This window comes from Erithacus rubecula, assembly GCF_903797595.1.
Source record: "Erithacus rubecula genome assembly, chromosome: 33".
Taxonomy (NCBI): domain Eukaryota; kingdom Metazoa; phylum Chordata; class Aves; order Passeriformes; family Muscicapidae; genus Erithacus; species Erithacus rubecula.
In genome coordinates, this window is record NC_136683.1 from 1,218,163 (window position 1) to 1,353,833 (window position 135,671).

Consider the following 135,671-nt stretch of genomic DNA (forward strand, 5'->3'; position numbering starts at 1 on the left):
ACCTGGGGTGGGGGGACCTGTTCTAGCACTGACTGTAGGGAGTGGGGAATGGGGAAGGTACAGGGGGCTCTGCTCCTTGTACCTCCTCCCTCACCTTAACAAGAGAAAACGATGTAAAAGCCTCCTGCATGCTGAAAAATGTTAGAGAAAAAAAAAAAACCACAAAACCCCTTTCTTTTTGAAAAAAAAAAAAAAAAAAAGGAAAAAAAAGAAGGGAAAAAAAAATAATCATGACCCAAACAAACGTCCAATGCTTGCTGTTGGGAACCAGAGTGGGGCTGTCCTGGGGGAGCTGCCCCTCTCTGCAGATGAGGTTCCTACTCAAGTCTCCAAGCTGGCCTTTAATAAAATCTTCAGTTCCAATAACCTTTATATATATATATATATATACACATATATATATACATATACATATATATTAAAAAAAAAAAAAAGCTTGATGTAGCAGTTCTAGTTTAAAATGAATAATGAATAGAAGTATTTCAGCCCCTGTTTTATTTTGATTTTTTTTTTTTTCCCCTGTTCCCTGCTTCCCGCTGTACCCCCCACCGACTCCATATTTTGATGTAGCAACTTTGGAAGTAAGAAAAAAAAAACAAACAAATGCACCGAGAGCTACCTCTGCCTCGATTGGGGGCTGCAGGGAACTCGGGGGGCTCGGGGCTCTCCCTGGCCCCATGGGGCACCCAGAGAGGGGCAGCCTGGGCCCTGCCTGTTGGCATCCATGGGGAGCCCGGGTGCGGGGCTTAAACAACAAATTTGCGTAATTTTTTTTTTCTCTCTTTTTAAATATATGTATATATATAAAAATCTTTAAAAAAAAAAAAATAAAAACAAAAAACAAGAAAAATGCCCATGACCTTAACTATTTGCTCTGACTTGTATCTTCCTTGATAGGTGACTAAAAAATGGCTTGTTGGTCTAATTCACCAGCAATAATGATAACTAAAGACAGCCCCCTCCTCCTGCACCCATCCCCTGGGTGCTGGGTCCCTGCACTTCCCCCCTTCCCTCCCACCATGAGGATGTAATGTGAACCAGCTGGACTGAGCCTCGCTGGCTCCACAATCCTTCCCAGGCTTTTGGGATAACCCCCTCGGAGTGCTGAGGTGATGGGGACACCCCACTTGCACCTGGGCTGGAGGGAGGCAGGTGGAGCTGGGACTCAACACACCAAACTGGGTCTTCCTCTGGATTAGGAGCAGCAAGACCTTTGTGGGAAGAGTCCATGCGACCTCCATCCTGCAAAATCACATCCCACCAGAGTGGGGTCGGTTCCTGGGAGCGGTGACAGGACATGGGCACCTCCTGAGGGGAGCTGGTGGGTTTCCACTCGCCCGGCTGGGGAGTGGGGAGCTCCTGGGGTTTGCATCAGCCCCTGGGAACAGAGCTGAGCTGTGCTGTGGTGAGTGTCGGTGGTGATGTGCTTTTGTGAGGCAGCAACAAGCGGGCACAAGCTGTGGCACTGAGGGCAGGTGCCCAAAACCCGGGGCTGGGAACAGAGAGAGCAGAGCTGTGCTGGAAGGCGCTGGGCTGCAGGCAGGACGTGTCTGGGTCTGGGTGGAATTGGCAGGAACAGCCCCGGGGCTGGTGCGGCTGTAGCGTGGTGACATCAATGGGATGGGACGGCTGTAATGTGGTGCCATCAATGGGATGGAGTGGCTGTAACGCGGTGACATCAATGGGATGGTGCAGCTGTAACGCGGTGACATCAATGGGATGGGGCGGCTGTAACGTGGTGACATCAATGGGATGGGGCGGCTGTAATGTGGTGACATCAATGGGATGGAGTGGCTGTAACGCAGTGACATCAATGGGATGGAGTGGCTGTAACACGGTGACATCAATGGGATGGGGCGGCTGTAACACGGTGACATCAATGGGATGGGGCGGCTGTAACACAATTCCAGTCCCAGTGTGGAGCGCCTGTAACACAGTGTCCGTCCCAGTGTGGAGCGGCTGTAACTCGGTACCATCAATGAGATGGAGCGGCTGTAGCACAGTGCCAGCCCCAGGGATGGAGAGGCTGTAACACGGTGCCATCAATGGGATGGGGCAGCTGTAATGTGGTGCTATCAATGAGATGGAGTGGCTGTAACACGGTGCCATCAATGGGATGGTGTGGCTGTAACACGGTGCCATCAGTGGGATGGTGTGGCTGTAACACAGTGCCATCCCCGGGGATGGAGAGGCTGTAATGCAGTATCATCAATGGGATAGAGCAGCTGTAACACTGTGACTGCCCCGGGGATTGAGCGGCTGTAACATGATGCCAGTCCCAGTGTGGAGCGGCTGTAACGCAGTGACATGAATGGGATGGAGCGCCTGTCACACAGTGCCAGTCCCAGTGTGGAGCGGCTGTAACGCGGTGACATCAATGGGATGGAGCGGCTGTAACGCAGTGCCAGTCCCAGGGATGGGGTGGCTGTAACGTGGTTCCAGTCCCAGTGTGGAGCGGCTGTAACGCGGTGCTATCAATGGGATGGAGAGGCTGTAACACAGTTCCAGCCCCGGGGATGGAGCGGCTGTAACGGTGTCATCAATGGGATGGAAGGGCTGTAACACAGTGTGGAACGGCTATAATGCGGTGCCATTGCTGGGATGGAGCGGCTGTAATGCAGTGCCATCAATGGGATGGTGCGGCTGTAACACAGTTCCAGTCCCAGTGTGCAGCGCTTGTAACACTGTGCCTGCCCTGGGGGTGGAGCGCCTGTAACAGTGCCATCAATGGGATAGGGTGGCTGTAACACGGTGCCAGTCCCAGGGATGGAGCGGCTGTAACACAGTTCCAGTCCCAGTGTGGAGCGGCTGTTACACAGTTCCAGTTCCAGTGTTGAGCGGCTATAACATTGTGCCAGTCCTGGGGATGGAGCGGCTGTTACACAGTTCCAGTCCCAGTGTGGTGCGCCTGTAACACAGTTCCAGTCCCAGTGTGGAGCGGCTGTTACACAGTTCCAGTTCGAGTGTGGAGCGGCTGTAACATTGTGCCAGTCCTGGGGATGGAGCGGCTGTTACACAGTTCCAGTCCCAGTGTGCAGCGCCTGTAACACAGTTCCAGTCCCAGTGTGGAACGGTTGTAACACTGTGCCTGCCCCGGGGATGGAGCGGCTGTAACACTGTTCCAGTCCCAGTGTGGAGCGCCTGTAACACAGTTCCAGTCCCAGAGTGGAGCGGCTGTTACACAGTTCCAGTCCCAGTGTGCAGCGCCTGTAACATTGTGCCAGTCCCAGGGATGGAGCGGCTGTAACACAGTTCCAGTCTCAGTGTGGAGCGGCTATAATGCGGTGCCATTGCTGGGATGGAGCAGCTGTAACACTATGTCCGCCCCGGGGATAACACAGCTCCAGTCCCAGTGTGCAGCGCCTGTAACATTTTGCCAGTCCCAGGGATGGAGCGGCTGTTACACAGTTCCAGTCCCAGTGTGGAGCGGCTGTAACACTGTGCCTGCCCCGAGGATGGAGCGGCTGTAACACAGTTCCAGTCCCAGTGTGGAGCGGCTGTAACACTATGCCCGCCCCGGGGATAACACAGCTCCAGTCCCAGTGTGGAACGGTTGTAACACTGTGCCTGCCCCGAGGATGGAGAGGCTGTAACACAGTTCCAGTCCCAGTGTGCAGCGCCTGTAACACTATGCTCGCCCCGGGGATAACACAGTTCCAGTCCCAGTGTGCAGCGGTTGTAACGCGGTGTCATCAATGGGATGGAGCAGTTGTAACGCGCTGCCCGCCCAGTTCCGAGCTGAGATTTCCACCCCTATTTTACCAAACTATCCCGACTTCTCCAACAACGAGCGAGGCTTTGGGGCTGTGCTGAATTTGGGACTCATCCTACAACCTCTCCTGTGGGTGTGCGGAGCCGAGCCGTGCCGGGGCTGTGCGAACCAGCGCTCCCCGCTCCCGGCTCGGCGGGGAGGTGTCACCGGGGCCGGGCATGTCGCGATAGTGCCGCCTCCCCAGAGCCGCGTCCCCGTTTGAGGCGGGGACAGCGATTCCCGGTGCGGGGGAGAGGGTGACAAAACAACAAAGGGGGAAAGGAGGGATAAAATAATATCGCGCTGTGATGTCATCCTCGTAAATGATATAGAGAATAGTGTGTATTATAATGCATAAGAAAAGAAAGAACCAAAATTGGATTTATAGTTAATGAGGAGATACTATAAAAATATCTTGTCCTAGCTCCCATTTGCAAAAGTATTTTTCAGCTGGAGGGATATCTATTATTTTTTTCTCTTTTCTTTCTTTCTTAAAAAAATAATAATCTTCATACGTACAAAGGCTCAGACTGTTAATGTTGTTAACCTCTGAAATCAAAATACTCCAACCTGTTTTGTTTGGTGTTTGAAGGGTTTATTTTGATGCATTTCCTGGTGTTTTTTAAAGAGAGAGAGAGGAGGGAAAAAAAGATTAAGATTTTAAAATTAGAACATTTCTTTATAATTTAATATTCTATTTTAATAAATGCATTTATTACATGTAAATGTAGCAAGGAACTGGGCTAATAAAAATACTTTTTATTAGGTAATTTATTATAAGAAAAAAGGATATTTTATTTTATGATAAAGTGATCCTTAAAAGTTTAGAAGGTTTAGAATATATGTAGGTTAAAAAATACATTTGTATCCAGAGTATTGCTTAAAAAGTGTTTTTAATATATGTTTCCTTTTTCGTGTGTGCGTGTGTGTATGTAAAGGTGATAGTTATGGTGCAGATAGCCCTTTCCACAAATAAGAAATTAACACAGTTGGATGTATTTAAACAACAACGACAACAAAAAAAATTTAAAAGGTAATTAAAAGCAGAGAAGTAGAAGAGAAAAAAACCACTATAAACCCAAGGCTGTGTCCCCATCTGTGGCTGGAATCCCCCTGTTGAGGGTCGAGTTCTGGGTGGGTTTGGCTGGGGGGCAATTTTTGGGTGAGCCAGCCCTTCCCTGGGCACCTTGGAGGGCTCTGGGGGGCAGAGCCACTCCTGCTGTGAGGACAGGGCTTTGTGGAGAGCTGGGTGTGCACGAGGCAAGGCTGGCACTGCCCATGTCCCCACCCTGCTGGCTGCCAGCATCCATCCCATCTCATCCATCCCATCCCATCCCATTCATCCATCCCATCCCATCCCATCCCATCCCATCCCATCCCATCCCATCCCATCCCATCCCATCCCATCCCATCCCATCCCATCCCATCCCATCCCATCCCATCCCATCCCATCCCATCCCATCCCATCCCATCCCATCCCATCCCATCCCGAGCAGTTTTGTCCTTGAGCTGGTGCAGAGAGCCCAGAGGAGTTTCAGGGTTTCTGGTCCTTCCCCCCCAGGACTGATGGGGCTCTGCAGACCCCTGGGTGGGCTCTGGCTGTGCCTCCCTTTTGGTTTTGTCTCTCACCTGGGCAGGTGCAGGGACAGCAGGGTTTGCTCCCATGATCTTGAGAACATCTGTGGTCATTCCTTTGGAGATTGTGCCAGACCACAGCTGGTTCCATGGTGCTTTCACCAGCCAGGGGCTGAGCTTGCACAGAGCCCCCCAGGTGACCCCATCTGCTCCCCCCAAGCCAGCGTGGGCACAGCTCCTGCAAGGCACAGCCAGAGCTGGCAGTGCCCCAGCTGGTTCTGAGCTTCCTAAAATCCAGGAGAGCATTTCAGCACGTGCCTGGCTCCAGCACATCCTGAGGTGCTGCACAGGATCCTGTCCCAGGAGCTGCTTTTGGGATGTGCTGAGCAGCCACCACCTCCCTGTGGGTTGGGGAGTGGGGGGTCTGTCCCCCTCACACCCCAAATCCTGCTCACCCCCCCCTCCCAAAGCAGCAGGAAAATGGGGTGATGCTTCTGCTCTGTTGCCTTTCAAAGAAGCATTTTAAAATAAGAAAAAAAAAAAAAATTTTTTTTTCTGTTTGTTTGTTTGTTTTTAACCAAAAATGAGAAGAAAAACAAAAAAGGTTTGCGTTAATGGGTATTAAAAAAAAAAATGTTAATAATAATAAACACTCAAATTTATTTCATATAATCCTAGAGTAAAGATTAAAAAAAAAAATTAACTAGTGCAAATAGTAGATGCTATCCATATTGTTTAATCTATAGTAGATCCAAGTGATCCCAGACAGAGCAGAATGTAAAATAAACTTGTGAACATGATCATTGTTAACTTCCCCAGGAACTTCATCTTTTTTTGGTACTATTTTTCTGAAGCAAACAAATAAATGACCGAAAGCCTAACAAAATAATGACCACCAACTGGTACCTTCTGTCAATCAAAGTCCTGAAGTTATTTTTATAGAGGGGAAAAAAAAAAAAAGCAAAAAAAAAAAGGGTCTAATAATATGTATTTTTTTAAAAAGATACGTTTGGGGGCTTATGTTGCTTTTTAAATAAAAATAGACAGATTTGGCTAGTCATGGAACAAAATAAGGAAGTTTTAGGCCATTAATTTTTGCCTTATTCTGACTTCCAGCCTCGAGCTTGGGAGCAGGAAATTGCAGAAAAATGTTCAAAGTTGCTGTTACTTTCCTTGGGCTGTTCTTGGTTTTTGAACTTCTCCAAGCACCAAAGGTGTGGGATGATGCTGGGATGGGCAGGTGGAACCATCCCAGGTGGGAAGGAGAAGGAAAGATTGGCTGATCTCCCCTCTGTAAGGTGACAGACAGAGCTGGAAGGCAGTGAGGTGCTGGGTGGAGGCTCTGCCCTTGCACTGGGCAGCGTCAGGGCATTAGGGTTGGTTTGTTCCCTCTTTTTTATTTTATTTCTTTTTTTTTTTTTTTTTTTGTTCTCTCACCCCCGGGGGACGCCGTGCGCCTCGGGACGAGCTCGCTCAGCGTGTGGCATCTTCCAGGAGATTTGGGTTGTTGGCTGTTGCTTTGCTTGGCCTTTAAACAACACTTTTAAACATTAAGAGCTGTGGGTGAGATGTTTGGAAAAATCCCTGCTGGCTCAGGAGGGTGTTCTTGCAGCCAGGATGGGCCACGACATCCCTGATCCCACAGCTCTGCTTCCCATCAGCTGCCCCAGCACCGTTCTGCTCAGGGGACAGTGACACTGGTGGCACATGCAGGAGCACAAAGGAGGCTGAAGGCTGTTCCCAGCCAGCACAGTGGATGGATCCTGAGCCCCTGCAGTGCCAAAAGCAGGAGCAGGGGCTCCTGGAGGCAGCAGCACTGGGGGTGCTGTGATGGCAAAGCCACTCTGAGCACTGCAGGGAAGTTGGTTCCCCCTGGGTTTAGCCTTTGCTCCTCTCCTCTGTGCTGTGGCTCAGCTGTAGCAAACCCCTGGATCTCCTGCAGCTCAGGAGCATCCACAGATGCCTTGGAGAAGCATGTTGGCTGCCCCTCACTCCCTGTGCCTGTTCTGGGGGGCTGGGGCAGCCTTTACCAGCATTCATCACTCAGCAAAGCCATGCAATAGGTCAGGACAGGAATGAAGACAGTTCTCATTCGGTTTCTGCATATAAATAGCACTGTGAATCTGAGATTTCCCCCCCCCCCCGGGGTGTTTTGGGGAGCAGGGCAGGTGTTTCCCATGCTGGGTGGAATCAAGCACCTGCTCCTTCCCCACGGGGGTGGTGAGGCAGCCTGTTTGCTCTTTCCCTTTTGTTTTACCTCATTGTTTTGTTTTTTTTCTTATTTGATACTTGAAGAAGCGTCAGAGGTGGACATTGTGCAGTGGTGCCCTGGACTGGAGAGTGGATGCACTTTATGGTCACTTGTGTAGGGACAGTGGGTCCCACCCCACTCTGCCCAGCCCCAGCAAGGTGTCCTTGGTGGCAGCAGAGCCAGCCTGGGCTGGTTCTTCCAAAACCCTTTCTAGGATGTCAGGGAGCAATCTCTGTGTTTGAGTGTGACTTTTCACATCCTGTAGAAACTTGAAGCCACCTTCTGCTGTCAAATGACCCAGTGAAGTTTGGCTGGAATTGCACAAGGCAGATTTTTGGTTTGGCTGTGCCATCCCAGCAGGAGGTTGGGCAGCTCCTGTGTCCCCCTCTGTGTGACTCCCCTGCTCCAGTGGGTTCCTCTGCTGGAATCTGGAGTCACTGCAGCCCTGGCAGGCTGCAGCATCCCTGCTGGATCTGCTCCAGCATCTGCTAATGGAGCAAATTGAAAGTCACCCCCAGTAAAGTGACACTAATGTAAAATCTGGAGTAGTTCCACTACTGTCTGTGTGAAAATGAAGTCCCCCTCCAATGGTGGCACTGGGTTGCTGACAGCAGGATGTGCTTTCTGGGCTTATCATGCTGCTTTTGAAACAACTTGCAGAGAAATGGAGTGGTGAGATGTGACAATGTGGTGTGGCCATTGAGATCTGCCCTTGGCTCCCAAGAGCTGGGATACAAGGTGTAGTCACAGGCTGTTCTTTTTTTCCTTTTTCTTTATGAATTCTGTTCAAGATAATCATAAAAAAAAGGGGAAAAGAAAAAAGACCAGGGGCTGGATCCTGTTTGCTGAGTTAGAAACCAGTGTTAAGCTAACATGAAAGGCAAATGGGCAGATCCCAGGCTGGCAGGTCTAGAGCCAGCTCTGATCCCAGCCCCAGGCAAGCCAAGGAAATCCCCAGGGATGCCCAGAGCAGCCCCCAGGCATCCTCCTGCAAAGTCAGGAGCCTGTGGGGCTGCAGAGATTCCTCTGGCTCTGCCCTGCTATCAAAAGCTGCTGTTGGGACCCTGGCAGAGCAGCTCAGTGGCATTTCCCACCTGAGACAGAAATGCAGAAACAAACCCCAGGGCACAGCAGCAGATCTCACCAGGGCAGCACAGCCTTGCCCAGCACCACCTTGGCTTCCTCTCACCCTCCCTCCAGGCTGATATGAAGTTATCTGGACCTGCTTTCCTTGCTCTGGCTGCTGTCACACCTGCCCCACCTCGTGCTGAGCCAGCTGGCCACCAGTCACCTGTGCTGACTGTGTGGCCCTTCCATTGAAAGTCCATTTATTTTGCGTTTGCTTTTCTTTTTTTTTTTATATATTTTCATTTTTTCCCCCCTCCTCTTTTCTTTTAACATCATAGGAAACCTGTAGTCGGGATTGTTACTATTGGAAACCGATCACATGTTCCATCCAGGTATTTTCATCTCTCTGGCATCACACAAAAATAAAGGCCTGAGAGAGAGATATAACCGAACATAGAAGTAGAGTTAGGCTTGTTGTCTGAGTTTTGAGGCATATAGTATAATGGGAGAAGGAAAAAAAAAAATTAAAATAAAATAAAATTAAAATAATGATGTTGCACAACTTGTAGAAAACAAAGAAGGGAAAGGGTTAATGTATTAAATGTGCTAAATTACATTAAGAACTTAATTTTATTAAAGTATTATTACTTAAGAAACTTGGTGTCTGCTCTTGGTTTGTGTCTGTTCATCTCTTTAAGAAGGGCCAGGAGCAGTGGTTGGGAACAAGGGGGGGGGGCTGGACCTCCCTCTGCCACCCCTCCTGCATCTCCCACCAGTCCCATGCTTTTGGCAGCATTTTTGGGGGTTCATTAAAGCCCTTGTGAGATGCTGAGGCAGCTGCTAGCAGATCCCACATCCATGACCCACCCTGTGCCACATTTCACCCTTCCCACTCCTTCATCCCAGCAGAAAACACCTGAAAACTGGGAATCCTGGCACAAAAATCGAGTTACCCAGCCCAGAAATGTCCCCATGGCAGTGATGCCCAGGGCACACTTGGCTCAGCCTTGTCCCTTTGCAGAGCAGCATCCATCCCCCCCCAGCCACCCACCTCTGCAGCCCAGGGGGGGCTGACATCACCTCTTGGCTCTGTTTTTGGTGTGGGCAGATGGTGTGGGAGGGGATGGTGATGGCAGCTCCAGCTGGTCTGGGTGGTGCCAGCTGGGGTGGGCATGGGGTAAAGCTCAGTGGGCATCATTCCCCAGCTGTATCAGACACAGATTTTGACAGGGGATGGGTCTGGCCAGCTCAGGGATGAGGCTGCCTCTGAGGGGGCAGCACAGTGGGAGGATAAAGCACTTTTTATGCCCCTTTGTGCATCCCTGTGCTGGCAGCAGGATCACACCTGAATTTCGACTCTCCCCTTTGTCCTCCCAGCAGGACACTCCCCTTGCCCAGGCTGCAGTCACAGCTTCCTCCCAACCCTCCTCCTCCTCCTCACCCTTCACTGCCTGTGATGTTTCCCATGTGGGGCTGGCACTGCTCTTGCCTCAAGGAAAGGCCTGGCAGGGAGAGAAAAGGCTTCAACAGCAGCTTTATTTGGGGATTTTGCCTCAGTTTCTGTTTCATTGATAAATCATGCCCCAAGGGGGAACCCTGGCCTAGATCCTGCTGGCACAGCCATGTGAGATGCAGAGACTGGGTAGAGGGAAAAAGATCCCCCAAAACCCCACAGTGCAGCAGGGGCCACACTCCCAGTGCTGGATCAGCCTTTTTCCTCCTTCTGACACTCCTGACTGTAGCACAGGGCTCAGCACAGTCTGTCCCAGCATCCTGGGTGCAGGGGACAATGCCACTCTCATCCCAGCAGGGCAGCACATCCAGTGGTGCTGTGCCCCCAGGCTGGGCCATGCAGCCACCAGCCAAGGTGGCCAAACCCTCAAGCAGGAGGGGTCAGGTCATGCTGGGGGTCCCTGGAGCTGAGGGGTCCCCAGTGCTGACACTGGCTCCCATCCTCAGCCCCCCAAATCCCTGGTGCCCCTTGTCCCCTCCTCAGGGCTTCCCAAAGGTCCCCATCTCTTTCCATGGAAGAGTCACAGCTTTTCCCTTTGCTGGGATCAAAGGGAGGGGGTCACAACACAAAAACATCATCCCCACACCCCACCCTGGCCCCAGCAGCACCCACAGCTCTCAGTGCTGCAGGGCCAGAGCAGGGCACACCAGGCAGAAGGATGCACCCAGTGTCCCCTCCACACAGGGTGTCACCAAACAGGGACTCACCGTGTTCAGTGCCACCCAGTGACTGTGCCTGCAGGGCTAAAGGGAGCAGGGACACAGGGGATGGAGAGGGGACACAGCCTGACCCTCGCTGCTCCTGCAGGCAGAGCAGGAGGGGCAGGGTGACAGAGCAGCCACCAGCCCGCAGTGCTCAGAGCTGGAGGGTGACACACGATGCCAGCCTGTGCTGGGGGCTGAGTGGGGGCACAGCAGGCTCAGATGTTCTGGCAGCAGGGTGCCTGTCTGCCCTCCTGCTGCGTGGGCAGCACCCGGATGGGCTCGATGCTGGTGGAGGGGCCGAGCTCAGGCTCGGGCTGGCCACTCATCTGCCTCTGGGACACCATGTGGTAGATCTCTGCCAGCAGGGAGAGAAGGGGAAACATCCTTTAGGTGAGCATTTGAGTGGGGGATCTGCTCCAGGGTGCTGCAGGGGTGCAAACACCCCACCTGCCCACCCCAAACCCCACCCAGACCCCCAGAGGTGTCTCCTAAGAGCACACAACACCCAAAACCACCCCCTTTCCTACTTGCCCCTCACCTGAGAGAATATTATGAAAAGCTGTCTCCACATTGGTGGAATCCAGAGCAGACGTCTCGAGGAAGGAGAGCCCGTTCTTCTCTGCAAGAACAGCGAGCTCAGGTGGGATCCCCGAGCCGGGGGAGGGGGCTGGACAGGTTGGGGAGGGGGGTACCTGCGAAGCTCCTGGCCTCGTCGGTGGGCACGGCCCGAAGGTGGCGCAGGTCGCTCTTGTTGCCCACCAGCATGACGGCGATGCTGGTATCGGCGTGCTCCTGCAGCTCCCGCAGCCAGCGCCCCGCGCTCTCGTACGACAGGTATTTGGCGATGTCATAGACCAGCAGCGCTCCCACCGCGCCGCGGTAGTACCTGGGGACAGCGGGGCGGGGGCGGCGGGATGGGGGCATGGGGGGTACGGAGGGGATGGGGGCACGGGGGGGATGGGGGCACGGAGGGGGTGGGGGCACGGAGGGGATGGGGGCACGGAGGGGATGGGGGCACGGAGGGGATGGGGGCACGGAGGGGATGGGGGCACGGAGGGGATGGGGGGCACGGAGGGGATGGGGGGCACGGAGGGGATGGGGGGCACGGAGGGGATGGGGGCACGGAGGGGATGGGGGCACGGAGGGGATGGGGGCACGGAGGGGATGGGGGCACGGAGGGGATGGGGGCACGGAGGGGATGGGGGCACGGGGGGGATGGGGGCACGGGGGGGATGGGGGCACGGGGGGGATGGGGGCACGGGGGGGATGGGGGCACGGGGGGGGATGGGGGGCATGGCGGGGATGGGGGCATGGGGGGTACAGAGGGGATGGGGGCACGGAGGGGATGGGGGGCACGGGGGGGATGGGGGGCACGGGGGGGATGGGGGCATGGCGGGGATGGGGGGCACGGAGGGGATGGGGGGTACGGAGGGGATGGGGGCATGGGGGGCACAGTGGTCACAGCAGGGATGGGGTCACAGAGGGGATGGGGTCACAGGGGTCACAGTGGGGATGGGGTATGGCAGGGATAGGGTCATGTGGGTCACAGCAGGGATGGGGTCACAGGGGTTACAGCGGGGCGGGCACGGCGGGATGGGGTCATGGGGGGGACGGGGGGGATGGGGTCACAGGGAGCACGGTGGGGACGGGGGCACAGGGGTCACAGGGGTCACAGCAGGGATGGGGTCACGGCGGGGATGGGGGCACGGGGGGCACGGGGGGCACAGAGGGGACAGGGACATGCAGGGATGGGGTCACAGGGGGGACGGGGGCACGGGGGTTACAGGGGTCACAGTGGGGATGGGGCACGGCGGGGACGGGGTTACAGAGGGGATGGGGTCATGGGGGTCACAGGGGTCACGGGGGGGCGGGGTCACAGTGGTCACAGCAGGGATGGGGGCACAGAGGGGATGGGGTCACAGGGATCACGACAGGGTCACAGCAGGGATGGGGGCACAGAGGGGATGGGGTCACAGGGGTCACAGCAGGGACGGGGCCACAGAGGGGATGGGGTCACAGGGATCACGACAGGGTCACAGCAAGGATGGGGTCAAAGGAGAGGACGGGGTTACAGGGGTCACAGCAGGGATGGGGTCACAGGGGTCACAGCAGGGACGGGGCCATGGCAGGGACAGGGTCATGGCAGGGACAGGGTCACAGGGGTCACGACAGGGTCACAGCAGGGATGGGGTCAAAGGAGAGGACGGGGTTACAGGGGTCACAGCAGGGATGGGGCCATGGCAGGGACAGGGTCATGGCAGGGATGGGGTCATAGGGGTCACAACAGGGTCACAGCAGGGACGGGGTCACAGCAGGGACGGGGGTCACAGGGGTCACAGCAGGGATGGAGTCCCAGCAAGGGACAGGGTCACAAGAGTCACAGGGGGAATGGGGTCCCAGCAGGGATGGGGTCACAGCAGGGACGGGGTCCCAGGGGTCTCAGCAGGGATGGGGTCACAGGGGTCCCAGCAGGGATGGGGTCACAGCAGGGACAGGGTCACAGGGGTCCCAGCAGGGCCCAGGCCAGGAGCAGGGCACTCACGCTGAGGTGATGGCCCGGTAGCGCTCCTGCCCCGCCGTGTCCCAGATCTGAGCCTTCACTGTCTTGTTGTCTACCTGGATGCTCCTGGTGGCAAACTCCACCCCGATGGTGCTCTTGCTCTCCAGGTTGAACTCATTGCGGGTGAAGCGTGACAGGAGGTTGCTCTTCCCCACCCCTGAGTCCCCAATGAGAACAACTGGGGGAACAGAGACACAGTCAGCTCCCCCAGCAGCCAGGAAAAATGGGAATATCCCCATCTGCACCCTAGGAAAAATGGGAATATACCCATCTGCCCCCCAGGCACCCAGGAAAAATGGGAATATCCCCATGTGCCCCCCCAGCACCCAGGAAAAGTGGGAATATCCCCATCTGCCCCCCAGGCACCCAGGAAAAATGGGAATATCCCCATGTGCTACCCCAGCACCCAGGAAAAATGGGAATATCCCCATGTGCCCCCCAGGCACCCAGGAAAAATGGGAATATCCCCATGTGCTACCCCAGCACCCAGGAAAAATGGGAATATCCCCATCTGCCCCTCAGGCACCCAGGAAAAATGGGAATATCCCCATGTGCTACCCCAGCACCCAGGAAAAAAGGGAATATCCCCATCTGACCCCCAGACATCCAGGAAAAATGGGAATATCCCCATGTGCACCCTAGGAAAAATGGGAATATACCCATCTGCCCCCCAGGAAAAATGGGAATATCCCCATCTGCTCCCCAGCACCCAGGAAAAATGGGAATATCCCCATGTGCCCCCCAGCACCCAGGAAAAATGGGAATATCCCCATCTGCCCCTCAGGCACCCAGGAAAAGTGAGAATATCCCCATCTGCCCCTCAGGCACCCTAGGAAAAATGGGAATATCCCCATCTGCCCCCCAGGAAAAATGGGAATATCCCCATCTGCCCCTCAGGCACCCAGGAAAAATGGGAATATCCCCATCTGCCCCCCAGGAAAAATGGGAATATCCCCATCTGCCCTCCAGGCACCCAGGAAAAATGGGAATATCCCCATCTGCCCTCCAGGCACCCAGGAAAAATGGGAATATCCCCATGTGCTACCCCAGCACACAGGAAAAATGGGAATATCCCCATCTGCCCCCCAGGAAAAATGGGAATATACCCATCTGCCCCCCAGGCACCCAGAAAAAATGGGAATATTCCCATCTGCGCCCCAGCACCCAGGAAAAATGGGAATATCCCCATCTGCCCCTCAGGCACCCAGAAAAAATGGGAATATTCCCATCTGCGCCCCAGCACCCAGGAAAAATGGGAATATCCCCATCTGCCCCTCAGGCACCCAGGAAAAGTGAGAATATCCCCATCTGCCCCCCAGGAAAAATGGGAATATCCCCATGTGCCCCCCAGGCACACCCCACATCCCTCTCATCCAGGAGAGCAGGAGCAGCTGCCTCCACTCCTCCCAGCAGCATCCCTTGAGGAAATCCCTGCCCTCACTGGGAAGTTGCCAGAAGTTTCTGTCCCTGGGGATGGGAAAGCTGCACTGATGTCTCCAAAATGGGCAGAAAACCAGGGTCAGGACCTGTGTGGGGTGAGCCAGGCAGAGCTGGGGCTCCTCTGCCAGCCCTGAGGGCACTCTGGAGGACTCAAAGATATGGTTTGAAAGGAAATATCCTCCTCTGCAGCTGCTGGTCCAGCCCACGAGCTGGGAAATCCCTGGGTGTGGGTTAAATGAATTTTCTGCCTGTCCCAGATCTGGCTGGTTCCTGTAAAACCTGGTGAAACAGGCTCTGGAGAGCTTTATCACACACCTCCCCAGACAAGTTGGTTGAGTTTATGACTCAACAGGTTTTGGTTTTATTTTTTAAGTTATTTTTAATTCCCTCACTGCCCATCCTGCTCATTCCCCAGGTGTACTCAGACACTTCTCCCACCTGTGGGACACATCTCCCCACCTGGGCTGGGGTCACAACCACCCAGTGACCAGGGCAGTGGGGACACAGGAACAGCAGCACCAGCAAGGGGCCACTGGGATGCCACAAACTGCAGGAGCCTCAGCAAACCTGCAGTGAGAAGCTTTTCCCCCTTGATTTGTCCAAAGTCCCTCTTTAGCTCCCTTGGAGCCCCTTTAGGCACTGAAGGGGCTCTGAGGTTTCCCCAGAGCCTTTTCTTCTACAGGCTGAACATCCCCAGCTCTCCCAGCCCTTGGAGATTTCTTGATTTCTTCCAGGAGCTCCACATCTTTTTCTCTGCAGGGGGGGGTCTCACCAAAATGAAGCAGAGGGGCAGAATCCCCCTCCCTTTGCCTGGCTGCCAGGGTGACTTCTCAGCTTCTACCCACTGCACTGAGGTCTAGAGAACAAAATCAGCTTGGACTGCCCTGTACAAGGCAGCAGGAAATGCAGGCCAGTGGTGATCCAGCTTCCTTTTCACTTTCTGAGCCTTGAAGTTTTGATCTGAGCTCTGTTTTTTACCAACAGCAGGAATTTGCTGGTTCCCCAGCTGAATGCCACAATCCCCATCCATGGCAGCTCTGGACCACAGCAGGGATGCAGGGTGGGGGCTGCAGGGTCTGCAGCCTGTGGGGGTGATGAGCCTCATGTCCCTGAGCTTGGATGGCTCAAGGGGCTTGAGCAGCACCCCCTACCCCAAGCACAAAAATATTTTTGCTGAGGATGCCCCAAACATCCTCAGGGAGCTGCACACAGGGCCCAGCTCCATGCCCCTGGACACTGCATTCCCCTTTGACTCTGCTTTGGAAGGGATGAGCTGCACTGAAAACTGAGTTCTCCTATTTTTTAACAACTCCAGAGATCCTTGAGGGCCAGGAGGGGAATGAAGAGTCCATGAGAGCTGCTGCCAGCCCTGCCTCCTGTAGGATGACAAGGGACACACAGACACAGGAGGACCATGTGCTGAAGCCCCTACAGTCACACAGCACAGAAAAAAAGCAACTGGGAGAGCTCCTGCATACTTGAGGAACCACTCAGCATCAGAGTTTTCCTCATTCCAGGTCCCAGAGTAACTCCAGGGAGGAGGATTTTCCTGGGCAGCAGCCAGGGGAGGTGTGCAGGAGCCAGGGGCTACCAGCTGGCTGGAATTCCGTCCTGTCGGTGGCTAGAATTACCCGGGGCCCTGAGGGCAGGGCTGTGTGGCTAGGCTGACTCACAGCCACCCACCGGGGAGCTCACACCCTGGGGTTTATAGCTCAGGAGGCTGTGGCATGGCTGAGATGTCCTTTTGCTTCCCCAGCACTTGCTTTGGCCACAGCAGACCGTGCACAGGGATGGGGGGATGCTGGGCAGAAACCAGCCTGTCCCTGTCCCCAGCCCACCCTGGGCACAGCAGGGAGGTCAGAGCTCCACCAGCACTGGGAAGGACAAGCCTGGATCCCTGGATCCTCTTTCTCACAGCTTCCCTCACCCAGTGCTGCAGAGAGGAGCACCCAGGGGTCTCAGCAAACCCTGAGAGCATCTTAAACCAGCTCCAGCAAACCCTGGGAGCACAGCAGCACCTTAAACCAGCTCCAGCACACCCTGAGAGCACAGCAGCACCTTAAACCAGCTCCAGCAGCATCCACCCTCCTTCCCTGCACTCAGGAACGCCGCCAGCCCCCTCTCCCGGGAACTGGGAAATGGGTGTTACAGCCCAGTAGAAAACCCAGGAACTGGGAACTGAGTGTTCCATCCCAGTAAAAACCCCAACTCCCGAGAACTGGGTGTTACACCCCAGTACAAACCCCAGCACCCCAGAACTGAGTGTTACACCCCAGTACAAACCCAGCTCCCCAGAACTGAGTGTTACATCCCAGTACAAACCCCAGTACAAACCCCAGCTCCCCAGAAATGAGTGTTACACCCCAGTACAAACCCCAGCTCCGCAGAACTGAGTGTTACATCCCAGTACAAACCCCAGCTCCCCAGAAATGAGTGTTACATCCCAGTACAAATCCAGCTCCCCAGAAATGAGTGTTACACCCCAGTACAAACCTCCTCTGCCCAGAACTGAGTGTTACATCCCAGTACAAGCCCCAACTCCGAGAGCTGAGTGTTACATCCCAGTACAAGCCCCAGCTCCCCAGAACTGAGTGTTACACCCCAGTACAAACCCCAGCTACTGGGAACTGAGTGTTCCATCCCAGTACAAGCCCCAGCTCCCCAGAACCGAGTGTTACACCCCAGTACAAGCCCCGGCTCCCAGTCCCAGCCCGGGGGCGCTGCGTGGAGCCCCGGGGGCAGCGGGCTGAGCCTGGGCACGGGCAGCACACCCACCTTTGAAGAGATAATCGTACTCATCATCCTTGCCCCGCATCTCGCCCCGCTGCCACTGGGCCAACTGGGATTTCCGGGCTTCTTCCAGCCCTGGCTGGGGCTGTCCCCCGCCACCCATTGGTGGCCACAACTTTTCCTGCTCCACACCCATTGGCGGCCCGGGCTGCCCGTCAGCACTCAGGTGCGCTCACCTGCGCCAGGTAAGGGGGGCGGGGACACCGCCTGTGTGTGCACCTGGTGGGGACAGTGACGGCTTGGTGCAAAGGGAAAGCGAGGGAGGACATGGAGAATCCAGCGGGAATTATCCCGTTTCCGAGGGGTGTCAGATAAATGGCAGAGTCATCGTTTGAAGTGATAAAGTTCAAACGGGGGGTGTAAAGTGAGGAGGGGGTACATGGCTTTAGGGTGGGAGGGTGTGCAGGGGAGCTGTGGCATCCAGCTGGGCTGCTTTGAAGGCCATGATCTTCAGCACATTACGAAGGTGGGGACCCAGGGCGTCGACCACAAACACGCAGGAATTCCAGCTCAGTAAACCTGCATTTCACAAGTCCTTTAATGATTGTGTCACGCCCGTGCTGGACACAGAGCTGCTCCCAGCCCCATGGCACTGGGCCCTGTCCCACCGTGCAGGCAGCAGGCACCTTTGCTTGGTCTTTGCCCATGTCTGGGGATGGACAGATGTCTAGGGATGGACAGATGTCTAGGGTTGAGACAGTCAAGGGCTGAGTGCTGCCACTTCCCACCCTAGGGCTTGGCTCTGCTCCAGAGCAATCCCTGGTTGCTCAGCCATGTCCTCAGTGCATGGCACAGGGTGGCCCCCAGGAGCATCCCCAGGGCCAGAGGAAATCAGAGAGGCTCCTGTTGCTGGCATGATCCCCCAAAACCTCCTGGCTTCTTCCCCAGAGGTTCCTCAGGGTGTCCTGGTCCTTTTACCCTGCAGGTCCAGGGGGGCTGATACAGTGGTGATGCTAATCAGGGCCCAACAAAAACAAAACAGAGAAGAGCTCCTGGAAATGGTGCTTTTCACTGTTTATGGCAGAATTTAGCCCCTGTCCAGGCTGCTGGTCCCCAGGACAGGGGTGGCAGGGCAGTGCTGGTGGGCACTGCAGTGTCCCAGGGCTGTGGGGCTCCCTGGGGTGCTCAGAGGGCCACGCAGCACGGGCGCCTCTCTGCCTGTGCTGGGGCTGTGCTGGCAGGGCTCTCGCTGCCAAGTGACACCGTGTTGCTTTGGCTGCTCCTCTGCTTCTGCTTCTGCACTTTGTAGAAGATTTCTGCAAAAGAAGAAGTGGCAGGGGGTCCCTGCATCAGCCAAGCCCCCCCTCCCCACTGGGGATGCAGGGGCAGCTTCAAGCCTGCAGCCCCCACTGCCTGCCTGCAGCTCAGCATGCTGGTGGCTCTCCTTCATCTCCACACAGCAGATGGGTGACTTGAGGGGTGACAAGGCAGCAGCTCACACAGGTTTCATCCCTGCAGCACTCGGTGAACACCCTGTGCTTGGGCAATTTCCTCTTGCCTAACCTGGAATTAGTGCTTCACCCCGTGCTGAGGCTGGCAGCTCGCTGGGCCAGGCTGGCTCAGCACGGCATGGCATGGAATAGCACTGCTTGGCTTGGCATGGCTCAGCATGGCATGGAATAGCACTGCTTGGCTTGGCATGGCTCAGCATGGCATGGCATGGAATAGCACTGCTTGGCTTGGCATGGCTCAGCATGGCATGGCACACCTCCCTGCTGCTGGCTGCCATTCCTGGAGAGCTGCTCCTGGACTCCAGCCCTTGTCCCCCAGGTCCCCACAGCTGGTTTGGCAGGATGCTGGAGACACCAAGTCATGAGTCCAGGACAACAGGAAGGAGACTGGAGATTATGGGGCAGAAAGAGCCCCTGGGCCTTCAGGGATGCCCAGAGGCTGTGAGAACAAAGCTTGGGGTGTGGGGAGTGAAACGCCCAGCACCAAAGGCTGAAAACCAAAGCAGCCAGAAAGACAATATCAAAAGAGCTCATGAAACCCGCCCCAAATAGCTCAGGTGGAGCAGGGAGGGAAGTGCTGCACATCATCTGCCCAGCTCTGCAGCCCTGGGAAAGGGAGATGGGACCCTGCAGCACTGCCTGTACCCTTCAGGATGGTCTCAAATGCCTCCTCAACATTGGTGGAGTCCAGCGCTGAGGTCTCCACGAACAGCAGCCCCTTGTTGTCTGCAAGGAGAGGAATCCCTTGAGGTGACACAGAGCCCAGTGAGGACATGGCTCCAACCTGGAGCACCTTTAGAGATGTTCAGGTGACACAGAGCCCAGTGAGGACATGGCTCCAACCTGGAGCACCTTTAGAGATGTTCAGGTGACACAGAGCCCAGTGAGGACATGGCTCCAACCTGGAGAACCTTTAGAGATGCTCAGGTGACAGAGAGCCCAGTGAGGACATGGCTCCAACCTGGAGCACCTTTAGAGATGCTCAGGTGACACAGAGCCCAGTGAGGACATGGCTCCAATCTGAAGCACCTTTAGAGATGTTCAGGTGACACAGAGCCCAGTGAGGACATGGCTCCAACTGGGAGCACCTTTAGAGATGCTCAGGTGACACAGAGCCCAGTGAGGACATGGCTCCAACCTGGAGCACCTTTAGAGATGTTCAGGTGCCTCACTCCCCACACTGTTGGGGAGGTTCTCAAGCCCCCAGCTCTGTGGCAGAGTGCCAGCCCTTACCTGCAAACATTTTTGCCTCTTCCATGGGCACCTCTCGAGCCTGTGCCAGGTCAGTCTTGTTCCCCACCAGCATGACAACGATGCTGGCCTCAGCATGGTCATACAGCTCCTTCAACCAGCGATCCACCACGTCGTAGGTCTGGTGCTTGGTGATATCAAACACCACCAGAGCACCCACAGCCCCTCGGTAATACCTGCGACAGAACCCCCATCATCCATCACCCCAGGCTGCAGACCCCCCCTCCAGCCCTCACCCGGGGGGGTGCCATCCTCACGCGGAGGGTGATGGCGCGGGTAGCGCTCCAGGCCAGCCGTGTCCCAGATCTGAGCCTTCACCAGGGCGTCCCCCCAGCAGCAGGGTGCGTGTGGAGAACTCCACGCCGATGGTGGTGCGGCTGTCGTGGTTGAACTCGTTGCGGGTGAAACGAGACAGAAGGTTTGTTTTGCCCACGCCGGACTCCCCGATCAGGACGACTGTGGAAGGAAGGAGAAATCACACCTGAGTGCCTCAGCACCTGCTGATGAGCCCAGAAGCTGGGCAGTGGTGAGGGTTTAACCCCAGCTGTGATCTCTAGTTCTGCTGCAGCCCCAGAGCAGGATAAGGATGTTGGTGAGCCCCGGGTCACCCTGCAGCAGTGGTGGCACACCACAGCCTGTCTCCACTTGCCCAAAGGGAGCACTGAGCTCCAGCCAATAGTACCTGGCAGAGACCAGGTGGGAGAGCTCAGCATGGCAGGTGTGAGGCTGTGCCCCCATTTCTCCAGCTCGGGTTTGACACCGCCCAGGTCACCACAGAAAATGACTTTTCATGCCCACTGCTCTCGGGGGGTTACAGGCTCTGCTGGCATTTATGTCTCACAGCCTCCCCATCCCACAACAGCAATTGGCCTGGCACTGCACACCTCACTCTTGGGGTGAGAATGGATCTCCCCGGCTCTCTGGGGACCCTGGTGCCCCTCACCAGCCCTGACCTCACTGCTGTCAGTGGTCGGTGCCTCCCCATGCCCCTCCCCAGCTCCCGGCGCCCATCCCAGCTGCAGGGACAGTCAACCCCATCCCAGCTTGGGACACAGCCTCTGGTGAAAGGACACCCTGCTTCTCTCCCCGCAGCTCCCGGCTTTCTGCTCCACCCCTTCTGGGGGAAGTAGGGCTCGCATGGAGCGCAGGACTCACCCTTGAAGACAAAGTTATAATCCTCCTCGGCGCTGCCCATGTCGCCGCGGCTGCCGCCCGCCCTGGCACGGCCGCCCTGCGTTTCCTCCTGGCCGCTGCCGAGCCTCGAGCAGGCGGCGGGACGGGCCGGGCTCCCGGAGCCTCCAAATTTCCCCTTGACCGGGGAGCCAGAGGCAGAGAAGGGTCTGGGACAGCGGCGGCGACAGAGGCCGAGCTGGCGGCAGCGCGGCCGGTTGACTCAAGGGGTGGGACCGGGTGTCGCAGCGCAGGTTGGGCAGGTAGTGTCACCCCTGGGACCGTCACGGGGCGGCTGGAGGAGGAGCCAGGGCTGATCCCGGGAGCAGGGCAGCGAGAACAGCAGAACAGTGCGGGCAGGAGAACAGCAGGAACAGAACAGCAGGAACAGTACAGGCAGCGAGAACAGCAGGAACAGTGCGGGCAGCGAGAACAGCAGAACAGTGCGGGCAGGAGAACAGCAGAACAGTACAGGCAGGATAACAGCAGAACAGTGCGGGCAGGAGAACAGCAGAACAGTACAGGCAGGATAACAGCAGAACAGTGCGGGCAGGAGAACAGCAGAACAGTGCGGGCAGAACAGCAGAACAGTGCGGGCAGGAGAACAGCAGGAACAGAACAGCAGGAACAGTGCGGGCAGGAGAACAGCAGAACAGTGCGGGCAGGAGAACAGCAGGAACAGTGCGGGCAGGAGAACAGCAGGAACAGTGCGGGCAGGAGAACAGCAGGAACAGTGCGGGCAGGAGAACAGCAGGAACAGTGCGGGCAGGAGAACAGCAGGAACAGTGCGGGCAGGAGAACAGCAGAACAATACGGGCAGGAGAACAGCAGGAACAGTGCGGGCAGGAGAACAGCAGGAACAGTGCGGGCAGGAGAACAGCAGGAACAGAACAGCAAGAACAGTGTGGGCAGGAGAACAGCAGGAACAGAACAGCAGGAACAGTGCGGGCAGGAGAACAGCAGGAACAGAACAGCAAGAACAGTGTGGGCAGGAGAACAGCAGGAACAGAACAGCAGGAACAGTGCGGGCAGGAGAACAGCAGGAACAGAACAGCAAGAACAGTGCGGGCAGGAGAACAGCAGGAACAGTGCGGGCAGCGCGGGCACGAAGGGCAGGGTGACAGCCTGGGGACAGGACAGGGGCGATGGCATCGAGGGCAGCACGGGCAGAGCAGGGCACCGTGGGTGCGATGGCAGCGAGGATGAAGGAGAAGAACTCCTCCTCAGCCCGGCTGCTGCTGCTGTGAATGTTCCCTCGCCTCTGCTGCCATCGTGTGAAAGGCAGGGAAATTGGGACGGGAAGGAGCCCCCACCACCCCCAGGGCTGGGCAGGGGCTCGGCTCTGTTGTAATCCTTCTCTTTTGACAATAGCCTCTTGCAACTTCTTGTTTTTCTCCAGGGCAGTCGGGCTGTGTTACCCCTCAGCTCCCCCAACAACAAAAACAACGGACACAAGCATCAAACACACGTTTATTCCCCGCAGCTTTTGTACTCCTGACACCTTATTTTTAAGACCACACTGGAGCTCCGGGATGTCCGTGGGGCCACTCATGCCCAACCCACACCATGATGGTGGTGAGGGGGCTCAGGGGCACCTCAGAGCCCTTCATTGCTTGCTCATGATGCAGCCACCTGTGTGAGTGGCTCCTCCAGGTACTGCACCAGTGCCTGTGCCTGCAAGCAGAGAACAGCACAAGCCACGCTCAGGTGGGTTTTGCAACCTGTGTGCCCACTGCCCACTCACTTATTGTAATTTATATTTCAGTTTAGAACCTTAAAAAGGTGTGGTGCAAGGTGCAAAGAGTGTCCCAGGCACAGCAGCTTCCACCCCAACCCTCTTCAACAGCTTTTTCCCACATCAAAACAGGGATGCAGCCCTGCTGACCCCCCAGCCACCTCCCCACCAGCTTTACCTTGGCTTTCAGCATCCCAAACCCGACCGTCTCCTTGGCGTACATGCAGAGCAGCAGGTTTGCCACCCGTGTGATGGCCACTCGCCCCTCCTGCCAAGGGAGAAACAGCACCTGTGGCACCCCAGCCTGGCCTGCACCCCAGCACAATCCTGGCACCACAGCCAGGTCCCCAGGGAGGGCAGGGCAGGCACCAGCCCCACGTACCATGCAGTCCATGAGGATGAATTTGAGGTTGTCCTCATTGAATGCCTGGTGCCCATTCTTGTCATAGGCCACCCAGATGTTGCTGGCAATGGCTGCAGTGACCCTGGCATCAGTGTCCCCATAGCCAGAGTAGGCAAGCAAGGAACCCTCGTTGTTCAGCAGCCTGGGAAGGACATGGCAGGGAAAACTGATGCCTCCAACACCAGACCCCCTTTCAGTACCAGGGGTACAACAAACCCCCCACTCAGTCCCAAAACACTCCCACTCTGCAAGGGTTTGGGAGGGCTTCAAAGCCAGAGAGCTGTGCAGTGGCTCCAGGCCCAAGCAGGGCAGTGATGGCTCTGTGGAAGCAGTGGGACCTGCCACAGGCTGGGCATGATGTGGGGCAGGAGAAAGGGCTGGGGAGGAGCAGGGACAGGGTGTGGGGAAAGAGAAAGGGATGGGGCAGGAGCAGGGATGGGATGTGGGGCAGGAGAAAGGGATGGGGCAGGAGCAGGGATGGGATGTGGGGCAGGAGAAAGGGATGGGGCAGGAGCAGGAACAGGGTGTGGGGCAGGAGAAAGGGATGGGGCAGGAGCAGGGACAGGGTGTGGGGCAGGAGAAAGGGATGAGGAGGAGCAGGGATGGGATGTGGGGAAAGAGAAAGGGATGGGGAGGAGCAGGGACAGGGTGTGGGGCAGGAGCAGGGACAGGGTGTGGGGCAGGAGAAAGGGCTGGGGCAGGAGCAGAGATAGGGTGTGGGGAAAGAGAAAGGGATGGGGAGGAGCAGGGACAGGGTGTGGGGCAGGAGAAAGGGATGGGGCAGGAGCAGGGATGGGATGTGGGGCAGGAGAAAGGGATGGGGCAGGAGCAGGGATGGGATGTGGGGCAGGAGAAAGGGATGGGGCAGGAGCAGGAACAGGGTGTGGGGCAGGAGAAAGGGATGGGGCAGGAGCAGGGACAGGGTGTGGGGCAGGAGAAAGGGATGAGGAGGAGCAGGGACAGGGTGTGGGGAAAGAGAAAGGGATGAGGAGGAGCAGGGACAGGGTGTGGGGCAGGAGCAGGGACAGGGGATGACAGGAGCAGGGATAGGATGTGGGGCAGGAGCAGGGATAGGATGTGGGGCAGGAGCAGGAACAGAGGAATGTCCTGCAGCATCTCCGGCCAGGGGCAGCATCCCCTAGGGCAGGGACAGGGCGAGCATCCCCGGGCAGGAAAAGCATCTCCCCGCCATGCCGTCACCCCGCATCAAGCACCGCCCGGGGAAAGCCGCCCCCCCGCCCGGCCCCCCGCACTCACAGCGTGCTCTGGACGCCGCCGGTGTTGGCCTGGCTGAGCACCTGCGTCAGGGCCTTGGGCCGCAGCATGGCGGCCGCCGGCACCGCGGGGCGCGGGTGGGGCCGCACCGGGCGGCGCCTGCGCGAGGGCGCGCCGCGCCCGGAGCATGCCGGGAGTTGTAGTCCCGCCCGGGTTCTGCGCCCTTCCCTGTTTGTTGGGGCCCGGAGCATGCCGGGAGTTGTAGTCCCGCCCGGGTTCTGCGCCCTTCCCTGTTTGTTGGGGCCCGGAGCATGCCGGGAGTTGTAGTCCCGCCCGGGTTCTGCGCGCTTCCCTGTGTGTGGGGGCCCGGAGCATGCCGGGAGTTGTAGTCCCACCAGGGCCCGGGGGCGCCGGGACTCCAGAGGGGCGTCGGCAGCAGAAGGGAGAACGGGGTAGGGATGGGATGGCGGGGGTCGGGGATGCGGCCGGTCAAAGGGCGGCCGCTGCGGGCACCGATAGGGTTGAGGCACCACCCCTAACCCGCTCCGCCCTCCCCAGGCTCTGCCCGCTCTTCCCGTTCTGCCTCCCCCGCCCCCGCGCTGCCGCTGTTCCTCCAGGCCACCAGGGGGCGCTGTCGCGGGCCGAGGAGGCGCTGTGGCGCCGCTCCCCGCTCTCTGTGGTGGCGGCGGCCCGGGCTGGCGGCGGGCGGCGAAGATGGCGGAGCCGAGTGGCGGCGGCGGCGGCGGCGGCCCCGGTCCCGGGCCTGGAGGGGACGGGCAGGCAGGGCCCGGCGGGGCGCTCATCCGCGTCACCGTGAAGACCCCCAAGGACAAGGAGGAGATCGTCATCGCGGACGGCGCCTCCGTGCGCGAGGTGGGGGCGGGGGCAGGCCGGGGAGGCGGAGAGGCCTGGGGGGGGCTGTCGCGGGGGTTGAGGGGCGAGGGCGGCTGGTCTGAGGGGAAGGGCGGTGAGGGATCGTGTTTTTGGGAAGGAATCTGAGTTTGGGGCCAGGGAAGGAGCGGGGAGATCTGAAGGAGGGCAGGTGCTGGAGGGTTTGGGAGTGGAAACAGTCCCGAGGGCGGGAGGTGGTGTGGGGGGCTCACCTAGGGGAGGGGTCGTAGGTGTGGAAACCACAATAATTGCGGGGCTCGGGGAGCGGCTTTGGGGGTGCTGGTGGCAGTGGGAGGGGTGCGAAGGGCCGGGGTGGGGTCTGGGGGCTGCGTGGGTGAGTGTTCCCTGAGCGGAGCTGTGGGAAAGGTGTTGGGATTGCGGGCAGAGGCGCGATGGGGAGCGGCCGGGGCAACATCTGGGGCCACATCTGGGGCCACATCTGGGGCCACATCTGGGGGGGTCCTGGCGTATGTCTGGGCTTCTCTGGAGGCAGATTCCCCCCGGAGAGGGGAGAGGAGCCGGGTAAATGTTTGGATGAGGTGGAGGAAAAGAAACATCGATCCTTCCACGGGTGGGCTGGGGGGAGCTGTGCACCTGCTCGGGAGCGGGAGAGGGCAGGGATTGGCAAGGGCTGGGGTGTGGAAAGGGCTGGGGTGTGCAAGGGCTGGGGTGTGCAAAGGTGGGATTGGCAAGGGCTGAGATTGGCAAAGGCTGGGGTGTGCAAAGGCTGGGATTGGCAAGGGCTGGGGTGTGCAAAGCTGGGATTGGCAAGGCTGGGGTGTGCAAAGCTGGGATTGGCAAGGGCTGGGGTGTGCAAAGCTGGGATTGGCAAGGGCTGGGGTGTGCAAAGCTGGGATTGGCAAGGGCTGGGGTGTGCAAGGGCTGGGGTGTGCAAGGGCTGGGGTGTGCAAGGGCTGGAATTGGCAAAGGCTGGGGTGTGCAAAGGGCTGGGATTGGCAAGGCTGGGGTGTGCAAAGCTGGGATTGGCAAGGCTGGGGTGTGCAAAACTGGGATTGGCAAGGCTGGGGTGTGCAAAGCTGGGATTGGCAAGGCTGGGGTGTGCAAAGCTGGGATTGGCAAGGCTGGGGTGTGCAAAGCTGGGATTGGCAAGGGCTGGGGTGTGCAAAGCTGGGATTGGCAAGGCTGGGGTGTGCAAAGCTGGGATTGGCAGGGATTGGCTCTGGGGCTGGTCCTGGCATGGAGGAAGTGACGATGCCCACTGGGACAAGGTGTCATGGGCTCTGTGGGACACAGGGCACGAGGTCAGCATGGGAAGGGCTTGGCAGGGATCTCTGGGCTGCAGCTCAGCCTGGGCAGAGGCTGTGCATGTCCCTCCTTCTCTTCAGGGGGTGTGGAGTCAGGGCTTTTGGAGCTGTGTGTGGGGAGAGACAGGCAGGGTGATCTGGGGCCATACCCTGCCTTGCTTTTAGAGTTCTGGTGTGAAGACTGAGAGCTCTTCAACCAGTATGAGTTTCACTCTCCATCCTATCCTCCCTATAATTTGTGTTTTCCAAGTACAAGGCTTTATTTCCTCCAGATCAATCTGGGAATGCTCTGGCAGGGCCAGCAGTGAGAGTCTTGCCTGCAGGTGTAAATCCCAGCACAGCACACAGTAAGGAAGAGGTGGCCATGCTCTGTGGCATGCTCACAGGGAATTCAGTTGCAGAAATAGGAATTGGAGAAGACCTAGTTATTTCCATTGGCTGATAAAGGATTATTCCCTTTTCCATAGAGCTCTGTCCTGTATTAAATCAGAGTTTGGCTTTCCTTAGGAAAAAAAAAAAACTCAAATGAGCAGACGAAACCAGTTCAGTCATTCAGGATAAATGGTGTGTTTGGGTTAGGCCTGAAGCACAACTGGTCTGGCTTTGGAAGCCTTCAGCTATTCTGAGGGAATGGCTCTGCTTTTTCTGAGATTTACTCCATAGTTTGTGATTTCAGGGCTTGTCTTTGCTTTGTTTTGGTTTTCATGAACACCTCAGACATCAGCAGCAACAGTGATTGTGGGGTACCTTCATGGGCTCTGAGGATTTATCAGTTCCTTGTGCTGTTCCCAGAGTGGATGTGATCCCTGGAGTTTTATGTTTCAGGTACCAATCCTTTGGCTGAAAAATGCTCTGTTTGTTTTTCAGTTCAAAGAAGAGATTTCCAGGCGCTTTAAAGCCAAACAAGATCAGCTGGTTCTGATCTTTGCTGGGAAGATCCTGAAGGATGGAGACACGTTGAATCAACATGGGATCAAAGATGGGCTCACTGTTCACTTGGTCATTAAGACTCCACAGAAGTAAGAGTTTGGGGGGTCAAATGGGGGCTGGGAATAACTGCTTGTGATGATCCTGGTGAGCTTTCCCTGTCTGCAGCAGTGGGGTTTGTCACTAACCTGTGATGGTGTGTGGCAGCCTGGAGGGGCTGGTGCTTTGACATTACTCATGTGTGTGTGTCTTGGAAGAAGCCATCAGAAATGGAAACTGCTTCTAGCAAACCAGCAAAAGTCCTAGAAAAAGTTGCTGATCAAAGAAATCACTTTCCCAGTGAGTTTGTGTTGCTGTAGAAGCCAGTTCCTGGGGTTTCAGCCACCTCCTGCTGCATACCCAGCTCTGAGCCTGTGCTCAGGCTCTCTGAGGTGCCACAGGAGGCATGTGAGCCCTGTGGGGACACTCTGGGGGGGCACCCAGGGCAGTTCCCAGTGGCACCACAGACCTCAGGCTGAGAATGGGACACAGGGTCCTGTGGGTTTAGCTCTTCCCAGCACTTTCCAGAGGGTGGTGGGCATGGAATGGTTTTGGGAGCAGCTGCTCTGCTCAGTTGCAGCCCCATTTCATTGATCACAGCCATGCCTCAAGCTGCAGTGTGCCCCAGCTCCTGGGGAGCTCCAGGGCTGTGTCTCTGCACTTCTCCTGTCCCCTGGGAGAGCTGCATTAATCAAGATAGGTTTATTTTTTCCCACCTGTGTTTTTTTACAAACACAAGGAAGTGTACTGTCAGGTTCTGCAGCCTCTCCAGATAGCCTGAGAGCCTGTGGATGTTCCTGCTGTCTCCCCTGTAAGTGTGGTATTGGTGAACCATTTCATAGGGTGAATCACAGCTGTCCTAGGCTGCTCATTTTTCTCCTGCTAATAGTCCTAGATAAATGCTTACTGAAGACATTACAGACTCTTCTGTGAGAAGAGGCTGAGAGAAGCCAAGTGCCCTTTCTCTAGTTTCCTTCTTCCTTTATTGTTCAACTTTCCATTTGCTTTGTTTCCTTACTCTTTGCCTCTCTCAGTGGCCACTGGTTTTCAGCAGCAATCAGGTTAGTCTGGATGGTGGACAGAAACCTTCAGGGTTGATTTTTTAAGTTCTAGAAGAGTGAAAAAGGAAAGGGAGATAAAAGGAATAATTATTGGTCTGGGAAAAAAAAAAATCAGGAAATCATTGTTCTTATTGTCAGAGGTATAATAGCATTATTGAGCATTATTGAGGCGAGTAAAGTGAATTTTAGGGTCTAATTTAATGAAGGCTCTTCAACACTAGTCCAGGATTCACTGTTGTGACTGCAGAGGCTTCAGAAAATCTTGAATTGTTCTATTTCAAATTCCTGCAACACTCTAGAGGAGTAACTGTGGTAACAAGGTACTAACCTGGATTGGTGTGTTCAGCAAAGTTAATGTCCAGCAGCTGCTGCATGGTGCTTACAACACAGGGTTTGTGTGGGTGTGTTAAAAGAAGCTCCAGACAACTTATGTTGGAGCAGGAGCCTTGCATCAAGGTGCAGCCAGTGGCAGAGCTGGTAATTTGCAGCCAATCTGGCCAGAAATGTTCCATGGATTTGTGAGACAGGTGCTGGCTGCCTCCTGCCTCAGTTTCCCTCTTTGTACAGTATTGCTGATGCTTCTTTTTGCCTCAGAAGCACTGATAGGAATATTCAGAAGAGAACATTGTTGTTTACTAGCCCTGCTGTAACCTCCTGTGGTTTCTGTGGGAGCAGCAGAAGGATTTTCCTGTTTGGAGCACAGTCATTGCTCAAGGATATGGCTGCAGTAAATAACTCAGTGGGATTCAAGGAACAGTTGGATACAGCTTAGGGTCAGACCTGTCCAGCCACTCTGTGTGGGCCAGGATGTGTCAGGGGCTGCAGTGCATCAGGGTGGGAGGCAGATTGCAGCAGATGGGAACAGCTGGGAGCAGAGCAGTGGATCAGTGCAGGCAGACATGGGATAGGGGTTGGCTGCTGTGGGGATGCTCCCCTTGCCCTTCCCTGCTACCAGGAGTTTAATACTTTTTATCCTTTGCAGGGTGCAAGATTCAACATCTGCTGCTTCTGCCCCCAATGCTGCTTCTGCCCCCAATGCAACCCCTTCTTCTCCTGCTGCCCCATCTCAGCCCTCCACATCCAGCAGTGCTGGCTCGGACGCAGGGAGTGGCAGCAGACGGAGCAGTGGGTCAGGAGCTCCTGGAGATGGAGGCCCCAACAGTGCTGCATCCATCCTGTGTAAGTGGGGGCTGTGAGAAGGAAGAATTTCCTGGGATTAGACCAAGGAGTTGGGGATCTTGGCCTCTGTTGTTGTCTCTGCTTGCCCGTGGGCTTTGCATGAGTCACATCTTTGTGTCCCTGCTCAAGGTGATGTCACTGAGTGTGTGTGTAGGGATATCCTTACTCAGAGCTGGCTGCCATAGGAATACAGGATGCCCCTGGATTTGTGGGGATGCAGTTCAGCTGATGTGCCTGTCCTCTTTTGCAGTTGTTGAGTTACTGACTCACTCCTGTCTTCCTGTGTGTTGTTCCCTCTCCAGCTGGATTCGGTGGCATCACTGGGCTGGGCAACCTTGGGATGGGCTCTGCCAACTTCATGGAGCTCCAGCAGCAGATGCAGAGGCAGCTGATGTCCAACCCAGAGATGCTTTCCCAGATCATGGAGAATCCCTTGGTGCAGAACATGATGTCTAACCCTGACCTCATGAGGCAGATGATCATGGCCAATCCCCAGATGCAGCAGCTCATGGAGCGAAATCCAGAGATAAGCCACATGCTCAATAACCCAGAGCTCATGAGACAGGTGAGTCACACCAGGGCTCAGTAAAGAGGGTTGGGGAGAGTCTTTGTGGACCAACATCAGTGTCTGCACTGTGAGGAAAAGCAGGAATGCCAAAGCAGTGATTTTGGAGATTTCTTCCTTCCTGCTGTGAGCTCCCCACAAACAGATGGTGGTCTTGAGTTACATGAATGCTGTTTACTCAACCCACATCCCTGCAACTCTTATCTCCCTTTCAGAGCTATTGAATCCACGGTGTATTGGGAAAAAAAGGGATGCTGGGATTTTCCTAGCAAGCTGACTACAAGGCTACTATGTTGTGATTTAGAAATGGGAGTAAAAACAGTGCTGGAGAAGTGGCTCTACAGCAAAAGCTCTTTGTTTCTCTCTAGTTCTCTTGACAGATTATGTAGACACCACAGCTGTACAGTGAGTGTTTCACTGCTGTATCAGTGGGGAGCACTAGTGTAGGCTGCAATCCCAGAGGGCTCTCATTTTTCCCAGAGCAGAGAGGACCTGTGTTCAAGAGGACTGGCTGTCTGGAAGACCAAAGGTCCATCAGAAGGGAATCCTAAGGGATCAGGGAGAATCTGGGTGTTAATAGTCACTGACAGGACTCTGCTGTTTCCTGGGAAGGGTTGTGCTGCGTGGGCCTAGTTTCCATCTGCTTCTCTGCTATTCTGCTTTCAACTGTGTTGGCCATACATTAAATTCCAGAGCTGCAGGACTAAATTGTGAATAATCTGTACTTAAGCAGTTCCTCAAATGAGACCTGGATATTCTTTGTGCAGGGGAGACCCGTCAGAAGTCTGGAGAGGGTGGAAGGATCCACCTTCCCAGTTGTTGTGTGTAGTCCATCCAGTCTGAGTGGGAACATATGGGTACTGGATGTTTGGATGTCCTGATACTGCTTAGGAACAGAACAGTCTCATCAAGCTGAACCAAGGCTGAGAAGGAAGAGAGCTGAGCAAGGCTGGGGAGGAGCCTGGATCCCTGGGCTCTCTTTGCTTGGATAAATGATCTCTCTGCTCTCTGCCTGTAAATTGGGTTTAATTATCCTCTCTCTCCTGGGAGCTGAGATTTAACTCTTTCAATGCCTGACTGCTGACCAGCCTCTTGATCCACTCTGTCCCTTCATGATACATGTAGTCCTGAGCTTCCCACCTTTTCCTCCTTCTCCCAGACCATGGAGCTGGCTCGTAACCCTGCCATGATGCAGGAGATGATGCGGAACCAGGACCGCGCCTTGAGTAACCTCGAGAGCATTCCAGGGGGATACAACGCCCTGCGCCGCATGTACACCGACATCCAGGAGCCCATGTTCAGTGCAGCCAGGGAGCAGGTACTGCTGTGTTCTCAGTGGGCTGGAGTGTGCCAAAGGGGCCTTTTCCTCTCCCCTGTGCTGATGGGGCAGTTTTAGAGCGTGGCTCTTCATCCCTCCACTCAAGTGGCTGGAGAACAGGGTGCAGTGCCTCTGGTGACATGGGTTGAAGTGTTGGGTTCCTTCAGTCCCCCAGGCAGGCCCTGTCACTGTTAGCACAGCCCTCTGCTCCCTGGATTAGCTGGAGCCTGATGCCTTTGGAGCAGAGCTGGCTCAGATCCAGCTGGCTGGTAGTGCAGGAGGAGGGAGTACAACTCTGGCTGCAGAGGGCTGTGCAGACACACTCCAGTCCAGCATTCCTACTGGTATGTCCGGGTGCTGGATTTACAGGGGTATTTTGAAGCCCTGCATTTGGGGGCTGAATCTGGAGCTGTGGCCACTCCTGAGCCTGGTCTGAGTGAGGTGTGTTGTGGATTGCAGATTTCTCAGGAGGCGGATCATGGCACGTGTTTAGCAAAGTCTGGACTTGGCTGAATATGATCAGCTGTTCCCTGGCTCACTCAGTGCTGGGGTTGGTCTGCTGGGACTAACTGATTCCATCTGTTTCTTTTTTTCTTTTTTTTTTTCTCTCTAGTTTGGCAACAATCCTTTCTCTTCCTTGACGGGGAATTCTGACAGCTCGAGCTCTCAGCCTTTGAGGACAGAGAACAGAGAGCCATTGCCAAACCCCTGGAGCCCCACACCCCCTGCTTCCCAGAGTCAGGCACCCAGCAGTGAAGGGAGCACGGGCTCAGCATCCACCCAGGGCACCCCGAGTGTGTCCAACCCCTTCGGGCTGAACGCTGCCAGCATCGGCGCTGGTACGTCAGGGAGGAGCCAGAGGGTGCAGCTCACCAGCCTTGCTTGGGGGGCCAGTTCCTTGGGCTTTTGAACCCTGGATGTGGCTGTTGTCCAGTCTAGCCTACTTGCTGGCACAAGTGAATCATTCTGGTGCACTTGTTGGATGGTTCCTTTGGGAGCTCTGCTGTCCCTGAAGCTCTCAAGAGCAGGAGAGTGGCTGTCCCCAGCTGCTGGGGCAGTGCTGTCACCTGTATTTCAGGCAATGCAGTGGTGCTCAGGCTCATCAGGGGTTTTCCTTTGTCTTCCCTTCCCCTTGCAGGCATGTTCAACAGCCCAGAGATGCAAGGACTCCTGCAGCAGATTTCTGAAAACCCTCAGTTGATGCAGAACATGATCTCTGCCCCCTACATGAGGAGCATGATGCAAACTCTTGCCCAGAACCCGGACTTTGCAGCACAGGTAAAAGTGTTGCAGCTGTCTGCTGATGCCAGGCAGGCCATGAGCTCAGTGTGAGGTCAGTCTGCTGCTGGGGTCAGACTGGTTCCTCTGCTCCTCACTGGAGCAGAGTGAATACACAGTTTGGTTGTATTTCTTGATAGCCTACTCTGTGTGTTTGCAGAGCCTCTAACACAAGAGGTGGCTCTCAGAGGGACATGGGAATGCCCCTTCTCTTTGCCTGTGGCCAAGTGGCCTCTGTTGAGCACTGCTGTCAGGAATTGAGCTGTCCTGTTTTGATCTCCCTTGGCAGGGGAACATGTTGAAAGCCCAGGGAGGGAGTCAGGGGCCCCATAACCATCCTGTTTTTCATGGCTTAGTTACATAGGGTTTAACAGCAAGTGGCAGCAACCCTCTGACCCTACCTACATGTGCTGTCTCTTGCTAGATCATGGTAAATGTCCCCCTCTTTGCTGGGAATCCACAGCTTCAAGAACAGCTCCGCCTTCAGCTCCCTGTCTTCTTGCAGCAGGTAAAGGCCTCTGGTTGGCCCTGTGCTGCCCTCAGCCCCTGGCTCCAGAGCTTCTCCCCACACTGTGGGCAGGCAGGATCTCAGCTAGCTTGGTCAAGTGCACTAGGGAGCATGTGGGCTTGGGGGGGCTGAGGAAGGAAGAAAGGAAGGGGGTTGCACAGGGGAGACAAAGAGGAAGAACTTGGTTTGACAAGATGGTCTGAATAACTCATCTGAATTACTGAAAGGTGGACTCCTGATTAGGCTTGTTAAGCTACTTGGAACCACTGTGCAGACAGTCCCTCACTGTGTTGAGTTTACAAAAGTTACACAGCTAATTGTGCTAGAGCAGCAGGTTCTCAGGTACATCAGAGTCCAGAGGCATGTCCCCAGTTCTAATCTGATTGACCCAGTTCATTTAGGAAACCTGGTGAGCTCTGTGAGTGTCTCTGCAGGTGAGCCCTGCAGTCTGGAGCCTCAGAGGAGGATCCAGACACAAAGGCAGTGCTGGCTGCAGGCAGAGCCCTGCTGCTGGCTCAGGTGTGACAGTGTGGAGCTCTGGCTGCCTGAGCTCTCACTGGTTGGTACCATGGTGTGTCTCTGCCTTTCTCCCCAGATGCAGAACCCGGACTCCCTGTCCATCCTCACCAACCCCCGCGCCATGCAGGCCCTGCTCCAGATCCAGCAGGGGCTCCAGACGCTGCAGACAGAGGCGCCCGGACTGGTGCCAAGGTATGGAGAGCTGGGGGGCTGCTGGAGGGGTGCTAGGGACAGGGACAGGGGCAGGGACAGGGACAGGGACAGAGACAGAGCTTTGTGCCCAGGGACAGAGACAGAGCTGCTGTGACCAGGGACAGGGGCAGAGACAGGGCCAGAGCTTTGTGCCCAGGGACAGGGGCAGGGGCAGGGACAGGGACAGGGGCAGAGCTGTGTGCCCGGGGACAGGGGCAGGGACAGGGACAGAGGCAGGGACAGAGCTTTGTGCCCAGGGACAGGGACAGACCTGCTGTGACCAGGGACAGGGGCAGGGACAGGGCCAGAGCTTTGTGCCCAGGGACAGGGCCAGAGCTGCTGTGCCCAGGGACAGGGCCAGAGCTGCTGTGCCCAGGGACAGAGACAGAGCTGCTGTGCCCAGGGACAGGGCCAGAGCTGCTGTGCCCAGGGACAGAGACAGAGCTGCTGTGCCCAGGGACAGCAGAGAGAGCTGTGTGCCCAGTGCCACAGAGCTGCTGTGCCCAGGGACAGGGACAGAGACAGAGCTGCTGTGCCCAGCACCAGCTGTGCCCAGTGCCACAGAGAGAGCTGCTGTGCCCAGTACCAGCAGGCAGAGCTGCTGTGCCAGTGTCACAGGCAGAACTGGCTGTGGATTCATCTGGGAGACCTGCTTAGGGCACTCTGTAATGGGGACTTGTGCAGGTGTGTGCCTGCAGGCCTCTCTGAGCAAACTGATTAGCCCTTGTTACTTGCTTGTACTTCACTGGGAAGTCCTTGACCCTTTCTTTTTGGAGAAAAGGTTTGGAATGCACTTGATCCTTCCCCCATCCTTTGTTTACTACATTTGGTGTGGGCTGAACTCAAGGACTTTATCCTGGAGAACAGTATGGGATGATCCACTGGCAGCCCTCAGCTCTCTGCTTGCTGTCACCATGGCTCCATCACAGCAGTTCTGTGCAGGCTTCTGTTAGCTCTGCTCCCTCCCCCTGCCACGTGTGACCAGAACACAGATACAGCCAGTTCAGTTCTCAGAGCTGCCCTGCAGCAGCACCTTCAGTGAGAGCCAGCCTGGCTGAGCCCTGCTGGGTGACCAGAATTCCAGTGTCACCCTGAGCACTCCCTACCTTCCTCTGCAGCCTCGGCTCCTTCGGCATGCCCCGGATGCCCCCGTCCTCCTCGGGAGGAAGCACAATCCCGGAGAACCCCGTTCCCTCCGCTTCGACGCCGGCCAGTGCCTCTCCAGCTGGGGGTGGGAACCCTCAGCAGCAGCTCATGCAGCAGATGATCCAGCTGCTGGCCGGAGGAAGCTCTCAAGTACGTAGTGCCCAGTGGTGTTGGCAAGGGCAGGGAGGTCTCTGGAGGGTCCCCAGCTCACCCTGTTTAGGGTTTGTTGTCCCCAATAGTCTCTTGTGACTGTGGTGTTGGGGTCTGGTTCCTTCTTTGGGGTGAATACTTTGAGGGGTTTAAGCTCAGCTTGCTGGGGATCCTTCTCCCTGCACTGCTGCCACTGTGTCCTGGTTTGAAGGATAGGTGTTTGCCAATAAAGGCAGATGCTTCTCTTTCAAATGGAGAATGTAAACCCCCTCCCTCTAAATTATAATTTTGAAATTAAGGGGCTTTCAGGCAAAGATATGGGAATTAGGAATAACAGTTCTTTACTAGGAAAATGAAAATAGAAATACAGTATTACAAAGAACAATCCCAATCCTGCCAGAGTCAGAATCCAAGCTGACACCCATCAGTCAGTCAGGGTGTTGGCAGCAGTGCCATTCAATGGTGGCTGCATCCTCCTGCAGTGGCAGATGTGGTTCAGCTGGAGAAGGTGCAGTTTCCTCTGAAGGTCCAGGGATGATGTGGAAAGGTTTGGTTTTCCTCTGGAATCCAGTGGTGTCCAAAATCTCAGTTTTTCTCTGGGTAGGAAAGGCTGGGTGCAGCATCTCCCAGTGGGATAATGGAATTTTATCAGTCGTGCACTGGGACTCACTGGCTATGAACAGGAGATATCTCCTGGAGGGAGGATGGGCTGTGGAAAGATAAAGATGGTTGCCCCAGCTGGTTTAAAGCTGGCCCATTAGCAGATAATATATGCCAGGAGATAAAGATCACTGCCACACCCAGTTTTAAACAATGGCCCATTAACAGGAGATATCTCCTGGAAGGAGGATGGACTGTGGAAAGATAAAGATGATTGTCTCAGCTGGTTTAAAACTGGCCCATTAACAGGAGATATCTCCTGGAGGGAGGATGGGCTGTGAAAAATATAAAGATGATTGCCCTACCTACTCTTAAACATGACCCATTAGCAGATAGTATGTGTCACTCAGCTTCAACAGATGATGACAGAATCCACATTTCTGGCCACATCCTGTATTCCAACCCAAGACACTCTGTCAGCACCAAACCAGGACTGACTCTGCTGTGGCTGCTGTGCCACAACCCAAGGGGACATGGAGACTGTTCCCACAGGAGCCTGAAGCTGAGATTGTGTTTCCTGCACGTGTGTATCTGCTGACACCCCTGTTGGAACGCTGTCCCTCACTCCAAGCTCTCTGTCCTTCCCCTGGCAGGCGCAGAGTCCCGAAGTGCGATTCCAACAGCAGCTGGAACAGCTGAATGCCATGGGCTTCATCAACCGCGAGGCCAACCTGCAGGCGCTCATCGCCACCGGCGGGGACATCAACGCAGCCATTGAGAGACTGCTGGGCTCCCAGCCTTCCTAAACCCTGTCCTGCTGCCCCCACAGACCTCAGCACATGCATCCATACACATGCACAGGGGATCTTTCCGGAAAGCCCGCCGTCATTTTCATATCTGACAGCTGTTCCATGTATTTAAAACAAAAAAAACAAAAAAAAAAAAAAAGATACAGCTTAACCCCCTGACCTTCCTACTAAGTTAAGATTTCATGTTGAAATGCTCTTTAACTGGCTTGTATGTGGATTCCAGTTCTCATCGTGGCCACAGAGACTTCAGATGTGTATTTTTTCCTAAATATGCCCTGTCTCAGACACTCTTCTCTCTCTCTCTAGATGGTAGAGGCGATACTTCTAGTTACTTACCTGAATGATTGTGTTTTGAGTAGCTTGATTTTAACTGTACATGATTCCTTCCCCTAGCCCTCCTTTCAGGCAAATATTTAAAATATTGAGCCAAGTTTGGGGATTGCTTATTTCTCTCAGCATCTTATTGGGAATGGATCAAAAAGAAAAATTGAAATTACCTGAGAATTTCTGATGTCATTTGTCTTAATGTTTCCTGGGATGAACCGAGCCTGTGGCCCTCTCTCACAGGTGCCTCCAGTCTCCTGGTAGAGGGTTCATGGGTGGGAAACCTGTGTTTGAAGTGTGGCCTCTTTACACTCTGGGGGTGGTGTAACGGAGCCCAGGGGTGTGCAGTGACCAGGTGTGCTGTTCTTGAGCTTGAGTAGAAGGTGCTGTGCAGAGAAAGGTGTTCTGAAGGTGTGTTTCTGCCCAAGTCATGTGTTTCCTGGTCAGAGGTGTCCAGGGGGCATTGACTCCTGTTCTCAGTGGGCTCAGTTTTACAAGTGTGAAAACTAAAAAAAAAAAAGGAAATGGATAATAAGCTAACGGTTTTTCGCTTCACTGGAAAATGTTGAAGTTCATGTTCTTCCCAGTTTAGACCCATCCTCCACCCCCCTTTCCATTCTGGTGTGTTGGAATGTTCTGACTGTCCAAGAGACTCCCCAGGACCAGCAGGGTGGTGTTTCCCAGGAGCCTCCATGGCTGTGTAATTTGCATACACCATTTTTATCAAAGGAAAATAAATGCGCACAACCATCTGTCTCCCTGCATCCCTGTCTCATCCTTGCCTTCCTCAACTCAGCTTCCTTGGGTTTAACCTGGCCCAGCTGCCTTCTCTTGTGGCCAGGAAACCTTGAACACTTCAGGAACACTGCTGAAGCTTCCCAAACACTGGTCCTAAACTGCTGGTTTGGAAGCATTGAATTGCTTTGAAGCAAAGAATTCCTTTGAATTAGAATTGACAATTAGCAACCATTGGAAGTGTTGAGAGCTGGGAGTCAGTGTTATTTGATAAGTTTCTTTCAGTGTGGGAGGATTGGGCAGAGAGGGAACAGGAGGTTTGCTGCATACCTGTAAAACCTGCTGCACCCAGCTGGTTCTGGGACTGGGATGGATGGGTGTTGGTGTTGCTGAAAGTGTAGGTGGTGGTGGTGGAGAAAACATGGGGCTGGAAACACTCCTGCCTCTGTGTGTGCATCCTAATGATGCAGCAATCCCTTGGAGGAGGATTTAGAAAGCAGCTTTAACCTCTTCTGTGTGGATTGCTTTGTGCAGCCTCTCCTCAAATGTGGGAAGTTTGCACAGAGCTGTGTAGGGATGGGACTGGAGATCCTGATTAGCACTGGCAGGGTCAGAGCTTTTTCCAATTGTTACAGATTGGCCCCTTTGCAGCTCAAAACAGGCTCCTGAAAAAGGCCTGTGCCAGACTCTTCAGAGCCCTTTGGCTGCACTAAAATGTGTCCCTGCACAAGCCAGCTCTTGTAAGGAATGTGCTTGTGGGAGGATGGATGGTGCAAGCAGGGAAGGGAGGGTGCAGGGGGGTGCACGGGGTCACAGGGAGTGGGGATATCACCCCATGGTGAATTTAAACCTCTGAGGAGCAAAATTAATCCCACCAGTGTTGTTTCTGGCCAGGCAGAAATTGTCCTTCCACCCTTTGAGTGTATTGGCATGGTAGTGTCACCACAGGGACTTAGAGGGATGGAGCAGTTGGTGATTCCAAAACTGGCTGGTAATAAATCCCTGCCTGGTGGGGCAATCCTGCTGCAGTGTGTGCAGATGCTGTGAACCACTCAGGAGAATCCACAGGAGTTTGAGAATCCCAGAATGGTTTGGGTGGGAAGAGATCTCATAGCTCATCCCATTCCACATTTTTCACTATCCCAGGTTGCTGCAAGCTCCATCCAGCCCAGCCTTGGACACTTCCAGGGGCAGCCACAGCTTCTCTGGGCACCTCTGCCAGGGCCTCACACCCTCACAGGGAAGAAATTCTTCCCAATGTCCACCATAACTCTTCCTTCTTTTGGTTTAAAACCATTTCCTCTGGCCTTTGCTACCCACAGGGAATGCAGATCTGGCCTTCCCAGGCTCCAGAGGAAAAGGCACTTTGTAGGTTCGTGAGAAGGAATCTTTTAATGAAACCTTAATCCCCTCCAGAGCTTTCCCTAATCTCTGGTAATGTGCTGTTCAAACCCCAATTCTAAAGGAACCACTGCCCTTTCTCACTCCCATACCTCTCCTTCCCCAAGGAATTGCACAAAGGTGCTCCTACTGATTGTTTCCTCTCATTTCACTCTAAAAAACAGAATTAATTCCATTAAAACATGATTTCTGCAGCAAGTAGTGGCAAATCCTGCTGATTGATTGGGAGAGATTTCTGCTGTCAAGAATATATTTTCACTTCATTCCTCCTCCTTTCCCTAGAGGGAATCCACAGCCTTTTCCCCCAATATCCCAGTGTAACACTTCCAACTTTGAAATCAAACCTGCAAAATGTGGAGGAGAGAAAGATGGCAGGAATCAACACCTACATTCCTTTCAATAAAGCAATTTTTTTGGTTACCAACTTCCAGAGTTTGGGCAGTTTCCTGTGGCCACAGCCTTGAATATGGAGGGGCAAATTCAAAATGACTCAAGAGAGGGTCAGTAGGGAAATATCCTGGGGTTGGGAGATCAAGGAGCAGGATAGTTTGGAAAATAAATATGTGTATTTGGAACTGCTGCAGCACCTTTGCTCAGCCACAGGATCCTTGAGCAAGGGCTGGATGATGCTCCTGAGCCTCTCTACTGAATTCTGCAGCATTTAAGGGCAGGAAATGATGATTTAGAGCATGGTTGGGCCATAGCCAGCCCTGACAGTTCCCTGTTGGAAGATCTGGCCGTTCACATTTAGGGCCATATTCATGTTTCTCTGACTTGGTTTATTTTTAATTCCACCAGCAAGCTGACACCTGCTTTCCTGTCACTGCCTGGCTGGTGCTGGCCGTGTTCACCAGAGTTTGTTGTGGGTTTTTGAGTGTTTCTTGTAGGGCTGGCTGTATCAGAGCTGACACTGCCCACGTGTCCATATACTTGTCCCTGTGTCCCTCTGCCTGTCCCCATGTCCATATCTCTGTCCCCATGTCCATATCCCTGTCCCTGTGTCCATATCCCTGTGTCCATGTCCCTCTCCCTGTGTCCATGTACCCCCATCCCCATGTTCCTCTCCCTGTCCCCATGTCCCTTCCCCCGTGTCCATGTCCATGTCCCTGTCCTCCATGTCCCTCCCCCTGTCCCCATGTCCCTGTCCATATCTCTGTCTCCATGTCCCCGTGTCCCTCCCCTGTCCCTGTGTCCATATCCCTGTCCCCATGTCCCTCTCCCTGTCCCTGTCCCCATGTTCTTGTCCCCGTCTCTGTCCCCGTGTCTCTCCCCTGTTCCTGTGTCTGTATCCCTGTCCCTGTGTCCATATCCCTGTCTCCCTGTCCCCATGTCCCTGTCCCCATGTCCCTGTCCCCGTGTCCCTCCCCTGTCCCTGTCCCCATGTCCCTGTCCCCATGTCCCTGTCCCCATGTCCCTGTCCCCGTGTCCCTCTCCCTGTCCCCATGTCCCTGTCCCCATGTCCCTGTCCCCATGTCCCTGTCCCCGTGTCCCTCTCCCTGTCCCTGTGTCCTTGTCCCTGTCCTTGTGTCCATATCCCTGTCCCCATGTCCCTGTGCCCGTGTCCCTCCCCTGTCCCTGTCCCCATGTCCCTGTCCCCGTGCCCCGCCCCCGGCGCGTTCCCGGCCCCGCCCCCGGCGCGGTCCCGACCCCGCCCTTGGCGCATGCGCACAGCCCCTGCGCAGCCTCGTGCGGCGGTGCCGGGAGCGGCGGGACAGAGCGGGACACACCGGGACCCCCTGAGACCCCCTGGGATCCCCCCGAGCCGCCGGGCCATGAGCGCCCCGGAGCCGCCGAGCCGCGGGATGCTGTTCGCCGAGACGCAGCTGAGGCGGCACGGCTGGAAACGAGGTGCGGCCGGGCGGGGGTCCCGGGCCGCGCCCCCCAACCCCCGGATCCCTCAGACTGCGATCCCCCAAACTCCCGACTCCCCCAGACTGCGATCTCCCAAACCCCCAGACTGCGATTCCCCCCCAAATCCCGGCTCCCCCCAAACTGCGACCCCTCAAACCCCCAAACTGCGACCCCCCAAACCCCCAGACTGCGATCCCCCAAACCCCCCGCTGCCCTCAGTCTGCGATCCCCCCCAAACCCCGGCTCCCTTTAGACTGCCATCCTCCAAACCCCCAGACTGCGATCCCCCCAAACCCCGGCTCCCCCCAAACTGCGATCCCCCCCAAACCCCGATTCCTTTTAGACCGCGACCCCCCAAACCCCCAGACTGCGATCCCCCCCAAACCCCGGCTCCCCTCAGACTGCGATCCCCCCCAAACTGCGATCCCCCAAACCCCAGATCCCTCAGACTGCGACCCCCCAAATCCCCAGACTGCGATCCCCCCCAGCCCCTGGCTCCCCCCAGACTACGACCCCCAACCCCCGGCTCCCCTCAGACTGCAGTCTCCCCAAGCCCCATCTCCCCCCAAGCCCCATCTCCCCCCCAATTCCCATCTCCCCGCCAAGCCCCATCTCCCCCCAAGCCCCATCTCCTCCCCAAGCCCCATCTCCTCCCCAAGCCCCATCTCCCCCCAAAGCCCCATCTCCTCCCCAAGCCCCATCTCCCCCCCAAGCCCCATCTCCCCCCAAGCCCCATCTCCCCCCAAAGCCCCGTCTCCTCCCCAAGCCCCATCTCCCCCCCAAGCCCCATCTCCCCCCCAATTCCCATCTCCCCCCAAGCCCCATCTCCCCCCCAAGCCCCATCTCCCCCCCAATTCCCATCTCCCCCCACAAAGCCCCATCTCCCCCCAAGCCCCATCTCCCCCAAAGCCCCATCTCCCCCCCAATTCCCATCTCCCCGCGGGTAGACCTGGGGACCCTGCAGCCCCCGTTAGCCCCCAGGTCCCCACCCCAGAGCCCGGCTCCCCGTCCCCCTCCCCCTCTCCAGCTCCCCCCGACCCTCGGGCTCCCGCAGCCCCGGTGCCCCCGGGCCGTGCAGCGCTGACGGTGCCGTGTGGGCAGGGCAGGGGCTGGGCCGGCGGCAGGACGGCATCGCCGAGGCCATCCGGGTGAAGGTGAAATGCGACACGGCGGGGGTGAGTGTGCGTCCCCTCCCCAGCCCTGCCCGCTGCCCCCCGCCCACCGCAGCCACCGCGGCAGCTCCTCTGCCCCCCGCAGGTGGGACACGATGCTGCCGAGCCCTTCACCTTCCACTGGTGGGACCACGTCTTCAACGAGGCAGCTGCCAACATCGCCGTGGAGGCTGGGCAGGTTGGAGGGCTGGGGGGTGGTAGGGGGCACTCCAGTTGGACAGGGATGGGGTTGAAGGCAGCCTTTGGTGGCTCCTGTACTGCCACTGTATCCCCCAGGCCCTGTCAGCAAGCAGCACCTTGCACAGGGTCTGTAATGCTGGAGAGGTGATCATTTCCAAGCCCTTTGCCTTTTCTCCCCCAGCATGGCATCTCTGTGAAGGCACTTTCAGAGCAGGGAGGCAGGATCAGCAATAAGAAGCCACGCAGGGCTGGCAGCAGTGGGAGCCTGCTGTACGGCCGCTTTGTCAAGGTAAACCTGGAGCCTGGGGGCTGCAGGGCCCCCCTGAGCCCCCTTTTCCTCATGCCCCTTTCTCACAGCCCCTGTGTCTCTGTGCTGCAGTCAGCCACGCTCACAGCCTGTGGGGAGGAGTCCATGACACTGCCCACCAGCTCTGACAGCAGTGAGGAGGAGGAGAAGCTGGACCTCTCTTCGGTCAGGAGGTGAAGCCCCATCCCTTGATGGGGTGCAGACCCTGTTCCCCCCACAGATGCTGGGGTGACAGGTCCTGTCTGTGTCCCACAGGCTGACAGATGAGGAGCTGGTGCAGGCGTGTGGGGGTCGCACAGCACACAAGTGAGTGAGCCTGGGAGAGCAGGCTGGGCTGGGGAACACTGCTGGGGAGGTGCCAGTCCTCACTGCCTGTGGTCATTGCAGGGGTGCCAGGCATGGCCTGACCATGAGTGCCAAGCTGGCACGCCTGGAAGAGCAGGAACGAGCTTTCCTGGCCACTTATCGACAGCAGGAGCCCCCAGAGAGCAGCCAGGGCAAAAAGAAGAAAAGGAAACAGTCCAGGGATGGAGCTGACCCTGAGGTGCCACTGAGCCAGGAACCAAACAGAGAACAAGAGGAGGTGTGGGAAGAAGGAAAGGTTGTGAAGAGGAAGAAAAAGAAACAGGGAAGCAGAGAAGAGGAGCTCACAGGAGAGGAAGAGGGCATGAGGAAGAAGAAGAAGAAGAAGAAGGTGGTCACAGAGCCATGTGGAGAAGAGGTATCAGGAGAGGAGGGGAAAGTCATGAAGAGGAAGAAGACAGAGCTAAGCACAGATGAGGAGGTGGTAGAAGAGGAGGAGAAGGCTGCAAAGAGGAGAAAGAAGAAAAAGAAGAAGAAGAAGCAGGAAGAAGAAGAAGACAAAGAGCCAGCTGAAACAGACATACCTCTACATGACATAGATGAGCCAAACTTGGGACACAGCCCTACAAAGAAGAGGAAGAAGAAGAATAAGAAGAGAGAACCAGAGTGAGCAAGTGACATGGCTGCCATGCATGTCACAGCTGCCAGCCCCATCTGGCTGTCAGGATCCTCATCCTGGTGCTGGTGGGGGCCATGGGGTGCTCTGAGCTTATTCCAGATGGAGTCCAGCACTGTCCCAGCTGCCTGGGGATGCTGGGCTAGGACAAGTTGGTCTGGAGCTGGATCAAGCTTTACTTTACCACCTGAACCTTCAGGGATGACCCTGGGGCAGGGACCCATTTGCAACAGGCCTGTCACAGAGAGACACAAGGACACACCCTGCAGAGTACTGAACTGAATGAATAAATCTTTATTGTAATCAGATTATCCTGAAGTGTGAGTGGTAAACAGAGCTCCTCACCACTCCTGGGCCTTCTGATCCTGCTGGCTCACACTGAAGCTGTGAGGTGCTGAGCACCCTCCTGGTAGAGGCTTGGGCAGAATTTGGCCGTGCTGTGAGTGCTGATGCCAAAGCTGCCCCCATCCCCAGCTCTAGGTGAGCTGCAGGACACAGTCTGTGCCAGGATACTCCGGCAGGTTCAGAGAGTATTTCTGCTGGAGCGCAGGGGGCACAAACCTGCCCCCCAGGAAATGGTACCTGCCCGAAAAATGCATCGCCGCCTTCTTGGGCGCCGTCAGCGAGATCAGCATGTCAGGCTGCAGGCCATCTGCCCTGCCCTTCTCCACATCCCAGCCTGCAAGGAGCCCCAGGGCCAGGCTGCAGCCAGCACTGCCCGGGCTGAGCCCCTTTTGCACCTTGTGGCAGGTGCAGCTGTGACTCACCTGAGGGGATGTCGATGCTGGCGATGGGCACGGTGATGTGCTGCAGGGTGCTGAGGATGCTGCCAAAGGGCTCCCGCACAGCTCCCTTGAAGCTGAAGCCAAAAATGGCATCCACCACCAGGCCATAGAGCTCGTCGATGAAGGCAGCCTGCAGCAGGGAGGGCAGCAGTGAAGGGAGGGCAGTCCTGGCCACAGCTCCAGGGAGAGGTGCTGCCAAGCTGGGGGATGCTCCTCACCTCAGCTGGGAACTCGGGGAGGAAGGGAATATCCATCTTCTTGCACTGGGTGGTCAAACCTTCGAAGAGGGGCTTGCTGGGCTGCTTGGGGTAATACACGGTTGGCTGGTAGCCCTGCAAGAGCAGAAGGGACCTGAACTAATCCCATTCTGGCACCAGCCAGAGGAGTGGGAGGCTGGAGCCCACAGCTACAGGGGTGCACAGAGACCCAACACCCTCGTGGGGAGCCTGTGCAAGACTCACAAACATCTTGAGGTGCCTGGCACAGACCAGCCCGTCTCCGCCGTTGTTCCCTGGCCCGCAGATCACCAGCACAGCAGGCTGGCTCGTGGTGAAGGAGCTGGGTGGGTAGGCCTGAGGGGGGAAAGAGGCACAGGGTTATGATGGGGAAGGGGCCCACACCATGGGGACAGGATTTGCAAGACCCCCCAGCTTGGGATTGGCATGTCCATGGCACTGGGACCATTCCCAGGATCACCTTGGTGGTAGCAGAGCTTGGTACACAATGCTGGGACCCTGCCTTGCCCCCCAGGGCCCCCACCACCTCCCAGCACCCACCCAGGCAGTGGCACAGCTCACCCCACGATGCCAGGACCCCCTTCTGTCCCCCAGGATCCCCACCTTGGCAATGGCAGTGGCACAGCTCAGCCCTGCCAGCTCCATCAGCTGGTCCACGCTGAACTTGTACTCATTGAAGAGCTCCTGGTCGATGGCTTGGGCCTCCTCCTGCCTGGGGTGGGAGATGGCACCGCTGGGTACCCCAAAATCCAACCAGGGGGGCTGCTATGATCCCCTCAACTTTGCATGAGGCAGGGGGAACAACACTCAGAGCTTTGTCCCATGTCCATCTGCACCCCAAATCCTGCCTGAACCCCTGCACCCTCAGCATGCCCACACCCTGTCCTGTCCAAATCCAGAGGCCACTCGCTTTGGATAAGGACTATAAAAAATAGTCTTTGAGATCTCTTTCTCCCCAATGGGTGGAAGACACGTCTGTCATCAGATGACCACGAATGTGTCCTGTCTGTTGGTAGCTGCATCCCATCCTTTCCCTCTCTCTCCTATCGCAAAAACCGAATTGTTACACGCAATAAACTGCATTACTCCTTTCTGCTGAATAAAACCTGAGTCTCTTTATCTTTTGCTCCCTGGGGTCGAACGAACCGTCACGACTCGTTGCGCCCGTGCCCCAGCCCCTCCGCCCCCCACCACCTCCCTCCGTGCCCCCGGCCCTACCCCAGGAAGCGGAGCCCGGTGGAACCGGGGACATGCATGGCTCGGCGGGGCAGACACCGGCACAGCTCCCGGTCCTGGTGCCGGTACCAGCCCCGGTCCCGGTACCAGCGCCGGTCCGGGCACCGCCCGCCCGCCCGCACCGCCGCCACCAGCAGCCCGAGCCGCAGCAGCGCCCGCGGGCTCGGCATGCAGCGGGCACGGCCCGGAACCACCCGGGACAAGCCGGGATAACCCGGGATAACTGCAGGGAGCAGGCGCGGGGCCGCCCCGGGGAGGATCCGCGCAGAATCCGCGCAGTCATTTCCTCCCCCATGTGCAAAGGGCGGCGGAAACGGAGCGGGGACAGAATTGCCAGGAAAATGAAGCCACAAACGCCAGAGGTTTGTGTCCAAAAAGGAGACTGAGGAGTCCTTTTTGCTTTATTCGAATAAAGGGAGAGGCCATGGGGCATTGCCCTGGGATATCTCAAATTTTTGGAGGACGCAGCCTCCCCTTTTTATCCTATTTTCCCATGTGTATTTCCCTCTCTCTTTCCCCATGGGCTGAGGTACTTGAGAGGCACAGACTTCCCAAACACCTGATATTCCCTTTTTATATAAAACCCTCACTTTCAATTTTTAATTCTTACAGTTTTTCCCCATTGCTTCTTTCATCTTCCGATATCCATGTATCCGCAAACCTACACTTTGTTTGTAAAAGCAAATATCTTTTCCCATTCATCCATCAGTGGTATCCATCAATCAGAGGAATCCATCCCGCTGTTTCTTTTATCTCTTTATCTCCCAGCAGATCCACAGCTGATTTGTAAAGACGAATTCCTCTCAGAATGGTGTTGGCTCATCGCCCCTCGAGAGCCGGCGGCGTTTCCCCGGTGTCCTGCTGGTCACACGAGGCTGCAGAGCAGGGACAGAGTCCCGGTGCCCGTGCCAGGTCCCCGGCGGGACCAGCAGCCGGCAGCAGCGGCGCCGGGCTCATTGCCACGGCTGCGAGGTCACGGAGGCAGCACGGGGAGCCAGGGTGTCCGGCAGGATGCGAAAGGCAATGAGCAAATTGCGGAGTCACACAGTGGTTTGGGTGGGAGGGGATCGTAAAGCCCGTCTTGTCCCACCCTCTGACATGGGCAGGGACACTTTCCACTGTGCCAGCTGCTCCAAGCCTCGTCCATCCTGGCTTTGGACACTTCCAGGGATCCAGGGACAACCTGTGCCGGGGTCTGCCCACCCTCCCAGCTAAGAATTCCTGCCCAAAATCCCTGCTAACCCTGCCCTCTGGCAGTGAGAAGCCATTGCCCCTTGTCCTGGCACTCCAGGCTCTTGTCCAAAGTCCCTCTCCAGCTCTGTTGGAGCTCCTTTAAGCCCTGGAAGGCAGGAGTGGGCAGGAAGTTCCTACCAAAGTCCTGGAAACCACCCTGCCCCATCCATAGGGTGTGGTTTTGGTGTTGGCTATCAGCTGCCAAAATCCCCAGCCCCTGTGACTTTTGGATTGGGGTGGCACAGGGGTGTCCCAAGCCCTGCTGGTGTCTCCACCTGTGAACCCTCCCATCAGAGGACACTCTGGAGACCAAACCAGTCCCTTGCCCACTGCCCCAAGGCATCACCTACCTCTCTGGAGGCCTGGTTTGGTGGTTTTGGTGCCCTGTGGAATGCAGTGTGAGCCCCTCAGGCCTGGGATCACTGCTGGAGGAGTGATGCTCTGGTTGTGTGTTGTTCTCAGGTAGCTGGAGGCTGGCATGGGGCAGCTTGGCTGAGTGCAGGGTGGTTCTTTTACTGAGAGACAAGTGAACCTCTCATGGAGTGAGCATTTCTGACAAACTCTCCCCTGTCACATTGTGACTGAACTCTCACTAGGATCCAGCTGGAATTACCCCAAACACACTCCCCCAGAATTATCTATCTGTTAAAAATATCTGGATTTTCACAGGAGAAGTGCTGCAGAGGTATTTGGGTGCCAGGGGCTGTACTGAGGTGCCTCCCCCTTGCCTGCCCACCTGTTAGCCTGGGGCTCACTGTGATACCCTGGAGCTGAGCTGGGACCATCATCATCCTCCCCAGAGGTGCCCAGGAGACTGTGTGGGATGCAGGGCTCCATTGTGAGACCACCAGCCAGGAAGCCTCCAGGAAGGAAGGACAAACAGGCAAGAGCACAGTATCAGACTGTGCCAAAGCCTCAGCTCCACCAGGAACTGCCTGGATGGCTCAATCCCACATTTAGCTCACACCCTCTCACCTGAAAACCCAGCATGAGCTCCTGGTGTTATACACAGCTCATCCTCAGCCTGGGCTTTCCTCCTGAAGGACCTGGATGAAGGAAGGCTTGTCTCCTGCATGATCTGAAAACTCATTCCAGAGGAAGGAGGGAGGGGGTGGCAGCTTTCCTACTCACAGCTCTCTCCCCTGCAGCTGTGTCCTGGCACGGGGCAGTGTGGAGCAAAACTGCAGCTGCCTGGGCCTCTGATGGGATTAACAGCCAGCAAACTCAGCCACTCAGCCACAATCCTACTGGGCTCCCAGTTCCCAGAGTGTCCCAGAGCCCTCTGATGCTCACCTGGGCTGGGGAGGGTGCCCAGCCCTGCTGGCAGGAGAGGTGGCTGAGGTGAAGTCGGTGCTGGATGGCATCTGTGAGCTTGTGCACAACCCGTTTGTGGGCAGCTCTGGGGCTGTCCTGTGGTGAGGAGAACTCATGATGGGCTGAGGTCAGTGCCCCATGAAGCCCTGAGGGTTCCCCATCATGCCTTACCTGACAGAGGGAAAGCAGAATCAGGGCATCCTGATAGTGCCTGATGGCTCTGTGGGGGTCTCCCAGGTGGAAACACGCTGCACCCAGACCCTCACACGCCTGCCACTGGCCCTGCAAGTCCCCTGGGAGGCAAAGGGAGGCATCAGTCCCAGCACTGCTGGGTTGGGTTGATGTGGCCAGAAATGTGAATTGTCACCATCTGTTCAACCAGCTGGGGCAGTGACCCTGATCTCCTGGCACATATTATCTGTTAATGGGCCAGCTTTAAACCAGCTGGGCAATCATCTTTACCTTTCCCATGACCCACCCTTCATCCAGGAGGTATCACCTGTTAATGGGCCATTGTTAAAAACTGGATGTGGCAGCAATTCTTATCACTGTGGGAGATATCTCCTGTTAATGGGCCATTGTTTAAAACTGGGTGTGGCAGTGATCTTTATCTCCTGGCACATATTATCTGCTAATGGGCCAGCTTTAAACCAGCTGGGGCAATCATCTTTATCTTTCCACAGCCCATCCTCCCTCCAGGAGATATCTCCTGTTCATAGCCAGTGAGTCCCAGTGCATGACTGATAAAATTCCATCATCCCACTGGGAAATGCTCCAGCCAGGGGAGGAGCCAAGCCTTTCCTACCCAGAGAAAAACTGAGATTTTGGACACCAAGGGACCTTGTTTCCACTGGATTCCAGAGGAAAACCAGACCTTTCCACATCATCCCTGGACCTTCAGAGGAAAACTGCACCTTCTCCAGGAGCACTGCTCCAGCTGAACCACATCTGCCACTGCAGGAGGATGCAGCCACCATTGAATGGCACTGCTGCCATCACCCTGACTGACTGACGGGTGTCAGCTTGGATTCTGACTCTGGCAGTGTTTGGGATTGTTCTTTGGAATACTGTATTTCTATTTTAATTTATCTAGTAAAGAACTGTTATTCCTAATTCCCATATCTTTGCCTGAGAGCCCCTTAATTTAAAAGTTATAATAATTAGGAGGGACGGGGTTTGCATTCTTCATTTCAAAGAGAAGCTTCTGCCTTTAGTGGCAGACACCTGTCCTGCAAACCAGGACAACTGCTCAGAGATTCCTGGTGGGCAGCACTGCCCATCTTGAGCCCACTTGGGTGCTACAGACTCCCCAAAAGCTGCTATGCCTCTCCTCACCCGAGTCCTGGAAGGCTTGCAGGGCGTGCAGGTAGCTCTCAGCAGCAGCCCCGTGATTCCCCAGCTGGCTGCAGGCATAGGCCAGGTTCCCAAAGCACTGCCCCTGAGCTCTCCTATTCCCCAGAGCACCTGGAATTGGCAACACACCGTTCCACACCGAGCCGTGGCACTCAGTGCGAGTGCCACAGCGGCGTGAGTTACCGTGCAGCGCTGCCGCCCGCCGGTGCCAGCCCAGCGCCGAGCCAAAACTGCGCAGCCCGTTGTGGGCAGCGCCCAAATTCTGCAGCAGCGCAGCCTCCCGGCGCTGCTCCCCGGCACACAGCCCGAGCGCCCGCTGGAAGCTCTCGGCAGCCAGGGAGAAGATGTGAAGCTGGGAGTAGCCCAGGCCGATGTCGTTGTAGAGTTTCCCTGGGGGCAGAGAGGAAAAGCAGCGGTGGGAGCTGCAAAAGGAGGGGTGGGAGCTGCAGAGAAGAAATGCAGCGGTGGGAGCTGCAAGGAGGAAAAGCAGCGGTCGGAGCTGCAAAAGGAGGGGTGGGAGTTGCAGAGAAGAAAGGCAGAGGTGGGAGCTGCAGGGACGAAAAGCAGCGGTGGGAGCTGCAGAGAGGAGAAGCAGTGGGAGCTGCAGGGAGGAGAAGCAGCGGTGGGAGCTGTAGGGAGAAAAAGCAGCGGTGGGAGCTGCAGAGAAGAAAAACAGCGGTGGGAGCTGCAAAACAGGGGTGGGAGCTGCAGGGAGGAGAAGCAGCGGTGGGAGATGCAGGGAAGGGAAGCAGCGGTGGGAGCTGCAGGGAGGAGAAGTGGTGGGAGCTGCAGAGAAGAAATGCAGCGGTGGGAGCTGCAGAAGCAGCGGTGGGAGCTGCAGGGAGGAGAAGCAGCGGTGGGAGCTGCAAAACAGGGGTGGGAGATGCAGGGAGGAAAAGCAGCGGTGGGAGATGCAGGGAGGAAAAGCAGCAGTGGGAGCTGTAGAGAAGAAAAGCAGCGGTGGGAACTGCAGAAGCAGCGGTGGGAGCTGCAAAACAGGGCTGGGAGCTGCAGGGAGGAAAAGCAGCGGTGGGAGCTGCAAAAAGAGGGGTGGGAGCTGCAGGAGGAAAAGCAGCGGTGGGAGCTGCAGGGAGGAGAAGAAGCGGTGGGAGCTGAAAAACAGGGGTGGGAGCTGCAGGGAAGAAATGCAGCGGTGGGAGCTGCAAAACAGGGGTGGGAGCTGCAGGGAGGAGAAGCAGCGGTGGGAGCTGCAGAGGAGAAATGCAGCGGTGGGAGCTGCACTCAGAGCGAAGGGGCAGCGTTACCTCGCAGCGCCGGGTCGGGGATGGTGTCGCAGAGCTGGCGGCACCGGGCCAGCACCCCGGCGATCTCGGTGGCCCCGAAGCTCCGGCTCTGCAGCATGGAGCCGCTGGCCCTGCTCAGAGCCACGGCCGCAGCCCCGGGGCTCTCGGTGGCCGCGAAGCTCTGCGCCGCGTCCAGGAAGCAGCGCGCAGCCCGGGCCGGCTCCTGCATGCCCAGGTAGCAGCAGCCCATCTGCACACAGGTCCCTGCTCGGCCATCAGCGTGCCCAGAACACTGCAGAGCCTTTGGGAAATCCTGGAGCCCTTCGTGTGCCGCCCCGATGCTGAAATAAAGGCTCCCCGAGCGGTCCCTGCTCTCCACCTCCGAGAGCTGGGACTGGAGGAGGAACTCTAAGCCCTTTTTGGGCTTGCCAGTCTCCACGTAGGCAGCCCCCAGGTTGAAGGCACAAGCCCTGTGGAGCTGGGGGCTGGCCGTGTCCCTGGAGAGGAGCAGAGCCTTCCTGAAGCAGCCCAGTGCCTCCCGCCCCGCGCCCAGAGCCAGCGCCCGGTGCCCGGCCCGTGTCAGCCCCTCGATGGCCTCCACCCGCCTTGCCTCGTCCCCTCCCTCCCTCCCTTCCCCGGACTTCGCCTTCTCCTTTTTCTTCCTGCTCTTCTTGCAGCTGGTGGGGGCTGCAGGGGTGGTGGGCTGCACTCCCAGGTCAGCAGCCTCTTCTGAATCCATGGGGAAAGAGGTCACTGGGGGAGGAGGAGGGACAGCACAGCGTGGAGTGGGATGGTGCTGGGGTGCTTTTTTGGGAGGCAGAATAACCAGTTGCACACACTTACTGTTTGTTCTTCAGGTGCAAAGAGCAGGGAGCAGAGAGACAGGGCACCCCCGGCACATCTTTCCTGTAAGGATGGACGGTGTCTGCCTGGAAAATTCCTGGAAAATTGCCTGGAGCAGGTCACAGTCCCTAGTGATGGACGCCAGCACCTAGTGCTGGAGCACGGCCGGGTTCTGAGGGACAGGAAGGTGGCAGGCGGGGACACAGGCTGGGACAAAGCTGTTCCTGGGAAAGCACATCCCACAATGGCCCCGCTGGCTCCAGTTTCATCCCTGTGGTGTGCAGTGCCATGGCAACTCAGTGCAGAGGGATGGATGGATGGGAAAAGCGTGTGATGGACAGGACAGCCGTGCAATGGATGGCACAACCAGCTCCTGGCTGTCCCAACAGCTGGTGACAGGTGCTGGGGGCTTGTTCCATGCAGGGGCATGTCAGAGCTGCTGATGGATGGTGGTCAGGACAAGCTCAGGTGCTCCCTGTATTCTGGTATTGAAGTTTGCAGTTTGGGTGTGGGTGAAAAGGGCTCAGCTGGGAGCTGCCAGTCAAAGCTCAAAGCAGGCACAGAGGAGTGAGATAACAAAGGGGGTAAAGCAAGAGTGAGGGGTGCAGGGACAAGAGCAAGTGTGAGAGAGGGTGTCTGAGAGTGTAAGAGCAAGAGAGTGGCCTCCTTTTACAAAGTCTTAAAACTCCTTCTAATTTGAATATTCCACTCACTGACCAATCTAGTACAAGATACAAATTCTCTAACATTTACATACAACCCATAGGAATCTCTACATTACCATGTTTTACTTTCTTATCTCTCCCCAGGAGCCCCCCCCTCACCCGGTGGGTGCCCAGCCCCTGCACCTCAAAACTCCCCCTGCAACCCGAGTCCCCTCGCTGTCCTGGTGTGTGTCACCTCCTGGCACACAGGAGTCCCCTCGCTGTCCCGGTGTGTCCCCCCTCCCCGAGCTCCCCAGTGTGTGTCCCACGCTCTCCCCCCGGTACTGCCGCTCCCCGTTGTCCCAAGAACCCGGTGTGTCCCACTGTCCTGGCGTGTCCCAGTGTGTCCTGCCATCCTGGTGTGTCCTGGTTTGTCCCACTGTCCCGGGGTGTCCCAGGATCCCGGTGTGTCCCACTGTCCTGATGTGTCCCAGTGTAGTGTGTCCCGGTGTGTCCTGGTATGTCCCGGTCTGTCATGGTATGTCCTGGTATGTCCCCATGTATCCAGGTATCCTGGTGTGTCCTGATGTGTCCCTGTATGTCCCCATGTATCCCGGTATCCTGGTGTTTCCCGGTATTTGCCAGTAGATCCCAATATCCTGGTGTGTCCTGGTGTATTCCGGTGTGTCCCAGTGTATCCCGGTCTATGTTTCGGTGCGTCCCAGTCTATCCCGCTCTGTCCTGGTGTATCCAGTGTTTCAGTGTATCCCGGTGTGTCTCGGTGTGTCCCAGTATATCCCATTGTGTCCTGGTGTGTCCCGGTCTATCCCAGTGTGTCCCAGTGTGTCCGGTATATCCTGGTCTATCCCGGTCTGTCCCGCCCTGTCCCGGTCTATCCCGGTGTGTCCCAGTGTGTCCTGGTCTATCCCGGTCTGTCCCGCCCTGTCCCGCCCTATCCTGGTCCATCCCGGTGTGTCCCAGTGTCTCCCGGTATATCCTGGTCTATCCCGGTCTGTCCCGCTCTATCCCGGTGTGTCCCGGTATATCCCGGTATAGCCCGGTCTGTCCCGCCCTATCCCGGTGTACCCCGGTGTGTCCCGGTCTATCCCGGTATGTGTTTCAGTGTATCCCGGTGTGTTCCACTCTGTCCCGGTCTATCCCGATCTATCCCGGTGTGTCCCAGTGTGTCCCGGTATATCCTGGCCTATCCTGCTCTATCCCGGTGTGTCCTGCTCTATCCCGGTGTGTCCCGGTCTATCCCGATCTATCCCTTTCTATCCCGGTGTGTCCCAGTGTCTCCCGGTGTATCCCGCTCTGTCCCGGTCTATCCCGATCTATCCCGGTGTGTCCCGGTGTGTCCCGCCCTATCCTGATCTATCCCAGTCTATCCTGGTGTGTCCCGGTATGTGTTTCAGTGTATCCCGGTGTATCCCGGTATGTGTTTCAGTGTATCCCGGTCTATCCCGGTCTATCCCGGTATGTGTTTCAGTGTATCCCGGTGTATCCCGGTCTGTCCCGGTATGTGTTTCAGTGTATCCCAGTCTATCCTGGTGTGTCCCGGTGTATCCCGGTCTGTCCCGGTATGTGTTTCAGTGTATCCCGGTATATCCCGGTGTATCCCGGTATGTGTTTCAGTGTATCCCGGTCTGTCCCGGTATGTGTTTCAGTGTATCCCAGTCTATCCTGGTGTGTCCCGGTCTATCCCGGTGTATCCCGGTATGTGTTTCAGTGTATCCCGGTGTATCCCGGTGTATCCCGGTATGTGTTTCAGTGTATCCCGGTATGTGTTTCAGTGTATCCCGGTCTATCCCGGTCTATCACAGCGTGTCCCGGCAGCCCCCGCGCGGGTCACGCGGGCGGCGGGAGATTCAAACCGCGGGCGGAGCGGCCTGAGGGCAGCGCGGCCATGGAGGCACCGGCAGCGGCACCGGCACGGACAGCGGCACCGGGGCGCTGTGAGCCACCGGCACCGGGGAACAGCACGGGGGACAAGGCTGGGGTGCGGGGATGGGGGACAGACGGGCCGGGGGAGCAGGGGAGTGTGAGGGGACAGAGGGAGTGTGAGGGGACAGAGGAGTGTGAGGGGACAGGGGGAGTGTGAGGGGGACAGGGGGAGTGTGAGGGGACAGGGGAGAGTGAGGGGACAGGGGGAGAGTGAGGGGACAGGGGGAGTGTGAGGGGACAGGGGAGAGTGAGGGGACGGGGGAGTGTGAGGGGACAGAGGAGTGTGAGGGGACAGGGAGAGTGAGGGGACAGGGGGAGTGTGAGGGGACAGGGGGAGAGTGAGGGGGACAGGGGGAGTGTGAGGGGGACAGGGGGAGTGTGAGGGGACAGGGGGAGAGTGAGGGGACAGGGGGAGAGTGAGGGGACAGGGGGAGTGTGAGGGGGACAGGGGGAGTGTGAGGGGACAGGGGAGTGTGAGGGGACAGGGGGAGTGTGAGGGGACAGGGGAGTGTGAGGGGACAGAGGAGTGTGAGGGGACAGGGGGAGTGTGAGGGGACAGGGGGAGAGTGAGGGGGACAGGGGGGAGTGAGGGGACAGGGGGGTGTGAGGGGACAGGGACGGCTGGAGGAGCAGGGGAATGTGAGGGGACAGGGGAATGTGAGGGGACAGGTAGGGCTGGAGGAGAAGGGGAATGTGAGGGGACAAGTAAGGCTGGGGTGCAGGGGAATGTGGGGTGCAGAGGATGACAGGGACTCTGGATGGGGGAACAGTCAGTTTAGGGGTGCAGAGGGTCTAGGGCTACAGGCAGGTTTGCATGTGCCTAGAGGGGTGGTGATGGCAAGGTGCCAGACCTCTGGGGACAAACTGAGGACACTAATTTTGAGGAGCAGTTTGTTGGGGGGCAGCTGGGTGCCCCTCAGCAGTCATGGGTGCCCCCCAGCACGAGCAGTGTCAAAGGACCCCCAAACCTGTAGCTGTGTTCCCTTTCCCCACCTCCTCCCAGATGCTTGCTCTGCACCCTCCCCCACTCCAGTGCCAGCTCTGGTGACTGTTATTCGGGAAAAAGGGAAATTGGAAACTTTCCTCCCACTGCCAGAAGGGCCTGCCTGGTGCCACTGTGACGTGGGAGTCACTCCCACTAGGGCTGTGGGAGCTACTGCACACAAAGCCTGGCTTCTTTTCCCAAATCTTAGTTTCAGTGGCCATGGTGGGGGGCTTCAAAAAGCCTCCCTGAGCAGGGGGCTCTGATGGGACACCCCATTTCTGCCCAGGTGAGCGCCTGACTGCAGATGAGATGGATGAACAGAGGAGGCAGAATGTTGCCTACCAGTACCTGTGTCACCTGGAGGAAGCCAAACGGTGGGGCTGCACCTGGGGAGATGCTCAAGCTCAGATTTTGGGGGAAAAGGGGTGTTATGGGGAGGGAATGGGTGGGAAGTGGCTGGAATGCTGCAGAATGCTGCCTGGATCCTGGGGCTTTGTGGCTCTTCAAAGTTGGTTGGGGGGGTTGTGTTTTTTGTGGAGGGACACAGTCCTATACCCAAACTGAAAACCACCCAACAGCAAAACAGCCTGAGGGCTGAGCTCTCCTGCCAGGGAGGATTTATTGGAATGGGGTTGTGGGGATGTCCTTTGGGTGCTTTTCTGCTCTGTGGGGTGCTGGCAGTGTGTGATGTGCCCTGTCTCTGCCCTGGCAGATGGATGGAGGCCTGTCTGGGTGAGGGGCTGCCCCCATCCACAGAGCTGGAGGAGACCCTGCGCAATGGGGTCCTGCTGGCCAAGCTGGGCCACTGCTTTGCCCCTGCTGTTGTCCCAGTGAAGAAGATCTATGACCCTGAGCAGACACGGTACAAGGTATGGCTGTGGCACCAGAGGGAGGGTGGTGTACCCCTTAGGGTGTAGCCCAAACCTTTGTGTCCTGGTTTGAAGAACAGGTGTCTGCCAATAAAGGCAGAAGCTTCTCTTTGAAATGGATAATGTAAAGCCCCTCCCTCTAAATTATTATAATTTAGAAATTAAGGGGTTCTCAGGCAAAGATAGGGGAATTAGGAATAACAGTTCTTTACTGGGAAAATTAAAATAGAAATACAATATTACAAAGAACAATCCCAAAACCCTGCCAGAGTCAGAATCCAAGCTGACACCCGTCAGTCAGTCAGGGTGTTGGCAGCAGTGCCATTCAATGGTGGCTGCATCCTCCTGCAGTGGCAGATGTGGTTCAGCTGGAGCAGTGCTCCTGGAGAAGGTGCAGTTTTCCTCTGAAGGTCCAGGGATGATGTGGAAAGGTCTGGTGTTCCTCTGGAATCCAGTGGTGTCCAAAATCTCAGTTTTTATCTGAGTAGGAAAGGCTTGGCTCCTCCCCTGGCTGGAGCATCTCCCAGTGGGATGATGGAATTTTATCAGTCGTGCACTGGGACTCAATGGGCCAGCAACAGATGATATCTTCCTTTAGGGAGGATGGGCTGTGGAAAGGTAAAGATGATTGCCCCATCTTGTCTTAAAGCTGGCCCATTAACAGATAATATATGCCAGGAGATCAGGGTCACTGCCCCAGCTGGTTTTAACAGCTGGTGACAGAATCCACATTTCTGGCCACATCAACCCAGCACACTTTCCCTTGCTGCTGAGTGCAGAGTGGGGAGGCACTCACTGACAGCAGTCACTGAGTTTTGTAGCAGGTGGCTGCAAGGGGGTCCTTGAGCTCTGCTGCCCCTGGGGGTCACAGGCATGGCCTCTGCCTAACCTCCTGCCTTGGCTGGGTTGGTCTGGGGGCAAGGGGCACCCCAGAGATGGGAGAAATTGGGGTTCAGCCTGACCTCAGCTCCTCTTTTCCAGGCAGCCGGGCTTCACTTTCGGCACACGGATAACATCAACCACTGGCGCCTTGCCATGAGCCACGTGGGGCTCCCCTCGGTAACCAGCCCCCTCTGCTGTCCCCAGCCAAGGGACACACTGGCCTTGGCCAGGGGGGCTTTGTCTTTGCCCCCCACTCTTTGATACCAGCCCACCCTGGGGACTGTCTCGATGCTGTTGCCCCCTGAGTGTTTCTTGTCTTGCTGGCAGATCTTCCACCCAGAGACCACTGATGTCTATGACAAGAAGAACATGCCCCGGGTGGTCTACTGCATCCATGCACTCAGGTGGGTGCCCTGGCCTGGCTCTCATGGAGTTGTTCATGCTCATGAGCCCCTTGGTGGTGTCACCTGTCAGCCTCAGGAGGGAGAAGCAGGTGATGCCATGATGTGGGTTTGTATTTCAGCTTCTACCTCTTCAAGCTGGGGCTGGCTCCTCCAATCCAGGACTTGTATGGGAAAGTGAAGTTCACAGGTATGGTGCTGTGTGGGGACACCTGGGCTGGCAGTTGCTGAGGGGGGTTTGCCACTGATGCTCTGGGGACATGTGGGGGGTGAAAGTCGTGGATGCATTTTGCCAAAGCTGCCTCAGGGATACTCACCCCAGTGTGGGGGTTTTCTTGGTCTGGGGGGGAGTGGGGGCTCTGCTGGCTGCCCCTGCTCCAGTGCTGGGCTACAGGGCTGGTGCTGAGGAGTGCTGCCTCTGCTCTGCTCCAGAGGAGGAGATCAACAACATGAAGAGGGAGCTGGAGAAGTATGGGCTGCAGCTGCCTGCCTTCAGCAAGATTGGGGGCATTTTGGCCAATGAGCTCTCAGTGGATGAAGCAGCAGGTGATGGGTGCCTGGTGGGGAGTGGGGATGGGTGTCAGCCCCTAGCAGGATCTTGGCTCAGCCCCTGAATGCCAAATCTGGGGCCAGCAAACTGGGAGGGAGTGCTCTGGGATGCAGTGGGAAGCCCCTGGGTGTTTTCTTTCAGCCTGGCACAAGGCTGCAGGTGCTGGCCAGCAGCAGCTGGGGCTCTGCATTCCCTGGGCTTGCTGTGAGGCACTGACATCCTGCTGGAGACTGCAGCCTGCCTTTTGAACAGGGCAGGTTCCCACCATCACCCATGGAATGTCTTGTCCCACTGCACACAGGGATAAAGCAGATGGTCCATCTTGCCCCTCCATGTCCCATCTCACTTCCTCCCTGCCTCCCCTCCAGTCCATGCTGCAGTGCTGGCCATCAACCAGGCAGTGGATCAGGGGGTGGTGGCCCAGACCATGGAGGCCCTGCACAACCCCCATGCCATGCTGGTGGGACTACATGAGGAGCTGGCAGGTGCCTACCAGGAGGTGCTGCACCAGGCCAAGCTGGAGAAGGGCAGCAATGCCAGAAACAGGGTGAGGAGGGCACAGGGTGCTCTGGGAGGGCTGGGAGAGGAGCAGCCCCTTTGCTGAAGGGCAGGTGGGTGCTTCCAGCTGGAAGGGTCCCTTGGCCAGGGACCATACAGTGCTTGCTGGCTGAAACACAGCCTGGGAGTCCTTGTGCTGAGCAGAAGATGGGGGAGATGATTCCTCTTTGGGGGCTGGTTCACCCAGGGCTGGGGGGTGGGAAATGAGCTCAGGCATCTTCAGGGGACCCCACTGCACATGGCTGGGGTCTGCTTGGGCAGAAAGCTCAGGCTGGGGGGTCCCTGTCCAGTACCTGCAGGTGATCCCTGAAGGAGAGGATGTCTATGATTGGTGTCTGACCCAGGCTGAAATCCAAGGGAACATCAACAAAGTGAATGGTGAGCAAAGCTGGGCCTTCCCTCTGGGGCTTCTCCAGGGCTTATGGTGGGACCATGGTAGCCCAGGGCAGAGCAGCAAGAATTCTGCTCAGGCCAGCCTCAGACCTAGTGGGAAGAAGGGGAAGTTAAAATGATGGATATGCAGCTTCAGCCATAGCTACCTTTGCTCCCTGGAGCTGTGGGATGATTTACCTGCTCACCTCTGGGGTGAACTGGCCTCTTGCAGTGCGTGGGGCTCTGGAGGAGGTGGACAATGCCCTGGAGAGACAGGATGTGCTGGCTCTGCACCATGCCCTGCAGGACCCTGCCCTGGCCCTGCACTGCCTCCAGCGCTGCAACCTCCAGCTCTACCTGGAGCAGCTCAGCACAGACCGGGAGGAGAAGGCCCTGGTAGGGACTGGGAGGATTCTGTGCTGCAGGGAGCCTGTGCTGCAGGGGTGCCTGTGCTGCAGGGAGCCTGTGCTGCAGGGGTGCCTGTGCTGCAGGGAGCCTGTGCTGCAGGGAGCCTGTGCTGCAGGGGTGCCTGTGCTGCAGGGGTGCCTGTGCTGCAGGGGTGCCTGTGCTGCAGGGAGCCTGTGCTGCAGGGAGCCTGTGCTGCAGGGGTGCCTGTGCTGCAGGGAGCCTGTGCTGCAGGGGTGCCTGTGCTGCAGGGAGCCTGTGCTGCAGGGTGCCTGTGCTGCAGGGGTGCCTGTGCTGCAGGGGTGCCTGTGCTGCAGGGTGCCTGTGCTGCAGGGGTGCCTGTGCTGCAGGGGTGCCTGTGCTGCAGGGTGCCTGTGCTGCAGGGGTGCCTGTGCTGCAGGGAGCCTGTGCTGCAGGGAGCCTGTGCTGCAGGGGTGCCTGTGCTGCAGGGGTGCCTGTGCTGCAGGGAGCCTGTGCTGCAGGGGTGCCTGTGCTGCAGGGAGCCTGTGCTGCAGGGTGCCTGTGCTGCAGGGAGCCTGTGCTGCAGGGAGCCTGTGCTGTGCTTCAGGGGTGCCTGTGCTTCAGGGGTGCCTGTGCTGCAGGGTGCCTGTGCTGCAGGGTGCCTGTGCTGCAGGGTGCCTGTGCTGGAGGGAGCCTGTGCTGCAGGGAGCCTGTGCTGCAGGGGTGCCTGTGCTGCAAGGAGCCTGTGCTGCAGGGTGCCTGTGCTGCAGGGAGCCTGTGCTGCAGGGAGCCTGTGCTGCAGGGGTGCCTGTGCTGCAGGGGTGCCTGTGCTGCAGGGAGCCTGTGCTGCAGGGTGCCTGTGCTGCAGGGGTGCCTGTGCTGCAGGGTGCCTGTGCTGCAGGGGTGCCTGTGCTGCAGGGTGCCTGTGCTGCAGGGAGCCTGTGCTGCAGGGAGCCTGTGCTGCAGGGGTGCCTGTGCTGCAGGGAGCCTGTGCTGCAGGGTGCTTGTGTTGGGGGCAGCCCATAGCCCCCAGGAAGAGGGAGATCCCATGAGCTGGGGAGTTGGTAGCTTTCTGCTGGGTTTTTTTTGTTTTTGAGCTGTGAGACCTGACACCCCTCCCTGGCTGCTGCAGGAACTGGGCTACGTGGAGCTGCTGGAGCAGGAGGAGGTGCAGGCAGGGATCCTGACAGCAAACCAGAGGGAGGAGAAGGATCGAGCCAGTGAGTGCATGGGTGAACACTTACTGCAGGTGCTGCTGCCCAGTGTGTCCATCCCAGGAGCTGGTGGGCATGCTGGCAGCCTGGCCCTGAGACAGGGGGCACTGCCACCTCCTGCAGCCCCCTGTGTGTCCCTCAGTGCTGCAGGCTGTGGGCAGGATAAACGCTGCTGTCTGCAGAGGGATGCCAGCAGAAACCTTGGAAGCACTGATGGACCCTGCAGCCCAATTGCCTGATGTGCACCCCTCTGCTGCCTCCCTGTACCAGCACCAGCTGGCCCTGCTGCAGGGCCAGCACCCACGGGTGAGAGACAGACCCACCCTTGATGATGGCTGGGCTGGTCCCCCTGCTAGGACTGGGGTGCTGTGACTGGAGGAGGAGGTTATGGGGGTTCAGTGTCTCTGCCTGTCCTGTGCAGGGTGAGTTGGCACAGGAGGAGCTGTTTGTGGCTGTGGAGATGCTCTCAGCTGTGGCACTGGTTAACCAAGCCCTGGATGCCAAGAGCCCCAACAGGCTCTGGAGCAGCCTGGTCAGCCCTGCCCTGGGCCTCTCAGGAGTTGAGGATACAAATGCACAACGGTGAGCTGGGCTCTGTGTTGGGGGTTGGTATGAAAAAATCTTGTGGAAAGGGAGCCTGGGCTTTTTATGGGCTTGTTCCAGCAGCCTCCCTGTCCTGTGCCTTGCCTCTCCCCTCTGAAGAGCTGGGCAACTCTGGCAGGTGCCCCTGCTGCTTGGAATGCACCAAGCCCTCCCTGGAATGCACTGAGCCCTGCTTGGAATGCTCCAGTCATTGCCCTGTGTCTCTCCTGCAGGTACTTTGATGACTTGTTGCAGCTGAAAGGCCAATTGAGGGAAGCAGGAGCTGAGTTCCTGAGCTGGAATGACATTCAGGACAGCATCAACAGCACCAATTCATCAGTGCAGGATGAAAACGACCGTGAGTCCTGCCCACATGAGGTTTGGGTGTGCAGATACCCTTAGAGGGAGGTTGCACTGGGGTTCCAGCCCCAGTGGGACAGCAGAGAATCTGGGCTGTGACTCCCTTGGGTGCCTGGGGCACTGCAGGGGTTGAAAGGCATGTCCTGTCCCTGCACACAGGAGTCCATGCAGTGCAGCTGGTGAACGAGGCTCTGCTGCAGGAGGACCCTGAGAGGACAGTGGCAGCATTGCTGCTGCTGGCACCTGCCCTGCCTGACATTGCCCTTCCTACTGCCCCACGCTACCACAGTGTGCTGTCCAGGGCAAGGAGGCACAAAGTCCAGGTGGGGTGGGAGTTTCTCACCCCCTTGGGTGCCCTGCCTTGGTGACAAGACTGAAGTAACCCCCCCATCCTAGCAATGCAGTATCTCCAAAGCAGGAGGTGCTCACAGGGGGCTGCCCAGCTCACTAGACCCCATCTCACAGGCCACAGAGGATGATGGAGCTGTTCTTTGGTGGGAAGAGATCCAGGAAGGAGTCTGCCAGGCCAACCAGGACACAGTGGCAGCCAGGAGCAGTGAGTGTACTCTCCCCATGTGGGTGCTGCTGGAGGTCAGGGGACATGAAGGTGCTGATGTGAGCCCCTCTGCTCCCACAGTGGCTCTGGGTGTAGCTGCCATCAACCAGGCCATCAAGGAAGGGAAGGCATCACAGACACTGAGGGTGCTGTGCAACCCCAACGTGGCCCTGCATGGGGTGGTGGATGCCTGTGCTGACACCTACCAGGAGCAGCTGGCAGCTCTGATGGCCACCAAGAAACCAGCAGGTAAAACTGGGGGGGCTGCAAAACCTCCCCTGCCCTTGGAATCTGGGATGTACCCCTGGCCAGGGTGTCCAGGGGGAGCAGCACCCTCCAGCAGCTCCCACCCATCACACAGGGAGCGTGAAGCCATCCTGGGTCCGGCACAAACTGCTGGATGGTGCTGAGTTCTACCTGAACCTGCAGACCTTGGAGGGCAGCTGGCAGTGCCCACACAATGGCAGCTTCAACACCACACACCTGAGCTGGGAGGAGATCCAGGTATGGGCAGCAGGATGGGGCTGGGTGGTGTCACCATCTGCTCAACCCCAGTGGGAGTCGTGATGGTTCATTTGACCTCAGGGTGTAAATGACAAAAGGCAAGAGACTCAGGTTTGTTCAGCAGAAAGCAGTAATGCAGTTTATTGCATGAAACAATGCAGTTTTGTGATAGAAGAGAGACGGGGGGGGGGGTAAAGGAAACAAAGTAAAAGGGGGGAGAGAGAGAAAGAAAGGATGGGATACAGCTGCCAACAGATGTGATGCATCCTCATGGTCATCTGACCACATCTTCAATCCACTGGGGAGAAAGAGATCTCAAAGTCTCTTTAGGAAAATCACTTTTATAGTCCTTTTCCAAAGTGAATGGCCTCTGGCCAAAAGGTGGATGGACTATTGTATGTGGAGATCATTGCTCCAAGAACCAGGTGGAACAGGACACTATAACCAGTGCCAGTGGAGATCATTTCTCCAAGAAGCAGGGGCAGGAACAGGGTGCTATAACCAGTACCAGTGGAGATCATTGCTCCAAGAAACAGGGGCAGGAACAGGGTGCTATAACCAGTGCCAGTGGAGATCATTTCTCCAAGAAGCAGGGGCAGGAACAGGACACTATAACCAGTACCAGTGGAGATCATTGCTCCAAGAAACAGAGGCAGGAACACGGTGCTATAACCAGTACCAGTGGAGATCATTTCTCCAAGAAACAGGGGCAGGAACAGGGTGCTATAACCAGTGCCAGTGGAGATCATTTCTCCAAGAAGCAGGGGCAGGAACAGGACACTATAACCAGTGCCAGTGGAGATCATTTCTCCAAGAAGCAGGGGCAGGAACAGGACACTATAACCAGTGCCAGTGGAGATCATTTCTCCAAGAAGCAGGGGCAGGAACAGGACACTATAACCAGTGCCAGTGGAGATCATTTCTCCAAGAAGCAGGGGCAGGAACAGGGTGCTATAAGCTCAAGAGCAGTGTGCCATGGCAGCTCCAAGCACACCCACAAACAGCCCCTGGCAAACATCCACCTCAACCAGCCCAGAGCTCAGATCCAGAGCGAGTGCTGCAGTCCCCGGCTCTCAGTCTCTGATGGTCATGAGGCAGATCAGAGAAACCTGGGGCCGACTCTTACAGGTGATCACCAGTGGCAGCCCTGGGGCTGAGCTGGTGCCTGGTGTCCCCCCTGCAGCGGGTGATCAGCCGAGCGACAGCGGCGCAGCAGCGGCGGCGCCTGCGGGCGGGCAGCGAGCCCCGGCTGGTGCGGCTGCAGGCGCGGCTCCGCGGGTTCCTGGTGCGCCGGCAGGTGGCGGTGTGGAGGCGCGTCCTGCGGGAGCAGGGGACAGCTGCGCTCAGGATCCAGGTGACACAGACAGACAGCCACGATCTGGCCCTGCTCTGACACAGACACACAAAGTGTAGCTGCTCGGGATGGTTCTAGCTTTGGGCTGATATGGGGTTTGGATAGCTCTGAGGGCTCCTGAGGCAGAATTCAGCTTCTCAGCTAGTAAGAGATGAGACTAAGAGCTGCTGTAGGGGTCCCAAAATAGCTTTATTTCTTACAAGGGTTCCACCAGCAAAATCCAGATACATAGCACAGCAAATGGTTCATAGGTTTTAGGGGGATTGAATTTCTAACCAGTAAAATTATAAGTTGAGAACTATCTAATTACTTTAAGATTCTAGGTGAGAAAAAAACCAATAATCTAGTAAAGTTAAAACCCAGCAGAAATCCTAAATGATAACAGAGGTTTTGGTAGGGAGTGGGGGCATCTCATAAAGGCTTCATTGTCTCAGGGCACAAAATCCCAAGGGGCAGTTGTATCATCCACAACAAACCAAGGGCAGCTGCTCACAGCACCTTCCAGCAGGTGCAGGGAGTGCCAGAGCTGCTGCTCTGTGCTTTTACTGCCAGGACACCTGAGGTGCTGCAGGGCTTGTTTCTCTCACAGTATCTGTTTTGGGCATGCTGGTTTCCTCTTTCCCAGTGCTGTGTTATTCTCTTATGTGCTCCTTGAAAAACCAATGGAGTCACAGTGACCTCACACAGGTCTCTCTCTTCCTGGTGTCTTCTTGTGCCCAGGCTTGTTGGAGGGGGTACAGACAACGCAGAGCTTACCTGGAGAGGCTGCACTACCTGAAATCCAACACAGAGGCTGCAGTCAAGGTTTGGGAGATTCTTTCTTCAGCCTTTGTTCCCATGTTTGGCATTGTTGCCTGCTTGTTCAGCTTGCAAGAGTGGCATCTACCCCTGCCCAGCACAGGAGAACCAGGGGGGATTGTGGCAGCAGTGTGTGAGTGGGCAAGGGAGAAAAAAAATCATAGAATTGTTACCATGGGCTCACTGAGGCTGGAAATGCCCCTAAAGATCACCAAGTCCAACTGTTCCCCAGCACTTGTCCCCAAGTGCCACATCCCTGTGGGTGTTAGATCCCTCCAGGGATGGTGAACCCACCACTTTGCTGGGCAGCCTGTGCCAATGCCTGACCACCCTTCCTGTGAAGAAATTTACCTTGATATCCAGCCTAAACCTCCCATAGAACTCCTCATGATTTTTCCCCTCCACCCACTCCCTTTGGCCAAGCAAATCCTTCCAGAATCCAAATTCTGTTTGAACATCTCTGCCAGATCCAGGCAGCTGTGAGGATGTGGCAGGCACGGAGGAAGTACCAGGAGAGGCTGCACTACTTCAGACAGAATGTAAGGGATGGGATGGGATGGGATGGGATGGGATGGGATGGGATGGGATGGGATGGGATGGGATGGGGTGGCATGGGAGTCAAAAACTTCTGGGACTGTGTTGGTGGGACTATGTAGGGGATGATCCAGAGCACACAGTTGGATCCCTGTCCCTCAGTGCTTTCTGAGTGTTCTTCCAATGCAGCTGGAAGAACTGATTCATCCTGGCAGGGGGACAGATGGGAAGGAATAGGTACCTAAGCCAGACTCTCAGGTTTTGTAAAGAGTGAGGGGAGAAAAAACACTCTAGTTCCATCAAAAACAACAATGACTTCAAGATGCCCATTAAGAGGGGAAGGAAATTTTTTGGGGAAAAGAGGGGGTGTCAGCTGCAGGAAGTGAAGCTGCACCCCTGGAGTTGCTGCAGCTTCTGATACACTGTGAGTAGAGGGGAATGACCAGTGAGAAGTGTAGAATCCCCAAATCTCCTGTGTTGTAGAGACCTTCATCCCAGGCCTTAATACATTCCTGGCAGTGGGGACCAGGCAGTGATGTGCATGTCCAGCTTTCCTTCACTCCCTGTGTGGGTTAGGGACACTGTGAAAAAACATCTCCCACCTCCTTGTTTGTCTTGGCAGATTAAAGCTGTAGTTAAAATCCAGGCTTTTGTACGAGCGAGCAGGGCCCGTGGGGATTACAGGATGCTGGGTAAGTGCTCACTGCTGCTCTCAAGTGTGCTGGCTAATTGGGAGGGGGATTCTGCCTCTTCCCTTGCTGGCCCTGCACAGTGGGGAGGCAGTTGTGGGCAGGCCAGGCAGGTGGCAGGGACAGGAGTGACAGAGCCTTAGTGTTTATTTGGTCATCAGCCCTGGGGCTGCTCCTCTGCCTCCTTCCTGGAGGCTGTTGCACAGTGTGGCCATGTGCTGTCCCATGTCCTGGTGCTGCAAAAAGTTGCTTTTTGGGGAGGAGGGTGGGGTGTGTGGGTGAATGTTGGGGTCTGGGGAATGCAGTGGGAGTGGCCACTCCCTCCATCTACAAATGCATTACTGTGCATTGCCACAGTCCACAGCAAGAGTCCACCCTTGGCCATCATCCGGCGCTTCATCCACCTGCTGGAGCAGAGCCAGCACGACTTCTGGGAGGAGTCAGAGGTGCTGAGGCTGCAGGAGGAGGTGGTGAAGAGGATCCGTGCCCTGGGGCAGCTGGAGAGAGACCTGGACCTCATGGACATCAAGATTGGGCTGCTGGTGAAGAACAGGATCACGCTGCAGGTAGAGAGAGTGGGGGAGGACTTGGTTGCCTCTATCCTGCTCTCCATGGCATTGCAGCTTGGACTTGTCTCTGCTTCACTTCTTGAGCAGTTGGAGGGGTTGGGGAGCACTGGGGTGTCTCTGGCTCTCCCAGAAATGGTCAGAATACCAGAGACCTCAGTGCTTCTCTCCATGGTTGTGTGGCTGCAGGAGGTGGTCTCCCACTGCAAGAAGCTGACCAAGAAGAACAAGGAGCAGCTGTCAGACATGATGTCCCTGGACAAGCAGAAGGGGCTCAAGTCACTCAGCAAGGAGAAGAGGCAGAAGCTGGAGGCCTATCAGCACCTCTTCTACCTGCTGCAGGTGAGGCTGGGGGGCTCTGCTGTGTCCCCATGTGTCCCCACAACACTTGGGTTAGCTTGGTGTCCCTTCTCCCTGCAGACACAGCCAGTCTACTTGGCCAGGCTCATCTTCCAGATGCCCCAGAACAAGTCCACCAAGTTCATGGAGTCAGTGATCTTTACCCTTTACAACTATGCATCCAACCCACGGGAGGCTTATCTGCTGCTGCAGCTCTTCAAAGTGGCTCTGCAGGAGGAGATCAGGTGAGTGTCCCTGGTGTGGGGACAGGCCCAGGGAAAGGCTGAACTGCATCAGCTTGGCTGCTGTCTTGGTTTGCAGGACAGGTGTCTGCCAATAAAGGCAGAAGCTTCTCTTTGAAATGGATAATGTAAAGCCCCTCCCTCCCAATTATTATAATTTTGAAATTAAGGGGCTGTCAGGCAAAGATAGAGGAATTAGGAATAACAGTTCTTTACTAGGAAAATGAAAATAGAAATACAGTATTACAAAGAACAATCCCAACCCTGCCAGAGTCAGAATCCAAGCTGACACCCATCAGTCAGTCAGGGTGATGGCAGCAGTGCCATTCAATGGTGGCTGCATCCTCCTGCAGGGGCAGATGTGGTTCAGCTGGAGCAGTGCTCCTGGAGAAGGTGCAATTTCCTCTGAAGGTCCAGGGATGATGTGGAAAGGTCTGGTTTTCCTCTGGAATCCAGTGGAAAGAAAGTAACTCGGTGTCCAAAATCTCAGTTTTGATCAGGGTAGGAAAGGCTTGGCTCCTCCCCTGGGTGCAGCATCTCCCAGTGGGATGATGGAATTTTATCAGTCATGCACTGGGACTCACTGGCCATGAACAGGAGATATCTCCTGGAGGGAGGATGGGCTGTGGAAAGATAAAGATGATTGTCCCAGCTGGTTTAAAGCTGGCCCATTAGCAGATAATATGTGCCAGGAGATAAAGATCACTGCCACACCCAGTTTTAAACAATGGCCCATTAACAGGAGATATCTCCCACAGTGATAAGAATTGCTGCCACACCCAGTTTTTAACAATGGCCCATTAACAGGTGATACCTCCTGGATGAAGGGTGGGTCATGGAAAAGATAAAGATGATTGTCTCAGCTGGTTTATCTGCCCATTAATAGATAATATGTGCCAGGAGTTGAGGGACACTGCCCCACCCAGTGACAGAATCCACATTTCTGGCCACATCAACCCAACACAGATGCTGTTATCTCTTCTATCTGCTGCCTCCTGCTTGGAGAACACACACTGCACCCTCATGCCACGTGCCCCATCTGTGTCCCCAGGTCCAAGGTGGATCATGTCCACGACATCCTGACGGGCAATGCCACAGTGATCAGGCTGGTGGTCAGCTTCTACCGCAACGCGCCTGGCCACAACCCCCTGAGGCACATCCTGGCTGCCCCAGTGCAGCAGGTGCTGCAGGACAGGACCCTCAGCATCCACACAGACCCTGTGGACATCTACAAGGCGTGGATCAACCAGACTGAGTCACAGAGTGGGCACAGAAGGTCAGACCCTGGGTCAGAAAGGGTCAGCTCGGCCGCAGGGTGATGGGCACTGGGATGGTGATGGGGTCTTTGTCTTCCCTTCACAGCAAGCTCCCATATGAGGTCAGTCCTGAGCAAGCTCTCAGCCACCCCGAGGTCCAAAGGCAGCTGGACATTTCTATCAGCAATCTCCTGGCAATAACAGACAAGTTTGTCTCTGCCATCACCTCTTCTGTTGACAAGATCCCGTGAGTATCCCCATGGTTTCTGTGCTGCTGGATCTAAGGTGTCTCCAGCAAGGCCTTAAAAAGGAAGTTGGGTTGTGGGGCTTCCTGGCCCCTTTGCTGCTGTAGGACTGAATTATTGCACTGTCAGCAAGAGGAACCCCAAATATCAGCAGTGCCTCATGGGCTGGCTTGTTTTTCTGCTCCATTTCTGGGCAGTTTACTGCTGACTGTCTGCCAGGAAGAAACTGAGTTTTTTGTTCATCTCAGAGAAGCCTGAGCTGGCAGCAGGGTGGGGGCAGGAGCTGAGGGGTGCTGTAGCTGCCAATCCTAGTGTTGGGGGCTTCTCCATCACCCCAGGGCTGGGGGCTTGCTCCCTCTTGGATGATGGGTAGTAAAAGCAGGACTGGGTCATGATGCTGATGGTCTTTTCACTGCATCTCCTCAGCTATGGGATGCGCTACATGGCCAAAATCCTGAGGACATCCTTGGTTGAGAAATTCCCCAAAGCCCCAGCAGAGGAGGTTGATAAGGTACTGTGGGGCTGGGGCACCTGCAAGGTTTGGGAGGGTTCAGCTGTCTGTACATGAAGGGTCAACATCCCTCCAAGGAAGATCAGATCCTCTTGACTTCAAAACACCTTCCAAGCCAACATTTTCCTTGAGCCACTAAGGAAATGCCAAGAATGGGTATTTTCCTGTACTGCCACCTCTTCTAGGAGGTTCCTACCATGCAGTGCAAGGATGAAACTGTGGGGGCCTCTCTGTCAGGGTGGGTGGGTTTTTTCTGGGACAAACTCAGTGGCTTGGCTGAGGCTGCTCTGTTACTGTTGCTGTTTATTATGAAGGTGTGGGGATAGGGAATCTTGCTAGGAGCTGCTGCCAGCAGCTCAGAGCAAGAGGGGGGAAAAAGGGATAAAATGGGAGTGAGAGAGTAGGGAGGGTAAGGGAGGAGGTGGGTGAGGGGCAAGTGGTGAGAGCAAAAGAGATGAGGGGAGAAAGGAGGGTGAGTGGTAATAAGAAAGGGAAAGAGAGAAGAAGAGAGAAAGAGAGGGCAATTTCGCATTTTCAATGCTTTAAATCTTTTTCTATCATGAATATTCTAATCCCCATTAACCAATGTAATACAAAATACAAATTCTACAGCATTTGCATAGAGCCTATAGGAACCATGATATTAGCATTGCATGTTACATTTCAAACTCTAAAACTACCCTTTGTACCCTAAGGGGGGATGAGTCAGACCCTGGTATCCACTACCAGGCAGAATGCATTGTTAATCACCAGGGGATTAGCCTAAAGGGCTACTCCTTTGTCTAGTAGTTATTTAGTAAAGTGACTTTCATTTCCATCACATTTATGGTTTCTACATTCTCTGAATCTGAGCTATTTGCGAGGTTTTCCCATTTCACCCTTTCCAACACCAAACATCCTTCCCAGCTGACCCCCAAGGCTCCCCACCTCCTTGAGCCCTAACCCCAGGCTGTCTCACCCCCCCTAGATCGTGGGGAACCTGCTCTATTACCGTTTCATGAACCCAGCAGTGGTGGCCCCCGACGGCTTTGACATTGTGGAGGTGCCAGCTGGAGCCGCCCTGCGCCCCGAGCAGCGCCGCAGCCTGGGCTGCATCTCCAGGCTGCTGCAGCACTCTGCTGCCTGCAGGCCCTTCCAGGGGGACAGCCCCCACCTCTGCCTCCTCAACCAGTACCTGCAGCACACCCACTGCAAGTTCAGGTGGGCCCCTGGGTGGGGATGGGTGGGTGGGAGCTGGTGGGAGGGGTTTGGGGCTGATTGGAGGGGTTTTTCCCTGTAGGAGGTTTATCTCTGCTGCCTGCTGTGTCCCTGAGCCTGAAGAGAGGTTTAATATGGATGAGTACTCAGAGATGGTGGCAGTGGCCAAGCCAGTCATCTACATCACTGTGGGGGAGCTCATTAACACACACAAGGTCAGGGCATAAAGCTCTGTTTCTCCTTCTCCCACTTCCTGGGCTTTCTGTTGCCTTTCTTCCCATTCCTCTGTCCCACCCCTAGCACAACTTCCCTCTTGCTGACCCTTTTTACCTCTTCTAAGCAAGGAGATAACCTAGATTCTGCAGGTTTGTCCTTTTGCAAACCCCATGTCTTCTCCATCCCCTCTTGGGTGCAGAGGCTGTTGAGTCCCTGTGTCACTCTCCCTTTGCCACTGACTCATCCCTTGCACTGCCCAGCTCCTGCTCGAGCATCAGGACTCCATTGCACCACACCCCAATGACCCCCTGCACGAGCTCCTGGAGGATCTTGATGAGCTCCCTACAGTCCAGTCCCTGGTTGGTAGGTTGAATTCTGGGACCCACCACCTGCCCTGATGGCAGGAGGGTGGATGTGGGCAGACTTTCCATGCAGAAAGCTGGAGCTGGTTTGCTTTGGGCATGGGACTCCAGCCTTCTAGAGCCCAGCAGAGCTAGCAGGGCTCTGTCTGCCCTCACAGGGGAGAGTGTTGCCAGCCTGGGAGACAGTGGTGCTGAGCAGGTGCTCTCCCAGCTCAGCAGAACAGAGATCTCCCTCACCCTCACCAACAAGCTGATGCCAGTGGCCAGCAGTGAGGAGAATGACACAAAGAGCCTGCTGCTGAGGTGAGGACAGACTGGGAGGGTACTGGGGGTTACTGGAGGCTGGGATGCTCAGAGTGGGCAAGAAACCTCTGGGAGGTAACTGAATATTGTGTGGAGGGTGATGGTCTGGAGTGGATGCCTGACCTCTCCCTCTGGTCTCTAGCACCAAGCAGATGCTGGTGGATTTGATCCAGGTCCAGGCAGGAAATTCCCTCCCAGAAATCCTGTGGACACCAGCTTCAGAGCATGAGGTGGGATTTGTGAGGCTGCTGCTGGGGATGAACTGAAAAACTTCATGGGCAAACAGGAAAAAAAATCTCAGCAAAAAACTGCCCTGCTCCTCTCAGAGGTTTGGCCATTAGTGATCCAGCATGACTGGACTCTGTTTTTCAGAAAAATCACACATTCTGGGCCAGGAGAAACCCACATTAAAGTGTGGGTGAAGGAGTTTAGTTCTGCATTGTAGCTGCCTGGGCTGAGGTGGTTCTAGCTTTGGGCTGATATTTGGATAGCTCAGAGGGCTCCTGAGGCAGAATTCAGCTTCTCAGCCAGCAAGGAATGAGACTTTGGGAGCTGCTGTAGAGGTTCTGAAATAGCTTTATCTCTTAGAATGGTTTCACCAGCAAAATCTGGATATATGCATCCAGATGCACAGCAAGGGGTCTTTATAGGTTTCAGGAGGATTGAATTCCTAACCAGTAAAATTACAAGTTGAGAACTAATTACCTTAAGATTCTAGGTGAGAAAACACCAATCATCTAGTAAAGACCGATAAAAATCCTAAATGCTAACAGAGATTTTGTTAAGGATGAGGAGCATCCCTCATGAAAATCCCCTTTTTCAGGCACAGTTCCATCACCCCCACTCCATTTCTGCAGCCACCCTGTGCTCCAGGCTCTCTTTTCCCCTCTCTAGGAAGCTGCTCACGAGCTGCTGCTGCTCCAGAGGGGCTCCGGGGGCTCGGCCACCTGCACCCAGGACAAGAAACGCAGGGTCACCCGTAACCTGCAGCTCCTGGAGAGCCTGGGGCTGCTCAGCCCTGCCAACCACTACCAGCAGCTGCTGGATGAGCTGGCCAAGGTGTGCTGGGAGTAGCTGCCTGGGCTGGTTAGGCTGCTGTGGGGTTTGGATAACTCTGGGGGTTCCTGAATTTTCAGCTGGCAAGAGATGAGATTTGGGGAGTTGCTGTAGAGGTTCCAAAAGTAGCTTTATTTCTTCAAAGGTTTTACCAGCAAAATCTGGTTGTATAGCATAGCAAGGGGTCTTTATGGGTTTCAGAGAGATTGAATTTTTAACCAATAAAATTATAAATTGAGCAACTATCTAATTACTTGAAGATTCTAGAAAAGACCAACAGAAATCCTAAAATAACGGGGGTTTTGACAGTGGGGGGGGGGCATCTCACGAAAAGTTTCATTGTCTCAGGGCACAGAATCCCAAAGGCTTTTCAGGGGCAGTTGTACCATCCACACTGAGGACACTGAGTTGGGGATCACCCTGAGCCCCCCCAGTCCTGCTCCTCATTCTTCTCTTGGTTTTTGTTTCCCCCCAGGACATCCGGCAGCAGCGGCGGCACCGGCAGCAGCGGCACAGGGAGCTCCTGAAGCTGAGGCAGACCCTGCAGGGCCTTGATGCCAAGACTGTGTTTTATGAGGAGCAGATTGATTATTACAACCAGTACATCAAGACCTGCCTTGACAACCTGGCAGCCAGCAACAAGTGTGGTTCCTTACAAAAAAAAAAAAAAAAAAGATTTGTTTTTATCGCTCTCTGGTTGTTGTGAGTCCAAGGAGTGATGGGTGGGCAGAGATGAGCTCTCAGCATGTGGTTCCTTCTCTTCCAGGGTCAGTGGCAAGAGCAAGAAGCTGCCATCACTGCACTACACAGCAGCCCAGCTGTGGGAGAAGGGGGTGCTGCTGGAGATCCAGGACCTGCCACCCAGCCAGTGAGTAACCCTGCTCCAGGGGAGAGCTTGTGCTTGGGGTTATCCAGTGCAGGGCCAGGAGCTGGGCTTGGTGCACTCAGTGATCCTTGTGGGTCCCTTCTGGCTCAGGATTCTATGAAAACATGGGCAGGGAGAGGGAAACAGAGGAGGAGGCTTGATTATTTGGGCCATTGTTGTTCTGCCATATGGGGCAAGTTTTGTGTAGGAGAGTGCAGGAAAGTTGGGGTTTGCAGTGGGATTTGGGCTGTGGGTGTGGCTGCTGTGCTGAGGGTGTGCACTGGGTGGTGACCTGGTTGAGTTAGAGCTGTGAAACCCCTTTTGAAAGTGAGTGGCTCTGTCTTCTCAGGCTCAAGAATGTGATTTTTGACATCATCCCCTGTGAGGAATCAGGCAGGTTCCAGGTGAAAGCCAAATTCATGGGGATTGACATGGAGTGCTTCCAGCTGCACTACCAGGTGAGGAGCCTGCAGAGGGATGAGGGCAGTGGGGTGTGTGGGGCTGTCCCCACACCTGCAGCTCATGTCCCACTGCCAACCCACCCCCTGTCCCCAGCTGGGCACTCAGGGGGGGACACAGCCCTGTGACAGTGCCAATCCCCTCTCCCACAGGACCTGCTGCAGCTGCAGTATGAGGGTGTAGCAGTCATGAAGATGTTTGATAAGGCCAAAGTCAATGTCAACCTGCTCATTTTCCTCCTCAACAAGAAATTCTTCAAGAAATAACAGGTTCAGGGGTGGGGGGCAATGTAAAGCTGCCAAAGAGGGTCAGGGGTCCCAGGGCAGGGAAGCTGCTGCTTGAGCATCTGCCTGAGTGGGGAGCACAGGGCTCAGCCCCAGCCCTGGGCACCCCCAGCTTGGTACTAAACCAGTGCCCAACCTCCCCCTGCAGGAGGATGCAGCTGCCAAAGCTTTTGCACCATGTATTAGTTTTTAAAATCTATTTTATCTGGGTATTTTGGCTGTTTAACTCCTGTGCTGTCAACAGCCAGCTGCTCAAGGACACTGTATTTCTGGACACTACAGAGGTTTTACTGATGTAATAAAGGTATTTTAATATATCTGTCTATATATATCTATATGTATATATATTTCTTCCTCACACTAAGGCTGGGGAAATGTCAGAATCAGTCTTTATATAGAGGAATAGGGAGAGGCCAGAACACAGAGGCAATAACTGTTTGTGGTGACACCTGTGAGCTCTTCTCTGGTATGCTGAGGTACAAATTTTGGTTTTAAAGGTGAATTTCACTGCTTGTGAAACAAGAGAGAGGCTCAGTGTCACTGCAGTGCCATGGCTGCTTTGAGGGCCTGGAGGATGAAGCACAGAGGTGGTGGTGTCTCTGTCCCCTCTTGATTTGCTCTGGTGCTTAATTGGTTTTCAAGTGTGGGACAATGACTGTGTGCAATTAAAACACTTTTTCTCCATGTGAGCTCCTCACATCATGGGATGGGAAGAGTCCCAACCTCCTTCCAGCCCATTTCCTTCAGGCACAGGAGCAGCAGGTCCCAAACCTGCTCTGCAAAGGAAGTTTTTTGGGGGATTGGAATGGGAATCTCCCTCTCTGCTGTGGGACCTTGAGGCAGCTCAGTGGTACCTGATCTATTGGCATCTCTGTCTTTGGAAAGTGATGTTTGTTTGTGAGGTTTTTAAGTGTTTTTTTATTTACCTGCTCTCATATAAATGCCTCAAATTTGGTTTATTTTATCTCCATCCGTGCTGGATTCCTGCTGTGCTGCCTCTGCTTGTTTACTCTAAATAAAGATGTATCAGAAAATGCAGAATTTCTCTGGATGATCATTTCCATGTGCCCCCTTGGCTCCTGCCCAGGGAATGGCCCCTCACAGCAGAGCCCAGTCAGGTGCTGAGGCACCAACTCAACTTGCACAGGGAATTTAGGCCACTTTCAGACACACTAATTCTTAAATAAATACTATGATTACATCTCCTAAAGACTATGATTATATCTCTACAGGAATGAAGTGGGATCAAGCTGCAGCACTTTTCCATGTTTAAAATAAGCCTGGGCTGCCATTAACCTGTTGGATGCTGCACCATCTGCAGGGACAGGATCCTGGGCTGCACATGACCCATTACCACATTGGAGTTTTTATCTTGTAGTCACCATATTTGTTTATTTTTTTTTCCCTTCCTTGCCTTTAGAGGAGGATCCAGCCTGTCTCTGGCTGTGGCTCAGTGTGGTTTGTTGCTGCCATTGGCATTGCACCAGCAGCATTTGGCATGCTGAAAACACTTTTTTTTTTTTTGGGTGCTTTGGGGATGGAGGGGAAGCTGAAGAGCTCCACCTAATAATAGTAGCCCCAACTATTCACTGGGGACTCTGTGTTGCTGTGGAAAAGGTGATTATTTTTTTTTTGGGGAAGCTGTGCTGTGGCCAACCATGACTCAGAAACAGGCTGCCACCTCTTGCCTCCTGCCCACATGTTTTGGAGAGAAGGTCAGAGGGGAAAACGAAGCGCTGGGAGTGCAGGAGCTGGCTGGAGGCAGCTCCACTAGATGTCATTGCACGATGGGGATAAGCGCTGGAACGGGAGAGCTCGGTGAGCTCAGCCCCGCCCGGGGACCGGGAGCGCTCGGTGAGCTCAGACCCGCCCGGGCACCGGGAGAGCTCGGTGAGCTCAGACCCACCCGGGAACCGGGAGCGCTCGGTGAGCTCAGCCCCGCCCGGGCACCGGGAGCGCTCGGTGAGCTCAGCCCCGCCCGGGCACCGGGAGAGCTCGGTGAGCTCAGACCCGCCCGGGCACCGGGAGAGCTTGGACCCGCCCGGGCTCCTCCGGGCACCGGGAGAGCTCAGCCCCGCCCGGGCACCTGGAGAGCTTGGACCCGCCCGGGCACCGGGAGAGCTCGGTGAGCTCAGCCCCGCCCGGGCTCCTCCGGGCACCGGGAGCGCTCGGACCCGCCCGGGCACCGGGAGCGCTCAGCCCCGTCCGGGCACCGGGAGCGCTCAGCCCCGTCCGGGCACCGGGAGCGCTCGGTGAGCTCAGCCCCGCCCGGGCACCGGGAGCGCTCGGTGAGCTCAGCCCCGCCCGGGCACCGGGAGCGCTCGGTGAGCTCAGACCCACCCGGGGACCGGGAACGCTCGGTGAGCTCAGACCCACCCGGGCACCGGGAGCGCTCGGTGAGCTCAGACCCGCCCGGGCACCGGGAGCGCTCGGTCCCACCCGGGCTCCTCCGGGCACCGGGAGCGCTCGGTGAGCTCAGCTCCGCCCGGACACCGGGAGAGCTTGGACCCGCCCGGGCTCCTCCGGGCACCGGGAGCGCTCAGCGGGGCCCCGGCTCCAAGGAGGGTTAACACAGGAATCCCAGCGCCTTCCAATGGGGAAAAAGCGAGGCTGAGGCTGGCAGGTAGCAGGAGTGTGAAGCACAGGCTTTCTCCAGCTGTGCTGGAGTGAGGGGCTTGCTGGGCACACTGGGGTTACTGGGCACACTGGGCTCACTGGGCTCACTGGGCACACTGGGCTTACTGGTCTCACTGGGCTCACTGGGCACACTGGGCACTCGGCACACTGGTCTCACTGGTCTCACTGGGCTCTCTGGGCACACTGGAGTCTGTGTGGTGCCCTCCCAGGCTGGGACAGTGAAAGGGGCTGGTAAAGAAAATCGTGTCCTGCCCCATCCTGAGAGCTGTTATTTGGGAAGGGGGAGAAAAGGAGAAATTTGGACTCCCCCTGGGGCTCCTATTTCATGCCAGAGAATCCTACAATGTTTTGGTTGGAAGGAACCTTAAAGATCACCCATGCCATGGGCAGGGACACCTTCCACCATGTTAATAAAATTATATATAAGAATGTGTGTGTGTATAGATGTGTGAGAGGGAAAGAAAATTGGCACCAGGGTGGGAACAGGATAATCATCCAGCATTTCACATCTCAGGCTGGTTTGGTGTAAATGTGACACTCAGCATGTGTAGGAAAGTGTAATCCCACATTAGGGCTGCTGCCCTGGTCTGGGGTGGGAAAGGGGCTCCTGAATTTGTGAGGGGTGAGATAGAATGGAGGAATTTTGGGAGCTCACTGTGCCTGTCCCACTCCAGCCTGCCCTTGGGAATCCACACACCCAAAAGGGATGAGAAATGGTTAAGCTGGGCTCAGAAAGGTGTTGCTGCAAGTCCTGACCCCACCAGCTCGGGGTTGCCTGGCTTGGTGGGGAAATTGTTGGGAGCTGGGGCTGTGCTGTGACACCCCAGGGTGTCCCTGGATGTGCTCCTGTCCTCCTCCTGAGGATGCTCATGTGCTTCCTGCCCTGTGCAAGAGGCTCCTGAGCCACACTGGACAGAGGTTGGTACATCCCCACAGTCTCTGGAATCCCTGGAGGAGGATCCACCTGCCTTTAGCACAGAACAACACCTGGAGGCAGGTGAGCAGCTCCAGGCAGAGCCAGGCTCCTCCCCAGCAGCAGCAGCAGCTCCCTGGCAATGCTGGAGCTCTGCACAGCAGCTCCTGCTGGGATGGCACAGGAAAATAATATTGTTGTTCCCTTCTGATGGCAGCAGCTTCCTTGTGGGAGAGGGGGGAAAGCACAAGCTGAACTGGGGAGAAAATAAGAGGGGAATGTTTGCCCACTGTCTGCCGTGTGTTTCTGCTGTTTGTTGTGTTTCTCTGGTTGCTTTGGCAACCCTGGGAAGGCACCCAGGCTGCAGGATGGTGTGATGGGGAGCTGGGGCTCTGCTCCCTGGGGATGAGCTCTGGCAGCACCTGCTGGGGATGGGAGGCTCCAGGCAGGGCTCAGCTTGGTGCCCAGCTCAGCTCCTGCCCCTCCTGGGGCTCCTTAGATCCCCTCTGAGAGGAACCTGGAGATGAGCAAGGAAAGACTGGCTGGAGGGTCCATGGGGAGCCTGGGAGCATCTGGGCTCAGCCTCTTTCTTCTTGACTGGAGGAAAGAGAGAGCAGCAGTGCAGGGGCAGTGAATGAATGTGCCCCTGGAGCCATTCCCCTGCTCCTGCAGCCATTCCTGTGCCATTGGAGCCATTCCTGTGCCCCTGGAGCCATTCCTGTGCCATTGGAGCCATTCCTGTGTCCCTGGATCCATTCCTGTCCCCCTGGAGCCATTCCTGTGCCCCTGGAGCCATTCCTGTGCCATTGGAGCCATTCCTGTGCCCCTGGAGCCATTCCTGTCCCCCTGGAGCCATTCCTGTGCCATTGGAGCCATTCCCCTGCCCCTGGAGCCATTCCTGTGCCCCTGGAGCCATTCCTGTGCCATTGGAGCCATTCCTGTGCCCCTGGAGCCATTCCTGTGCCATTGGAGCCATTCCTGTCCCCCTGCAGCCATTCCTGTGCCATTGGAGCCATTCCTGTGCCCCTGGAGCCATTCCTGTGCCCTTGGAGCCATTCCTGTGTCCCTGGAGCCATTCCTGTCCCCCTGCAGCCATTCCTGTGCCATTGGAGCCATTCCTGTGCCCATGGAGCCATTCCTGTGCCCCTGGAGCCATTCCTGTGCCATTGGAGCCATTCCTGTCCCCCTGGAGCCATTCCTGTGCCATTGGAGCCATTCCTGTGCCATTGGATCCATTCCCCTGCCCCTGGACCGTGGCTCAGTGTGGGGAGGGTCACGCTGCTCCCCCCAGCATCCTCCCTGCATTCCGTGGGATGGGGGGTCCCGAGGGGCATCGTGGGGCTGGGGGAGCCTGGCAGAGGTGGGGGGACAGCTCGCAGAGCCCCCCTGTCCCTCCCTTAGCCCCGGGAGATGACAGCAGTCAGAGCAGGAGCTCCGTGCCCCGCGGCATCCCCAGGGCACAGCAGGCAGGGGTGGGTGAGGGCTGTGCCCCCCCGGAGCCAGGAACGATCCCTGCAGCTCCAGAAAGGTGTGTGTTAACCCTTTTGGGGCAGACTGAGCTCCTACAGATCCATCCTCTGGGAAGAGATTCCTGCAATAAAGTGGTTCGAGGGGCTCTGCTGCTTCCCATCCCACCAAAAGTGCCACTCTGGGAAGGTTTCAGCAGTGCCAGTTTAATGAAATTATTTAGCTCCAAATGATGATTTTTTATATTTTTTTTAACTGAGAGAATCCTGCCTTGAACTGGAAGCTGACTCATTCTCCTCGCATTCTCCGGGGTCATTGTCGGATTGCAAATAAACACAGCGAATTCCCACTGCTGGGCTCTGGGAACGTGCTCTGGCCCTGCTGGGAGGGCAGGGTCCCAGGAAGGGGCTGGGTGTCTGCTTTGGGGACAGGGGAAACACAATTACACACTGAAGGGGGTCTGGAAAATCCTCAAGTGCAGAGATTCTCTGCCCTGTTCCCTTTTTGAAAAGCAGAGAGCAAGAACCAAGCCCCAGCTCTAATTTCCATTTATTTGCTTCCAGCACCGCTTGCAGCATCAGCCCAAACCCCGGGTCTGGGTGGGGAGCAAAGAAAAAAATCTGAAGAGCTTGGAGCTGAAACTCCAATCCACATCCCAAAATGGGAGGGTGGGGAGGGGAGGGCAGTTTTTCCACCCCAAAAAAACCTCTCCACACGGGGCTGGGCAGAGCTGTGAGTCACCCTGCAGCCTCTGCCAAGGCAGGAGCGACCTTGTGCCGCTGAGGCAGCGTGGGCTGGGGGAAGCTTTTGCTCAGGCCGGATGCTCCAGGGGAAAGAATGAGCTCCGAGGATGAAACCGCTGGCAAAAAGAGCCAGAGAAATGGGTGCGAGCTCGGGGAGGGTCTGGGAGAGCATCAGAGCAGGTTTTGGGCGCTCCCGGCTATTCGGAGCGGCACCTGCGAGTCACTTTCCAAAAACTTCAGGGAAAATCAGATCAATCCCCCCTCTGCTCCTGCCACCCTGTCCTCAGCCTTGGGATCCTTCCAGGCTGGCGCTTGTGAGTGTTTTTCCCCCCCCCCATCGAGTGGAATCAGAGGACGTGACTCACCGGGAGGAGCGAGAAGCGCTGCCCGGTGCCGGTGCCGGTGCCGGTGCCGGTGCCGGTGCCGGTGCCGGTGCCGGTCCCCAGCACTGCCAAACCCACCGCTCGCATTCCCCCCGTCCCTCCCCGTGCCCTGCCCAGTGGGAGCAGCAGAGGGGGAACTGGTTGAGCCGGTGCTGGTAGAGAGGGGACATTCCTTGGGGGGGCTGCAGCTTTGTCACCACCGCGCCCTGAGCGCTGAGGACACGCAGAACCCCGCCCAAGGGACCCCCGGACGGGGGTGTGGTTTTGGGGGGGGGGATGGGGAAAGAGGGGGGATGCAGTTTGTGGGGTGGGAGATGGGGAGATGCATTTTTTGGGTGGGTGGGAGATGCACTTGGTGGGGTGGGAGATGGGGAAATGCACTTTTTGGGATGGGTGGGAGATGGGAAAGATGGGGAGATGCACTTTGGGGGTGGGTGGGAGATGGGGAAAGATGGGGGGATGCACTTTGGGGGTGGGAGATGGGGAGATGCCTTTTTTGGGTGGGTGGGAGATGAGGAAAGATGGGAGGATGCATTTTTTTGGTTGGGTGAGAGATGGGGAGATGCATTTTTTTGGGTGGGTGGGAGATGGGGAAAGATGCATTTTTTGGGTGGGAGATGGGGAGATGCACTTTTTGGGTGGGTGAGAGATGGGGAAATGCATTTTGTGAGTGGGTGGGAGATGGGGAAAGATGGGGAGATGCACTTTTTGGGTGAGAGATGTGGAAATGCATTTTGTGGGTGGGTGGGAGATGAGGAAAGATGGGGGATGCACTTTTTGGGTGGGAGATGGGGAAATGCACTTTGGGGGTGGGTGGGAGATGGGGAAAGATGGAAGGATGCACTTTTTGGGTGGGTGGGAGATGCACTTGGTGGGGTGGGAGATGGGGAAATGCACTTTTTGGGATGGGTGGGAGATGGGAAAGATGGGGAGATGCACTTTGGGGGTGGGTGGGTGATGGGGAAAGATGGGGAAATGCACTTTGTGGGGTGGGAGATGGGGAGATGCATTTTTTGGGTGGGTGGGAGATGAGGAAAGATGGGAGGATGCATTTTTTGGGTGGGTGGGAGATGGGGAGATGCACTTTGTGGGTGGGTGGGAGATGGGGAAAGATGCATTTTTTGGGTGGGAGATGGGGAGATGCACTTTTTGGGTGGGTGAGAGATGGGGAAATGCATTTTGTGAGTGGGTGGGAGATGGGGAAAGATGGGGAGATGCACTTTTTGGGTGAGAGATGTGGAAATGCATTTTGTGGGTGGGTGGGAGATAAAGAGATGCATTTTGTGGGTGGGTGGGAGATGAGGAAAGATGGGAGGATGCATTTTTTGGGTGGGTGGGAGATGGGGAAATGCACTTTGTGGGTGGGTGGGAGATGGGGAAAGATGGGGGAATGCACTTTTTGGGTGGGAGATGGGGAAATGCACTTTGGGGGTGGGTGGGAGATGGGGAAAGATGGAAGGATGCACTTTTTGGGTGGGTGGGAGATGCACTTGGTGGGGTGGGAGATGGGGAAATGCACTTTGGGGGTGGGTGGGAGATGAGGAAAGATGGGAGGATGCATTTTTTGGGTGGGTGGGAGATGGGGAGATGCATTTTTTTGGGTGGGTGGGAGATGGGGAAATGCATTTTGTGACTGGGTGGGAGATGGGGAAAGATGGGGAGATGCACTTTTTGGGTGAGAGATGTGGAAATGCATTTTGTGGGTGGGTGGGAGATAAAGAGATGCATTTTGTGGGTGGGTGGGAGATGGGGAAAGATAGAGGGATGCACTTTTTGGGTGGGTGGGAGATGGGGAAATGCACTTTGTGGGTGGGTGGGAGATGGGGAAAGATGGAAGGATGCATTTTTTGGGTGGGTGGGAGATGGGGAGATGCACTTGGTGGGGTGGGAGATGGGGAAATGCACTTTGTGGGTGGGTGGGAGATGGACAAAAGGCTCTGGGGGGGGGGGGTCACTGCTGGCAGCACTGGGTTAGGGGAGCAGCCCCATCTCAGCTGGATTAATTCAGGAGATCAAGCACTGAGGGATTAGGGAGTCAAGAGAGCCAGGCCACCTATGGGGGAGGGAAAAACCCACGGAGGAGGAGGAGGATGTGGGGAGAGGTGTGCAAGGCCTGGGCTTTGGAGAGATTAGATAAGTGAATCAGGGCGATTAGAGAAAGAAATCAGGTTTTACACCAATTAGGTAAAACCCCCAAGAGATTAAACACAGAGGTGGCTGCAAGAGTCTCCCAGCAGAGCTGATAGAGCCCAGCATTGATTAAAGGAGCATCAGAGGCAATTTGATAAGAAAACAAAACAGTGGATCAATTAGCCAGGGAAAAAGGAGGAGGCTGATAATGGGAAGAGGGGCCAGTCAAAACAAGCCCAGCAGCTTTGAGTGTGAGCAGGGAAGGGGTGGAAAGAGGGGAAATGGTCCCAGCTGGAGCCTCCAGGGGCACTGGGATGGCGTTGGTGGCATGTTTCAGTTTGTGAATTCACACCTGGCCTGAGGATGAGTTTGTGGCTGGTTGTGGCCTCACTCAGCTCCTTGTGGGCTGCACTGGAGCATCACCAAGAGAAGCAGGAAATTCTGCATTTCCCAGAATCTCAGAATCATGGGATGGCTCTAAGGAAGGGAACTTAGAGCTCATCTAAATCCCTGAGAAAGTGAATGTCAGAATTTTATTTTTTTAATTTATTTTTTTATTTTTTTTTCCTGAGCTGGTTTTGCTCTGGGCTCCCACTCTCACACACCTGGAGCACTTTTATCCACTGGGAGGGAAGTTGTAGCAGGATAACTCAGCCCTGTGCCCTGTCTCAGATGCTCTGGGAGTTCCCAGATATGGGTGCCAGACAAATAAGCAATTAAGGAACTCGATGGAGCCTTGAAATAATTAGACCAAGGAATGCAGCTCCAGCAGATGAGTTTAGAGAAGAAATGGGAGTGTTGGAGAGATGGAGATGAGAAGGGTGATCAGGTCTCAGCACAATTATCTGGAGAAAGTCTGCTCCAGACTGATTAGAGGAAGGGAAAAGAGATTTCTGGGCAATTAGGTGAGGGGGAATCAACTCTGGGCAGGAAGAAAATAGAGTGTGGGAGAGATTGGGGTGGGAGATGGTGAGTTATCTGTGCCCCTGAGTGAGACAAGGGAGCTGGGTGAGGGCTCAGGGAGGCAGAGGCAGGAATGGGGATGAGGATTGAGGAGCAGGACTGGGTGTGCAGCAGATTCCTGGGAGGGAAGTGACAAATTCCCCATGGGACTGAGAAACTGAGGAGCAGGAGGAGCAAAATTTGGGGGTCAGAGCTGACAAAAAGCAGCAAAACAGGGAGGGGAGCTGGGCACAGTTTCCACCTCAGCACGTGGCAGGATGATCCCTAATCTGTAAAACAGGATTAACCCCTCGTGCCCCAGCAGAGCTGAGTCCTTCTGAGTGACTTTGGCTTCAGCACAGAGAAACCTGCAGGGATGAGCATGGGGAGTTGCCCTGTGGCACCCAGCAGGGAGTTTTACACCAGATTTTTGGGGTGCTGGCAGCTTTACCCCAAATTTTGGGGTGCTGAGAGAGAGAGGTGAATGGTCAGCAGCAGCTGCAGAGTGCTGAATCCTTTGGGATCCGTTTTGGATTTTGCAGATTTTGCTGCCTCCTTTCCTTTGAGATCAGGGTTCAGGGAGGTCAGGCTCCTTTTTCCTTCTCTGCTGTTCTCTTTCCTCCCATCCCTGCAGGCAGGAAAGGCAGTGGAGGGAGGGAGCAGCATCACTGAGGCACATGATGCTGACTCTGGGGCTGAGGGAAGGGGAAGCTGTGGTTTCACCTCTGGAAATGACCCTTTTGGAAAGGGAAGCTCCTGTCCAAGCTCAGCAGCCCCCTGGGAAAAGTGGGGGGTGGTTGGAGTGCCAGTGAGTGACCTCTTAAAAAATAAAAACCAAAAAACCTAGGTTAAACCAAGCACCTGTGGAGAATTTTCAGATTTTAACTTTATTTTTAATGGCTTATTTTCATTTTTAGTGTAGTGCTTTTTGCCCCAGCTGCCAGTGGCTGCTGCTGAGTGACACAGAGCAGTGCTGGGGCCATCCAGGGCAGTCACTTTGTCCCTCCTGGGTGTCCCAGCCCTGCTTTTCTCCAGCAGCAGGGTGGCTCTGACATATCTCCCTCATCCCCTGGCCCCTGCTGAGCTCACTGCTGAGCCTGCTTTCTGTGGCTTGACACTTTTATCTGGGGCACAGGCAGAGCCAGGCTCCACTTTGGTGTGGATATCCTCAGGAATCAGCCCTGAAAATTGTCCAAATTGTCCCCTTGGGGCTCCATCTCCCATCCCAGCTGGTTTTGGGGAGGTTTTTATTGTGTGTGTACATATAGACATACATATATATATATGTGTGTACATTAAAATATACTATATAGCATATTAAACCTCACAGGAGGAGTTTAGCATTAAATAAATATCACAAATCTATATTTTGCATTATGGTGTGGCCCTGCCAGGGCTGCAAAGGGGGTTGTGGTCCATCCCAACCCCTCATTTTCCCATCTGGACCACTTAAAAGGACCAGCATAGCCCCACCTGGAGCTGCAGTGGGGACAGAGAGGGACAGAGCTGCTCTTCTCTGTGCAGATGGAGCCCAGACCTCCCTTTGCAGGACAAAAATCTGCCTTTCCCCACCCCATTTTTCTGCTGTCACACCCTGGGGGTTGCATTGTGCTGTCACACCCTGAGCTGGGCAGGTGACAGTCCCCATCCTGCCTTTGTCCCAGCCCTTGGGGCTTCATCCCATGGCTCTGCCTCATTCCAGGGGGTGCAGAGCTGCTGCCACACCCAGTGGGGCTGTGCCTTCCCTGTCCCCCTGTCCCCCTGCAGGATGTGGATGCAGCTCTGCAGAACAGGGTGTATGGGGAGTGAGAGGGGCTGGAAGCCATGAAATTATAGAATTATGGGATGGTTTGGCTTGGAAAGACCTTAAAGTTCATTTATTCCACCCCCCCTGCCTCACCATCCCAGGCTGCTCCAAGCCCTGCCCAAGCTGGTAATTCCAGGGATGCTCTGGCAGCTCTTTGCTTTCATTGTAAAACAATTCTTCCTCATATCAAACCTAAATCAACCTCTTTTAGTTTAAAAAATGCTCCTCTCTTGTCCTATCCATCCTTTTACTGGAATTTGGGGTGATTTGGGGCTCTCTGTCTCCATCCCACCCTGACCCCTGATTTGGGTGATTTTGGGGTGATTTTGGGTGATTTTGGGGTGATTTGGGGTGATTTGGGGTGATTTGGGGTGATTTGGGGCTCTCTGTCTCCATCCCACCCTGACCCCTGATTTGGGATGATTTGGGGTGATTTTGGGGTGATTTTGGGGTGATTTGAGGTGATTTGGGGCTCTCTGTCTCCATCCCACCCTGACTCCTGATTTGGGGTGATTTGGGGTGATTTTGGGGTGATTTTGGAGTGATTTAGGGTGATTTGGGGCTCTCTGTCTCCATCCCACCCTGACCCCTGATTTGGGGTGATTTGGGGTGATTTGGGGTGATTTGGGGTGATTTTGGGGTGATTTGGGGTGATTTGGGGCTGTCTGTCTCCATCCCACCCTGACCCCTGATTTGGGGTGATTTTGGGGTGATTTTGGGGTGATTTGGGGTGATTTGGGGCTCTCTGTCTCCATCCCACCCTGACCCCTGATTTGAGGTGATTTGGGGTGATTTTGGGGTGATTTGGGGCTCTCTTTCTCCATCCCTCCCTGACCCCTGATTTGGGGTGATTTTGGGGTGATTTGGGGCTCTCTGTCTCCATCCCACCCTGACCCCTGATTTGGGGTGATTTTGGGGTGATTTTGGGGTGATTTTGGGGTGATTTGGGGTGATTTGGGGCTCTCTGTCTCCATCCCACCCTGACCCCTGATTTGGGGTGATTTGGGGTGATTTTGGGGTGATTTTGGGGTGATTTGGGGTGATTTGGGGCTCTCTGTCTCCATCCCACCCTGACCCCTGATCCCTGCACAGCATCCTCATCTCTCCCGTTGCCCTGGCAACGTGTCGTCGCCACAGCAACCGTGACAACCTCCTGCTCATTAATTTAAAAAGGTTCCCAGTCTAACAAATGAAATAGTTATAAGCTTGTCAGGGTGTTAAGGAGCAGGGGATGACAACTTGCCCCCCTTGCATGTGGTGCCAGAGGTGCCCAGCCCAGGGTTGGCTCCATCCCATCATTTCTGAGAGCAGAAATTCTTTCAGGATGCTGTTTGGAGCATCCCATCATTTCTGAGTGCAGAAATTCTTTCAGGATGCTGTTTGGAGCATCCCATCATTTCTGAGAGCAGAAATTCCTTCAGGATGCTGTTTGGAGCATCCCATCATTTCTGAGAGGAGAAATTCCTTCAGGATGCTGTTTGGAGCATCCCATCATTTCTGAGAGCAGAAATTCCTTCAGGATGCTGTTTGGAGCATCCCATCATTTCTGAGAGCAGAAATTCCTTCAGGATGCTGTTTGGAGCATCCCATCATTTCTGAGAGCAGAAATTCCTTCAGGATGCTGTTTGGAGCATCCCATCATTTCTGAGAGCAGAAATTCCTTCAGGATGCTGCTTGGAGCATCCCAGCATCTCTCAGTGCCCTCCCCAGCAGCCACCAGGGTTTTGGGGGGGTTTGGGGGATTTTGGGAGGTTTTGGGGGGTTTAAACCAATTCCTGCTGATGTCTGGGATGGAATCAGAGTTGTCCTGTTGTCCTTTTCCAGGGTCAGCAGAGGGGGTTTGAAATTATTTTAATGTGACATGTAGCACCTGTAATATCTGTACTATTAAAATTGATATTTTTACCTTTGTACCTAATAGGGGAGAGGATGAACAGATCAAATAGCTGATTATCCACACACATATTCCTTAGGAAACCTGGGCACATCAGAGATATCCTGCATATCCTCAGCTGGGGGAAGTTAATCCCAGCTGGCTGACCCTGGCAGCTGAGGGAAATCAATGTTTCCCTTGAAGTCCTGGCCCAGGTTGCTGACAGGTACAAAGAGGTATTGGAAAGCTGAAGCTGCTGAAGCCAGGGCAAAGGACAGCAGTTGAGGATTTGGATCTTGCTTCATTATATATAATTTTTTTGCTGAAATCCCAGCAGATTTCAAGTTGACCAAACCCCTTTAATCTCAAATAAAGGCCATTCTCTGGCTTTTTGTAAGTGGAAACACGAAAGGAACTGGTTTAAAAAAAATAAAAAAAAATCCTGCCATCTCAATTCTGCTTGGCAAGCTGAGAATAAGGTCATTTTTCAGCAAGAAAAGTGTCCCTTCAGTTAAAAATAAAAATGGACAATTCTGGGCCACATTCATTCCTAATGGAAGCCAGTGCTGGGATTGCACTGGTTTTGGTGAGCTGGGACCCAGCACATCCCAGTTCTGACCCCCTCCCTCGTGCCAGTGTTGGGTTGGGATGGGCTTTGTCCCATTTGTCCCTCCTGAGCTGGGATCAGCCAGCAGTTCCAAACCCAGAGCTGCTCCCTCCAGCCCTGCAGGCAGCTCTGAGCAGGCTGGAGCTGGTGCCAGAGGATTCCTGTGGCAAAGGGGAACTGGCAGCTGCTCTCTGCCCTGTGCTTCAGGCAGGGAAATCCACTGAGCACCCCAAGGGCTTGTTTCCTTGCCTTCAAGACATCCTCCAGCACTTCCCTCAATAATTCAACAAGCAAAGCCTAAAATTAGCACCAATATCTATTATATGTGGCAGGATAATTTAAGGGGAGAGCAGGGAAGTGTCCTCAGTGTCCCAAACTTTTCCCCCCAAGCCTCAGTGGGTTCCAGGGAGGCTGCTGGGTGTGTGGCAGGTGGTTGGGATGCCTTCCAAAGCAGCCAAATTTGGGGAGGTTTCATTGTGGTTTTGGCAGCTTTTTATGCCATGGTGGGTTTTGGAAGGGTGTCCCAAGCTGCAGGGAGGAAGGGCTGGGATTCACACCCTGAGCACCCCAAAATAAGCTGGGGGCACAGCTGGCCACCCAGCACATGGTATGGGAACATCTGGGAGCAGCAGCTGGAGCCTTAAATCTGCATCTCCTGAGCTCTTGCTTATCTGCAAAGCTGCCAGCACTGAAGAGGGGCTGGGTGGAGCAGATAAATCCTTCTTTGGAAGGGGCTGCTGGAGCTTTGGCTGGAGGGAAAGGCCCTGGCCTGGGAGAACTCAGCCCTGGGGGTGCTGGAATTTGGGGCTGTGGTCCTTGGAGGGGGTCACAGTGCTCTGACTCATGTGGGGAAGCAAAATGAGACTCAGTGCCAGCATGGCACTGCAGAGTGGAATGGGACTGTCACACTGAGGGGTGGTCCTGGCTGGGAACCAGCAGGGGGAACTGGGATGGAAGGCTCAGGCAGGATTCTGTGCCAGGGATAGGCAGGATGCTGTGCCAAAATTAGCCAGGATGATGTGCCAGGGATAGGCAGGATGCTGTGCCAGGCTTAGCCAGGATGCTGTGCCAGGGACAGCCAGGATGCTGTGCCAAAATTAGCCAGGATGTTGTGCCAGGCTCAGTCAGGATTCTGTGCCAGGGATAGGCAGGATGCTGTGCCAGGGTTAACCAGGATGCTGTGCCAAAATTAGCCAGGATGCTGTGCCAGGGACAGGCAGGATGCTGTGCCAAAATTAGCCAGGATGCCATGGCAGGGTTTGTCAGGATGCTGTGCCAGGTTTTACCAGGATGCCATGCCAGAGAGAGCCAGGTTTAGCCAGAATGCTGTGCCAGGGTTAGTCGAGATGCTGGGGTGCTGTGCCAGGGTTTACCAGGATTCTGTGCCAGGGTTTACCAGGATGCTGCACCAGGATTCACCAAAATGCTGTGGCAGGATTCACTGGGATGATGTGCCAGGCACACACAGCTCTTCCTGCAGCATGGAGAAGCCATGTAGGGAGCAAAGCTGATCCCTGGGGGACACCTGGGCAGAGGAGAAGGGGAATGGATTAGGAACAGACAGCAGGACCTGGGGCAGAGAGGAGGGGAGAAGCAGCTGCTCCATCCCCGTTTGGGGCATCCCAGGAGCTGCCCATCGGATAGAGCGGCCAGCCCAGCCTCCCAAAACTCCTCACAGAGAAAGGCAAACAGCTCAGCCGTGCGTTGCATAACCAGGAAAAGAGGCGTCCTCGTCCTCGGAGCCGAGTGGCTGCCGGCCAACTCTGGCATTAAAGCGGAGCGGAGCGTTCCGGGAGGGGAGCGCGGATTAGGCGGGGACGAGACGGGATCAAGTGAGCAGCAGCCAGGGCAGGCTGGCCACGGCTGCCGAGGGTCACGGGGAACTTCATTAGGGCCGGGAGATGTGCAGAGAGCATCTCGAGGAGGAGGGGATGGAGATGCTCAGCACGGCGGGTCTGGCTGCAGACACCCGGGGCTTCGCGTTTTCTGAGCTGCTCTGGACCTCGAACCGGTTCAGCGAGACCTGAAGGATTGTAACTTTTGGGAGTTTTGGAAATTGAGCTGCTCACAGTCAGCAGTTACTCCTACACACGGAGGAGATGCTTGGGGAGCTGCTGGAGCTCTACCACTGCCTGCACCAGAAAGGGGCTGCGGGTTTATGCAGGGAAGAAAAAGGAGAGATCGAGTTAATTTAAAATTGCAAGGTGCTCCAAAGTGTTCCCAGACTCCATTAGCTGATAAGCTAATGCTGGGTTTAAACCTCCTGGGTGCTAAAAGGTGCTTACCTAGCTGATAAACCCCCAGCAGCAGGAGGTGAGGCTTCTGCTGTGCCTCTTCTGCCCCAGGAGCTGCTGCTGTCCCAGCTGGAAACCTCAACACAGACCAGCAAAGCTGCTGCCAGCTTGGGCTGAACTAAACCCCAGCTGGGTTTGCTGCCTGCAAAGCAGAATCACAGAATTATAGACTTTTTTGGGTTGGAAGGCACCTTAAAGCTCATTTTGTTCTACCCCCCTGCCATGGGCAGGGACACCTTCTATTATCCCTGGTTGTTCCAAGCCCTGTCCATTCTGACCTTTAACACTTTCAGAGATGTGGAAGTTTCTCTGGATAACCTGTGCCAGGGCCTCATCAACCTCCACAAAAAAAAAAGAATTTATTTCTAATATCTCATGCTCTGGACTCACTCCAGCAGCTCCATGTGCTGGAGCCCAGAGCTGGAGGCAGGTGGGATCTCACCAGGCTGAGCAGAGGAGCAGAATCCCCCTCTTGAGGGGGATTTATGGGATCAGCCCCACATGGGACAGCACTGTTTGTGTTGGCTGCCAGCTGGCATTGCCAGGTCCTGTCGTGGACAGGGTTAGGCCCTAAGTTACCCCATAGAGTGTCAGTCCTGGTGAGCAGATCTCAGCAGGGGTTGCTGGCAAATAGTCCTGACCAGTGGCCAGGCCAAATCAACACCAATGCTTTGTAACAGCAGTGGGGACCTCCCCCACCCCCTTGGATTTATCAGGTGCTCTGCAAATTTAGCAGACATGGTAGCCCAGCTCAGACTGATAGCTCTCCCCTTGATAACACCCTGAGTGGAGTGTCAGGGAGGATGAGGATGGTCTGTCCCAGTGAGTGTGCTGCTGGCCCTGGGGATGATCCTTCAGGGATCTGCCTGTTGCCCATAAGGGGTGGCTGCTTTCTGCAACTTGAGTTATTTTAATTTTTCCCCCTCTCTCTCTCGTGGCAGCTCCTGTTTGAGGGCTCAGCACCGTGGTTCCCACTCACCCATCTGTGCCTTTGGGAGCTGAGCACTCCTCAGGCTGGGTGCGATGGTGGCAGTGCTCTGGGCGGGGGATGCTCGAGGGGAGGAGATTCAGGGCTGCAGTTTGTGCCACGGGGAGCTAAGGGCGGTGTGTTTGCACTCAGCTTTGCATCAAAACCAGGGTCAGAGCCAGGAATCTCTGTCCCCCAAGAGCTTTGCAGTGCCAGCGCCCATGGCACGCTGCCCAGGTTTCCCGGCCTTGGGTGCAGGATCAGGGCGAATCCCGTTTTAAGGCAAAAGGTTATGGGCGGGAAGGAAGCGATCACAAAGCAAACACCCCAGCCTCCTCCAACCGCACACGGCTCCGGCACAATAAATAGAAGGAAAGGGACAAAAATAGCCCCCCGTGTTGCAGCACGGACACAAGCAAGGAAGCGGGGCTGCGCTTTGGGGTGGGGGCGTTCTCCGGAGCCAGGGGGATGTCCTGCAGCGCCGAGGCTGCCAGGCAATATCCTGGAGCAGAAATGATGAGTGGGCTTCAGGGGAGGGAGCTGAGCCCTTGGAAAAGTCACCGCAGCCCGCACCTGAACCCTTGCAGAACTCGCCGCATCCCAGAGCCCCGGCGCTTCCCCTGCGTGCAAAGCCCGCTCCCAGCCCCCAGCAGCCAGCTGAGCTGCGCCGGAATTCGGGCAGAGGCAAAGCCCAGATGTGAAGGCACAAGGACTGGCCGGGGGCCCAGCAGCCGGGAAAAAAACACGCGAGTCTGGCTGCGGCTTCGGGGAGCTCGCACGGCCAATGCAGGCTGCCTTTCCTGGCCAGCAGAGATGCTGGTCCCCGTTTAGGGTGGGCTTGGAGCACGGGGGGAGGAGGGGGGGATGCAGGCGTGGACCTGGAAGCAAAAAATGTGTTCGTGCTCCCGTGCGAGATGAGGGAGAAAAAGCCTCATTTTCCCCCAGCCTGCGCTGATTGCCCCGGGTGAAGGAGCCGTGTCCCGTTTATTGGGGGGTTTCAAGGGGTGCCAGCCCCGCAGTCTGTGCTGATAGCCCCGGGTGAAGGAGCCGTGTCCCGTTTATTGGGGGTTTCAAGGGGTGCCAGCCTGCAGCCTGCGCTGATTGCCCCGGGTGAAGGAGCCGTGTCCCGTTTATTGGGGGGTTTCAGGGGGTGCACAGCCCCGCAGTCTGTGCTGATTGCCCCGGGTGAAGGGGTCGGGTCCCGTTTATTGGGGGGTTTCAGGGGGTGCACAGCCCCGCAGCCTGCGCTGATTGCCCCGGGTGAAGGAGCCCCCCGTTTACTGGGGGTCTCGGGGAGTGCACAGCCCTGCAGCCTGCGCTGATTGCCCCGGGTGAAGGAGCCCCCCGTTTACTGGGGGGCTCGGGGGGTGCACAGCCCTGCAGCCTGCGCTGATAGCCCCGGGTGAAGGAGCCCCCCGTTTACTGGGGGGCTCGGGGGGGTGCCAGCCCCGCTGCGGGGAGCGCAGCTGGAGCCCTCCCAGGGCCCTGCCGCTTTAACCTGCCTCTCCCACGTGCTGTCTGGTTGTGCTGGAGACGGTGACGCAGGCAGGACGTCAATGGACGCTGTGGGAGAATTTAGACTTGGAGAGGAAGGGGGGCAGGGAGGAAGGGAGCGTTGGCAGGAGCGGGGGGTGCACGGCCGGGGCAGGACGGACCCCGCTGCCAGCCTTGCAGGGTCGCCCCGGAGCAGCTCGCTCCGTGCAATGTTCCATGTTCCACCCCCCTCCCTCTCCCCGGCATATGCTGGGGGCTCGGTAAATAATCCTTCCTCATCCTCCTGGCCAAGCGGGCTGGGCGGGGAGGGGGCAGTGAAGGCGGAGATTGCTCGCAGCCCCCCCCCCCCCCGCCCTGGCAGCGCACGTGTGCCGCTTGTCCTGTGCACAGAGCTGTGCCTCGGCTCGGGGCTGGCAGCTGGGAATGACCCCCCGAGCATCTCCCAGCCCGGGCCAGGGTCCAGCTGATGTGGCATGACAGGACCCCCATCCCCCTCCCTGGCTTTCAGCTCTGCCTACCAAGGGCAGTGCCAGGGACGAGCTGGCAGCAGCACCGGCACTCCAGAGAGAGATGAGATGAGCTACGAGCTCTGATTCTTTGAGAGCTTTGGTCTCCCCAAAACTCCCGTGGAACTCTGCTCACACTTGGCTCAGAGGGAGGAACAATGGCAAGAGAGAGACAAAAAGTCGTGGCAAGGAGGCTGGAGATGCTGCTGTGCCATACCAGACTCTGCTCTCGGCCTCTTGCCTTTGCCACCAGCCCTCACCCCACTCCCCTCCCTCAGCTTTGTGCAGGAAAAGAACAAATATCTTCCCCATTTTAGATTTTTGGGTGGTTTTTTTTTTTTAATAATCTGAAGGGTGTAGGTGGCTGCATATCTTGGAGGACCCAGGCCTCCTTCCTGCTGGCATAGGACAAGGGAAAGCAGTTTCCACTGTCAAGAGGCTGCACACCAGCTGTACAAAGCAGCAGCCTGGTGTGGGAAGGGAGTTACTCAGCATTCAGTTCCCAAGAGACAAAAAAAAAAAGAAAAAAAAAAAAAAAAAGGCAGCTCAAACTGACTTTCCAAAATACTTTGAGGTTCATAGTAATGTTCTTGTCTTTGTCTCATAAATATCCTGGGTTGGATCCTTCCCTGGTTTTCATCCCATAACTCACAGAGAGGCACCAGAGCGCGGCTGCTGCGTATTATTCTGACTATTTTTATTTTTTATTTCTTTGGATACATGATCTCAGTTGATTGGAAAACAAACCCCAGAGAATCCTTGAGGAGAGACTGCAAACAGCTCTTGGTGAGATGACTAATCCCATCTCTATCTAAACCAACAGCGTGCTAAAAATAACCTTATTTCTAACAATAAATATAATGAAATAACCAACTGACAACAAACAGCCCCAAAAAGCCAAACACACTGAAAAGTCCACTAGAAATACATATTGGGATGGGGGAAGGAGCCAGCAGGAAACTGTGTCACTGAGTCAGAGGGGTGCTGGTGGCTGATGCCACCAGTGATGCTTGGTCAAATCCTCTCTGTTGAGACCATTGCTGCCTCTCACCCTTGTGCCTTTGGTTTCTTTGTCCCAGGTCAGTGTGAGGAAGGTCTGTGGGTACCAAACCGTGGGGAGGCTGATCCCAGAGTCACCATTCCAGCCTTGCTGAGAGCCCTGGGGTGGGACCCCCCACCCCAGCTCTGGGTGCAGGTCCATCCCCCTGGCTGGCTCACCATCCTCCCCTGGCCCTGAGCTCAGCACACACCTCGGATCATTTGGATAATTTGCCACCTACTTTCCACACACCAGGAGCCTCCCACACCCAGAGTGTTGCACAACAACCCCCTCAGCTGAGTCACTGGCATGGGGGAACTTCTTCCTGGCCTGGGATGGGGCTCAGGGCAGAGCTGGCTGTGGTAGCAGCTGATGGGAGCACACCCCATCCCGTGTCACCCCAAGTGTTTGGGGAGGAATTTGGGTGTTTTGGGCTTGTACAGTGCCCTGTGCTGTGGAGGCCAGAGCAGAGGGACCATGTGCTGCTGCATTAATGGCTACAGGCATCATCTGGCTGAAAACACAAAGACTCCAAGCCCAGGAGCTGCCCCGTGCTGGTTTTGTGCTCCAGTGACACTTGGAGCACTCATATTCCCAGTGCTCCAGCTGGATGTGACCTAACAGGGCTGGCACATCCCTGTCACTGCCCCCTAGCCCCCCTTGAGCTGGGACAGTGGCTTTGTAGGTGATTTTTGTTTTTACTGCCCAGGCCTGCCATGCCACATGTGTCCCTGGCAAAGCAAATCCTGTGTGCCACTCTGACCCCCAGCCCTGCCACATGGCACTGCTCCAGCATTCCCAGCTCACCCAGTGGGATCACAGCTCCCACCCAGTGCAAAACTGGGGAATGGGTGGGTGGGCTGCATCCCCCCAGCCCCAAGGATGCTTGTGCTGCTCTGAGGCTGTGGATATGCAGCACTGGACATGGTGGTGAGACAGGAACAGAACCAATTACCCAACCCCCTAAAAACCAGATCCCAATTCACAGCCCCAAACTGTCCTGGCACAGAGACAGGAGCTACTGTTGGACCTGTTGGATTTCTTACAGGTAGCACACAGTGATTTACCTGGGTTGCAACTACTTTAGGAGCTGGGAATGTCGAGCCTTGGCTTGGAGCAGGGTCTGAATGCTCGAGGAGCACAGGGCTGGTGGATTGGTGCTGTGGGAAGGGCTGGGTTAGGCAGGTTGAGCTGTGTCTGGGCTCTGTGCTAATGCCAGACACAGAACTGGGACCTGCCACTGCATCGTGGCAGCACAGCTGGGACTTCACGGGCAGCTGCTCAGCTTTAGGGACACTTGGACCCCACTGACACACTGTCCTGAGCCTGACACCCCATGGAAGATGGGGCACCATGCCCCCATCACCCCGGGGCTGGGCCGGACACCGCTGCCCACCCTGGGGAGACCAGTGGGGCCAGGCCAGACCCGCGGGGTGGGAACGGGGAGGTCCCGGCCCGGCCGGCGGCGATTCCTCTTCTCCAGCCCAGCACAGCCCCGGGCCTGGCTCGGCCCCGGTTCCCCCCCGGCTCAGCCCCTTTCGGGCCCGGTTCCCCCTCAGCTCAGCCCCGGTTCACCCTCAGCTCAGCCCCGGTCCCTCCTCGGCCCCGGTTCCCCCTCAGTTCAGCCCCTTTCGGGCCCGTTCTCCCCTCGGCTCAGCCCCCTCACGACCCCAGTCCCACTCGGCTCCGGTTCTCCTTCAGCTCAGCCCCCTCGGCCCTGGTTCCCCTCACGGCCCTGGTCTCCCCCCGGTTCCCCCCCGTCCCAGCCCCCTCACGGCCCTGGTCTCCCCCCGGTTCCCCCCCGTCCCAGCCCCCTCACGGCCCCGGTCTCCCCCCGGTTCCCCCCCGGCTCAGCCCCCTCACGGCCCCGGTCTCCCCCCGGTTCCCCCCGTCCCAGCCCCCTCACGGCCCCGGTCTCCCCCCGGTTCCCCCCCGGCTCAGCCCCTCGGCCCGGTCCCACCCCGGCCCGCTCGCTCCCCCCGCCCGGCCATTGGCCGCGCCGCCGCCGCCGCCGCCCCTGACGCTGGGCCGGGCCCGGCCATGGTCGCTCCCCGCCGGCTCCGCCGCAGCCCCGGCAGCGGCCGGTCCGCGCCCCGCTCAGGTGGGTTCCCTCCCGCTCTCGCGCTTCTTCGCTGTCGGCTTATTTCCCCCCACTCCTTCTAATTATTATTTTTAATTATTTTTCATTTCTTTGAACGTTTCGCGATTCTGGCGCTACTTCCGAGAACGCCCCCCCCCCACCCCCCCTTCTCCTCCTCCCTTCCCTTCCTTTCCGCGGGCGGCCTTAGGGAGCGGACCCCGCTCATCCCGGCGGTGTTTGGGGTGGGGGGAACGGGGGCACCCCCCGAGCCCCGCGCCGCACGGAGCCGCCCCGAGGCGCGGGGCTGGGCGGGGGCGGGAGCAGCGGCGGCGGCGGCGGCGGCGGCACATCCTCCCCCCGCGCCCCCCTCCTTCCTCCTCCCCCCATCGGCTTCAAAACAAACCGTCACCAAAATGGTGCAGAGGTGAAGGAGGGAGCGGGAGGAAGGGGAAGAAGTGGCGGCTCGGCCTGAGCGCTGCGGGGACAGGTGAGGGGGACGCGGGACGCGGGTGGGTGCGGGACACGGGGGGATGCGGGTGCCGCGTACACGGGGATGGTCCCGCTGGGTGCTGCCGGTGGGGCGGGGGTGCGCACCCCGATGTGGGTTGCCCGTGCGACCCCCGTGCTGAACCCACCCGCGACACTGCGGCCACCCCCGGGTGCGACCCGCTGCGGCCTGGCGGGACCCACGGAGAAGCCGGGCCCGGTGGGTTTTGAGTACTGGGGGTGCCCTCCTTGGCAGGATGACATGGGCGCTATTGTGGGGGGGGACCCGCCGGCGAGGCTCCTGCTGCCGGTTTTGATTGGCAAGAGCAGATTTTGGGAGAGCCGGCGGTAAATCGAGTCGTGGAGCGTCCATGCCTTGGCCGTGAGCCGGCTCCGGAGCCGACAGCTGGGATTGTTTGTCCGGGGGGGGCTCAGCTCCATCCGGAGCGTGTCACCGACCGAGCCGCGACCTGCCCGGGGTGCCGAGCGCTCCCCTGGCCGGCGGCACCGCCGGTGCTGAGCGGGGATGCGGGGACAGCGCGGCCGGCATCTCTCTCTGCCTGCTCGGCGCCTCTGAGGCCGGTTCGCCTGCAGCTTTTAGCTTCTCAAACCCCTTTGGTTTTGTCGTTGGTTTTTATATTTTTTTATTTATTTTCCTTTTCTCCCCTCACTCGCAAGAGCAGCACGGGGTGAGTGAGACACAGGCGTGTGCTGCACACGCTGCTCTCCCCCCTGCACCCCTGGAACACCGTGGTGCCCCCGGCTCTGCACGGCCACCAGCTGGGCTGTCCCCTCCTCTCCATCCTCCACGAGTGTCGGAGCTGCCACGGCAGTTTTGGCTGGTGACTCCTCTTTGCTGTGGGCAGGGGTCTGGGCAGTGACAGACACACCTGTGCTGGTGTGGCACCTCTGCCTGCTCCCACCCCGGGAAGGTTGGATCCTCTCCCTCCAAAGCCCCTTCTGCCACGGTGCTGGGCTGTGTGTGGATTTTTGAGCTGGTATTGCTTGACCAAGGTGGGTGTTCTCAATCTGCTGTCCCGGGACAGGCAGCCTGAAATCTTTGTGCTGATGAGGAAAGGGCTCAGTGCGACAGGAACGCTCATCAGGCCAGGGCTGTGGGGTTTAGGTGTAGGAAAGGGTTATTCTGGTTATGTTCTGTCCTTCCCTGAGCAGAATTGGTGCTGGTGGTGCTGAGCTTCCCCTGTCTCTTTGGACCTCCACATCGAGCTGCTTTCCCTGCCCTCAGGATCAGTGCCACGCGCTCCTGAAGGTCACAGACCTCTGGATGGGCCTCATGAATTCTCCTTTCCACCCCCACCACCTTGCCCTTCAGCCCCTGCAGTTGTCACAGCTTTGCCAAGCTGAGGCATCTGCACTTGTGCTGGCTCTGAGCAGGTGGCCAATGTCCCCACAGCAGTGGGGGCCATGCTCGGGTTTCACTGGTGCCTCTGCCACAGCAGGGATTTAACATGCTCATGTCAAAGGGACATTGGCTCCTGTCTCAGGTGCCTCAGGGTTTCCACTCCTGCCCAGGCTCTCCCTCAGCACAACCAGCTCAGGGGCTCCTCGTGCTGAGTGCTCCCATCCCTGTGTGTGCTCAGTCCTGCTGGGGGGTTCTTGGGACCTTGGGAAGTGCTGGCTTTGTCACTAGGTGACCTTGGGCACATCCCTTTGCTTCCCCACGGTTTGGTGTTGTTCTCGGAATGAGGGAGGTGGTGAATGTGTTTAGTCTCCCCCTCCTCACTGCTGTGGGGCTCCTGGCTCCTCTTGGCAAGTGCAACTGCAGGGCTGGAAAGGGCTGTTGCTATTTTGTGCTGTCCCTGAGCCGGCAGGGCGGAGGCATGGATGGTGCTGGAGTCACCCAGGGTGGATTGTTCCCAGGCTGCCAAGTGAAACAAGTGGGGTCTGAGTCTCATTTAATGCTGCAGCCCTTTACTGTGACTCTGGCAACATAAAGGAGCCTAAATATGGTCATAAACTGCATCCACTTCAAGGTCCCTTCGTGCTGCCAGGGCAGCCTCACGTCGGCTTTGTGAGAGAGAGGGAGAACAAAGCCCAAAGTGTCAGACCAAGGGTCCAGGAGTGGGACCCAGCTGCTGTGGGCTGTGTGTGCTGGCAGCTGCCTGGCAGGGAGGTGTCCCTGCTGCTGCAGGCCCTGGATCACGAAGGGAAGATGGACCTGAGGGTGGGGGAGATGCTGCTTGGCACATCCCGGATGAGCAGGAGGGTGTGGAGAGCTCGGCTGCAAGCTGTGCATCTGGTACCCTGGGCGAGTCATCTGAACCTAAAAAAGCATCTGTGGTGAGGGGCAGAAATTGCTTTTCCCTCTTTTTTTTTTTTTTTCCATGGCAGAGTTCTTCCCAGGGTCAGGCTGGCATTGCCTGGATCGTGCTGGGAGGGGTATCTCTGCTCTGATGGATTGCAGGGACATTTAGGGAATGAAAGGAAAAGAGTGACAGGTTGCTGACATTGCCCCTGTAGCACTGTTGCCCCACTGGCAGCGGTGGTGAGGTGCCATGTGCTGCTGTGATGGTGTGAACTGGCCTGGAAGGTGCTGCCTGAGGCTCGGGAAGTGAGCAGGCAGCATCCCATGGAATCCTCTTACCGCCGGCAGTGCGGAGGGAGGTGACCCAGGCACGGTGAGCTGCAGGGGCGGCGGCGGGGCTGCCCTGTGCCGGACTTCCCCATCTGCAGGCAGAGCTAAAAATACTCCCCTGCCTCACCCCGCCGCCGTCCCATCTGTTCAGAGGGTGAACTCCTCGGGCCAGGGGGCTCTTTTCTTATTTTTGTGGCTATTTTGGCAGTTCCTGGAGGCTGAGGCGTCCCGAGTTCACAGGTGACTCTATTGTAGATGACAGTGCTGCTCCCGGGGAGATTCAGCTCTGCTGCTGAGCCCGATGCAGGGAGCAGAAAGCGAGGGAGGAGGAGGAGGAGGAAGGCTGGGGAGGCTGGAAATGTGCTGGTGCCACGGGGTGAGGGCTGGGTGCTCCCCCTGTGCCAGCAGGAATTTGGGGTGCATTCCCCCCTCAGCTTCACCCAGCACTATCTAGGACTTCACCACTCCACGCGACTCTCAGGGGTTCGGTTTTGTTTTTTCCTTTCCTTTCTTCCCCTAATTAGAGAAGCTTTCAGTAAAAAGCTGAGATTTGTTAATCACTTTGTTTGATCAGAGCACAGGCAGTGCTGAAGACCTCTAGGTTTTTCCCTCTGCCTGTGTGAGCAGCAGTTTGCTTTTGCTTTCAAGATGGATCTCGCCGTCTGCCTGCCAGCAGCTCTGCCTCCCTGGATCTGTCGGTTTGCATCTTGCACTCCACTTTGCTTTGCTTGTGGTTCTTGAATTTTTTCCTTTCCCCTCACTCTCAATGTCTCCCTGCTGTAGCTCCCCACTGCTTGCAAAACAGACAAGAGTCTGAATCCTTTAAAAAAATCCTAAAGTGCCCACGTTGAGAGCAAAGGTTTGATAAATAGTCCAATTTGGAGTGATTTATTTGGGGTGGGGGTGGGGTCTAGATTTGCTTTCCCTTCTATGTGAGCTCAAAAAATGGGGGTGCTTGAGTCTCTGAGCTTCAGGGGAACAGTTTTTTGGGGAAACTTCTCCTGTTTTTTTTTGTGTGGGTCATGACAAGGCTGGGAGGACACAGCAGCTGCTCCTCAGCTATAGGTGCACACCTTCCTCTGTATAAAAGGGGATACTGAGATGAGGTGCCTGCAGTGGTGCTGCCACCCATTTGTGTCACCTTTTGGGAGATGTCCTGGAATCCTGGAACACTGGAACAGCTGCTGGGGGCTGTTGCCAGTGCTGGGTGCAGTTTTGTGCCCCTCCAGTCCCACGTTGGTGCTGCCAAATCCAAGCAGCCGCCGCGGTGCCGGGCTGGTGTCCTGGAAGGGTGGGATGGTGCCTGTGCTGGGATGTGTCACCAGCCAGGAGCCACCACAGTGTCCCATCCCCAAGCAGCCAGACTGCACCTTTCACTCTTTATCCCAGCAGGACAAGTAGGATTTCCCAGCTTGCAATTAACCCTTGGTTTTCCTGGAGGTGCCTGTGGCTGTGAGTGGAGGGGTGGCAGCAGCCATGGCCTGACCCTCCTTGCTTTAGGTGAGCAGCAGTGGTTGGAGTCAGAGAGCTGAGCCCTGGCAGTGCCCTGGCTGCCCTGGCTGTGCTGGCCATGCCCTGGCAGTGCCCTGGCAGTGCCCTGGCTGTGCTGGCCATGCCCTGGCAGTGCCCTGGCAGTGCCCTGGCAGTGCTGGCAGTGCCCTGGCAGTGCCCTGGCTGTGCTGGCCATACCCTGGCAGTGCCCTGGCAGTGCCCTGGCTGTGCTGGCAGTGCCCTGGCAGTGCCCTGGCTGTGCTGGCCATACCCTGGCAGTGCCCTGGCAGTGCCCTGGCTGTGCTGGCAGTGCCCTGGCAGTGCCCTGGCTGTGCTGGCCATGCCCTGGCAGTGCCCTGGCAGTGCCCTGGCAGTGCCCTGGCAGTGCTGGCCATGCCCTGGCAGTGCCCTGGCAGTGCCCTGGCTGTGCTGGCCATGCCCTGGCTGTGCTGGCAGTGCCCTGGCAGTGCCCTGGCAGTGCCCTGGCTGTGCTGGCAGTGCCCTGGCAGTGCCCTGGCTGTGCTGGCCATGCCCTGGCAGTGCCCTGGCAGTGCCCTGGCAGTGCCCTGGCTGTGCTGGCCATGCCCTGGCAGTGCCCTGGCAGTGCCCTGGCAGTGCCCTGGCTGTGCTGGCAGTGCCCTGGCTGTGCCCTGGCTGTGCTGGCAATGTCCTGGCAGTGCCCTGGCAGTGCCCTGGCAGTGCCCTGGCTGTGCTGGCAGTGCCCTGGCTGTGCCCTGGCTGTGCTGGCAATGTCCTGGCAGTGCCCTGGCAGTGCCCTGGCAGTGCCCTGGCTGTGCTGGCCATGCCCTGGCAGTGCCCTGGCAGTGCCCTGGCTGTGCTGGCCATGCCCTGGCAGCCCTGTCCTGCTGGCACACAATGGCTCAAGGTCAAAGCCCTGCACTGTGGCTTTGGAGCCCCAGCAGGGTGGAAGTGCTCCCACCTCCTGTCCTGAGTCAGTGGTGGTTGGCTTGGAAAGGGGGTAATTAAATTACCTATTTCTGGGCAGGGAGGAAGAGGAGGAGGAATTGTTTCTCTTTCCAGAGCTTCAAACAGCTTCCTGCAAGCATCCAGCACAAACCCCAAACCACTTCCAGGAGGAGATGGCTGCAGCCCCCCCAGCTTGGGGCTGGGGGCTGTGGGGAAGGGTGACCTCCCACTGCAGCACTGCTGTTGCATCAGCCTTTTTCTTTTGGAAGGAGGCAGGACAAATCCATGGCTCCCAAATGATTTTTTTTTTACTTTTTTTTTTTCCCCATCCCTAAAATGGAGTAATGAGATTTAGGGAGCAGCAGCTGCCTGTGGGGAAAGGTCCTGACCTGAGCCCACCCCAGGGGCTGCTAAGGGATCATCTTAGGATTTCTAGTGGGATTCCTCCTTCTCCCCTCTCCTCCTTCTGCCATAGGGGAATTATCAGCATCTCCTGCATGATGGATCCTGCACAGCCCTGGGGCTGCTGGGGGTTCCTGCTCTGGAGGGTGTGATGGAGCTTCAGGTGCAAGGAGTTATCAGTGGTAATAAATAACCCTGCTTGGAAATTTTCATCTTCTTTTTTTTTTAAATGGAAGTGCCTTTTGGAACAGAGTGACTTTCTTCCATTGTTTTCAAAAGCATCTTTTTTTTCTTTTCTTATTTTGAAGATGAAATTTTTCTTTTTACTCTTACATTTTTTTCCTTTTCAGTTATTGGAAGGCTTCAGGGAAAAATTGCTAGGTGCCATACCCAGGATCACATCCATGTTGTGCAGGTGGGGAAAATATGTAGGGTCATATTTATCTGATTTAGTTTTCCTTAGAAAAGAAATAGAGGATTAGAAATGTTCGTGGCATCAGTGAGAATTTTCTATCAAAGCAGACAAAATTTGAGAGGCTGAAAAAACCTGAGTTTGCTTAAACCTGCTGCATCAAATGTAAAAAAAAAAAAAAAAAAAAGAAGATAAATAAATTAATTGGATAAAGAACTTCTGTTCACTAAAAGGCTGGCAACATTTCTGGGTTTCTTTCTGGAATTTTTCAGTTGTAAAACCTGAAATCCTCCCCCACCCCTTGCAGTAACCTTGAGACATGGAGCAGGAGCAGGAGTTTCCACTAGCAGGGAAGAAAAAAAATTACAATAAAGAATGTGGACAAGTTCTTTTGACCAACCAACCTTTTTTTTTTTTATTTTGCACAGGCAGTCACTGAGACCCTCCTGCACTGCAGCTGCTGTGCTCAGTGCTGGGAGCAGGAGAAAAATGTCTGTGATGAGGGGCAGGGAATGGCATGGCTGCTCTTGCTCCATGGGGAAAAAACCATCTGCAAGCTTGGGATGGCCAAGAAATGAGTGTTTTCCACCCATTTTGGATATACAGAGGCAGAGTGGCTGTGTGTAACTATAGGTGAGGGCTGAGCTGTCATGCTTTGTGTAAATGTGATAAATGTCCCTGTGGAGCTGGTACCTGCAGGCATCTGATTGAGCTGGGAAGAACAACCCACTTTGTCCAAATGCCAGTGCTTGGGAATGCTGTCCATCCCTGTGGCACCCCTGGCACCTCCTCTGGGTTGGGAACCCTGGCTGGAGTGGCCCCACAGCTTGTTAAAATCCTGGTGTTGCTGGAACCTCTCTCTGCCACAAGCACCCTCCTCCTGCTGGGAGCTGTATGGATTTTTGGCTTTTAGAATTCCCCTGCAGGCTTTGGCTCTGTCAGACATGGAGCCTGACATGCAGCAAGCACTTGGGCTGGTTCAGAGGAGAAGAACCATGAGGGGAAAGGAAAGTGTTTGTGTGGCACCACTGGGAAGGTCGTGGAGGTGAGGAGGTGCCTCTAGGCACAGTTATCCCAAACACATGGAATGGTTTAGGTGGGAAGGGATCTTAAAAATCATCCCAGGGGTAAACCACATGTTCCCTGGAGACACATCTCTGCCCCTAGGGAAAGGCTGCAGCAGCAGCAAATTTATTTAATAACTGGATGTGGAAGGGTTGGGTGCAGGCAGGGCTTGCTTGGACATGGGCTTGGGGCAGTTTTCCATGGAGTATTCCAGTGAGGAGCAACACTTGGCATCTCATGGACAGTGTGTGCATGGACTCCCACAAATCAGCCTCACCTCCAGCCTTACCCTTAGCTCCCTGTGCCACTGGACATCTCACTTGGCACAAGTTGGGAGGATTTGACACCCCATCTGCAGGGATCAGCCACGGATCCATCCTCACCCTTCCCGTGGCCGTCCTTCCCACGCGCCGCCGGGGAAAACTGGCACCTCTCAGCTCACTGGAGCAAAAAATATCCCCAGCCCAGCCCTGCCTGGATGCTGCTGCCAAGATGGGGAGCAATCCCTCCCAGCAGAAATGTGTCTCCTTGCTTGGAGCTGGGGAGGCTGGGAGGGAGGCTGGGAGGGAGGCTGGGATCCGCCGAGCCCCAACGCTTTCGAAAATAGCAGCAGAACAAATGGTTGGAGCAAGATGCTGCTGCTGAAGGCAGCCAAGGCCTCTTCCTGCAGCAGCTGGTGGCTGCTTCTTGCTCCTCCATCGATCTTCTCCCCAGAGCTGGTGTTTTCTTGCTGGGGGTGTGGGGGGGTGATGTGGATATCTGGCTTTTGGGGTGGCCTGGGGCACGGTGATGCTGTATTGGGTTTGGTACTGAGCTTGGGGTGAGCTGTGAGGATGGCAGGGCAGGAGGGGATCAGTCACTGTGAGATAAGGAGCAGACAGGGAGTTGGGTGGTGCCAGTTCCCCAAGGGACTTTGTCCCAAAACCATGGGACAGCTGCTGGGTTGAGGCACGGGCACCAGCAGGTGCTGACCTGGAGTCAGACAGCTGAGAACAGAGCTGCTGTGCTGGCAGGGGTGGGGGTCCCAGGGGAGGAGATCCTGGGGGTCCCAGGGGAGGAGATCCTGGGGATCCCAGGGGAGGAAATCCTGGGGATCCCAGGGGATGAGATCCTGGGGGTCCCAGGGGATGAGCTTCTGTTGCTCCTGGGGGTCCCAGGGGAGGAGATTCTGGGGATCCCAGGGGAGGAGATTCTGGGGGTCCCAGGGGATGAGCTCCTGGTTGCTCCTGGGGTCCCAGGGGATGAGCTCCTGGTTTATCCTGGGGTCCCAGGGGATGAGCTCCTGGTTTATCCTGGGGTCCCAGGGGATGAGCTCCTGGTTTATCCTGGGGTCCCAGGGGATGTGGGAGCAGCATCCAGGTGCTGCTGGAGAAAGGCCAAGGGCTGGGTTCCTCATCCTCCTGCTTCCCCATGGGCACTGCTCCTGAGGGGATGAAACCACCTGGCCTTGTGCCAGCCACTGACACCCAGGAGAGGGAAATGGTGAGCCCAGCTCTCAGCACAGATTGAGAGAGTTTGGGAACATCCTGTTAGTTGCCTTCAGGTCTTCCAGCCTTAGGGCCAGATGTGAGTGTGTCCTGCAGGATTTCACACCTGTGCTGGAGAGAGGTGCTCCAACTGCACCAGGTGGAAGTGGGAAGCTTGGGAAGATGCTTTTCTTATGGGAAGATGTTCTTGCCTTGTCCTTTCCAGTGGAGAGGACGAGCTCAGCATCTGCCTGGGTGACCTTCATTGCCTTTGCTTGGTGAGAGAGAGCCTGCTTTGCATGTCCTCTCCCCTGCCAGCAGCACTTGCACCCAGCATCGGGGTCTTTTTGTTATGCAAATCCAGCTTTGGTTTTAGCTTCTCTGAGATAAATACCTCTGAGGCTAAATTTGGAGCTCAGGGCACTGCTGAAAGCATCCTGATGGCCCAAGGCCTGTCAGGTCAGATGTTGAAGATGGTAGTTTGGGGCTTTGGCTCAGAAACAAAACAGGCACAGTATTTTTTTCACTGGGATTACATGAATTTTTTTGCAGTGAAGAACCAGCACATTGAGTCCTGGTGGGGGTTCCTTGGCACCTGCTGCCACCCCACACCTGAGTTCCCACTTTTGCTGTGGTTTTATTTAGGTTTTTAGAGCTCAGGACACCCTTTTGTCCCAGCACCATGCTGGAATTCCAGGATCCCCACTGAGCTGTGCCCAGGCATGGGGGGCTCCAGTACCTCTGACAATGACCACAAGGATTTTTATGGTCAGGATCTCTCTCCCAACCCTTGGAGAGGCTGAGTTCCATGTGCTGCACACCACACCTGAGCTTTTTCTCACCTTCCCCCTTGTGCATGGTGTGGACCTGGCATCCCCTGGGACAGCCTGGCTTCCTCTGGGACCCTGGGAGCCCATCTCATGGGCAGAGGTGTTTGTGTGTGATCTTATTTTTATTTGTGTGGAAATCTTTGGTCACAGCAGGTGCTGGTTCAGTGCCTGGCAGTGGGGCAGGAAGGGCTGTGAGCAGGGTGGAAATGTGGCTAAAACTGGTTGTGCAGTTTTGCTATTTCTGTGCCACAGGAGAACTTGAGGTCCCCAGGGTCTGGGGGGGCTGAAGGTGTTCATCCCTCCTGTGGGGTCATCTACCAGCTTGAAAACTCCAGCCTAGAGTCTCTCTAAGGCTGAATTAAGGTTCTGTGGTGTTAAAAACACCTAGAGGTGTCTCATCTGAGAGCTGGACAGGAACACAGGCTCTCAGGAGATACCTTGGGGACCTGCTGGGGGCCAAGCAGGCAGAAAGGGAAGGTGGCAGCAAAAAGAGGTAAAAAAGGGAGGGCAGCTCTTTTGGAGTTGCTTCTTTGCAAAGTTTTTTGGCATCTCCTGGGTGCTGAGCTGTGGTGGGCTGGGCTAAGGCCACCCCAAAATAGGGTGTTCCTGCTCAGGGCCACCTTGGGCTCCACAAGGTTTTCTGGGGGATTTAGGACTTGTCACAGGGTGACAACCTGTGTCCCCCAAAACCCTGTGGGGTTTGGAGTATCCATGGCCAGGGAAGCTGCTGTCCTGACAGGACAGGAACATTCCAGGTGCCCATTCCAGGGAAGAGAGTGTTCCCCTCTAAAGGGCTCCAGGAGAGCTGGAGATGACTTTGGATAAAGGGGGGAATGGCTTCATGCTGACAGAAGGCAGGGTTAGGTGGGATGTTGGGAAGAATAAACTCCCTCTGAGGGTGGCAGAGGTTGCTTAGCTTGGATTCCTGGAAGTGCCAAAGGCCAGGATGGACAAGTCTTGGAGCAACCTGGTCCAGTAGAAGGTGGAAGGGAAGTGGAAGGGAGTGGAACAAGAGCATCTTTATGGTCCCCTCCAACCCAACCCATTCCATGATCCCCTGCATCCCTTCAGCTGGGACACATCCCTGTTCCTCCAGCCTCTGCTGCCCAAACCACCGTGCTGCCTTGATTCTTTCTTTCTTTAATTCTTTTTTTTTTCCCCCCTCTAAATGCATTACCAGTGCAGCTCATCCATATTTCTACCACCTTCTCCCTCCTGTTCTCACGCTGAAGTCTATAATGCCGAAATTATAGCATCCCCCTCGTCACCATGGCAACGCTCAGGGATGTATTTAAAAAAAAAAAAAAAAACCAGAAGCCCTCCAAGGATTATGACTTCAGTGAGGGATCAGGCTGGAGGGGAATCTGGGTCATGGCTGGAGCAGGCTTTTCTTGCAGCCTGTCTTCAGTAATTCCCCTCACAGCGCCCGGGGCCGCGTCAGGGCAGGGCAGAGCTGCCACTGGCACCCATGGGTGCCCTCCAGCTGCTCTGCAGGTGCTGCCTCCCTCTCTAGGAGATGCACACTCTGGGGAAGAGCATCCTCTGCAAGCTCAGTGTTCCCACCCCAAAATTGAGGTGTTTTAACTGAGCCTTTTTGATTCCCAAATGCGTGGTGCCTGCACTCTTTGTGCAGTGCAAGCTTTCTCTCTCATCCCCCAAAATAAACAGGACTTTATATATATATATATTTTTTTTTCTTTTTACTCCTTTTTTATTTTTTTTCCTCCCTTTTTCCACACCCCCAGAGCCTCTGTTGCTGGTGGCAGGAAGCCCAGACTCTGTAGGAACTCAGAAATGCTGCGAATCCAAGCCCTGGCTGCCCTCTCCATTTCGCAATCCTTTGGAAAAGGGGGGGAGAGAGAAGGAATAAAATAGGAGGGGATTTTTTTTTTTTTCCTTTTTTTCCTTATTAGAGATTTATAGACTTTCCCACCAGTAGGGACAAGGAGCTGGAGCCCAGCAGCCAATTTCCTACAGTAAGTTTCCAACACTCCTCTCTGGCCTCTGCAAAACCCTGTGCAGCCTCTCCTATGGTGGGTTGGGTTGGGTAAATTTTTGTAAAACCATCAGAAATGCTGGTGGGGGGGTTGGCAGGCTGAGGGGCTGCTGATGTGGGGGGTGATGGTGCAGCACAGTGAGAAAAATCAGTTCAGGTGGGGTTTTTTTTGAGCTGTTAAAACCTTTTTTTTGACCTGTTTTTTTTGGTTGCTTGGCTTTGGTGGTGCTGTGACAGCTGCTCATGGCTGGTTCCTCCAGGCAGGCTTGGTGCTGCCATCCTCATCCCCCTCAGCCATTTGGCCTCTGGAGGTTTTGTGGTCCATTTATTTTTAGGTAATTGCAGTGTCTGGGTGCTGGAGAGGCTGGTCAGTACCACACAGCCGGACAAGGGAGGGGTTTGTTGGTCAGGATATTTTAAGCAGTTGGTTTTTTTACAGGAGAGATTTTGGTGGAGGGGCCCAGCCAATGCCACGGTGGCTCCTGTCCCCACAGATGTCATTTTACCCATGCCTGGTGCAGGATCTGACCCTCTGCCAGTGCTCCTGCTGGAGGGAAAAAAATCCTCCCTTAAGCTGTGCCGGATGAGATCTGAGTGCTGGCAGCTCTGCTCCCAGTATCCAGTGATTAATGGGATTAAATTGGTGCCCCTAGTGAGGTTTTTTTTTTTTATTTTACATCTGGTTTTCTCAAGACTTTTTAAGCAGGGGGAGGCCAGGGCCATGAGATCTGATTAGATAAGGGAGAGCTGCCTGTGAACAAAATTCCTACCGGATAATTATTTATACCTCCGTGTGCGTCACTAATAAACATCTGGATCTGCTCCAAACAACTTCATTTGATTTGTTTTGTAGCCTCTCAACAGGGATGTTTCTCAGCTCCCCACCTCCCTCTTGGCTTTTGAGGATTTGGCTGAAATGAGGGGTGGGTTTGAGCATTGCTCATGGGATGGGTGCATCCCCCAGCACCAATTGCTGCTCCATTTTCCCCTGGGCATTAGCACTCTTGGGGCTGGTTTAACAAATTCCCATCCCTGGATTCCTGGGATGGGGTGACAGTTGGCCCTTTCTCAGGAGGAGAAAAAAAATTCGTGGTGCTGGTGGTTGCAGAAAAAAAAAAATTCTGAGTGGTCAAAACAAGCCAAAAAGCAACCCCAGATGTGTTGCCTTCTATTTTAAATCTCCTGGTTTGATTTGGGGGTGAAGCAGACTCCTGACCTTTCAGAGCACGTGGGGCTGGCTGACATGCCAAGCTCTCCCAGGCCAGGGCTGACTTCTTGCTCTGTTTGTGGAGAGCCAAGAAATGACTATTAATAACTTTCCCTGAATGAGAGTTGAGTACCTGCTTCCCTGGGGCTCCTTGCAAGGCTCCAGCTCGGGTGGATAACATCACCAGTCATGGTGAACGGGACTGGGAGCAGCTGGGATGCAGATGGGAAGGGACTGGTGTGGGAGGGGAGAGATGAAGGAAGCCTCTGGCTGGCTGTGAAGCTCTTTGGGCAGGGCTTGCAGGCGCCACGAGCCTTTTTTTTTTGTGTGTTCCTCCATCCTTTTTACAGCCCTGGCCCCTTTTTTACACAAATGTGATGTAAAAACCATCCCGAGCTGCTGGAGAACTCCAGCTCCATCCACGTTGGCTGTAATCTGGTGTCTCACCTCTGCTGGGCTATCAGGAAAAAAAAAACCAAAAAAAACCTAAATAAATCAAAAAGTTTTCAGTGCTACCCCCAGACTTAATCTCTTTAAACTGTATTTCACTAATCCTTCATTAGGATCTCATTGTGAGCTCGTTATCCCGTTAGGGCTGAGCCGTGCGTGGCGGCGCCTGCCGAGCTGGAAGGGGCTGTGTGGGCTCTGCCAGGCCATGTGCTCCACCAGGATGTGCCAGAGAGGTGGGCTCAGCTCTGGGGGATGGCTGTCAGTGCTGGGGAGCTGCTGGGCTCTTTGGTGTGAGCTGGGGGGAAGCTGGTGCTGTTTTCTTTCCCTCTGTTCCTTGGTGCACCCATTATTTCCTTGGTGCACCCATTATTTCCTTGGTGCCCCTATTTCCTTGGTGCCCCCATTATTTCCTTGGTGCACCCATTTCCTTGGTGCCCTCATTATTTCCTTGGTGCCCCCATTTCCTTGGTGCACCCATTATTTCCTTGGTGCACCCATTATTTCCTTGGTGCCCCCATTATTTCCTTGGTGCACCCATTATTTCCTTGGTGCACCCATTATTTCCTTGGTGCACCCATTATTTCCTTGGTGCCCCCATTATTTCCTTGGTGCACCCATTATTTCCTTGGTGCCCCCATTATTTCCTTGGTGCCCCTATTTCCTTGGTGCCCCTATTTCCTTGGTGCACCCATTATTTCCTTGGTGCCCCCATTATTTCCTTGGTGCACCCATTATTTCCTTGGTGCCCCCATTATTTCCTTGGTGCACCCATTATTTCCTTGGTGCCCCCATTTCTTTGGTGCCCCCATTTCCTTGGTGTGCCCAGTTTTTGGAGCTGGATAGAGGAGGTTTCATGTAGAAAGTGCTGGTTTGGGTTTGTACCAAGGGCAGGGTTTTAGTTGGGGTTGTTATCCAGGAAGCTGGTGGGAGGTGATGCCAAGGGTCTCACCAGCAGCAGGGCAAACTTGGTGTGCTCTGCTCATCCTTCATTAGAAAAGGGCATCAGTTGGACCTGGCATGTTCAGCTTCCTTCCTTTAGGATGAAGTGCTCTGCTGCTGGGACACTCTGTTGGTGCCCTGCTTGGTGCAGGGGGACACTTGGCACCCTGCCCTCCACACAGGCACCTTCCTGGCAATGGCAACAGCTCTGCAGCACCCTGAGGGTTTGGGGTAGCTGCAAGCCATATTTCTGGAAGTTTTTGGAGAAGGAGAATGGCCCTGCATGAGGCTGGAGCTGGATAATGGAGCTGGGCTGAGCCTTGCAGGCTGTTGTGGCAGCAGCAGGAGATGGGGCTGCAGAGCCAGTGCAAAAAGCAAAACAAAACCCACACACCCACACATTGCCACAGGCACACAGGGCAGGGAGGGGGGTCTGCCAGCAGCCAGAGCCCAGGCTGGAGTTCATTTGGTGGAAAATGAAAACCATTGTGGCGAGAGAGAAGGTTCCTGGCTTTTCTTTTTCCTTCCTCAAAGAAAACATAAAGTGGGATTTTTACCTTCCCCAGGTTTAGTTTTGGCTCTGAGTGGTTAAAAGAGTTGCTGGGTGTGTTTTGTGCTTCCTCCCTGCTGGAAAGGCTCGTGGGCACATGTGCCACAGTGTCCTTGTCCCCTTCTGCAGCAGGTCAGGGGAGGGAGGTGGCTCCTGTGACACTGCAAGTGACAGTGAACTCAGCTCTAAGCTGCACGTGGCTTTGCCTGAGAGCCTGGGCTGCTGTTTCCATTAATGCATGTTGGAGTTGTGCTTTTGGGCAGGGTACAGCCAGGGGCTTGTGGCATCGTTGACCTTTGGGAGATGGGGAGCCCAGGCAGCTCCAATTCCAGGTGTGGGACTGACAAACTGCTTTTCCACTTTGCCAGGGCATGGGGCTCCCCCTCTACACCAGAGGGAATTGTGAACTGCTGTGAGATGAGATTTATGCTGCCTCTCATCTTTCCACTAAATGAAGATAGTGAAATCCAGCAGGGTGAGATCCCTGGGATTTCTTTTCCTTGCCTGAGTTTTGCAGCCCTTTGGGGTGCTCCCATCAGGGGCTCAGCCTGCCCTGCTCCCCCTGGCTGGGAAGGTAGAGCTTTTCCAAAAGCCTCTCTCCCCTTTTTTCCTGTGCCTATAATTAGCCCTGGCTCCCTGCCACCATATACTGTAGGATCCTGGAAAGAGGTCATGGCTTTGCTGAAATTCTTGGGAACAGAGCTGCCTTTGCAGCTGGGAAAGCAGCACAATTTCCAAGCAGATAAGAAATAGGGCAAATGCAACTCTGTTCCCTGCTGTAATTTATGGGCTCTGGGGATGGCATCCAAAAACCTCCTTGCTCCACGTGCTTGGGAGAGTCTGGCTTGGTGAAGAGGTTCCAAATGGTTCCTAGCTCTGGTGGTGGTGGTGGGTGAGGAGGTTCCTGTCATCTCCTGGACTGCTGGTTCTGGTTTTCCCCTTCTGCTGGATCCTGCTGTGGTTTTGCCCAGAGCTGGAGAAGGGAACAAACCCATTTCTGGGTGTGTGTGGTCCTTTTCACTTGTAAAACTTCTCATTTTTTTATCAACTTCCCCAGAATGGAACTTCTTTTGCAGCATCTTCATGACCTTAAAGGTCTTTTCCAACTGAAATGATTCTGTAATTCTGTGATTACATGGTCTCTGGGCAGCTCTCTTGGCTTTTCTCCCAAGGAGGACAAAGCCCACAGAAGCAGAAGGGTCAGCAGGGGATGGGGAGGGTTTTCCCACCTCCAAACCCTCCTATGCAAACTGGTGAAAAACTCAAAGTGAAAAGAGTATTCTGAAAAGAGAAAACTCCCCTCTTCAGAAAAGAGATACAGAAACGCAGCAAAATCCCCTGTTCAGAAGTTTCCCAAAGTTTTGCTGTCGTTTCTCTGCCCCTGGACAGTCATTCTGAGAAAAAACCAGGATAAATCCACCTGAAAGGACAGGATTGGAGAGCAAACACTTGAGTTTCCATCCCAGCCAGGGCTCCACACGTGCTGTATCCCCCTGGCAGCATCCTGCTGCTGAGCCTTTCCAAAGGAGAGATTAGCTAAAAAAATCAGGAGATTAAAAAGGAAAACACTTTCCATTTGTTGTAATTGGCTTTTGGGCCAGCGAGCTGCTTCCCTTTTCCCTTCTTTTCCCTTCCCTTTTCCCTTCCCTTCCCTTCCCTTCCCTTCCCTTCCCTTCCCTTCCCTTCCCTTCCCTTCCCTTCCCTTCCCTTCCCTTCCCTTCCCTTCCCTTCCCTTCCCTTCCCTTCCCTTCCCTTCCCTTCCCTTCCCATAGGACAGTTTCCTATGGATTCATGCTGTTTGGTTGAAATTATGCAGAAATCTATTTTTTTTTCTCTCTAGGTGCCTACAAACCCTGTTCTGCTCCCCCCTTGCAATGGTGTGTGTGGGGGTGGTGTAGGAGTTGCTGATGATGGCATTGAATGTGCAAGTGTTTCTCTGCACCTCACTGGGGAGAAATATTCTAATCTTTTTTTTTTTTTTAATTTTGTTATTGTTTGTGGGGGTCTCTTTGTCGTTTTTTAATTTTTTTTTTTTTAATGGTGGATCTGAATTTTGGGGAGTAGGTGCTTTCCCCACAGAGATTTGCCAAGGATGCAGAAGGAGCTGGGGTTGAGATTTGGGTAACCCCAAGAGCAGCAGCCCTGGCCATAGCTGGCTCACACACTGAAGGGGCTGGAGCAAAACCCAGAATTAAGTGGGAGTCTCCTGCTGGTATTTGACCTCTCCTCCCCACAAGAAACTCTCTTTTCATGTTTGTGGATAAAAACAGCTCTCAGCTTCCAGCAAGGGCAACAGGATCTGTCCCCATTCCCTGGAGTGGGGACAGCAAGGGGCAGGTGGAGATTTACCTGCTCCCCCTACCTGACACATTCCCACCTCCTCCTTCCTTTGCAGTGCTGTTGGGATGGATTTTGGGGATCTCCATGCTGGGAAAACCCCGTGCCAGCCCAGCATGTCACCCAGTGGCAGCTGAGAGGTGTTTTAGGAGCTGCTGGCATCTGTCAGGGTGGGGAGATGGATGGGCTGGGAGGTTTGGCCACAGCTGATGATGTTTGTTTGGTTTCCATGGGGGTAGCCTGAGCTCCTGCTGAGCCTGTGGCACTGCAGGAGGTGCCCATGGTTGGTGGTTCCTGACTCAGGTGATGGCAGAGCAAAGGCCATGAGGGGCCAGGGCTTTTCCTTTGGACATGGGGATTTTATCCCCCCCCCCCCCCTACCTGGCTCTGCACTCACTGCCACACCTCACCTGTGGCCCTGGAGTTTGGACCTGTGTGGCAGAGCCAGAGCTGGGGTGGGGACAGCCAGAGCAAGCTGGATTCCCAAGCTCTGTGTCTGCCCAATGCAGGATCCTTCCCAAAGCTGCAGGTGAGAGGAGCTGGCACCCACTTGCCCTGCTGGGCATTCACACAGCAGCTGCTGCTGCTTCCATGAGCTGCTCACATGGATGGAACCATGTCAGAGCTGCCAGCATGTGAACCAGGTGGTGGCCAGACTGTGGGTAGGGTCCCATCCATGTCACCCCTGTGCCTGTCACCCCTGCCAGGCACTGGGGACAGTGGCAGCTCTCCTGTTGAAGAACCAGGCTCTGTGTTGATTTTCCTCTGGCTCTGGTTGAGTAACCCATGGGCAGTTGTGTTAGCCAGTGGCCACTGAGTGTGTGCAGGTGGGATTTCCACTGCCCCACACCTCACTTTGGGTTTTGGAGTGGGAAATGTGGGTGGCTGAGGATCCATCCCCATGTGGCAGAAGAGAGACAGGTGGGAATTAGATGTCTCCACCCCAGGGCTGGTGCCAGCAGGTGGCATTGTGGCCTGAAGTATTGTCACTGTCACCAGGCTGAGGGCAAGCTTGGGGTGCTTGGGGGATGGGACACCCACATCTTGCTCTCAGGAGAGCCCCCATGATGTCCTTGGGGGATCTGGGGTCACTTTTGGGGTCTTCTTCAGCTGCTGCATCATCAGGTTGGGACAAGGAGGGAGGTGAATGACTTACTCTGGAGGAATAAATTGGGATTTGGGGGATGCTTGAGTGTCCAGCTCTGTGGTTTCCTTCCTTCTCCGTGCCTCAGTTTCCCTGCAGGTGGTTCAGCTGCTGCTGGGACCACCCCATGGTCCTGCTGCCCACTGTCCTGCAGCAGTGTCCCCCTGCCCACCTCTGGCTACCTGCATACCCAGGGCTATTTCTGCACCCACCAGGAGATGAACAGAAGCAAGATGAGTTCTGTGAGCCAGAGGAAAACCCTTGTGTGCTTCTGATCTTGTGCTTGCCCTGGTGGCCCCAGCAGCCCTGGCCAGTGGTTTGGAGCATGGCTCTACTCTGAGAGCTGTGCTGCTCCCCTGCTGCAGCTCCAGCCACCCCCACATCCATACAGCTGGAGGTTTCAGTTCTGCATCTGGCTGCCCAAGGGGAACTCAGCCAGCCAGAGTGAAACTCAGTGGCTCCAACGGTTGCATTTGTGCCCCCCCCCCCAACACCCCCACATGTCCCCCAGGTCCTGGCAGGGCCAGCAGCTGCTGTTGCAACACTTGCAGTGACAGCTGTGCCACTTGGCTGCTCTGACCTTCCTTGGAGAGTGGCTTCAGCTCCTCTCCCCAAAATCCAGGGGTTGGGTTTGCTCCCATGTGAGGCAATAACTCTGTGGAGCAGGACCCCACAATTCCTACCCTGCCTTGATCTGAGAAAAATAGAGAAAAATTGAAAAAAAATGGGGAAAATATTTTTCTTCTTGTTTGTACTTTGCTGTTGTTGGGACTCCCTGGAGAGCTCAGCTCTGGGAAATGGGGTCTGGAGTCTCCCTGGTTTGGGGTGGGAGTCCATGAGCACCTGGCAGAGGAGCAGGAGGCTGAGATGGAAGCCTGAAGTGAGGAAATTTGGGTTTGGCATCCAAATGTTTGCAGCCCCAAGCCCGTTGCTAGAGGAAACATGAAAAAAGAGGAAGGAGAGATTGTGGTCACAGCTCTTTCCCCTGCAATCTGCACCTCCCTCTTGGTCCCTGCAACTCCAGAGCTGGAAATTCTGCCCATCCATCCATCCATCCATCCATCCATCCATCCATCCATCCATCCATCCCCCCCTTGATTTTTCCAGCTCTGTGCTTGGAGCTCCTCATGAAGCTGACCACAGATGATTTATTTAGGGGTATTAATGTATATATGATGTAGGGATTGTATGTGTTTGGAGTTTATATATATGGAAATAAATATATATTTAGGGGTTTGTCTATATAGATGTATAGTTGGTGGGTTGCATATATGTATTTTGAGAAGCTGTGTGTATGGGAATATATATATTTTTTTGGGAAGTTATATATATGGGAATATATATGTTTTTGCTGTGGCACAGGGGCTGTTAAGCATCAGCTGAGCAGATATCCAGGGAATTCACCATTTCTGCCTCAAAGCTGGACATAAGGATGATCTTCTCTTTACTTTCCTCTCCCCTTCTTTTTTCACTCAGGAAGGGGAATTCACTTCCCTTTTGCTCCCTCCATCCTTCCCCATGTATTTTTTCCCCCCTCTGCTCCTAAAACAACAGAACATTTTGAAAACAGGACACTTTTCCCTTCCCTTGGGCAGCATTTCTGTGTTTCTAACAAGAAGGATTTGAAGGCACACGTGGAGGTGGGGTGAGAGCTGGGAAGTGCCCAGGAGCCCTGGGGTGGTCAGTGGCCTGACCCAGCCCCAGCCCCTCAGCAGAACTGCCCTCTCTGTGCAGGTCAAATGTTTGGTCACCTTTTGAAACACTCCAGAGGCTCTGGGAGCAGTGCCAGGATCCTCTCTTGGCAGGGCAAAGGACATGCATGGACACACAAGGGAGCTGGCAGTGCCACTGAGTCAGGGCTTTGCTTTCCTTTGGACCAGCTCAAAATGTTGCAAAATGGGGACTTGGGGATTCACTGGGATTTGCTGGATGTGCCACCAGGTCCAAAGGGCAGAGGCTTCTGCAGCTGGGGTGGGGCATGGAGCAGCTCTGGAGAGGGTCAGGGCCTCAGGACTGTCACCCCATGTGCTGCCCATTCCTGTCTCAGGTGACACTTGGCTGCAGTGACAGGCTGAGCACCCCAGGACAGTCCTGCTGCTCATCTGCCAGATTGGGACAGCAAAGGCAAAGGTTTTGTCACAGTCTGGGGGCTGGGGCACAGCCAGGGCTGCATGGGGTCAGGTGTTGTGCAGAAGTTGTTGTCCTGATGGTTGGTGGGCTGTGGGAGCCAGGGATGTGGCTGCTGGATGTCACCAGGCATGGGCAGTGTGACAGTGTGACAGTCTGTGTGTGGTGACTGTGGCTGTGCCATGGGCAGTGTGACAGTGTGACAGTCTGTGTGTGGTGGCTGTGGCTGTGCCATGGGCAGTGTGACAGTGTGACAGTGTGACAGTCTGTGTGTGGTGGCTGTGGCTGTGCCATGGGCAGTGTGACAGTGTGACAGTCTGTGTGTGGTGACTGTGGCTGTAGTGGCTGTGCCATGGGCAGTGTGACAGTGTGACAGTCTGTGTGTGCTGCCTGTGGCTGTGTGGCTGTGCCATGGGCAGTGTGACAATGTGACAGTGTGTGTGTGGTGGCTGTGGCTGTGCCATGGGCAGTGTGACAGTGTGACAGTGTGACAGTGTGACAGTGTGACAGTGTGTGTGTGGTGCCTGTGGCTGTAGTGGCTGTGCCATGGGCAGTGTGACAGTGTGACAGTCTGTGTGTGGTGCCTGTGGCTGTGCCATGGGCAGTGTGACAGTGTGACAGTGTGTGTGTGGTGCCTGTGGCTGTGCCATGGGCAGTGTGACAGTCTGTGGCTGTGGCTGTGTGGCTGTGCCATGGGCAGTGTGACAGTGTGACAGTCTGTGGCTGTGGCTGTGTGGCTGTGCCATGGCACCATGGGCAGTGTGACAGTCTGTGGCTGTGGCTGTGTGGCTGTGCCATGGCACCATGGGCAGTGTGACAGTGTGACAGTGTGTGTGTGGTGCCTGTGGCTGTGCCATGGGCAGTGTGACAGTGTGACAGTCTGTGTGTGGTGCCTGTGGCTGTGGCTGTGCCATGGGCAGTGTGACAGTGTGACAGTCTGTGGCTGTGGCTGTGTGGCTGTGCCATGGCACCATGGGCAGTGTGCCAGTCTGTGTGGCCACTTGCACCCTGCCTGTTCAGGGGTGTCCCCTGCTCTGGGCTCCTCAGGACCAGAGCCACGTGCTGCTGTGTCTTTGTTCAGGCTGAATTTTGTAATGTCAGGAAATGAGCTGGCTGTGGGAGGGGAGGCAGAGGGGGAGGAAGGCTGGTTTTGTGGTTGGAGCAGAGGATGAGGCCGGAAAGCTGAGCACAATTCCTCGCTCTGTTGCAGGTGCTGGGGGGTGAGGCTGCAGCTCGGGAGCCTCTGTGCCTCAGTTTCCCTTTTGTTCAGCCCCGTTCCTCTCATGGCAGGCTGCTGTGGTGACAAGTGCCAGCTGCTTGTGACCATCAGCAGATGACCAGCACAAGCCACTGGGCTTTGCTGCATGGTGGGAGTGGGATGAGTTTAGGAGCTGTTTCCTTCTGTGCTGTGTGCATTCCCTCAGCAAGCAGAGCTGTGCTTGCTTTTTTCTTCTGGGATGTGCTTGAGAATCTTCCCAGAAAACACAGAGTTCACCTGAACTTTGAGCGATTGTTAATGTTAACTTTTTGGTTTATAATTTGTTTCATTCTTGAACCCTCTTTAATTTCTTTCCCTCCTGTCTCACTGGGATGCTTCCCACACTGCATAACCCCAGGGCTCCTGTTTCCCTGCATCCCTGCATGGTCCTTGCAGTGATGCTGTGAAGGGGGACCCATCAGCCAGCTCTGCAGGGGATGCTGGGCTCCCCTCACTGTTCCCTCCATGTGGCTGTGCTTGGATGGGACAATGGGCTGTCCTGTCCTTGCCTCTGTCCCCTCACACTGACAGCTGCTGGTTTTTTCTTTGCAGTTGCATTGAGGAGCGGTGGCTGCAGCTCATCCCTGGCAGGAGCTGAAGATGCAGGAGGCTGCATAGCAGGTATGGGGGAAATCCCAAACTCTGGCTTCCTGCTTTCCCTTTGGGTTTGCAGAGCCCCAGGGCAGGGAGGTGGCACCCAACAAGTGCCACTGCTGTTCTCCAGTGCCCATCCTCCCCTTCACTTCCCCATTTGGCACAGCTCTGATGGTTCCCAGCTGTAGCCACAGCACTGATTTGGGGCTCTTGGGGTGTTTTGCAACATCTTCTTGGGGTGTATCAGTGCAGAGGAAGGTTTTCCTGCCCTGTTTTCTCCCAGTGTAGACACACAACTCGTGGCCAAACCTGCTGTTATTTTGTCCCTTGCATTCCTCTGAAATAAGGCACTGTGGGGAGAGGGCCTCGTGTCCAGGTTTTCTTCCTTTTCAACCTTCTTGGCCTGTTTATTGCTCTTCCAGTAAATGTTTGTGTCTCCTGTGTCTGCAGTGAGGTTGTGGTACAGACATCACTGTGGGCTGGTGTATGAGAGCTCTATGGTTTCATGTAATGCATCTTCTCTACCTGAGAGTGAAATCAATAAAAGGAAAGATTTTTTTAAAGATAATATACCCCTAGCTCCTGAAAGGAGGGGGCTCTGTCACCACTGCTTAGTGAGCAGTTTTGTGGGGCTGTGATGGCTTTTAGTGCTGGAGAGGGAATTTATTTGGAGGCTTGGTGGTGGGAGATGGGGGCAGCATCACTGCATCATCTGCAAGGTCAACACCAAGGACTTCTTCTGCTGATAGAAACCAAGAACAGCATCCCCAGGCTGGGTCAGGGGGAGTGTGGCAGGTCCCTTTTGTGTCTCAGTGTGTGCCAAGCTCTCTGGGCCATGGTGTGCCAGAGGTTGGAGGGCTTGGCCAGGTGTGAGCTGAACATTCTGGGGGCTGGTGTGGGACCAGCTCTGATGCTTGGAGTGCTGGGGCAATGGGTCTGCCTGCTGTGGTGTGTGTGTGTGGAGGGCAGGACCCTCCCTGCCTCCCAAACACTGCAGTGCTGATGGACTGGGCACATTCCATCTCCCAGCCCGGATGCTGGTGGGTGGTGGCAGGATCTCTTGGTGACTGCATTCTCCCCCACACCACTGCTTGCTGCTGGAGGAAACGGCTCTCTGTTTTCTAATTTCACACAAATTCTCAGGTTTTGGGTTGGCAGTGTCTCCCCAAAGCCCTGGTACTGCCATTTCATCCCAGTGCAGCCACGTCCTGGGAGTGCCTGTGATCTGTTCCAGTCTGAGTTTCTCCTCAGACCCAAGATCATCTCAGTGGTTTAAATCCTGGTTTTTCCCAAAGCAGCTGATGAGAGATTGCTGGAGAGGTTTTCAGAGGCTTCAAGGATTGTTTATTATGGAATTTTTTGCCCTGCTAACAGTGGTCTTCTCTGCCTGGCATCCAGGATGGAATCTGCCTGGTGAAAGCAGGGCTTATTTTATATAGTCTAAATTATGTGCTACATGTTTATAACAATTTTCCAATACAATACAATCCTGTTAAATGGCCCAGCTCTGACCCCATCCAATCTAAAAGTGCCAGCATGTCACCCAGCATGGATGACAGGGAGAAGAAGGAGGAAGAAGTATCCACCCCCCAAATTCTCCATCTTGGCCACATATCCCTTATCACAAACATTCCCAAAAGTCTATTTATCTACGTTCTAACAACCTAATTTACACTTTATTAATTTTGGTAGCTTGTTTCCATTCCCTCTGTATTGGTAATTTCCCCCAGGGGTTAGACACCAGGGTCTCACTCAAGAGTCTTTGAGACCCTCGCCAGGGGGGTTTTTGAGACCCCCAAGGAGACCAGGGGTCCCAGAGCCATCAATAGACATTTTGTCTGAGGCCAGCAAAGCAGGCAAACCTTTTTTCTGTAACAAAGGCTCTTCCAAGGCCTGTGACCTTAATTGAATGGACTCTTTGATGTCCTGGAGATGGTCGCATCTCTCACTGCAGCCGTGCTCAGTAAATCACATCCCTGCACGCACCTGCTTCTCTCCCACTGAGATTTTACAGCCTCAGGATCATTTCCAGCTGCTTTGGGAAGAGCCCTTGGGTCACCAGGTTTGTTCCTCTGCTGCCCGAGGCCTTGCCTGTGTTTTCTTGAAGGTTCATTAGCAGCTGGAATTTACATCTCGCTGTGCTGGAGGTGTGAGCGCTGCCACCTCACCTGGCACCCGGCTCTTTGCATCTGGCGAGATCCTCCTGATCTCCAGGGAGAGCTTGTAAAACCTAATCAGTGGGTGCACTGAAAAAAACCACCCAAATCCCCACTTTTTGGATGTGGAATACCCAATTTGGTAAAGCAGCGGGTTCCTGCTGTGTTTGCCGCAGCTGAAACGTGGCTGAGCTGCTGGAGGTCACCTTTGCAGTCCCCGTGGAGCCGGGTGGCCTTCTCTGGTCACGGCTCTGCCCTGCACTTTGGGTTCTGAGCTCATCCTCTATTTTGCCGCTGGCGGGGGAGAAAAAAAAAAAAAAATTAAAAACCAAACAACTGTCTTCAAAGCCCTTTTCCCTTGGGGAAAAGCCAGCGTTGGTCAGAAACGTCCGCGCAGAAATGTCATCTGATCCAGCAGCTGGCTCACGCCTCCCGGGGGTCCTGCCGCGTCCACTCGCCGCTGCAGGAAACCAGCCCGGGCCGCTGCTTTTGGCAATCCCCGGCCTTTCCCTTCCCCCCTCAACCCTCACCGCCCCCCGGTGCCTCCGCATCTGCCTCTGCCCTTCATCCGGAGCGCTGCGCTCGGGGCTCGGGGCTCGGAGCTCGGGGCTCGGGGCTCGGAGCTCGGAGCTCGGGGCTCGGGGCTCGGGGCTCGGAGCTCGGGGCTCGGGGCTCGGAGCTCGGGGCTCGGGGCTCGGGGCTCGGGGGGGTCGGGCTCGGGCTCGGAGCTCGGGGCTCGGAGCTCGGGGCTCGGGGCTCGGGGCTCGGGGCTCGGAGCTCGGAGCTCGGGGCTCGGAGCTCGGGGTTCGGAGCTCGGAGCTCGGGGCCGGCGGCTCCGGCCGCCAGCGCACGGCCCCGCAGGAGGACGCAGCCACCCTGTCTCCTGTAAGTACCTCTCACTCTTTCCACTGGAGAGTTAAAATTAGCAACTGCTTTTTATAAAGCAGGCGTCTCTTTAAACCTCGCCAGCCCAACTGGGTTTCCTTTTATTTCCCCCCGCGTCCCCCGGCTCCTTTTCTCTTGATTATTATTTTATTAATTTCGTTGTTATTGTTCAACCTGTGCATGCACTTTTCTCCCTTTTCGTTCCTTTATTTATTTTTTTATCCCTCCCCCCCCACCTCCTTTTATTTTTTTTTTTTTTTCGTTCCTTCCTATTTTAAACACGGGTGACGCTGCAGTGTCGGTGCGGAGTTTGGAGCCAAATAAACAGCGCGGCGCTGCCCGATCGCCTTACAGAGCCCGGCTCCCACTTTAGCCCCTTATCTATTGTCAGACTCCGCTGCTCTGCCGGGGGGGCTGCCCCGGACCCTTGAGTAGCTCCTGACTGGGAGTTTGCTGCTTGTTGTTGTTTTTCCCTCTCCTTTGTGTTCGTGGTAAAGCACAAAAGTGTCTGTAAATCAGGACCCGTTCGTTTTTTTTTTTTTAGTCCTCCAGGGCTGGGTGGGCTGGAGAGAGGGGGAAACTGAGGCACAGAGGGGGGTATGGCTCCATAGTGGGGAGTGGGTGAGCTGGGATTTCCTCTTTTTAGACTCAAAACAAACAGAGCAGGAAGGCAAAGGCAGCAGGCAGAGGCTCAGATGCAGGATCAGTGCCTGTCCTGGGGGATAAATCCCTTTGGGAGGCTTGAATGCACTGTGCCCTGTGGCATGGACATTCCCTGGGCCTGATGTGTGTGTGGAGGGTGTCACTGCCAGCCTGGTGCCACAGCCACTGCCAGCACAGTGCCACTGCCAGCCTGGTGCCACTGCCAGCAGGGTGCCATGGCCAGCCTGGTGCCACTGCCACTGCCAGCCTGGTGCCACTGCCAGCATGGTGTCACTGCCAGCCTGGTGCCACTGCCAGCAGGGTGCCATGGCCAGCCTGGTGCCACTGCCACTGCCAGCCTGGTGCCACTGCCAGCATGGTGTCACTGCCAGCCTGGTGCCACTGCCAGCAGGGTGCCATGGCCAGCCTGGTGCCACTGCCACTGCCAGCCTGGTGCCACTGCCAGCACGGTGCCATTGCCACGGCCAGCATGGTGCCACTGCCAGCATGGTGTCACTGCCAGCCTGGTGCCACTGCCAGCAGGGTGTCACTGCCAGCATGGTGCCACTGCCAGCACAGTGCCATGGCCAGCACAGTGCCACTGCCAGCATGGTGCCACTGCCAGCATGGTGCCATTGCTAGCACGGTGCCATGGCCAGCACAGTGCCACTGCCAGCACAGTGCCACTGCCAGCATGGTGCCACGGCCAGCATGGTGCCATTGCCAGTACGGTGCCATGGCCAGCACAGTGCCACTGCCAGCACAGTGCCACTGCCAGCATGGTGCCACGGCCAGCATGGTGCCATTGCCAGTACGGTGCCATGGCCAGCACAGTGCCACTGCCAGCACAGTGCCACTGCCAGCATGGTGCCACGGCCAGCATGGTGCCATTGCCAGTACGGTGCCATGGCCAGCACAGTGCCACTGCCACTGCCAGCATGGTGCCACGGCCAGCATGGTGCCATTGCCAGCACGGTGCCATGGCCAGCACAGTGCCACTGCCACTGCCAGCATGGTGCCACTGCCAGCACAGTGCCACTGATGACTCGGTGGCACTCCCAGCCTGGTGCCAGTGGCACTGCCAGCACTGTGGCACTCCCAGCATGGTGGCCATCCCAGCCTGGTGGCACTCCCAGCCCGGTGGCACTGCCAGCCCAGTGTCCCTGTGTCCCTGCCATGGCCACTCAGGCCAGGCCAGCAGCTGGCAGTGGCCGTCCCAGCACAGTGACACTGGCATTCCCAGCCTGGTGGCACTCCCAGCCTGGTGGCACTGCCAGCCCAGTGTCCCTATGTCCCTGCCATGGCCACTCAGGCCAGGCCAGCAGCTGGCAGTGGCCGTCCCAGCACAGTGACACTGGCATTCCCAGCCTGGTGGCACTCCCAGCCTGGTGGCACTGCCAGCCCAGTGTCCCTGTGGCACTCCCAGCCTGGTGGCACTGCCAGCCCAGTGTCCCTGTGTCCCTGCCACGGCCACTCAGGCCAGGCCAGCAGCTGGCAGTGGCCGTCCCATCCGGATCTGCGAACGCAAACAGGAAGGGGAATGGGGAGCAGCCTCTGTGTTTACTCAGAGTTATTTATTGTGGTTCCTCAGAGCTTGGTGCTGGGGACTTTTAACACCTTCCTGCTTGGTGCTGGATCCTCTTGGCCAGGCTGGTGCCCTGCAGGAGTGTGCCAGGTACAGTGCTGGGTGCCAGGGAAGTGTCACACTGGGGCTCTCTGTCCTGCTCCTTCTCCTCCCTGCACTGTTTCCTAAACCTTTGTTTTGCTCTAGAGCCCAGCCTGGCTGGGGTGGGGATGGATGTGGTGAGGCTGGGACCAGTCCTGAGCTTGGCTCATCCTAGAAAATTCTTTTTTTGTTTGATTTTTTCAGCGTTTTAATGTTGTTGATGCTTTGGGATTACATTTAATAATGCTGATAATCTTCATATCTGTGTCTGGGTGTGCTTTGGGTTAAACCCAGTCCTTTACCCATTGCTGGTTGTGGGTGAGGTGGGTTCTCCCCTCTGCTTGGCTTGGAGGGACTTGTCACAAGTGGGTCTCCTTTGTTGTGGGAACCACTACAGGGTCCCAAGATTCTGCTTTTGGAACTGCAGAGCCCTTTCCTCCTGCTCCTCACTTGGGCAAACAACCCATTTGGGCAACTCTTTATTGAGAACATTTTTACATCCCTGCTCTTCAGCAACAATTGTGACTGAAATATTTTAATTTCTTTCTACCAAACTCATGCCTTATTGACAAAAAGTGGTATTTGATTTCCTTCCCCAATATTTTCCCTTTTCCAAGAGGAATTTTACCTGGTGTTTATCCATGACATTCCTGCACTTACAATGATTCTTACCTGCCCTTCTCTGTGCTGCAGGAGCATCCCAGTGGCTTTTCTATGATCCCTCTGCTACTGTGGCTGGGAACCAGGACAAGCCCTTGGTCTGAGCTGTGGCCACGTGTCAGTGATGCTCTGCATGGGATTTTGGAGTGTGTCAGGCCTAGGATGTAACAGTGCTTCTGGAAAATGCCAAATATTGGCATTTCCCCATTGCCCTCCTGAGCATCACCTCCATGCTCTGCTGGGATGTCCTTGAGAGGTTTGTGGGCAACATCTGCATCCTGAGGGCTTTCCAAAATCATCCCCCTTCTGGAATGTGGCTTGAGAAGGTCTCAGCTGGGTGAGACCTAAATCCCCCTTGCTGAAACACAGAGTTTGGCTTTAAAAAAATCCCCTTGTGAGACAGAATGCTGTTCCTGGAGGATGTGTGCTGGCATGAGCTCTGGATGAATTTTTCTCAGTGGGAACTGCCATGGGCTCAGCAGAACATCACAGCCTGATGATGTGAGGCCATGCTGGTGCTGGGGAGCAGGAGGACAGGATTTGTGTGCCTGGGACAAGAATGTGCATCCTGTGAGTGAGCAGCAGCAGCTGAGAACCAGCTGTCCTGCTGGATTTGAGCTGCCTGATGAGCTGGGGCTGGATTCTTACCCCTCTGACACTGTGTTTTCATGGGGAAGAGGAAGTTAAACCTGCCTTTGCCATGTGGCATTTTGTCCTGGTTCCTCCTGTGTGCTTGCATTTAATAAAAGATACAAAAGCCCTAACTAGCATTAGTTATTTGGCACCAAAACAATAACAATGTCTGGTGGTGAGTTTCCAGCTGCAGTACAGTGTGCTCTGAGCACGAGCCTGTGGCTATGGACCAAAGTGAGATTTGGGGAATGTGTAAAGAAAAGCTGATGGTCAGTATCACCATTTTTGTGCCTTTATTTCCAGGCTAGAAGTGCCATGGGCAGGTTGGAGCTGTGAGCACTGGGATGGAGGTCAGAGCATGGTCCTGCCTGCTCCTGTTGGTGTTGGTCAGATTTTTTCCATCCATCCTAAGAACTCTTCTAGTGAGCTCTGCTATGGCACCACCCACACACTAATTAGCATTGCCAAATTAAGATTTTTTGCTTCTTATCCTTTCACTGGTCAAGCAGTGGTGCACCCCAGATGAAAGCTGGACACTGGGGAACCTGGTGCATCTTTCCCAGTGATGAAGAGTGTGAGATGGGACAGTGCAGGAGCAGCATCTGCTCTTCATTCCAGCTTTGGAGCTGGTGGCAGTGGTGCTTGCCTTGGGCATGGATGCAGTCAGCAGTTGGTGGATGCAAATCAAATCAGCAGCCCCCTGACTTTTGGCACCACAGCTGTTACTCACCAGTGCTTGGGGGTGCAAAACCAACAAATAAATAATTGTGGGAGGTTGGTTTGGAAGGTCTTGGTGGCCCTTGGGAATGGTGTGGCTGGGAGGGAGGATTGTGCTCAAGGGTTGAGTGCTGGGGGTCACTGGGGACCCTCTGGGCTGAGCCAGCACTGGGATTTGGGGGCTGGAGGGTCTGAAAAGCTGCTCTGGGGTGGGGATGGGACACAGAGTCACAGGGATGGAGATGGGCTGGAGGTGAGGCAGGGAGAGCTGGGGCTGAAGAGGGGAGGGCTCCAGGGAGACCTTAGAGCCCCTTCAGTGCCTAAAGGGGCTTCAGGAGAGCTGGAGGGGGGGTTTGGAGCTGGATGGGGAGGGACAAGAGCCTGGAATGACAGAACAAGGGGGAATGGCTCCCACTGGCAGCAGGCAGGTTTAGATGGGATATGGAGAGTGTTCAAATTGTTCCCTGTGAGGGTGGGCACAGGGTGTCCAGAGCAGCTGTGGCTGCTCCATCCCTGGAAGTGTCCAAGGCCAGCTTGGATGGGGCTTGGAGCAACCAGGGATAGAGGTTGGAATGAGTTTTAAGTTTCCTTCCAACCCAGACCATTCTAGGATTTCATTTGTGCCACAGTGCCCTTGGGCAAAGGGTAGCAGGCCTTTAAATGTCCAATAAATAAATAAGTCCCAGGCTGGCTACAGAGCACATATCCCCAATCCCCATCCCACTGGCACAGGAGGGAAGGGCAGAGTTTGCCCTGGGACAGTTTTACTCTCAGCCATGGTGTTTTTTTGGATTTTTACTGCTCTCATGGATACCTGGAGCAGTGATACCTGATGGAATTTCCTCTGGGTAAAACCCACCAGGAGGAGAGAGTTGTCCCCTCTGCTGGAGGAAATCCCACCCCCCTAAATTCCCAGCAGGGAGGGCTTTGCCCTGATGCTGCTGAGCAGTCCCAGTGCTGAGATCCTGCCCCCAAAGGCAGGGATTGTCCCCTTGGGCATGCTGTGTTTTGGGACACACACATCCTCAGTGTCCTTGGTGACCACAGTGGTGACAGTGAGCATGGCAGGGCCACTGCCAGGGGGGGCTGCACTGGGGGATGGCTGCACCCTCAGGATGGGGGTGCCAAGGAGAGTTCAGGTCATCTTGGGGTGCTGCTGTAGGATTCACTGAGAGAGAAAACATCCCTGCTGCTGGGCTCTGAGGCTTTTGCTGGGCTCACATCCCCCCATCCCACACCAGGCAGCTCTTTGGGGAGCAGAACTGAATGTCCTGCCCCTCTTGTCCTCATCACAGTGAAAGTCCCCAATGTGGGGCTGGTTTGGGGTGGAGAGCTGCTCCTGCTCCCCAGCAGTGCAAGATTGCCTCTGACACACTCCTGATTTGCCTAGTGCAGGATCCCACCCCAAATTCATCTCCCTCTCCTTCTCCCTTTTTTTTTTTTTTTTTTTTTTTTTTAATGAGTCAACCTCTCATCTGTCATATTAAACCTCCTCATTAGCAGGTATCTAAATTCTGCTCTGACAATGGTGACAGGGGAAGCTGCGATCTCATTGCAGTGCTGGGGCTCAGGGGAGCTGGCAGGTGGTTATTTCATGCCCTGCAGGGAGCCTGTGGGGGTGGGCAGTGGAGCTGGATAATGGGCTCTTTGCTTCCCATCACTTAGAAAACCCTACTTAGTGCAGAGGGAAAAATTACCCCCAGTGTCTGACTCTGGAGCTGGTGATAGAGAGCATGGGGGAAGGGGAGCAGCTTTGGGGGTCTGGCTGCTCCTCTCTGGGCACAGAGGGTGGGTTGGGGGATGGAGGATGGATAAAGGATGGAGATGGTGCAGGGCTGCCCTGTGCAGGCAGTACCAGCTGGGGAAGGGGATGCTGTGCACACTTTGGGTGTGCAGGGCTGCCAGCCTGGATGTGCACATCTGGGCAGATGCTGAGCTGCTGCAGACCTGCTGGATGACCCCTGCTGCAAGGGTGCCACCACCAAGGTCACTGCTCAAGGTCATGAGGCTTTTCTGGCAGCTGCATCAGGCTTTGCTTGCTGTTCTCAGGGTGCTCTGAAGGTCACTTGAGCAGGGCACTGTCCAAACCCTCCGTTTTTAACACCAAGCCCTGCAGTGACTTGTCCCTGTAGCATCTCCAGGAGAGAGGACCAGCTGCCTCTCTGGGAATCCACGTGGTGTGAGGGGCTGCAAATCCCTGCTTGTCCTGGTCCTGCAGGCTTTTCCTTGCTGAAGTGACATCCTTGCTTTGGGTGAGGCTTTCCTGGTTGAATTTCAGACAGCACCAAGCATTGCTGTGGGTTTGCCAGGATTTTGGAATTCTGGCAGTGCAGAGAAGGTCACTCTGCTGTCACCCCAGCTCTGCAGATCACATCCCTAGTCTGGGATGTGCATGCTTGTGGTGTGGGGTGAAACTCTGATTTGGGGTGTATGAACCAGCATTCCTGGTTTGGCTGCTGCCTCCAGTTCTTGTGCTGATGTTGGGCCTGTCATCCTTTCTTGAGGGTGTCATCCACTCCACACTGGCACACAAATTGCAGGGGAAGAGAAGACCAACCCCAATTTAATAATTTCCCCTAAATCCTTTCTTTCACCCACCCTTGCACAGCAAACACCAGTTTTTTCCTCAGCCTCTGCTGGGCTTGGCACAGTGTGAGGTTTTGTTACAGCTCAGCAGAGCTGGTTGCAGGGTTGGCATCTGCTTTTCTTCAGAGAGTGCCTGAATCTGGGTCAGGAATATGTGTCTCTTTCAAATTCCTTGGGGGCCTGACTGAATCCAGCCTGACTCCTGCTCCCCTGAGCTCCCAAGGTTTTCACCTGCAGCTGGTGGGACTGATTCCCTGCTGCAGGCAGGAGCTGAGCTGCTTCTGGCTGTCCCAGGGAAATTGATGTGGCTGTCAGGGGTGCAGCTCAGCCCTGGGCTGGCACCTGCCTGGCAGGAGGGATTTGTCCCCAGGCAGGGTCCAGCAGCTGCCTTTCTGAGCCATATTTTGGCCACCTTCCTCTCCCCTCCCCCTGCCTGCATCTGGAGGTTCAACACAGGAACCCAGATAGCATCATCCTGAAACCAGAATAGAAGCTTTGGAGGAGACTTGAGCATGTTTGTGTGGTTTTTATCTCGGTTTGGAGATAAAGAGGTGCTAAACAATGCTAGTTGGAGTCCCTCACCGTGCCTGCAGCAGGGCTGGGCACTTGCTGGCACCTTCCCTTGTCCTGCCAATGAGGTGCCCATGTGGGTGCTGCATCCCTGCTGTGCCAATTCCCCTGGTAGCAGTGCCCCCCATCCCACAGCAGAGCAGGGCTGATGCCAGTGCCAGTGCCAGAGAGGAAGAACAGCACTGACACGAGCACTGGCACTGTGTTTTAGGGAAGGGGGGCTTTGCAAAGAAGAAGGAAGTCAGTCCTGCTGATCCAGAAACCACACACAGAAGGAAACTAAAAGTCCTTGGTGTCAGCATGGAGGATATGTTAAAAAAAACAACAATTAACTCACAAAAGGCAGCAAGAAAGGAAACAGGAAGGCAAGAACCAGGCGGGTTCAAGAGGTGACTTGGGCTGAATCCATGTCCTGAAGGGATGGGATCCAGCCCTGGTCATGGGAGGGGAAATAACTTGATGTTTGTCACTGCAGGGCTTGGTGTGCTGGAGGTGAGGCTCAGAGACCCTGGCTGCAGTTTTTCTGTGTTTGCAGTTGTTTCTGCAGCTCTTTGCAGCAGGTGGAGGGTCACAGCTCTGCTGGGCCAGTCCAGTCGCTCTCAGCTCGTGGTAAAAGCTGCAGGTTTGTGGCAGGAGAGATGCAGCAGAGCAAGGGGCTGCTCTTGCCACCTCCAAAGCATCATTACCACCTTGAGAGCATCACTGCTTCCTCCCCTGGGCCATTCCCCCACCCTGCACGGGCAGTGAGGGCTGTGGTGGGTGAGATCCACTTCCCCTTGCTGAGCTCAGGGGCTGCTTTTCAGCACAGCAGCATTTCCTCACCTGGGCTCTGCTGTCCTGGGTGGACACACAGGATGAGTGGGTGGACAGGAAGATGGACATGAGCCAGCTCTTGGTGCTGGAAAACCAATGCTGTGCCCACATTGAGGGGTCAGGAGCTGATCCTACAGGATGGGCAGCATTGAGGGGTCAGGAGCTGATCCCACAGGATGGGCAGCATTGAGGGGTCAGGAGCTGATCCCACAGCATGGGCAGCATTGAGGGGTCAGGAGCTGATCCTACAGGATGGGCAGCATTATGTGGTCAGGATTGTGCCCATGATCCCACAGCATGGGCAGCATTGAGGGTTAAGGAGCTGATCCCACAGCATGGGCAGCATTGAGGGGTCAGGATTGTGCCCATGATCCCACAGCATGGGCAGCATTGAGGGGTCAGGATTGTGCCCATGATCCCACAGCATGGGCAGCATTATGGGGTCAGGAGCTGATCCCACAGCATGGGCAGCATTATGGGGTCAGGATTTTGCCCCTCTGCCCCACTCTGGTGAAATGCCCCTGCAGTGCTGCCTCCAGCTCTGGGATCCCAGAGTAGGAAGAGCACAAATCTCCCTGGAGTGAGTCCAGAGTCCTTCCAGTGCTCCAAGGGACTCCAGGAGAGCTGGAGAGGGACTGGGGACAAGGACCTGGAGGTTCCCACTGCCAGAGGGCAGAGTTAGATGGGAAACTGGGTAGGATTTTTTTCCCTGTGAGTGGGTGACAGGTGGGATGAGATAAAAATCCATCCAGTGCAGACCATGGTTCTCTAACACCCTGCACCTTGTACCCCATAAGATGAGCTGCATCTTTGCAGGGCAGCATTTTTCTTCTTTTCCCAGCCTCCAAATGTCCTTTGAAACTCCTTTTGCAGGTTTCCTTACAGCCAAGGATGTCCTCATTGCACTGGACCTGTTTTGGGGATGGAGATGAGGAAAAACATCCCTTGAACTGGTGCCATGTTGAACCCATCCCAATTTTGCAGTCACTCATGTCACTGGCTCTGCTCAGTGGATTGGGGAAGCACAATGCCACATGCTGGGAAAAGCAAAGGAAAATTTTTTTTTTTTTTTTTTTTGAAAGGATGCATTTATTTGCCTTTATTTATCTTCCTAAAGCTTTCAGATTAATCTTTTTGATCTTGCCTGTGCAGCTGCATGGCCAAGGTTTGGTTTCTTTCAGCTGACATTGTGCTGAGAGCACCACAGCATTGCAGGGTGTTGAGGAAGGGCAGCTGAATTCCTTCACCCTGGAGAGGGGAGGTGTGTGGAGCTAACTTTAGTAAGGGGTGACTAAAAAGGGATGCAATAAAAGTATATTAAAAATAGCAAATGGCTGTAGAAAGTGGATGTGAGACTCTCAGTGTCCCTGCTCGTGCCAAGAGAAACGTGGGGCTGCTCAGTAGGAATGGAAAAGTGACAAGTTCTGGAGCAGTGGCAGAACACCCTGCTGCTTGTGCAAAGCAAAGGTGAAACCACTTGGAAACAGGTGAAACAGATCAGGAATTTGTATAGAATAATAAAAAAAAAGCAGAAATAAAGACTCAAAGAGATTCGGCTCCTCTGTGTCCCCAGCCCCCCAAATTCCTTGTTTTGTAAAAACATCTTCCAGCTGAGATTCCTCCCTGCTTTTTCTTTCTTCCCCCCCCCCCCATTTGCAAAATGCTAACTCTGCTCTCTCTCCTGTCTCTCCAATTTGGAGCAATTTACTGGGAGCTGGGGATGAATTACTCAGCACAGAGTTAACCAGCACCTGCTCAGAGTTAATTGGCATGTGTGCTAATTGCTGTGATAGTCACACTCCTTGGAGCAGAGCACAGGGAGGGGGAGCTGGCTGCCTCCCCAGCTGATGCTGAGTTCCCTGAGCCTTGGAGAGCTTCTTGGGGGTGCAAGAGAGTCAGGGTGGCTTTTTCCTATAATTTGCTTTTCCAGCAGATTTTTAGGTGCCTTTCCATGCCCTTGCACCCTCCTTGTTGGGTGTAGTAGCTGGGGTGCTTGGAAAATGAGGCTGAGCACAAAGAAAGAAAAGAATTGGCTGAGAAGGAGGAGATGATGATTTATTGTATATAAAATCATTTGAGACCCCAAAAATTAGGAATTATTTAGGAGCTCAGCTCCTTGTAGCAGTCCTGTGATTTGGGTGCTTGGCTGTGCAGGTTTAAATTCATGGGTGAGCTCAGTGCCTCAGGTTGGGCAGTCAGGGAGCAAAAATAATTTGGTGGTGAAGGAGAGGGAGCTCCAGGGGTTGGGGCTGAGCTGCTGCAGCAGAGGGACAGGAGAGATGAGTGAATCTCTCCAGGTTTCTTGCTCTTCCAGCTGCTGTTCAGAAACTCAGCACTTGGACTTTCTGAAACAGCCACCTGGGCAGGAAAGCTGAAAATACCTGGGTTTAAAAATATGGTGGAAGGGAAAAAACCCAACCTAGAAACTAAACTCACCCCAAAACTCCAATTCCATGAAGAGGAAAGGGAGGGGTTTGAAATCCTCTCTGTTGTGCTGTGCTCTTCTCCATCCTCCTCTTCACCCCATCCAAGGGCTGCCCTCCCCTGTGGGATGTTTTTCTTCTCATGCAGGGTAGAGTGGTCAAGAGCATCACATCCTTTTTTCTCCCCCCATGATGATGAGCAAAAACCTCTTAAACTCACCTTTTTCCTGTGGAAAACTTCATCCAGCAGAATGAGCAAACCCTGGGACAATGGTCCCCAACCCAGCCAAGGTGCTGAGGATGCAGAGTCAGGATTGAGAGCAGCAGGAGGAACCTGGTTTGGTGGTTGAAAAAAGGAGGATTTGGTTTGAAACACTTGGGGTGTGTTTGTGGCCTGGGGAGAGGAATGTGGTTTGAATCCCATGTGGTTTGAATCTCATGTGGAGCTGAGATGCACCAGGGTTTTCTCCTCATCCCTTCAAACATCCCATCTCTCCAAGCACTTTTGGCTGCCAGAGCATCCTGTGAACAAGAAATGATGTTAAAATATGTTTCCTTTTACTCAGTTTAAATTTACTGCCTGTTGTTTCTCCAGTGTTTATTGTTGCTTCTGGAGAGTTCCTCTTTGGTTTGGACAGTAAATCCACTGTCTTTCAGAGGGTTTCTCTGTCCAAGAGCTGCAGCACATGGAAAGAATTAGCATCTTGCCCTGGGTCTGGCTGTGGAGCTGTTGCTACTTTGTGCTGCCACTGGTGGTTTTGAGGATGCTGAAGGTGAAGATTTTTCAGCCAGTTTAGAGAAGTGGAAACTCTTGAAGGGAAAACAAAAAGTTTCTCCTCTCCCAAAGTTTCTGTGTGTGTGCAAAATCCTCACCTTGGTTCTTCCTTTGGGATCTGGTTCTGTCCTGTGAGGGAAATACTGAGCAGACATTGCAGGTGGATGAAATAAAAATCCTCATTTTCCTTTTGGCTCCTCTTGTATCACTGATTTTTCAAGGGGATACTCACATGGTGCAGTGATGCCCCAAAACTGGAACTGGTGTTGCCCCAAAACTGGAACTGGTGATGCCCCAAAACTGGAACTGGTGTTGCCCCAAAACTGGAACTGGTGATGCCCCAAAATTGGAACTGGTGATGCCCCAAAACTGGAGCTGGTGATGCCCCAAAACTGGAACTGATGATGCCCCAAAAGTGGAGCTGGTGATGCCCCAAAACTGGAACTGGTGATGCCCCAAAACTGGAACTGGTGATGCTCTGGGATCTCTGTTTTTGAAGCTTCCCATGGTGGGATGGGGAGCAGCAGCCAAAGGTTGGCTCAGTGTTCCCCATGGTGACATGTCCCCATCACAGCTGGATGGTTGCTTCTATTTGCTGCTAGGAGGGAAATATGCATTTATTTTGGTAAATAATGATGCAGGAATTAAATGTCATCCCTGTATGGTCTGTCCTTGCAAAGAATTTGGAAAAAAACCCCAGGTTTTGCTGCCCTTTGTCTCTCTGGTCTGGAGGGTAAATTGGGAATGTCAGGATGAGGAAAAGACTCCTCATTTTTCTTGGTGCTCCTCAAACTTGCATGAAAACACAGAACATGATGCACAATGAATAACTTTACCCCCCAAAAGAATACAGACAAAAATATTAAGTGATTCACATGACTCAGTGAACCCCAAAACAAATGTGGGAGTGGGGACCATTAGGGCTTGTTTGTTGTTGGAGAATGGTCTGATGAAGGATGGAGCTGATTTTGGGGGTTCTCTGGGGTGGGACAGGAGGAGCTTGCTCAGGTTGGCTGTGGCTGCTGCTTTGAATTTGGGAGAAAAAGCTTTTGTTTTGTTTTTTACACTTTTTGTAACAGGACCAAGGGCTGGGGGCTGCCAAGTTGAGGCAGATAGGAAGTTATTTTGGGAATTTTTTTTTTTCCCCTCTGCCCTGGATGCAGAATACCATGGGAGGAGGAGCCCCTGATGCCTGCAGCAATTTTTGGGGAGAGCTTTGGGTATAGGATAGCCCTGAGTCAATCACATGCCCCATAAGAATTAGGTTTCTCTGCCTGGTTATGAGGTTCCTTCCAAATAATCAAATAAAGACATTTTAAAATTCCAAATTGAAGATTAGTGCAGAAACTGGAGATGGATTTAAATTGCCCAAGCTAATCACCAGCCACTCGACTGCTTATGGCTTTATTAAGAGAAAAAAAAAATAAAAAATCAAAATGTCTGGAGTGTCACAGAGGAATAATAATTCATGGACACATTGCTGCCATCTCCTCCTCCTCTCCATCATCTCAGTGTCCTGTTCCATGGGTGCTCCTGGCTCCATCCTTGGCTTTCTTTGGGTAAATCCCTCCAGCACCCCAGAGCTGGGTGGGAGAAGGAAGCAGAGACCACCCTGGGTGGGGGGTGGGATGTGCTGGCTGCAAGAGGGTGCTGGTGGGGTTTGGGAGCAGAAAATCTCACTGCTGTGTCTCTTTGTGCAGGTTTCTGAGCAGCTGCTGCCATCTCATCCCTGCTGGATCTGGCTGCACACGGCAGTACCATGAACTGAGCACAGAGCCACGCAAAACTGGGCTTTTTTTTTTTTTTTTGGCTTTTTTTTTTTTTTTTGGGCTTTGTTTTTTTGAGGAAAAAAAAGCCTTTCACTCTCTTTAATGAAAACATTCTAAAGTGGGGTGATTCTCCCCTCCCCTGAGCTGAAATCATCCCGGGTGTGGTGAGAATTTCCCGACAAGATGGGGAGAAAAAAGATCCAGATCCAGCGGATCACTGATGAACGCAACAGACAGGTCAGTGCTGCCTGTGCCCTCCCCTCCCCCTGCCTTGCCCGGGGGGATTTGAGGTGTCACCTTCCTAATTAACCCATTTCCATCCCATTTTGGGCTCCCAGTACTGAATTTTTCCCAATCCATGAAGACTTGGTGCTGAGGGTGGATCCAGGCATTGCTGCTTGGACCTCCTGGTGTCTTTTCCATCTAAATGATTTTCCAGGAGAAAGTGTCTTCTCCCCTGGATGATTTGAAGTGTCACCTTCCTAAATGACCCATTTCCATCCCATTTTGGGCTCCCAGTACTGAATTTTTCCCAATCCATGAAGACTTGGTGCTGAGGGTGGATCCAGGCATTGCTGCTTGGACCTCCTGGTGTCTTTTCCATCTAAATGATTTTCCAGGAGAAAGTATCTTCTCC

The 135,671-nt window shown here is 55.3% G+C and overlaps 9 protein-coding genes and 1 long non-coding RNA gene across 14 annotated transcripts in view; 5 read left to right on the forward strand and 5 right to left on the reverse strand.

Moving 5' to 3' along the window:
- Window positions 1-11,077: 11,077 nt before the first annotated feature.
- On the reverse strand, window positions 11,078-17,681 carry LOC306813862 (ras-related protein Rab-11A-like; the record flags this gene model as incomplete). Its single annotated transcript, XM_079329525.1, has 5 exons — window positions 17,638-17,681; window positions 13,405-13,600; window positions 11,555-11,748; window positions 11,401-11,481; window positions 11,078-11,217 (listed from the first exon to the last, which is right to left on the reverse strand). Exons 1-5 carry the CDS (start codon window positions 17,675-17,677, stop codon window positions 11,078-11,080), a joined length of 651 nt encoding a protein of 216 aa, XP_079185651.1. The 5' UTR covers window positions 17,678-17,681.
- Window positions 17,682-18,733: 1,052 nt separating this feature from the next.
- On the reverse strand, window positions 18,734-21,644 carry RAB25 (RAB25, member RAS oncogene family). The gene is given in 7 exon segments (XM_079329516.1): window positions 18,734-18,908; window positions 19,749-19,829; window positions 20,337-20,530; window positions 20,612-20,628; window positions 20,631-20,678; window positions 20,680-20,810; window positions 21,510-21,644. Coding segments are annotated over 7 exon segments (642 nt in total). The 5' UTR covers window positions 21,550-21,644; the 3' UTR covers window positions 18,734-18,777.
- Window positions 21,645-22,974: 1,330 nt separating this feature from the next.
- LAMTOR2 (late endosomal/lysosomal adaptor, MAPK and MTOR activator 2) lies at window positions 22,975-25,077 on the reverse strand. Its single transcript, XM_079329462.1, has 4 exons — window positions 24,920-25,077; window positions 23,642-23,804; window positions 23,438-23,527; window positions 22,975-23,198 (listed from the first exon to the last, which is right to left on the reverse strand). Exons 1-4 carry the CDS (start codon window positions 24,985-24,987, stop codon window positions 23,142-23,144), a joined length of 378 nt encoding a protein of 125 aa, XP_079185588.1. The 5' UTR covers window positions 24,988-25,077; the 3' UTR covers window positions 22,975-23,141.
- A 460-nt stretch (window positions 25,078-25,537) lies between these two features.
- Window positions 25,538-38,404, forward strand: UBQLN4 (ubiquilin 4). 2 transcript variants are annotated; one of them, XM_079329398.1, is made up of 11 exons: window positions 25,539-25,750; window positions 27,901-28,052; window positions 30,043-30,239; window positions 30,542-30,804; window positions 31,964-32,122; window positions 32,736-32,961; window positions 33,261-33,400; window positions 33,825-33,908; window positions 34,504-34,619; window positions 35,738-35,915; window positions 37,169-38,404. In XM_079329398.1, exons 1-11 carry the CDS (start codon window positions 25,592-25,594, stop codon window positions 37,319-37,321), a joined length of 1,827 nt encoding a protein of 608 aa, XP_079185524.1. In that variant the 5' UTR covers window positions 25,539-25,591; the 3' UTR covers window positions 37,322-38,404. The 2 variants fall into 2 exon arrangements, with proteins under 2 accessions (XP_079185525.1, XP_079185524.1); XM_079329399.1 differs by lacking the exon at window positions 33,825-33,908 and having other exon boundaries at window positions 25,538-25,750.
- A 3,051-nt stretch (window positions 38,405-41,455) lies between these two features.
- GPATCH4 (G-patch domain containing 4) lies at window positions 41,456-44,580 on the forward strand. The gene is made up of 7 exons (XM_079329484.1): window positions 41,456-41,632; window positions 42,737-42,810; window positions 42,893-42,985; window positions 43,169-43,276; window positions 43,367-43,467; window positions 43,550-43,600; window positions 43,682-44,580. The coding sequence occupies exons 1-7, from the start codon at window positions 41,557-41,559 to the stop codon at window positions 44,265-44,267; spliced, it is 1,089 nt and encodes a 362-aa protein (XP_079185610.1). The 5' UTR covers window positions 41,456-41,556; the 3' UTR covers window positions 44,268-44,580.
- Window positions 44,581-44,608: 28 nt separating this feature from the next.
- On the reverse strand, window positions 44,609-46,753 carry NAXE (NAD(P)HX epimerase). Its single transcript, XM_079329515.1, has 6 exons — window positions 46,513-46,753; window positions 45,898-46,006; window positions 45,520-45,630; window positions 45,277-45,390; window positions 45,041-45,188; window positions 44,609-44,952 (listed from the first exon to the last, which is right to left on the reverse strand). Exons 1-6 carry the CDS (start codon window positions 46,698-46,700, stop codon window positions 44,750-44,752), a joined length of 873 nt encoding a protein of 290 aa, XP_079185641.1. The 5' UTR covers window positions 46,701-46,753; the 3' UTR covers window positions 44,609-44,749.
- A 633-nt stretch (window positions 46,754-47,386) lies between these two features.
- TTC24 (tetratricopeptide repeat domain 24) lies at window positions 47,387-52,413 on the reverse strand (the record flags this gene model as incomplete). Its single annotated transcript, XM_079329504.1, is given in 11 exon segments — window positions 47,387-47,495; window positions 48,114-48,278; window positions 48,500-48,620; window position 48,623; window positions 48,731-48,800; window positions 48,895-48,962; window positions 49,057-49,173; window positions 49,249-49,370; window positions 50,413-50,541; window positions 50,614-50,820; window positions 51,696-52,413. Coding segments are annotated over 11 exon segments (1,818 nt in total). The 3' UTR covers window positions 47,387-47,395.
- A 2,613-nt stretch (window positions 52,414-55,026) lies between these two features.
- Window positions 55,027-74,900, forward strand: IQGAP3 (IQ motif containing GTPase activating protein 3). Its single transcript, XM_079329357.1, has 38 exons — window positions 55,027-55,116; window positions 56,377-56,464; window positions 56,803-56,959; window positions 57,941-58,018; window positions 58,169-58,245; window positions 58,365-58,432; window positions 58,675-58,788; window positions 59,161-59,339; window positions 59,641-59,728; window positions 59,955-60,118; window positions 61,221-61,308; window positions 61,445-61,608; window positions 61,724-61,884; window positions 62,118-62,242; window positions 62,404-62,567; window positions 62,710-62,800; window positions 62,882-63,049; window positions 63,162-63,304; window positions 64,488-64,658; window positions 65,379-65,462; window positions 65,924-65,995; window positions 66,613-66,682; window positions 67,037-67,245; window positions 67,435-67,587; window positions 67,666-67,829; window positions 68,878-69,102; window positions 69,189-69,329; window positions 69,754-69,838; window positions 70,806-71,038; window positions 71,118-71,250; window positions 71,512-71,614; window positions 71,772-71,916; window positions 72,059-72,146; window positions 72,811-72,975; window positions 73,448-73,614; window positions 73,739-73,840; window positions 74,187-74,295; window positions 74,449-74,900. The coding sequence occupies exons 1-38, from the start codon at window positions 55,068-55,070 to the stop codon at window positions 74,560-74,562; spliced, it is 4,899 nt and encodes a 1,632-aa protein (XP_079185483.1). The 5' UTR covers window positions 55,027-55,067; the 3' UTR covers window positions 74,563-74,900.
- Window positions 74,901-96,351: 21,451 nt separating this feature from the next.
- LOC306813813 lies at window positions 96,352-135,097 on the forward strand. The gene is made up of 3 exons (XR_013777036.1): window positions 96,352-96,483; window positions 118,698-118,766; window positions 134,966-135,097. It is a non-coding gene; the product is annotated as an uncharacterized lncRNA (long non-coding RNA).
- Window positions 135,098-135,116: 19 nt separating this feature from the next.
- MEF2D (myocyte enhancer factor 2D) overlaps window positions 135,117-135,671 on the forward strand; it is a 29,967-nt gene continuing 29,412 nt past the window's right edge. For all 4 annotated transcript variants that reach the window (XM_079329408.1, XM_079329409.1, XM_079329410.1 and 1 more), the window contains exon 1: window positions 135,117-135,271. In XM_079329408.1, coding sequence (XP_079185534.1) covers window positions 135,218-135,271 — 54 coding nt within the window. In that variant the 5' untranslated portion in view covers window positions 135,117-135,217. The remainder of the gene's footprint in view (window positions 135,272-135,671) is intronic.

Coding starts and splice junctions, on each gene's coding strand:
- LAMTOR2 (XM_079329462.1), bottom strand. CDS start 24,987: ATGCTGCGGCCCAAGGCCCTGACGCAGGTGCTCAGCCAGGCCAACACC. Junction 23,528..23,641: donor TCATCCTCATGGACTGCATG/GTACGTGGGGCT, acceptor CTCCCTTGGCAG/GAGGGGCGAGTGGCCATCAC. Junction 23,199..23,437: donor TTGGGATGCTGAAAGCCAAG/GTAAAGCTGGTG, acceptor CTCTGCTTGCAG/GCACAGGCACTGGTGCAGTA.
- UBQLN4 (XM_079329398.1), top strand. CDS start 25,592: ATGGCGGAGCCGAGTGGCGGCGGCGGCGGCGGCGGCCCCGGTCCCGGG. Junction 28,053..30,042: donor GTCATTAAGACTCCACAGAA/GTAAGAGTTTGG, acceptor TATCCTTTGCAG/GGTGCAAGATTCAACATCTG. Junction 33,909..34,503: donor TCCCTGTCTTCTTGCAGCAG/GTAAAGGCCTCT, acceptor CTTTCTCCCCAG/ATGCAGAACCCGGACTCCCT.
- GPATCH4 (XM_079329484.1), top strand. CDS start 41,557: ATGAGCGCCCCGGAGCCGCCGAGCCGCGGGATGCTGTTCGCCGAGACG. Junction 41,633..42,736: donor GCGGCACGGCTGGAAACGAG/GTGCGGCCGGGC, acceptor CCGTGTGGGCAG/GGCAGGGGCTGGGCCGGCGG. Junction 43,601..43,681: donor GGGGGTCGCACAGCACACAA/GTGAGTGAGCCT, acceptor TGGTCATTGCAG/GGGTGCCAGGCATGGCCTGA.
- NAXE (XM_079329515.1), bottom strand. CDS start 46,700: ATGCCGAGCCCGCGGGCGCTGCTGCGGCTCGGGCTGCTGGTGGCGGCG. Junction 46,007..46,512: donor ACCGGGCTCCGCTTCCTGGG/GTAGGGCCGGGG, acceptor CTCCCACCCCAG/GCAGGAGGAGGCCCAAGCCA. Junction 44,953..45,040: donor CAGCATCGACATCCCCTCAG/GTGAGTCACAGC, acceptor GGCTCCTTGCAG/GCTGGGATGTGGAGAAGGGC.
- IQGAP3 (XM_079329357.1), top strand. CDS start 55,068: ATGGAGGCACCGGCAGCGGCACCGGCACGGACAGCGGCACCGGGGCGC. Junction 58,019..58,168: donor GCCACGTGGGGCTCCCCTCG/GTAACCAGCCCC, acceptor TCTTGCTGGCAG/ATCTTCCACCCAGAGACCAC. Junction 67,830..68,877: donor GCTCTGCAGGAGGAGATCAG/GTGAGTGTCCCT, acceptor CTGTGTCCCCAG/GTCCAAGGTGGATCATGTCC.